This window comes from Lygodium microphyllum, chromosome 1 (genome assembly GCF_053477565.2).
Source record: "Lygodium microphyllum isolate KBCC chromosome 1, Lygodium_microphyllum_v1.1.10, whole genome shotgun sequence".
Classification (NCBI taxonomy): Eukaryota; Viridiplantae; Streptophyta; class Polypodiopsida; order Schizaeales; family Lygodiaceae; genus Lygodium; species Lygodium microphyllum.
In genome coordinates this window covers 58,991,671-59,135,849 of record NC_141135.1, presented here as the reverse complement: position 1 = coordinate 59,135,849, position 144,179 = coordinate 58,991,671, and the positions used below count along the sequence as shown (strand labels likewise).

General features: G+C 42.1%; 2 protein-coding genes across 23 annotated transcripts; one reads left to right on the top strand and one right to left on the bottom strand.

The window, feature by feature from the left end:
- Positions 1-51,072: 51,072 nt before the first annotated feature.
- On the bottom strand, positions 51,073-127,629 carry LOC148041158 (uncharacterized). 22 transcript variants are annotated; one of them, XM_087677166.1, is made up of 16 exons: positions 127,300-127,629; positions 126,160-126,339; positions 114,490-114,744; positions 112,998-113,096; positions 88,410-89,487; positions 86,657-87,687; positions 86,394-86,496; positions 86,048-86,098; positions 85,913-85,939; positions 85,765-85,836; positions 54,381-54,437; positions 54,118-54,198; positions 53,999-54,024; positions 52,091-52,149; positions 51,927-51,985; positions 51,075-51,669 (listed from the first exon to the last, which is right to left on the bottom strand). In XM_087677166.1, exons 3-15 carry the CDS (start codon positions 114,616-114,618, stop codon positions 51,946-51,948), a joined length of 2,853 nt encoding a protein of 950 aa, XP_087533292.1. In that variant the 5' UTR covers positions 114,619-114,744; positions 126,160-126,339; positions 127,300-127,629; the 3' UTR covers positions 51,075-51,669; positions 51,927-51,945. The 22 variants fall into 22 exon arrangements, 15 of the variants coding, with proteins under 15 accessions (XP_087533286.1, XP_087533296.1, XP_087533292.1 ...); XM_087677160.1 differs by having other exon boundaries at positions 51,074-51,985; XR_015690746.1 differs by lacking the exon at positions 53,999-54,024 and having other exon boundaries at positions 54,099-54,198; positions 127,300-127,628.
- Positions 93,906-94,982, top strand: LOC148041159 (uncharacterized). Its single transcript, XM_087685856.1, has 3 exons — positions 93,906-93,932; positions 94,353-94,406; positions 94,446-94,982. The coding sequence occupies exons 1-3, from the start codon at positions 93,906-93,908 to the stop codon at positions 94,980-94,982; spliced, it is 618 nt and encodes a 205-aa protein (XP_087541982.1).
- Positions 127,630-144,179: the final 16,550 nt, after the last annotated feature.

Sequence of the window (144,179 nt, the reverse complement as noted above, 5' to 3'; positions counted from 1 at the left end):
AAATGGCTTACATAGTACAGAAGTTGACATACATTAACTCTAGAGAGGAGCCTTCTTTCTTTGCTGCTTGCCCATACAAGCTTCACATTATTCCTTCATTTCAATTATTGCAGGTAGGTGAGCAACTAGTAACCTTGCTTATGCATCTCCTTTAATACTACAAATCCAATGTAATCAAATCTTTCATGCCAATGTTTATGTGTCCAAACCAATGGTGGGTATGAGAGCACTTAGCTCACACAAGTTGTTTCTTCTTTCTCCTTTGATGACAACTTTGGCAACACTATCAAGAATATCTACACTTGTCTTGATGAACCTCAATTTATGATCAATATCAATTTTGGAAGCAATTGATAGTAGTAGATCTCTTAACTCTAGAACATACAACACATTTGAAAGCTTTTTGAGTTTACCATTTGTAGGACCAAATGAAATAGTACCTATACCCTTAGTAGGCCATTTTGGATAGTTTCCAACTATCAAAGTGATGGATTCTTGCAGAGGCTGCATAGAGCTATATAGCCCTTTCTTGTTGTGGGAGGCACCATTATCCAATATCCATGCATTAGTGGTAGATACTTATTGTGTTGAGGAACATACTTTCTCAATGATCGCTATGGAATAACTCCAACTACTCTACTTTAGATGTATTTCTTATGTCCTTCCCTTTAGTTTTCATGGTGCTATTGTTTTCATTTATGTTCTTGACATGACAATTTGCAATTGCATGTCATTTCTTCTTGCACTAGAAACACTCTCCTTGAAACTTTTTCTTACTTTTTCTTTTTGTCACCATTGCTAAGAGGAGTCACCTTTGCCTTTCACGTTGACAGATTGAAACTTTGGTGGCAAATCTAAAGATACCTTCAAGCTAGCTCCTCAACTAGTCTTTTGTATATCCGCACCAACCATCTAGTTACACAGGTTTTTGATTTGAGTGGTGAATGCTTCATCTATCTCTCCTTCAACAAACTTCTCTTGTGCTAGTTGATTCTCCATGTTTTGAATCCTTGTTTGGTTTTGCATTTCATATCGACTCCTTATGTTCCAAGCCGTTGATGCCTTGGTTATATGCTAAATCAAGGTCAAAACACTATCAGAATAGCTTGTAAGTAAGATGCATAATACATTTGTGTTGCTTCATCTCCAAGCCCATAGAATATCCACAATTGGAGGAATCATAACAATCAAATTCGATGGGTTGGGGATGGGTTGTGGTTCTAAGCTAGTCCCTATCTTTATCTCTAGAAGCTCATAATAAAAGTACTCTAATTGGGTGAAAGATAGATTGATGATGGCTTTGTAAGGGTTCTTCTTTTATAGGCCCCCTTGAGGCTCCTTAGCTAGGGGCTACTTCTGCAACATCCCAAAATAGGGGTCATGATAACTCGCACACCCTGCAACTCGATGCATTATGCCTCAAGTTACTACTAGCATAACTACTTTATCTAACCCAAAGGCTAGATCCACAAAGGTTACCTTTTTGCCATCTCATCACATAGACCTCATCTGATATACAAGTCATGATATAATCAATGTTTGGGCTCACAGATGGTTTCTCCTTATAACGGAGGCCTTATAACTTAGAGCACCATGGCTCATTTTTAGCACCTTATGAGGGTGGGGTATTTAGTATATCTAACACTTTTGTCATAAATGTAATGCTTGTCACCTTACTAGATCAAAATAAAGCAACATCGAAAAAGAGCTTACATGTACTCAATTTTGACATCAATATAGGCATCGATAAATATGACATGGTGGGACTCATCCTTCGAGAAACCATATTATCTAACTTGATAGATATGCCATGGTGTGACTCATCCTTTGGGAAACCATACTATTAGCCTACTATTTTGAGTTGCTCGAGGATATGAATGTTAGCATATTCACAAAGTACAACCATTTGGTCCTTCTGACAGTGCTACTAGCAGTAACACTAGCCCTAAAGAGCTACATGATGAGTAGAGCCTATATTGAGTGATCATTAGAGCCATTGCTTAATGGAAACATAAGGAAGGGAGAAAAAAATAATAAAAAAGAGAAAAATATAATAAAATATTAAAAGAAAAAATAGAATAGAATAAAATAAAAGTGATTAAAAGTTGCAATGTAGAGTAGATGTACTCACAATCACATCACATTGGGGCCCTTAAGTTAGGCCCACTCCGATGGCCTTGGTTGGCAAGCCCCATCTCTAACCCTCTTGCCCATTTGCCACATGATACTCTCAAGGCATATCAAGGGCAAGATGCCCTAGGGTCACTTATTGATAGACCTATCACCTTGAGCATTGCACCACACTCCCTTCACACTAACTAGGTCCTTAAGTGTTGGGTAACACCCCAAGATTACTTAGAGTTTGACCCATCTACCAATCACACTCACACATGCACAAACCCTCGTAGCATAATAAGGTAAATGCAACCTTAGGGAGGGCACATTTCTCTATTTGTAGGTTCATGCCATGAAGATCCTTATAGCAATGGTAGCCTCTTGTACTTCTACTCCCTTCTTTCCCTTGGCTATGTGAGCGATACCATAAATAACATTCTTAATTTCCTCCATAACAAGGATCAATCAAGCTTTACATCAATTCCATTACTACTCCTCTCAATACTCCACTATTATCATTCCACACACAACACTACCAACCAAGCTATAGAGTGCCATGGGATTGACACTCATCTAGGAGGGGGTAATGTTAATTATCATATGCATCCCACATAAATCTCAAAGATAAAAGGAGACAAAAAATTTTAGAAGTAAAAATATGTGGAAGTGGTTAACGTGTGCAACAATTGCAATAACATGTGCAACATTAATTTTCTAGGCACTCGTAATTTAAATAAATTAATTCTATATAATTATGATAGCATTGTGCAAGTTGTAAAGATATTTGTAGTTGGAAAAGAATATGCAATGATGAGAAGGTTGTACCACAATGTATATGTTCACCTAGTAGATTAAGTCACTCAAATCACTTAATTTAAGCCATATACATAAAAGAAAGAAGGCCAAACTTGAGCAAGAATGAGAAGGTTGACAAATCTTATGCATAAAAGTCAAAAGTGAATGTATAAAATCATTCTAGTGTGTGAAACTTAGGATGGCCTCATCCTTTTCTTCTTGCTTATTGGTTGTTTATGTGAAGATATTGTGAGGGAGAAGGGAGATAGCTTGAGAGATTGAGGGAGAGAGTGAAACACTGATTGAAGAAGCTCTTCTCTTCTTCTTCTTCTTCTTCTTCTTCTTCTTCTTCTTCTTCTTCTTCTTCTTCTTCTTCTTCTTCTTCTTCTTCTTCTCTATATCTTTCAACATGTGGAGCTCGTATGGATCGGAGCAAAGTGATGGAAAGAGAGCATGCTTGAGGAGCCTCATTTGAATCACGGAGCCATTGATGCATCTTTGAGCCTTGACTACAAGGAGAAGGTGAGCTGGTGACTTCACTGCATTTATTGTCTTTTGAATTTCCATGCTTTTAGTGTTGAGAGATGGAGGAATAGATCAGATCATGTAATGACTAGAACAGAGATAGCCATAGTCACGTTGCTTGAAGCACTTGAAACAATAAGCATTCCATCAAGTCCCATGTTGCTCGCAAAGCTTTGGTAGAAGCGCTAATATTTTTGGACCAAGCAAAAGAGAGCTACCATAATGGACCACTTTATTGTAGTAACATTTTTGGACCAATCAAAATAGAACTACCATAATGGACCACTTTATTTCTTTATCTTTTATATATATTACCAAATAAAAAATTGAAAGAAAACTTTATAATTCATATCTTGTAAATAAGAAATTGAAAGAAAAGTGTTTTATTCCTTGTATGATATTTCTCATTTAAATATGTTAGAAATGGTGCTATCATATCATTTAATGGATAAATTCCTCTTTCAAAGCGTGGCTCTCTCATTTGATGAAGAAACAAATGTTTCCCTCCAATGAAGAGCCATTTCTCTTCATTGCTATTCCTCATTCTTTTAGAGAACTATTTGCAAGTTCTTTCTTCTGCGTACGTTTAGGGTTTAAGCTTCTTCTACTTTTATTTCATATATACTTTTCTACCATAAAAAATGATAACACCACAACCTACATGTCCGTGTTTTTCTATTAGAACTATTGCATTATATAACCATCACTCACACTTTGTTCTTGCATTCTATTATATGAAATGGAACTTTGTGAATGGCAATTAGGTGCAAATGGATCAAAACAAATAAACTATTGGCATTACTCAATGTGAGTTCTGATATATTGCTGCATGAAGTCACAATAGATCTAGAAAATGAGGACTTGGACATACCTATGAACTACGCACTTTGATGTAGCAACAATAAAGTAAGTTGAAACTTAGCCAACAAGTTTTATAATTGGTTGCCTGGACATTCCAAATTTGTTTATCACTTAACAAATCAAACATGTATGGACATGTAGGTGAGCTGAAGAGAACGGAAACAAATGGTGCATCAGGAAATTGGAGACAAGCAAGTTCACTTAATTTTAGTACCACTTGTATAATGAAATATGAACACAAAGAAAATTCATACTTTGAAATCAAATATGCAATTTATGTGGTACATCATCATCAAGATTCACACACATGTGTATGCATCTGATTGAGAAAATTTTGTGTCCCCAAGACTTGTACCTATTCACATGCTTTCATTTGTGTTTTTAGTACCATCCTCCTCATTATTTGAAATTTGCGTAATTATCACCAACTCAATGGTTGAATTGCTTAGTAGGGGTCGTGGTGGTACATATGCATTTGATACATTGGAAGGTTGTGTTAGTATATTCTCAATTAGCCATTCAATGCACCTCTTGTAAAAAGAGTAGCAAATCCAAGTCTCTATAAGTTCTTAATTGCAAGCCCTACATATTTTGATGAGAAAGACTAGTGAGATAATAATATATTTGACAGGGTAGTGAGATGATTAATGAATCACAAAAGATACAAAATGTAACGGAGACCCACATCATTGGCTTAGATTTTGGAAAAATTGTGTAGCAGTAGTTTTGTGTTTAAACACACCCTTCAACATAGCTATGGCCATCCATTTACCGTGGCATTCTTGTGTAAAGAAATCTCATGCTTTCTAGGAAGTCATTTGGTGTGATACCTAGAGAGTAGCCATGAGTTTTTGGCAGCCTTGGATGACATACATATTTAAGAAGTGAATGAAGGTGTATTGTGCAATGAACTCCTAAGAGTACATGAACTTACTATCTCATTGTGCCATCATGAAACCTAGATGATGAGTTGGCAAGTTATAAATGTTTCATTTCCCTCTCAAAATCACCAAGCTCCAATGTTTCTGATAACATTGAAAATAGAAAAATGAGTAGCAATTTAAGAAAGAAAGATATAATACAATAAAAAATTACCTTTCATGGTGTGACAAAATAACATATTTGTATGTCTTGAACTGTATAAATTGTTATGCATCAACAACAATTGGACCAACAACGAATGTTGCATCAAGGACAAGAGCATACGCATGGTGCAACCAAGGCGATCGAGGGTGTGGTAAGTGAGCGCAAATTATTTGATGGTCAAAATATTTCAGCCTATCTTAAAGCTTTTGAAATCTAGATGCACTTCTTTGGAGTTCCTACCAATTGGAGCAATTATTTTTTACGGCTTTTCATGCTTGCTTTATGGGTCAGAGTGACTGATTTGTTTGTGCAAGACTCAAACTGGAATCTAAAAGAGAGCCAACATTCTGGACAGTCACCCAATGGGGTCTCAAGACTACATGTGGCCTCAGCGAAGCGGACTGACATATGGCTGGTTGTCCAGCCTGCAAAACTACAAGAAAACGTCTCTCATGAGCTTGCAAGGGGTCTAGCAAACAACTGACCACCAACATCTTGACCCTAACTGCTATGCATAGCTATGTCATCTAGGCCAATAAGTGCCTCATTTTCAGCATAAATAGCTTGTTGTAATGGCACTATAGTTGCTGTAAAATCAGCCATAAAGTGTACTGAATGCTCATCAAGAGGCCCGAGAGGTGTCTGCGTCTCATATGGTGCATAGTTGTACATCTAGCATAAATAATTCATGTTGTGCTTTAGGTGGTAGTCTCAACAAAAGAAGACAACAAGAAAAGAAAAAACATGCTATAATAAAGCTTGGGATATGCTTTTATAACATTAAATTTTGGAGAGCAACATACTTCAACGTTGCCAAGATCACTTTGTTGTTCATCTCCCTATGCATATTTTGCGATATGTTGACTTTGTCCATGAACATAGGGAAGAATATTAATGCACTATAATATCTCGAGGCTTGCATGTGAACGAACGCTAAGGGGGGTTGGGGGGCATTTTAAAAAGTTTTTTTTAAAGAGAAAAAACCTTAATTACTTTTTTGTTCTCTACATCAACGACTTAACATCAACATTATTTTTAGGATGTTGTCACGTCATCATCAACGAGCCATCCATTGCTTCCTCGAGCCACCGTTTGGATTGCCGTTGTCATTAGACCGATCATGCTGAGTTAACACCATTGGAAAGATCATCGAACTTTGTGTATCATCACTACGTGTAGTTTCATCAACTCTGCTTGATCTTTGATGAACAACCAATAGATCTTGTCAAAGTGATATATCAATTTCATCATGAGTTCATGGCCACCTAAGAAGTCCCAAACTACATCATTGAAATCAAATTGACTGATAATCATCATGCACCACCGACTTCATTGAGCATTGTCTCCATCAAACTAAGCATTGACACGAACTCCTCTGTTCCATGACTTGTTGATAGGCTCAAAGAGGAGACAATAAATATGATAGCATAAGGGGGAACGGCCCCCTTTGCTTCCTCCATTCTCACACCCCCATTGCAAGTGAAGACCAATAGGAAGTCACTTTACGTTGCTCAAATGGTTCATGGGGATGAAAAGAAAGCACGCGATAGGCAGACGTGGGTGTTTACCATCCCGCATGTGTCTTTTTAGTGAGGCTCCTATGTGTACTTGTTTAGTGGGATTTTTTCACAACATGTAAAATCACTTCGACGGCCAATGCACATGCAAGGAGTATTGTACCTATCTAATTTTTTGTGTGGAAATGCTTCATGGTGAAGAGATGAGATGTAGCCACTATGCCAGACAATCGACCACTTGAAGATTGAGATTTTGGGCATCCAAGTTAGGTGCCACTATATTGGCCCTTTACTCTAGAGAGACAATTGACCACTTGAAGATTGAGATTTTAGGCATCCAAGCTAGGTGCCACTATCTTTACCACCCTAGAGAGAGAGTCTAAACATGATGCCATGTAATGCTAAAGCTATATAAGCCTTAGATATTAAAGGCTAAAGGCTCTATTTTTTTGACAATGTGGTGTGCTACAAAATCTATATCTATCTATATGAAATTATTATTTTCGTTGTAGGTTCTGTGATAGCCGAACCTCCACAAGCCTTTTTGAACTTGAGAGGTGCCGAAATCTTTTCAAATTTGAATTAACTTTTTGAAACATTAAAAAGAAGTCATTTTTCCGCTATCCTTGACAAGCCCTGGCAATGTCCTCTCTCTCTCTCTCTCTCCCCGCACAATGGAAGGGGGGCCAAAACAGGTAGCAGAGAGGGGCATCTCCCTCTCCCTCTCTCTCTCTCTCTCCTTGCACAATGGAGGGGACCAAGTAGGTAAGGGCCTCTCTCTTTCTCTTTGTCTCTCTTTCTTTCATAGACATGGCGGGTGACACCTGGCATGACGAGTGACTTGAGACGGATGGAACAGTAGGGCAAAGGGGAGGTAGCTAGCTGGCCTTCTCTCTCTCTCTCTCTCTACAAAACGGAGGGGGAGCCAAGCAGGGCAACAGAGGGGCATCTCTCTCTCTCCTCTAGTTACTTTGACAAAATGTTGATCCATCTTTGTAAGCAAGTAGGTACTCCAATCAATGGCCACCCGAAGACCGAGATGAAGGGGAGGTAGCTAGTTGGCCTTCTCCCTCTCTCTCTCTCTCCCGTGGTTATGGCGGGTGACACCTCTCTGTCCCTCTCTCTCCGACATGACGCGATGATGTAGTGGGCAGGCGACGCGACGGTGGACAACTCGATGTGTGGAGAGAGAGAGAGAGAGAGAGAGAGAGAGAGAGAGAGAGAGAGAGAGAGAGAGAGAGAGAGAGAGAGAGAGAGAGAGAGAGAGAGAGAGAGAGAGAGAGAGAGAGAGAGTGTGTGTGTGTGTGTGAGGTTGAGAGCATAAAAAAGTAGAGTAAATCAATAGTATAGGGGCCTAGGGGCACTAAATATAGACTCAAGGAACTCTACATATTATGACCCTTGACTCCATAAGACTCTCTCATGATCAAAGGCAAGGAGACAACAATGAAGCTCCAAGAAGGCCAAAGATCGTGAGGAATTGGATGCACTACAAATCATAGAGGTAGTGAGTAGAATGTGCGACAACCTCTATAGTCTGCAAGCAATGATAGCCCCAAAGCATAAAAGTATGAAAGCTAGGTTATATCTGTGGAAAACATTGCACCAAATCAAACTTAGGTTTCTTACATTTATGTTATAGTCTAATTGAATGATTGTCATTGAGTTAAAATAAAGTAGATAGGTGTGTGATATACTTGTCATTGAGTTAAAATAAACTAGATAGGTGTGTGATATCCTATGAGTTCAAACACCTTATGGTGCACCATAGTAGAGGGGGTGGATCCATATCGTGAGATATGATAGAGGGGCATCCATAAGGAGCATGCTTCTCAATGATGGGTTGGATCCTAGTGATTATGTAATAACTCATATGTAGTTGGATTAAGAAAACTCATATAATTGAGTGATAGTGTAAAAAGGGATTGCAAGTAGGTCATATCCTTGTTGTAAATAATCACGGGAATTATGCAAACTCTAAATTTATCATTTATTAAAGGTTGAATTAGGTTTATACTCTAAAATATCTACAAGATTGGATTTTCTTTCAAAGTGTTAACCTTTAGATGAACAAGGTGGAAAATTTAAAGTGGAAGACAAGGCCATGGCAAAAGTGAAATAGAAGATGAAGGTGTGCCAAGAAAAATATGGAAACACAAGAAGTGTAAAAAAGCCCTAAATCAAGGAGGAAGATACACAAGAAAAAGCACAAGTCAATACTTTTGTAAAAGAGTGCAAGGTGTACCATGATTCATTTTAAGAGTGCCGGGCTCTCACCTGTGCAAATTGTAAAGGTAGATGGGCGGTAGGAAGGAAGCTAGGAAGACAATGGAAAAAGGGTCACGATTGACCATGTAAAAAAGGGGATAAGGGGATGGCCGCCCAAAAGGGACTTAGGGTTTTGTATATAAAGTTCAAAAAGTGAATGAGATCTCATTCTTTGGTGTGTGGCAAAGTGGACTCTTCTTCTTCTGTCCTTCTCTTCTCTCGCTTGCTTGCTTGTGAGTGCTTGAGGGAGGGAGTGTGAGTGAGTGAGTGTGTGAGGGCGAGGGATCTTGGAGGTGAAACCCTCCACCATCTCCTCTCTTCTTCTTCTCGTCTCTTCTCTTCTCTCGTCTCGTACATGGCTATGAAGGATGGAGCTAGGAGGAAGAGGCTTGAGGATGCTTGAGCTTACATTATGAATCGTGGAGCTATCGAAGTGCTTGAGAGAGGAAGCAACTCAATCGGGCATCAAGGTAAGCTCACTACACTCGTAGAGAGGGATAGTGCCTCGGCTATGTGAGAGGTAGCCATTAGTGCTCACTTGCGGATGGGCCAAGTGGCCGAGAACAAGTAGGCCGACCTCTCTCATATCCAAGGTTTTAAATGAGCTCTCCCATGGCCTCCTGGCTATTAAACCCCTTCCCAGCAAGGTTCTTGCCACTCCCACTCCCTCACTCATCGACCTTAATCCCCTTGAATCCTCTTTGTTTCCATTTTTCTTTATTTTTGCCTTGTTCGGGCCTTTTTACAACAGCAAACTCTACGCTTTTCCAATCGATCTCTTAACCTCAACCTACTCTAAATGCAATAAGAATCAAAAGCAAAGTTTTCTCCTACTCTCCTATTCATCCAACCATCAAAATAACCAAAATACTTACTTATTTGTGTAGATTTAAAACCCCAAAATTTATACATATCTCAAGCTCTAGTTCGGCGATGCACCTTTACTTCAATGTTATTCGAACACGTAGTCACTCAACCCACCTAGACTCGGCCCGTCTGAGTCATCCACTCGGCCATTCAGCCCTTCCAATTCGGCCTTGGATTGCCCGAATCGGCCCTGTCTCGTTTGGCCATTTGGCCCTCAGATCATCTCAATTCGCGGTCGAGTTTCACTCAGCCCTGGTCCGGTCCGAGTCATTTACTTGGCCTTTGCAATTCGGATCTAATTGGCCGAATTTGAATTTCCTAAAAAATTTTAGGCCTTGGGTCAGACCCACATAGAACTAGCCGTGCGAACCCTCGTCGACCATACAGACACTTGAAACGCCTTTTTGGCGCAAGGAATAGACGAATCAGCGAGACCAGATGTAGAGGTGACATTAGTTGACCATCTAGCGATCTGGCCCATTAGCGAAATCAAGCGGAGTCGTAGATCCCCAAATGAGTCTTGACTGAGTGGAAGGCACGATGGGAAACACCATAAACTGGTGAGGACAACAAAAAATTGAACATACAAGCCTAACATGCTAAACTTGTAAATTACAGTGCAAGAGCCGTACGGACATTTTGTTTTCTTACTCACCCTGACTTCTTGCACTCGAACCTCACTTAAGAAAAGCTAAAAGCCTGATTCTGCACAATGCACAAAAAAGAGTGTACACACATGCACACATAGAGTGAGGGTAAGTTGAGGACTGTTTGTAATTGACAAAGAACTCACTCAAACATAAAAACTTAAAGGAACCCATCAGTAAGAGAAAATTTAAAGACATAGGCGGGTGATTGAATCCCTGAAGGTAGGACCAAGCTAAGAACACAACTGGGAAGCCTAACTCAGCAAGGACCAACACCATCGAGGAGGTGAATCTACCCAACCTCATCAACTTGATCGACAACTTGGCAGAATAAGAACTCTTAGGCATGGAAGAGGGTAGCTCAGGCCATAGAAGCAACAAAGAACTTGACCTGGGATACTTTCTCGAAGTGATTCAACAATTAGTGAGCAAATATGGTGCTCAAACCCAGCTAGAACATCGTGGCAGACCTGTAGAACACATCATAGTAGATCTTGAGGAGGAGAGGAAGCTAGCACGCAAGGCTTTGCAAGGCATAGTCGCATATAACCAGGATCGAAAAACTAGGAGCTTATGCTAGAGCATGGAAATGCGAGAGATTCAGAGAGTGCTGGCCCTAGCAGAAAGAATTCGGATAGAGAGCGAGAGAGTGCTAGAAGGAGACCTCACACTGAGCGAGCTTATGACGAAGCGACTACTAGATAACACCATAGCAAAACAGAGCGCTACAGCATTAGCAACATTGCTACTGGCAGAGTTAGCAGGAGTCAGCCAAGGCTCTAAGAGCCAATAAAAAATTCCCGTGGTGGTGAAGCAATTGGACAAATACCAAGTGAATGACGGGTACAACTTTGTAGAGCAGTTCAAGCAAGTTTACGAAGCCAACAGCCTCACTGATCCTACTCAACACTCACAAGATTTTGGTTTGTGCTTGGGTGATAAGGGCGAGACTTGATACACAAGTCTGGATGTTGTAGAGTGAGCCGATTTCAACGGCCTAAAAATCTCTTCATTAAGAGATTTTTCGAACTTGGATACTTCGATAACTTGCTAGTGCGACTTATGAACATCAAGCAGAAAGAGAAAGAGAATATCAAGATTACGTGACCCATGTGAGGAGCCTCTTCAAGAGAATCCCTATGGGTGAGAGACCAACCCAAAGAGTGGTGTCCACTGTATTCATTAATGGAATATGAAGTGAGGAGCTCTAGAAAGCCTTGGCCGGCAACTCAAGCTTGTAGCGAGATGCATTGACAAGGGTCTTTGAAGAAGCTATTAGAGTGCACAATCAGCTCAAGGAGAGAAGCCCTAGGAACTTGACTTGTGAAGAGCCCAACAATAGGAATTTCGAGAGGGCTTCAACACCGAGCGAGAGATCAGGCCCAAGTGCTCAAGATAAAGGGGAGGGCACTGATTCAGGATAAGAGCTAGCAAAGATGAAGATGGAAATAGCCAAATTGCAGTAGATGATGAGACGACCAATGCGCCCACACGTACAATGCGTGCAATGTGGCGGAAATCACCTTCCGGTCGAGTGTCAGGACTCTAGGTCACAATCTTGCGCCAATTGTTGTAGGTTCAACCATGATGTCATGCATTGTCGACTACCCCGAAGACTCCCATACTCGCAGCCTTATGGTCAATCCTACCTTGCGAATAGGCCACCAAACTTCTTTGGAAGGGAAGCCCCATTGGCCCTTCCAGCACCTAATGATGCTAAGTCGACCATCCCTAGGATGGAGATAAACCCTACAGGTATCCCTAGACCACATGAACCTTATGTAACCCATCCATCGGGTGACACTCTAGTCCACTATGTGGAGAAGCCAAACGGCGATGATCCTTATGTAAACCCTTATGTATCATACGATGAAGAAGGCAATGCAGTCCTTATGGACTACCGACCAGTACCAGTGATGGCGTTAGGTAGAGGGTCACTCAGGACACGTTTCTTTGCATTGCCCTAAGAGGGAGCGAGCTAATAGAGACAAGACTGACCTAAGATGCATTGAGTGTGGAATCAATCACCTCTTTGTCGATTGATGTTGACGGAAACCATCCTCTAGTTCGGCAAACGAGCTATCGGTTCCATTGGGATTGTTCGATGTTGAGACGCTTGATGGGGAGGCCATGCCTATCCCATTGAATGTCGTGACCTGTGCGTAGACAAAGCAGGCCGGCATATCATTGCCAGGGCCTACCATGTCCTCCTCCATAGGACTGGTTTTCTTGAGTTTGCTGCATATTCTGATTTCTACCACGGCCTCCAAATCGGCCTCCTCTACCTCTGTCTCTACCTCTTCCAGCATTTGAGTAGAAGACAGCTTCTTTTGAAGTTCCTCCTGAAGAAGATGCACCACCATTTCTCTGCTCCTCAGAAATTAGAAGAGCAATCAACTCCTCAACATCAGGAAATCTTTCACGGACAGAAATGGATGTTCGGAACTGTGCATAATCCTTTCCTAGACCATTCAAGGTCACAGAAACTAAATCATCATCTTCCACTGGCGACCCAATGGAAGCAAGTGCATCTGCAATCTTCTTCACCTTCATGTGGTAGTCATTGATGCTCATATTTTCTCTTTGCACATTGTGCAACTCTTGCTTGAGCTGCATTTTCCTGGCTTGCGTATTTGTGCTATACATTTTTGACAAAGTATCCCATGCCTCCTTTGGCGTACTTGCATCTTGAATATGCACAATCATAGAGTCTGAAATGCTGATAGACAGCCAGTACATAACTTTCCTGGCTCTCTCATGCCATGCTTTAAATGCCTGGATTTGCTGTTGATTGGGAATGTCAGGAAGAACTGGTTCTTCTTTATTTCCTGCAACAAATTCCCAATATCCTTTTCCCATAAGGAAATTCGTCATTCTAAACTTTCATGCTTGGAAGTTGTTCTTGTCAAGCTTTTCAGTGATAATCTGTGAAAGAGAATCAGACGCCATTACAGAACACTGCAAAAAATTCTGTCACTGCAAAGAACATAGCTTCAGCCTCACAAGGGCAAATCTGCAAAACTGGCGAAAGTGGTATTTGACCACACAGTAACTTCCTAGTGACGATTTTGCATATACAGGAACCAAGGATGATTCTGTAACTCCCAATGTCTCTGCACACAAGTATACGATACAATTTCTGTGGTAACTTTTCACCGACCTGTAGAACAGTGGTCGCACAGCATAAAACAGGGCCTTTTCCTGAGTGCGTGTAGAAAACTTCCGCCTCCAAAACAGGCCTCAAATGGCCTCAAATAAAAAAAACAGGGTCGCCAAGGGCTAAAGCCCTTTCCCGCAGCATATACTACCCTCTTGCTTCACCGCGAAGGGCGTCTCAATCCCAAGTGTCATTTTCAGTCAATGTTGAATATTCCTCATCCATTGCCTTGCACCAATGATCATCCAAAATAGCTTCAAAAAACTTGTTGGGTTCCTTGAAGCTAGTGACTTTTGCCATATATGCATAGTACCTCACTATGTAGCCATTGTATGTAAGCCTATCCACAGGCTTCCTGACTCTTTCTAATCTCCTCAACTGAGGTGCACTATGAGACCCTCCTCTCTCATGAGGATCATTGAGAAGCTAGAAAAAATGAACTACCCTTCATGGAAGTTTCATGTAATGAACTTCCTCATTGAAAAGGGCATTTATGAGTTCGTTTTAGGTGAAGAAAAGGAGCTAGAGCTCAGTATTCCTACATATATATGAATTAAAGGCATGGAAATAATGGAATGCAAAAGACAAAAAAGGTGATGTAGTGGCTATATGTAGCCATTGAGAATAGTTTGATGGGACATATCAAGAATGTGAAAACTTCATATGCAACTAGGATAATTTTTTAGAACATATTTTCAATAAATACAAAGACACAAAAGATTCAAGTCAAGCAAGAGTTGAATACCTTGAAGAAAGGAAAAATGTATGTCAATGAGTATGTTTTGAAGGTGAGGAGCATTGCAAATGCTTTAGTAGTGATTGATGCAATGATTGACTTCATCGGTCCAATCAGCCTTATAACACAATACTCACAAGCAAGGTATATAATTGTAGCCACAAACTATCTCACCGAGTGGGCTAAAGCTCGAGCAACTAAAAAAAATGACACTAGGACCACGGCCAAATTTCTTTGGGAGCAAATGATTTCATTGTTTGGATGCTCCATAGTTAGTGATCAAGGCACGCACTTCATCAATGGAGCAATTGCTCACTTGTTATCCACTTTGTTAATAATTCATCAAAATTCCTCACCGTATTACCCTCAAGCCAACAGTCAAGCTAAATCCATAAACAAAATCCTAGTGACCGTCCTAACCAAGGTGGTCTTTGCCTTACATAGTAGTGTGACTGGGACAACAAGCTAATGACAGTATTATGGGCTTATAGGACAGCCTATAAAACAGCCGTAGGATAGCCTATAAAACAGCCATAGGACAAACACCATTTAAGCTAACTTATGGAACTCAAGCAATCTTACCAATAGGATTCTTTGTTCCAAGCTTGAGGATAATGGCTATTGGTTGCAAATGGGTATACAAAGTGAAGTGCAAATTAGATGGCACATTGGAAAGATATTGGAAAGATACAAGGCAAGACTTGTGGCAAAAGGGTATGCACAACAATATGGTCTTGATTATGAGGAAACATTCAACCCTGTTGCTAAAATGGCAATTGTGAGGACAATGGTTTCTTTGGCAGCATCTAAAGGATGTAGTATGTATCAGATGGATGTGAAGAATGCTTTTCTCAATGGTGATTTGGTTGAGGAAGTATACATGGATCAGCCCGAGGGCTATGTACATGCAGATTTTCCTACACATGTGTGTAGATTGAAGAAAGCATTATATAGGCTGAAGCAAGCACCTAGAGCTTGGAATGCTAAGTGCATGCTTACAGAAACTTGGTTTCATTATGGGCAAGGTTGATCATAGCCTATTCACAAAGAAGACAAGGGATGGTTATGTGATATTAGTTATCTATGTGGATGACTTGATCATTACAGGTGATGATGTCATGGGAATTGGAAGATCAAGGAAATGTTACATGCTGAATTTTAGGTCAAAGATTTGGGAGAACTGAAGTTTTTTCTTGGGATTGAGGTTGTCTCTACACCTCATGGTACTTGGTTGCAAAAGCAGACATGTTAACCAAGTATGGTATGTTGGACTGCAAGTCTTTGAGCACTCCATTGGAGCAAAATGTTAAGCTATTTACAGATGTTGGACATGAGATTGAGAATATCACTATGTATAGAAAAAATGGTGGGTAGCCTGATTTACCTTATCATTACTAGACTCGATCTTAGCTATTCAGATGGACTGATTAGCCAATTCATGCAGAAGCCTATGAAACCTCACTTGGATGCAGCGAGGAGGATCTTGGGATATGTGAAGGCTACATCAGATTATGGTCTATTCTATGAGCATGGTAAGCCTTTGGAGCTTACAGGATATACAGATGCTGACTGGGAAAGAAGTGCCTATGATAGGAGATCTACTAGTGGGTATGCATTTTCCCTTGGTAGTATTATCGTCAGTTGGAGTAGTAAGAAGAAACCTACAGTTGCTCTCTCTAGTATTGAGGTAGAGTATGGAGGTGTTGCATTAGCTGCATGTGAGGCAACATGGCTCATGAAGCTTCTAGATGATTTGGGCATGCAGGAAGTCAGGCCTATCACACTCTATTGTGACAACATGAGTAGTGTGCTCCTAGCCAGTAATCCTATCTATCATGCTAGGACTAAGCACATTGAGGTACACTATCAATTTATTAGAGAAAAAGTGATTGTAGGTGACATTGATTTGGTCCATGTGAGGATAGAAGACCAAGTTGCAGATATCTTTACCAAGTCATTGGATAAATATAAGTTTGTGCATTTCAGAGAGCTACTTGGAGTGAAGTACCCCACTTGAGCTTGAGGGGGAGTGTTGAAGAGTCAAGCTCATAGTCTTTGGTCAGTTTTCTACCTTAGTTGAATAAGGTTAAGTCATATTGACTTAACCATGGTTAGATCTAGGCTACTTGATCTTTCTATGAGTGTCTAGCATGTCTGCTACCCTTCTGGCCTAAAAGCCTGTGTCCATCTCTCTCTCTAGTTCGTTACAATCCTTGAGAGAGCATTGCTAGAATATTCGGTGCTTTCCCACATTCTTTCTAAGCACCTTGCTAGAATATTTGGTACTATGCTTTGTCCTTTGAGACCACTTTGCTAGAATCTTCTGTGCTTTTCATCATCCTTGAGAGAACCTTGCTAGAATATTCAGTGGTCTCCCATGTTTTTTCTGAGCTTGCCTTCTCCTCCACTTTTCCTACCTGGGTAGAATGAGCTTCTTCATTCACTTTTTGGCTTGGACTTCCTTGGTCTTTTCCTACTTCCTTTTGGCTATGTGATCCTTGTCTATAACATGTCTTGTGACATTGTAACAAGGCCGAATCGGCCTAATTAAATAGCATATGGGCCATGTGGCCTAATCAAATAGTCTATTAGCTCTATGGGCTATCAAATCACCTAATGGCCTATCAAGCAACCTAATGGCCTATCTACCTAGTCAATGTCTTGTGGGTTTAAGCCTTAAGGGCCTTGTCAATGGCCTGTATGGCCATGGCTTAATACATAGCCTATCGGCCTATGTCATGGCCTTTTTTTGGGTTGATTCTTAATCAATTGAGCATACGTGGCCTTTTTCAATAGCATATCGACTTATGTGACATAGCCTTTGAATCAATTATTATAAAATTTTAAAATAAAAAAAATAAAAAAATAATTAAATGAGGGTCATCTTTTTATGACTAGAAAATCCAAGGTCTAAGCCTTAACATGCTTACTACAAAAGGTCATAAGCCCTAATATGCATACTATGATGGGCCGCATACTATGAAAGGCCTATCAATAGCACATTTATCTACAAAGAAACAAGGACAAAAGTAGCCAATTGTTAACCTAGGCACAATAAAAAGTGAAAAAAGTGGAAAAGCACAAGTCAGGAGCTGAAAGAGGTGGCCCAAAAGGAAATCAGACACAATGGAAGAAGCGGGAAGGGAAATGGCTGAAAGTGCAAGGACGGTCTCAAAAGCTAAGTCAAAGGAAAAAGTGCATTTGTAAATGCAAGGTGCCCCTGAAAATTTTGTAAAAGAGCGCCAGGCTCCCTCCTTTATGCAAATTGTAAGGGTAGATGGGCGGTAGAAAGGAACCTAAGAAGATAGAAGGACAATGGGAAAGAGAGCCTAGGCCATGGTCAACCATGTAAAAAAGGGGATGACCACCCAAAAGGGATTAAGGTTTTGTATATAAACTCAAAAAGTGAATGAGAAGCTCATTCTTTAGTGTGTGGCAAAGTGGACTCATCTTCTTCTCTTCTCCTTCTTGCTTGCTTGTGTGTGCTTGAGAGAGGGAGTGTGAGAGTGTGAGGGTGAGGGATCTTGGAGGTGAAGCTCTCCATCATCTCCTCTCTTCTTCTCTTCTCTTCTCTTGTCTTGTCTGGTGCGTGGCTATGGAGGATGGAGATTGGAGGTGGAGGCTTGAGGATGCTTGAGCTTGCATCTCGAATGGTGGAGCTACTAGTGTGCTTGAGGGAGGAGGAAACTCATTCGGGCATAAAGGTAAGCTCACTACATCCTAGTAGGATTGAAGGTGCATTGACTAGGTGAGTGATAGCCATAGGCCTTTGCTTGAAACACTTAAAACAATAAGCGGTCTGTGGGTCTTGACGGTTGAGTGTGAGCTCGCCTCTACATTTTAGTTCCATTGTCAGGACCAAAGGATTCAAGCTTGAGCACTTGTGCACCTGAAAGTAAGGGTTTCATCCCCAAATCGAAGCTTGAGATAGGTAGGAGGTTTTGGGCTTTTAATCTTTGCAACAAGTAATTATTTTGATTTTTTAATGATTAGGCAAGTAGGAGAAATCATTTTATTATTTTGCTTTTGATTTTTGTTGCATTTAGAGTAGGATAGGACCAAGAAATCAAAGCGGGAAGCTTTAGGGTTGCTGCTACAAAACAGGCCCAAATAGGGCACAAACATGGAAAAAATGGAGAAAAGGAGTGCTTAGAGGTGTTAGAGTTGCACGGGGAGTGATTGGGAAGATTAAGGTTGAGTCCAACAAGGGTTTTAGACCCCGGGAAGAAAAGGGAGACCTCATTTTCACTTGTGGCATTGAGAGAGAGAGAGAGAGAAAGAGAGAGAGCTTGGATAGCCAAGGTTTCCTACGAATTGATTAACTCCCATTTTTGACATTTCGGCCCCTCGACCGTACCGGTGGAATTGGACAACCTTATTAGTGTCCAATTCCTAGAATTGGATGCTCAGATGCCCTACACCCATATGATTCTGAAAATCAAATGGCCAACAATTAGACCATTGCCATGATTCCGATCTTGAGGATCAAACACTTGGACCTGTGACCTAGTCCGATTTTGGAAATTGAACGCTCAGACCACCCTATCCAATTTTGGCAACATTTATAATTGGACACTTGTCAAATCGGACATCTGATTCTTGGAATCAGACACTGCAAAATTAGACCAGATTTTGACACATCAAAAGTGACAAATTTAGTGCGTCTGGGATGACGGAGAGTACAACCTGCAACAGGAGAATTCACCAAAAGCCTCATAGGCAAATCTAACCCTAGAAATCATAGCCGAACGGCCACGAACAATGCTAACACTCATATCAACATATTCGACATGTTTAGAGTCATAGGCTAACCAATAGGCCCAATTTGACCTTGAATGAGCTGAATGATGCAGCACAGACCCCAATCACTGGCAAGAATGACTAGGAATCAAGCCTAGAGCCCCATTAGACTAAGTGCGTAGACAAGAGAGTGAGAGCTGCAATTGTCACTTTGTATTTGCACCCAGTTCTACCACTTGAAGTGAACTTAAGAAAAGTTGAAAGCCTGATTTCGCACGGTGCACGAAAGAGAGCACGCACACGCACAGAGTGAGTGTAAGTTGAAAACTATTTGTAAATGATAAGGAACTCACTCAAACGTAACAATTAGAATGAACCCACCAGTAGGAGAAGACCTTGAAACATTGTTAGGTGATTGAGAACCCCAAGTATAGGACCAAGCAAGGACACAACACATGAGTCTCATCGACAACTTGGTGGAGCATGAGACTGTGGATATGGGTCCTTGCTTGGTCCTATACTTGGGGTTCTCAATCACCTAACAATGTTTCAAGGTCTTCTCCTACTAGTGGGTTCATTCTAATTGTTACGTTTGAGTGAGTTCCTTATCTTTGGAGCCTGCCTGTGTGTCCTTGCTCCTTTTCCATCTTCTTTTTGGCCCCGGCTTAGCTTTGGAGCCTGCCTGCATGTCCTTGCTCCTTTTCCATCTTCTTTCTGCTTTTTCATTCATCTTTCTGCCTTCTCAGCTTGGGGTTAACATTACCCCCTCCGAGACAGGTGCCAGTCCCATGGCACTCTTGTTGACTGTTGGTGGTTGAAGAGGCAGTCGATAGAGTAGTGATATGAGGGCATGGCAGCATGTAGACTCAGGTGCTCGTGGAAGCGTGGGAGTAAGGTTGGTTGGAGAAGTAACGGATGTTGATGGGGGCCTTTGAAGTCGGTGGGTGGGCGCAGTGGTGTTACTTGGAAGGACAGGGGATGGTGCTCCACCTAATGAGGGGGATGTCTATCTTAGTGTGCAGTGCGAGTGGCTCAGGGTGACAGGTCTAACCATAGGCGAGTGGCCTCCCTAGGTATGTCCTGCCCTTGATGGGCCCTAAGCAGGAAGTGGGGAAGCAAAAAAGGGCTAGGGGGTTAGGAGTGGAGCCAGCTGACCGAAGCCACCGGGCATGCCTAACTTGAGGACCCCTAGGTGTGATGATTGTGCTTTATGTGGTGCTGAGTGGTTGTGGAAGTGAGTTGTTTGGTTTATTCCATGCGTAAGGATGCACATGTATTCTATGTGTAAGGATCCGCCTGCACGTTTTTTTTTTGGGCACTACTAGGAGAATGACAGCCTGTACCTAATCTTCCTTGTCTGATGGAGGCGAAGAAGGGGATCGGATGGACTTGCTAAAAAATTGACAGCTTTGTATGTACCCTTTGAGGCTCATGCGGACGTGGAGAGAAGTGGTAGAAAGGAAGGGATGGTTGCACCTAGTAAACTGGCTGTCGTTCATATCTTCTAGGAGAGCTAGGAAAAAGGAGGGAAGAAGGCTAGCTCTTATCATTAGGTGTGCCATGGCATAGCTATCAATAGCATTGGGGTAAAAAAAGAGGTGGGGCAAGCCACGCTCTTGTGGTGTCAAGTCTTGCTTGAGTAATAGCTTAAGAAGCCTAAGGTAATTACATGTAGTTATAAAGGCGGGATTTGGACAGGAGGAGAAGTCGGAGAGAAAGCGCATCATGGAATCACTTAGGCTTCCTAAATAAAAAAGGAGGGCATGCTCGAAGGAGGTGGCATTGGAGTTGTAGATGATGGGGAAGTCATGCCGCCCATGGAGGGTGGCAACAAAATCCATGCCTACTCTACGAGGATACGCCATGAATGTGGGGTCATTCCTCTCGGAGGGTAGGGTGTTGCAAAATGCCATCCAGGCGAGCATGCTAATATCACATACTCGCCTTCTCCAAAGAGGTTGGCAGTTGTAGCCCTGTACAGTGTGTGGTACCTCGAACACCTTGTCTTGCCAAAACTTGGCTTCCTCCGTTCCCCACAGAGTGGGGGTCTTCGCTCTGTCTTCCAGCCATTTTTGGCCCAGCCGACCGCCAGGTCGCGATCACCTCCTCCATTACCTTAATTGGTAGGACCCTTCTCAAGCTGTTAGGCATGAGGAAACTGAAAGTAAAAGGGTCCTTTTCGTTTTCTTGCTGTTCCCAAATCACCAGCTCCGAATGGAATTGCATCGGGAGGTCATCGTGGCACGGTGGGAGGGGTGGGTGCGAATGGCCGCACGACTGGTTTGGCTCTTAACTACCTCCTAGTTTCTTCAACTAATTTTCTCTGTTGCTCCCTGAGCGCGGTTTGTCTGTCCGAGGGCAGGTCGATTTGTTGCTGTTCCTGATCATGCGGCGAGGGGGATTGTGGGATTATTTCTTCGCTGGTTCTCCTTATGATGAATTCAATGCCAGCCTCCTCCCCCTCTCGGTTGTCTAGTTGCGCTCCTTCCTTAAAGCTGAGTGCATCCAATTCCTAGGGGGTTAGGCTGGCCGATAGTAGGTACTTTTGTTGTTCTTCTAAGCACAGCCTAACCTCCGCAGGTTGGGGTGGTATCTGTAGCCCCGCATGCAGGGCCTTGCGTGCAATGCTCAGTTTCTTCTGCACCACCTCCAGCGGCTCCTTTTCCTCTGACTGGGTTATCTCCAGTAATGTATTGAGGAAGGCCTGTTGCTGGGAAGTGAAGGCTGTCTGGGTGGCATCCGCTTTGCTTTCTGCCAATATTTTTTCTTTTTCCACCAAAGCGAGGCGCCCCGCCAGTGCCTTCACTCGTTTCTTGTTCTGCGCGGCCCATTCCTTGGTCCTTTTGTTCATTCCTTCTATGCTCTCCCCCTACCTCTGTGCTAGGGTTACGAGCTTCTGCTCCTCTCTTTTTCTCTTTTTAGCCTCCTGCTTTGATGCCTTTTTAGCCCGCTTGACTTGCTCTATTGCTTCTTCTTCTTCCTGCTTCCTCTTCTTCTCCCTCTCCTCGGCCTCCTTGAGGGATTGTCTTTTTGCTTTTTCCAAATCTTCCTTCTCCTTCCTGTGGCCTTCATCTGGTTTCTTTTTCTTCTACGTTGTCTTCTTCTTGATTTCCTTGGCCTGCTTTTTACTCGATTGCTCTTCTTGCCCCTGTCCTTCCTTATCGGTCTTAGTCTTGTCGCTGGACCTCTCCTGGTACTGATGAGGAGGTGACCTGTCGGGCGTTTCCCCTTCCCCCTCTTCTGCATCCTGCATCTCTTTCACAGCCTCCTGGATGAGCGCTGTTAAGATGCTTCCATAGGTGACGAACAAGGCCTTGGATGAGGCCTTCTTTCTTTCTGTGGCCTTAGACGCTGGAGACTCTTCTCCTGTGGGCATGCTTCCTAAAGCCAACGCTTTAGCCGCCTGGTCGATAGTTTTACGCACATAGCCGTTCCAATCGACTTCATGCAGGGTATGAGCCACCACGTTCTCCAGCATAGGCACACTAATTGGGTGCATCAATGCGTTGTGCCGCTGGCTGGAGAAGAGCGCGTGTACCAGTTTTGCCTATAATCTGGTTTCTGCATCAGGGATATCTTGAATGCTGATGCCGTCGTTTGTCAGCACGTCCTCCTTTCTCATCCCCAGCATGGCGTACACATCTCTCTTCTGCTTCTTTTCTATTTTCGATTCTAGTCCCAGTGCCTTTTCCACCAAGGTGGGGGTTAAGCGAACCAGCACCTCCTTAGCATTTTGTCCCCTTCCTATTGTGATGATGCCGCACTCGTTGTCGGGGTCATAAGACCTGAGAAATTTCACACACTTTGTGTGGTTGGGTTCTTGTGCGAATCTTTCCAGGTACTTGGTGAAGTTGCATTTTTCAACGACTCTCCTGGCCACCTCTTCCTTGGCCACCAATCCTTCTATGTTGTGAATGGTTCGGAATTTTAGTTGGTTGTAGGTGTGTCTCTCCAGGGTGATGCTGTACTGTGCTCTCTCCTCTTCCATGAATGGAAGCCGGTGGGCATGGTCTTGTTGCGACATTTTTCATTCCTATCATGAACCCCAGTTTCCATTAGTTCTTTCAAATTGACAATACAAAAACATCATAGACTGAAAATGAAAGACTTTATGTGTTTATTGAATGGAAGCCTCAAAATCCTATCCAATGTGGAGCCCCCCTTTTCAGCTTTAACTTTTTGCCTTTTATTTTAAAGTTCTCTTGAAATTTTTCTACCTTGCTTGTTGCCTACGTGCTTATGCATTTTGCTTGACTCTTGCTGATTTTAATTGATCTCTTGATTCTGATTTTAACTGATCTCTTGATTCACCTTACTCCCCTTCCCCTCCCAGCTTGAGAATAATCCTTACTAGGATTGAAGGTGTGGGGGGTCGAGGACCTTGGAATGGGTCTTAGGAGTCATCGGTTGAGGAACCAAGTGTAAAAATTGGGGTTGTACTCTAACTGAGCTGTGTGATCGAGATCAAAAGGGCGAGTGCCAACGTACGTTATGTAAGTGAGAACATCTGTTAGGAAGTCACTAGAGGCACCGCGGCTAGCAATGTGTAGCTCCTCCTCAGTTAGTAGGCGATCAAGGTAAGGATGTCCCTTGATGTGCTCTTCCAAGGGGCGGTTGCAAAGAGTGGTCAACACTTTGTACGAGGTTGGCGCGATATAAGTTGGGTCGTACTCCGCTGTTTTGATTGTGTGGCACTACTCCCCGTTGGTCATGACTCAACAGCCCTCTACTTTCCATTGCAACCTAAGAGTGTACCAGTGCTGCAAAAATGGGGATTTAGTCGCAGCAAGTTGGGATAATTTTGCAATTTCTTGGTCAGTGATGGCCGAAGTGGTTCGCTGATCGTATGACGTTATGAGGCGCTGTTTGAGGGCTTGCTCTTTAGAGACCTCGCTGTCAAGCAATACAGCAGTGGAGTTTGCTGCCTTTGCGAAGGCAAGTTCAAACATCTCCCAAGAAGAAGGCATCGTGCGAATTTCAGTTGCTAAAGGCTTGGGAAACAAGCCTAAGTCCAAGCGGTCATAGCTCAGAAGAGCTAGCTCTCTGAAGGTGGCATCGAGTCGTCTAATGCAATCAACCACATCATCCCTTGTATTGTTGGCTAGATCTGAGGCCAATGTCAAAAATGACTTTCGCTCGTAGGAGGGCTTAAGACCTGCCGGTGGTTGGGGTTTGATCGCCCTAGAGCCTTTGACAACGGATAGTTGTGATTGTGCGGGTGTGCCTTAGGTTGCGGTCGGCATCCTGGCTTAGGGCTGGGGGAGCGACAGCTACTTTCAATGGACTGCTGCCTTCAACAAGGATCATTGTAATCAGATGGACTCTAGTGGGTGATGGGTCATGCGATGGTGTCTGTCGTTTGGGCTGGTAGGCTTGTTCAAGTCTTTCGGGCATATGTGTAGATGGGCTTGATGGATGTGATCCTAGGGAGCACTGCGGCTTGTGGTTTTGAGGTTTGATGGGACTGGGGGTGATCAAGCTCGGGGGTAGCATACGAGTGGTGGTCTTGGCCAGGTGGATTTTAGGGATATACAACCAGGTGTTTCCCTCATAGTAGCCCCTTGAGCGTGCAGGAGAGCTTTGGAGACCCACCTACGACGGATCATGCCCTGATTTCTGTAACTGCACCTTGGTGTCCTAGGTTTAGAGCTATGGGTCTTGTGAGGTTGTGTGTGATGACTCCTAGGCAGCGGTTGTGGCTGTTTAGGCCTCCATTGGAAACTATGCTGTTGAGCCTTAGCTTTTGTCACCACGAGTAGTGGTTCTTGAGTGGTGGTGGGTGGCGAACGGGCACTACCCTTCTCCTTAGATTCAGATGCTAATAGTTCTATCCATGGTCATGTGGACTGTTCCATCGCGCCACCCTTGCTGAAAGGTGTATCAATGCGGATGTTGCCTATGGCGAGATGAACGTGTTGCGACTCATAATCGATGTGGCAACGAGTTTGCTTCTTGAAGGCTTGCCCTACCAGCGTCTCCATGCTCGCGTCCTTGGTGTTTGGCAGCACGTAGAAGATCATTGGTACAATTTCAGTCTCGATAGAAACGGTGGCCCTGCACTTGCCAAGGAGTGCATAGGAGCGGCTCCCATATGGGTTCAACCTGGTGTTAGTGGGTTCTAGTGGTGGTTTTCCAAGTTGGGTCCAATGATCGTGAGTTAGGACATTGAAGTCCGCTCCCTTGTCAATTAAGGCATTGAAGATGCATGCCAGCTTGGTAGTGACCGTGATGTGTAGGTATGCAGGTTCGATGACTTCCTCCTCCGCATCGTTGATTTCGGTGATAGTGGCTACACAGACGTTGACTGGTGGTTCCAACATTGGTGGTTCATGCAAAGGATGCGTGGGGGGATAGTATTTATTGACACGGTTGCCATTGAAGAAGCCAATTTCATTGGTGACTAGAGTTTCGAGCTCGACGTTGCCCATTCGGCTAATTGCACGGACCCTGAAAGGTCCAAGACCCCGAAACTTCATTTTTTGCTTGTGCCCCTTGACTGAGTATAGGAGCACTAGGTCGCCTTTTTCGAAGTTGCGTTGCTTGACATGTTTGTCAAACCAGCTCTCGCGTCGTGCCTTCTCACATATGAGTGCGTGAGTGGCTAGAAGAAGGGTCTCCGAGAGGCGTTCGAGTTCTACTAGATGTTGCATCCATGCTTTCTTTCCTTCCCATCGCTCCTGAAGCACAATTTGTAGGCTAGGCACGAAGAATTCTACGGGGAGAATTGCTTTGGTTTTGTAGGTGAGCCTAAATGGGGTCTGTTCGACGGCTATTTTGTAAGCTGTTTTGCGGTAAGCCCACAAAGCCGCCATCAGCTTGTTATCCCAGTCACTGCGTGAGGCCGAGACTACCTTGGTTAGGAGGTTGAAAAGAATCTTATTTGTGGATTCCGTCTGGCCATTTGCTTGAGGGTAGTATGGAGAGGATTTTCGATGGATAATCAGGAAGGTGGATAGGAGATGAGTTATCACTTCATTAATGAAGTGTGTCCCCTGGTCACTGACTAGTTCGATGGGGCATCCAAATCGTGAGATCACCTGCTCCCATAAGAACTTGGCAGTCATTTGAGCATCGTTCTTTTGGGTTACTCTCGCCTCTGCCCACTTCGTTAGGTAGTCTGTGGTGGCCACAATGATGTATTTGGCCTGAGAATACTGTGCAGCAAGGCAGAATGGTCCCATGAAGTCGATCCCCCATTTTTTGAAGGGTTGTCGTGCAATGATTGGGGTCAACTCCATCTGATCCTTGCGAATCGGGACCTTTGTCTGCTAACATTCGTCACAATGCTTAACAAATCATGCGGCATCATGGAACAGCGTTGGCCACCATAGTTGAGATTGCAACACCTTACGGGCTGTTGTGTTTCTGCAAAAGTGTCCTCCAGCAATCCCACTGTGTGCCTTCGAGAGCAGGTCGTGCATCTCATGCTCCCACACGCATCAATCCATCTTGCCCTAAGCGATATAGCTGGCATGCTATCAACTGATAGGGTTGGATTTTGAGAATAAATTGCCTTAGTCTTGCCTTTTCTATTGGTCGTTCAGGTAGTCCGTGATCAACCAGTTGGACTATGTCATCTGCCCAATATGGTGTTAAATTGACTTTGAATAAATCCCTCCCGTTGGAGAGGTTAAAGAGGTGGGCATCTGGCAATTCATCAGTGATGCCTTCTCCAGCGGGTTCCCCTGTGGGGATGCATGACATATGATCAGCTACATAGTGTTGTTTTTCCTTCCGTACAACCACTGAGAAATCGAATTCCAAGAGTAGAAGGAGCCACTGAGCTATGCGTCCCATAGCGCAAGGTTTGTTCACTAGGTACAGCAAGGCTTGATGGTCTATAAAGAAGGTAAAGGGTGTAGCCAATAGATAATGCCGAAACTTCTTCACAGCAAACACCATGGCCAAGCCCTCTCTTTTGGTCATTGAGTAATTCATTTCCATCTCCGTCAGTTGTCGGCTTGCGAAGCTCACTGGATAGTTTAGGTTGTGCTCACCAGATTGGCACAACACTGCCCCCACCGTGATTTTAGAAGCATCGATATGCACGTGGAAGGTTATGGTCCAATCTGGGGCTCGTAGAATTGGTGCTGTGGTTAGAGCCTTCTTCAGCTCTTTATATGCGCATTGGCAGGCTTCAGTCCATTCGAAGACAATCAATAGTTTGTACAAAGGTTTTGCTATCAATGCGTAATTCAACACAAACCGTCGATAGTATCCCATATGGCCAAAGAAGCATTGAACTCCCTTGTAGTTGGTTGGGGGTGGAAGGTCGAAAATAGCCCTGACCTTCAAGAAGTTAGTGGCAATGCCGTTCTTTGACACCACATGGCCGAGGATGCATCCATGTTTCACCCAAAACTAGAATTTCAAGGGGTTCAGGGAGAGACGATATAGGCAACATCGATCAAAGACTGCTTGGAGTTTGTTCAAGCGTTCCATCTAGGTCGAATGAACACAGAGGTCATCGACAAAGACTTCTAACTCCTTGCGAAGGATGTCTTTAAATATGGTGCACATGAGACGTTGGAAGGTGGCAGGGGCATTAGTCAACCCGAAAGTCATGACTATGTACGCAAAGACGCCCCACTCGGTGGCGAATGCAATCTTATGCCTGTTGGTGGCAGGATGCACTTGCACCTGGTTGTATCTTGAGAAGCCGTCCAGGAAATTGTAGGCCTCCTTGCCTGCCACTCTTTCAAGCATGTGCTTGATGTATGGCAATGGATAGTTATCCCTCTTGGTAGCAGCGTTCACCTTTTTACAATTGATGCACACTCTAATTTTTCCATTTTTCTTCATCACCATGACTATGGGTGATACCAGTTCGTGTTCTCAATTTCGTAAATGAATCCTACTTTCATCAGCTTATCAATTTCTTCCTTGACAGCATGAGCGTGCTTAGGATTCATTGGATACGGTTGCTGCTTCACCGGTGCTGCGTCTGGTGTCATGGGTATGTTATGAGTCACCACACTTGGATCTACCCCTTTAAGCTCTTCCAAGGACCATGCGAACACGTCCACATACTCTCGCAAGAGGGAGACCAGACTCGCCTCCTCGTCCTCAGCCAAGTCATCGGCAACGAAAACTGGTCGGAGTGTCTCCCCTTCCCGGGCTAAGTTCACCTCTTTGACCCTGGCTGGTCCCTCGATTGGTTCGCTTGTTTGCCCTTGCCATTTGGCACCCATCAAGATTACTACCCTATCGCCTTTCTTGAATTTCATAAATCATTTTGGAAGGTCATGTGGTTTTCATTGCTCGTCTGTTCGGGTGTCCTGGGTTGGTTCGCCCTTTCTTGCTTCGATCGTTTGCACCTCAGGTGGACAGGTAAGTCCCCGGCTGTGCGTTGGGTCTTGGGCGGCCTAGGTATTTTTGGGTCGCTATTCGAGCTCACTTCTGACTTAGAGTCGAACTCGCCGTCTTTGCTAGAAGAGGGGGTCTCCCCTGGTGGTCGCAGTTCAGATGGTGATTCTGCTCTAAGCACTTGTGTCGTCCCTGGTTGAGCTAGGCCTGCTTGCTCAAGGTCTATGGCTGCTATGTGTTCTAACCAGGCATAGTCACAATTCATGTGCATGAGTCCTCGCTCTGTCTTGTAGGCACTTCTTTTTTGTAGCTTGGAATCCGCCCGTATTTGTTCTATTTCATGTCCCTCCGTGTCATACTCTATCGAATCCATCTCCCCCTCACTTTCATCCTCGAAGGGTTGGCAGTCTTAGTACTTGTCGTCAGAGTCCTCTGCACTAGCTGGTTCGTCGTCCCATAGGGCTTGGTACTTCTCTTGTCGCTGATCCAGGACTAAGGCCTAGTTATACATAAGGTTCAAGTCATGCACTCTGGTCCATTGCCACTCAGATTCGCCTAAGAGCTCCTGGAGAGGTGTCAGGTTTGTTACTGAGTTGTCAGCCAACTTGTCTGTTCAGTATTCCAAGGCCTCCTGGAGTTCTTTCTTGTTGCCCGGCACTTGGAAGGTGATGGGCTTAGGTCTCCCAAGATGGGTTCCTTCCATCTTGCACACTGGAATAGTGGGCGTGTTGTCGGTCGTGCCCATCATCTTGATGGCTTGCTCAGTGCTTCTTGGTCCGAGAACGGCAGGTCAATTGTAGCAAGGACATGCATCCAATCCCGCTTATCTTTTGGACATGGGATATACTTGCTTAAGGGCCCATAAGACTTCTTGACCTTACTATCGCCCTTGAGCATCGAGGAGATGGCATCCAAGTTGACTGGTGAGGTTTTCCAAGTGTCCATCTCCACCCTCACAGCTTCTATCCTATTGCCTAAGAATAACAAGCCGTTACCCCAATCTTCAATAACTCTGGCATTGCGCATCCAAGGCCGGCCTAACAGGACATCGTAGTCCACCCCCTTCATGACTATAAAGTCAACCAAGAACTGGACACCTGTAATTTTTACTGGCCAATTTTTAAGTATCCCGAATGGCCTCACCCTCATGCCGTTTGCTAGTGTGATGTTAAACCGAGCGGTCTTAATAGGTGGGTTTCCCCAGGTTTGCAGTACCACATGGCTTAGCACACTAACCCCAGCTCTCGTATCTATGATCCCATTTCTTGTTGTGTCTCCTAAGGCTAGGACTAGTAACACTGCATGCATCTCAGTGCCTTCCTAGAAAGCATTAATGTGCAAGGATTTTGGCATAGAGTGTAGCGTTAGACTCGGTATTTGTCTATATGCGTATGGATCCTGCAGATCCGATGCCTTTTCTTGTGACTCCTCGACCCACTGCTTGAGGTTTCGCCATAGGGTGGGGTGCTGCTTAAGCAGGTCTCCTAGGCTTAACGTCACTGGGGTGGTCACTAGCGTGGTGAGGAGGCTGTCAGTTGCTCGTCCCTCTCCTGTGTTGAATTGCCCTAGCCAATGGCCGTGACTAATTTGTGGGCCTTCAGCATCAAGGCTTGCCCTAAAAGGGGTGATGTCTGGGGTGCAGTTGCCCTTCCCGACTTTGGTTGAGGGGGTGAGTTTGCCGTGGTCATGCTGATGAGATCCTCGCTCCTGTCCTCTAGGATGGGCTCAGCGTCTCTTAAGTGTGCTTGTGCCTCTTTTACCCAATCCCTCACCTTCTCTATGGCCTCGAGTTGGCTCTTCAGACGCAGGTACTCCCTACCTTGGCACTCCCCTTTTCGGCCATCTTGGGGGCTGAAGTTTCCATCTCTGCATCCTCGACCTTCTTTCCAACAAGTAGAGTTGTAGCACTCTCAGCTTTCAGTGCGATCTTAGCCTCCAACCTCCTCTTGCTTCGCCTGCGGCTCTTTTTTCCTGTCAAGGCTGCATCGAGGTTGCTAGGCCCTGGTAGAGATATGCTGGCCTGCTTTGTCTGGGCATGGGTCATGTTCCGCAATGGGATAGGCGTGGCCTCCCCATCAAGGTTCTCGATGCCGAATAGCCCCAATGGGACAGATGGTACTTCGGTTGAATTCAAATGAGCTTGAAGAATTTATAGTAGATGAAAGGGTAGAATATAACTTTCCACAATCACCTTAGGTCAGCCTTGTCCCTGTTCTATTGCTCCCTTTCTAGGCAACACGATGAGACATGGCCTGGGTGTCCACACGTCCAACAGATGATTGGATCCTGCGTCTGCCCCCTAGGCCTCTACCTCGTCCCCTTCCTAATGCCATCACTGGTACTGGTCGATAGTCCATGAGGACGGTGTTACCCTCTTCGTCGTGAGAGACATAAGGGTATAAGTAAGTCTCTTCCTCATTTGGCTCTTCCATGTAGTGGATTGGAGCGTCACTCGGTGGATGGGTCACATAGGGACCAAGCGGCCTAGGTATACCTGTGGGGTTTATGTCCATCCTGGGGACAACCGGCTTCATGTCGTTAGGCGTAGGAAGGGCCAATGGGGCTCCCCTTCCGAACAGTGGTTGCGGTCTATTTGCTAGGTAAGGATGACCATATGGTTGGGAGTACGGAAGTCTCCTAGGCAATCTGCAGTGCATAGTGTCGTGACCGAGCCTGTCGCAGTTAGTGCAAGGTCTCGACCGAGGGTCTTGACACTCGGCTGGCAAATGATTTTCGCCACAATACACACATTGGATGTGTGGCCGCGTTGGTCATCTCCACAGGTCTTGCAGCTTGACTATCTCCATCTTGACATCAGCAAGTCGGGGTTCGTCTCAATGGCCTTCTCCTTATCTTGGGGTGATGGTGCGGGTCGCTCATCAGTGGTTGGTGCTCTTTCCAAACCTCGCGAGCTGGTTTCTTCTGATCTAGAGTTCTTGGAGCTCCTCTCTTTCAGTTGGTCATCAACTTTGATAGCTTCCTCAAAAACCCTAGCTAGTGCCTCTCGCTGCAGGCTCGAGTTGGCTGCCAAAGCCTTGTACAGTTTCTCATTTTGAATTCCGCTGATGAACACAGTTGAAACTACTCTTTCAGTCGGTCGTTCACCTGTAGGGACTTTCTTGAAGAGGCTCCTTACGTGGGTTACGTAATCGCGAATGTCCTCCTCTTTTTGCTTAACATTCATCAATTGCACCAGCAGATTGTTAGAGTATCTAGGCTCGGCAAATCTCTTAATGAAGAGATCCTTGAGGCTATTGAAGTTTGCCCGCTCTGTAGCATCTAAACTTGTATACCAGGTCCTGCCCTTGTCACCTAAGCAGAGTCCAAACGCTTGAGAACGCTGAGTCAGGTCACTGAGGCCGTTGGCTTCGCAGACTTGCTCAAACTGCTCTACAAAGCTGTATGGGTCGTCATGGGGTTGGTACTTGTCGAGCTGCTTTGCGACTATCAAGATTTTAGACTGGCTCTTAGAGACTTGGGTTGCTCCTAACTGCCAGCAATGAGGTTGCTAATGCTGTAGCACTTTGCTCTGCTGCGATGTTGTCTAACAGGCACTTCATAAGAAGTTTGCTCAGTGTTAAGTCTCCTTCTAGGACCGATCGGTTTCTGTTGGCTAAGTTGAGCACAAGCTGTACCTCACGCAACTCCATGCTTTGCCTTTGGCTCCTGACCTGCTAGTCTCTATTGTACGCGGCTATGCCTTGCAACACCTTATGGGCTAGCTTCCTCTCTTCTTCTAAGTCTGCAATGATAGCATCTGATGTCCGACCGTGGTGCTCATATCGGGCGTGCGCATCGTAGTTGCTGACCAATTGCTGAATACAAAGAGAAATACATCTCAAGCTTGTCAAACCATTCTTTTAATTTGGTAGGGGATGGATTTTCACCTTTAAAATTAGAAATGGTTATTTTCTCATTGTATTCCCACTCATATTGATGAGGTTGGCCATTATTGTGTTGTTGTCCATAAAAGTTTGGACCAAAAGAATTTTGCCTTTGAACATAGTTATTCCACGTTCCATGAATATATGATTGTTGCTATCCATGAATATTTGCAAACCCATTTGGCTAATTAAATAGTCCTTATAGCAGAAAGAAAGAGTTGCCAACAACATGAGGCTATCCATAGAATTGATGTCCATACATTGGAGAGTGTATATTTGTTGTGGCATTCATTTGTGGTTATTGTCCACTCATTTGATGAGGCCAAAACTGATTTGAATGAGGGCCTTGTTTAGAGGGTTGATTATATACATGATTATTGTTGACATGATGTTGTTGTCCATAAGAATTTGGAGCTGAATTTACATGACCATGTCCATTGTAAGGGTGCTGCCCATGAGAATCATTACCTCCACTTGCTTGACCATGATAACACCTTTGTTCTTCAGCTTTCTCTTCATGTGTAGATTTAGGGATAGTAGATGGCTATCCATAAAAAGACTTGTAAAAAGGATGGCATCCATGTGTGTCATCATCAAGCCTTGAGTTAGCATGAGTCTTATCTTCCAATTCCTGTCCATGAGGGCTATGTAGGTCTTGGGTTGATAAAGGGGCTAAAATTGAGGTTGAAAATGAGAGGGTTGAGCTCTTGATGGCTCTCCAACTTCATAATGTCCAACAACCTTGGGAGTTGTGGTCTTTGGCTACTCTTCAACAATGGGAGGACTTGGAGCATTTGGAATTGCAGTAGGTAATATCATCTCACTCAAGAGAGCCACAATATTGTCAATGCCAACTTCGTGTCCTTTATGTCATTGGAGAGTTGTTGAAAAGTGTTAGAATCAATAGAGACATGAGTAGTGCCAACCCCATTCACTTGATTGTTTAGTACATGTGTTGAACTAATCTCTAGCTCCTCATTATCATGGTTTTCATGGTAAATAGCCTCTTGTGAAGCTTCATTGTCTCTATCTAGCTAACAGTCCCTTAAACCTTCACTGATGGTGTCCATAGTGGGGTCATTTTTTTAATTTTTAGCCATAGGTGACATCCTATCTTGGATGTACAACATAAGAAAAACTCAAATATCTTGAGCTCTAGTGATCCAAATGACAAACTTTTTAGCTCTATTTAAAGCTTAGGATGTTCCCTTTCAAATGAGCTATTAAGTATTGAAAATGGTTGAGTACAAAATTTCTGTAAGTAATTTACTGTAGCTATTTGGAATTTCTTGTAACTTGTGAATACCGTGTTTTGGTCATTTAATGATTTGTATCATCAATTTCATGCATGTACCAACTATGTAGACCTGCAAAGGAACTCCATACAATTGTAAAACTGAGAATGAGCTCTGCAAGAAACAAAATGGTTGAATAATCCCACTATAGACTACAAGATAGGGATCCAATCAATGAGACCTTGTTTGCATACCCTATCCCAACTCTTTAATGCTGAACCAAAGTACAAATGCCACAAGTAACATACATCTTGCTCAGCATAACTCTGTCCCAACTTGCCAATTGCATTGCATTATGTTATCATGCATTTTTTTCTTTTGCATGTTGTCCTACCTTTTCCATACATTTGTCACATACATTTTCCACCCATACATCATGAAAACAATGACAAATACATCATGCTATAGGCTAAATTCTTGTGCTTTTGAAATGCAACTTGCACCTAAACTTTAAATGCATGGGATCCGAAACTTGAGGGGTGTGAAAAATTTCCCTCTCAAGCCGGGTTGTGCTCCCCTTCAGGGTCCTCGTCAGTAGGGGAGGGTCATCTCTCTTTTGTCCTACCAACTCACCCGACATCCACTTTTTCTCATGGGTATATACATGGAAGTTCAATGCTAGGCTAAGAAGACAACATGAAATGCATGTATTGAAAGGAATTTGATTGCCATTTCATGATATGCAAGAACTTGAATGGAATTGGGCTGAAAATGAAATGGGGATATGTAAGGAATACCTGTAGCAGTGACTCACTACTTTACAATTTTTATTTCACTTACCATTGGGCAAAATTTTCATTCATGGCAATGAAACAAGAGGCAAACAATTCAATGTCAAGGTTAGGGCAAAATGGATGAGAATTAGAGGCATTGAGAGTGATTATTTCAGTGAATGAAAGTGATCAAGCAATGATTAATCACTAAGGTAGCTCTATGGATTATTCATGAAATGCATTTGAGAAAATGATTGGAATTCTTAATCATTTTAATACCTCTTCCACCAATTGGATTAGCTTAGCAATAGGATTCAAAAGGGAGATATTAAAGATGATTGAAAGTACCTCTTATGCTTTTATGTGAAGATTGTGGTTGATGTTGATACCTCTCACAAATATGTCTTGTCTTTAGCTTCAAATGATCCAAGAAAGTCCAAATTAGGCTCTCCAATGATAATTTGCTGCTTCTTGATCAAGATTTTTCATCAAGAGTACTCCCATGAACCATTGGATCCAAGATTTGATGAGGAGTGCTTCAATATGGATGCCTCTTGATTAGAAGTTGATGATTGCTCTTCTAGGTGTGAAGTAGGCTTCAAGAAGACTTCAAAAGTTGGAAAAGAATCCACTAATTGCTTCTTTGGAAATAGCATAGACTGCCCCTTCAATGGTACCTCCAAGAATCAGCTCCACTCTTCAACTGTGATGGGAAATCCTTGCAATGTTGGCTCTATCCTCTATATAGAGGTCTCAGGAAGTGGTATTTGTCAAAAGCCCCTTGATCATGAAGAGATATTGCCAAGATTTTTCTTGCTATCCATAACAGTCCCTGTTAGGCTTTATGAGAATCATGGGAGGGAAAAGAATGGTTGAGCCTTCTCCATAGGTTGGAGTAGGCATTGTAGTTGATCAATAAGAAACTTGAGATGAGCTACAAGAGCTCAAAAATCTTCATGATCATGAGTAGTACATCACCCTACATTTTTGGTGCACACAGCATGAATGCACGTTGAAGTACTATGAAATCAAGAGTTGGCTAATAAGCCATTTGGGTACTCAATGGGAAGTTTAGAGTATGGAGGCTTAAGCTATCAGGTCCATTTTGATAGTAGAGATCATGGGAGAGAGAGAGGATGGAGGTTTTGGCTATGGAGGTTGAAGGAAGCTTGGGGCAGAAGAGAGAAAGACTATTTTGCAAGAGTAACCCATTCCCTCTCAAAAGTAACCCATACTAAACCCCATTCTAACCTCGATTACTCGTGTTTTCTCCATTCTCCTCAAAATTTTGGACCAAAATGAGGTCACAACCTACCAAAGTTGGCTGTAGCCTGCTGGCCACCATTGTCTAATGGGTAATGCAGAGATACTTCATCTTAGTCACAGTTGGGTGATGACATGTCTCTTGAGATTTTCGGTATTGGTGATGTTAGGTTGCAGTTTCCTTCTGGCAGCAGTTTTGTTATGCATGATGTACATCATGTACCTGCATTGACACGCAGTCTCATGTCTGCTAGACAGCTTGATGATGCAGGATATCATGTATCTTTTGGAGACTCTGAATGGAAAATTACTCGTGGCTTGTGCTTGCGGGGGGCCAAGGCTGGCAGCCTCTACCCCTTAGTTGTTTTTGGATCTACAGTTGATCATGTTTTGTATGTGGGGTCTTTACCTCATGTATCTCTTTGGCATGCCCATTTGGGTCACATGTCTGTTAAGGGAATGAAAATGCTTTCTGGTTTGCAGTACTTACCGCCTCCCTTGACTATTCTCATTTTGATTCTTGTGATCATTGTCTTTATGGTAGGTAGACTAGGCCTATGCATAAGAAGTTTGGTATGCCACGCATGAGTGAGCCCTTGGCTTTTGTAACTCTTGTGCTTCTTGCTCTAGAGTATTGTCTCTTTGGGGCCATCACGAATAGGGAGTCCTCATACGCTAGCTTCCGAGCCTTGTCAATCTTGATTGGAAGCCTCAAATAGCTAGGAGGATTCCTTGTGAGATTGGAGACCTTGTAGAGAGAAGAAGGGGCCATTCCATGCATGTTAGAGGCAAGAGTGTGGACAAATCTTCCACAAGAAGGAGTGGTGCTCTCTTAGGTTTTTAGTAATGATGGCCTCTTCTTGCTCTTCTCTTTCTCCTATCCTCATCCTTATTCTTTTTCTTCCTTCCTCCTACCTTTTTCTTCTTCTTCTCACTTCTCTTATCTTCTTCTCCTACCTCTTCTCCTATTTGGCTTTTGGCTCGTCTCTCATGATTCATGCATATATACTAGATGACATCGACCATCACGAAAGAGAATGAAAGCTTGTACTCACACCCTTACCGAGCTATAGGTCTTTGTACTCGATTAAAAAAAAATACAATGTTCACAGGTGCTATGTGTACCTTTTAAAATAATATTACAATTAATTATATGATTGTGAGATTTGATTGAAAAATATATGCCTCATGCTCTTTTCTTGATTTGCACTTCTCCTTACTTTTTTTTCATTTTCATGTTTTAGCCTATTGCTTTGCTGCTTACTATGAGGAGAGTGTTGATTGTCATTGGAGCTTGATTTGAATGTTAAATTTGTTGGAAGATTACTGCAAAAATTGGAGTTGTTTGGTGCTTGGGATGCGAAGCAAAAAGAATAATGTGGATTAGATGTAGCTCTTGGAAGTAAGATCTCTTGATGAGTAGCCATTTGAAATCAATTAGAATGGTTGAGTTTGGGTACCAAAGAGGATGTTGGCTCGAGGTAGAAGCTAGAAGTATTGGGGGTTAAAGGCCACATGTCCCTAGCCACTTACATTTACTTTATACATAATGCACCCACACCTATATAGTGTAGGTTGTGGCCACACATCATTGTTACTTTATTCTTCATTCTTTCCATGACAATAGAACAAGGGAAGGCAAGTCACACATTGTGATTGTTGGAGTTCCCACATATCGTCTTGCTCTCTCTTGCTTAAACCTCCATACCTTTGCATTCTCTTGCTTCCGCTTGTGCTCTTACTCTTGCTCCACCTTTCAATGGATCTGTTTTATAGCAGGGTGGTCTTGCTTAGTAGAGAGGTTTTCCATAAGAATGCATTAGATTAGGAATTTCTAGGTAGAGCTAAATGTTGGCTATCTTAGAGCGTCATCTTAGAATCTAACCTAGTGCCATTTTACGGGACGAGAGTGAGACTTTACCCTATAGGTAGAGGGTCAATGTGTTTAGCTCCCTCTTGTTTCTCACTCTCTTTAAATCAACTGCAACACAGATTTTCTTTGGTCCATAGCTATCTCCTATAAGTAGCTACCCATAACCAACACTAGAGAACTTGTTAGGAGTCCTTAGAGCCAATTATAAAACCTTTAGATTTCTTTGCGATGATAGACTTAGGCAACCATAGGCCAAAAATTTTAAATATTGTGAGGGAGCTCTAGATGGAGTCACTTATGTATTTCTCTTTATTGGATATCAAAATTGTGCCATCAAGTATTTGTTATGTAGGCATGTTACATGTGAAAATGAAATTGTAGTTAAAGAACTAAGATAGAATTGTTTGGAAGTTTGTTTAAGATGTTTAAGATGAAAATCTCCTTGTGAAATAATCTCTTTACTTCTAATGAATAATGGATTTTCAGGATGATGAAGTCTAGTTGTGCTTCTTAGTGTTTTGGAGTATGTTCACTTCAGCCATGCACTCTTGGGATTTTTTTTTGGAGAGATCCAATTATTCTCACCTTGGATAGAATTTACGACCCATCTTTGTTGCATTGTGAAAGGAATTGGATGCTTGATAGCATGTACTACTTTATCAACATTGATAACTTTGCTCATCTCCACACAAACCTAAAGTGAATTGGGAAGATGGAAAGTATTAAAGTTTTTCACTTATTTGTTTTTTAAGAATCTAAATTAAACCCTATCCTTCACATAGTGGATAACTTGTCAACAAAACTAATACACTATGAACAAGTGATTCAAGTTATTTTGGCCAAGAGTGTTGCTTAGGCTACTCTTAACATCCACAATTGTTGTAAAGAAGGTTGTCTCTAGACCTTCCTTCTCATTGTAGAACCTTAGGTATTTATGTTGAGCCTTTAGTTTATAAAACCATTGATGTATTCCAAGTTTCATAAAATAAGACTTGTAAAAAAAATCCTTACTATGATATATCACCTTTTTTACTATTATAGATATGAATAATACATGTCTCTCTTCCATCCATTTGTGCAAAAGATTGATTTCTTTGAAGTCTTACATTAAGGATGCATAAATTTTTATAGGGGAGCTTGAATAGCTTGTATTATTATTTTTTTGCGCTATAATCTAGGGTGTTACACCAATTGCTAATCCTATCGAAACTTAAGAGAAAAAATCTCCTCTTAAGCAAGTTGAGCCACCTGAGTTTGATAGAGTAAGGAGAAAGATGTTGAGATTGATGCCAAGATATGGATTGAGAGGATGGAAGATTAGTTGTTGCTAAAAATAATCCTTCAAAATAGGCCATGATAAGGGAAGATTGATCAATAGGAGATGTATGCCAATGGTGGAAGTAGTGGTATAGAGCCAATGACATCTTAGATTTGGCCACTACTTGTTTGGGAGTAGTTGAAAGAAGATGTGTGTGGAAGATACCTTCCACCATCTTATCACAACATGAAAATGAATGAGTTTTATGCCAAATGGGATTGAGATTGGAAGTCCACAATTCCCAATTTTAAACACTCTAAATGTATATCCTAACCATGGATATCACCCAATAGGTAGCCAAGTATTACAAAGGATTGCATCCCCCAATGGACACCAAATTAGAGATGATATAGCCCATGTTTCTTTAGGCTACCCTCCTCAAAGTTAACATTTTAATTGGACCAAATAGAGGCCAACTTCTTGAAGATAACTATCTCTCAATGGACACTAGGGAAGACTCTGATGATCTAAAGGACCAAGGAAAGAAATGCCGCAAGTGTGGAGAGTTAGGGAACATCTTTAGGAGACGTTCCAATCTCGATGCTTCCATTGTAATGATCTAGGATATATCCAAGCATATTTTCTTGAGCTAGATTAAGAAGATATGAAACTAACAGAGAAAAAAAGTTGTAAAAGTTCAACATTTGGTATACTCCAAGAATTGGTGATTTAGAGCCCATTGTAACCTTTGAAGATTAGTAGACACCCTAGAAAGATCTTCACGAGATAGAAATAAATCTTATACTTGTAATAGACTCTATTTTTGCAATAGTACTTGAGCCACAACATATTGTAATAAAGCTATCCTTGAATTCATTATATTGCTTTGAAGTTTGAGTATTTGTGTGTAATTAGGGTAGCACAATGGAAGCATGGTGGGTCCTAACCCACATATCCAATGATACAATAACAACTCACCATAGAAAACAATAATCCCTAAGTTTTCTCAAGATGAGGACATCTTGATTCCACGAAGGAGGAGAGGATATAATGTCCTTGGGGTTGTAATGTCCTCAAACATAATAAGCACATGGATTGGGGGCTTTGGAGAAATAAGTTCCAAGGGTAAACAACTAAGTTTCTTTTTAAAGAGGAAAAAAAAGAGCCTTATAAGCTTATAGTTAATTCTCTTCTTCAATGAAATGAATGAGATCTTCACTATCATCATCATCTCAGCTTCAAGTTGACTAGAGTTGCACTATAGTCACCACACAATGAATAATGAGTTCAACTTTTCCTTTTCCTTGTTGGAACCATCATTAGTGGGAGGGAGAGTTGAAATAACAACCCACTATTTGCAAACCCTGCCTGTATCCACACATCCATCATCATTATGGGGGGCCTTGGTTATGCTGCTTCGACAATCATGTAACAACCTAGACCTTAAATAAAGATCCAATCATGAAACAGAGATCAAAGATGGAAAATGTGGATGCCAAGCTAGACACATTAGAGAAAGCATTGAAAATGCTCATCAACAATACAAAAAGAAGCCTTGGGCAATAGCATTAGTCAAGTGAAGTGAGGCCTACTAGAAAAAATTAAAATACTTGAAAGTGAAGTTGAAGAATGGAACAATGAGAAGGTAGCCATGCTAACCGAAATCCAGCAAACTAAAAGAGGAGATCGTAACATTCAAGAGCACTGAATGAGAGAAAGGAGAGGTCTTAGATGACGCGATCACAACCACTGAGGCAATGCAACAAGGGTGGGTAGAGGTAGTGAAGGAGAACATAAAAAAAGAGGTGGAGGAAGACAATCAAAAGGAGGAGGTACACATTGTGAATGCCACATTAGAAGAAGAGAGGATGAGACAAGCAAGGCGACTAAATGCATGGGTAAATGGCATATCTAACAAAGAGGGCTCATCACCCGAGAAGGATGGTAAGACTTTATGCAAACGCCTCGGTTACAAAGGGGAAGAAGCACTCCCCTACACAAAAGCCTAAAGAGTTGGAAAGGAACCACAAAAGTGCACACTCATCTTGAAGTTTCAAGATGAAATGGAGAGAATGGCCTTCACGAGGAAGAAAGCTATACTACACGGACTTCCAGGGGATCCTAACTACCTTGATGATGACCTTATCAAGATGTAGGTGGAACATAGGTGCACAAACATGCCCAAAATAATCCAAGCTAGGAAGGAGGGCAAGAAGGAAATGTGTATAGAGATGGCTGAATCATCATTGATGGCAAGGAAGTTGAATAGGGACACGTGGTCTATGAGATAGACATTGCAGAGAGATACACATGACAATATGGAATTGTAACAACTCATTATGGACACACCCAGGGAGGACAGAGAATCGTGAGTTGATTTTGGTCATAGAGACACACCAGAGACTTGAGAGGGAATTTTCCAAAGCATAGGGATATGTATGGGAGTCCACATACAGGAGCTGCATGAGACATCACGACACCACTCAAGGATCAAGAAGAGTGGCGGTAATGATTAGGCCTGATCTATAGGATAGAGTCCACATCATGGCACGAGATCCAGATGCATGATACATGTGAATCGGGCTAGAGATGTCCCACAATCAGATGCTACATATTGCCCTCTACTACTTCCCCCCACGAGGGTTGAGATATGCCATTGGGGAGCCCCAACAGTAGGAGGAAGAGCGGATGGAGGAGGAGAGTCCCCTTTCACATACTTATCAGATGTGAGATTGTACATTATTCTAGATAGGGAGAGATTCTCATGGTAGGAGATTTTAATGTTAGGATGTAGAGCAAATAGTGTGACACATATGATTTTGAGGATCCAGGGAGGCTATAGGTGATAGATATAGAGGAGGCATGGGCATGTAGGATATTCGTTGATAATGGAGGGGATAGTACTCATTATAGCAACCAATACTTACTAGAGCTAGGATCATGACACCATCTCAGCATTTACAAATGGGATGAAGAAATGGCCTAGATCCAGAGCATGACTTGCTTCCAACCCACTAGATCTAGTACAACAAATTATGTACTAGGCTCCATCAAGACGATGGAACTGCTTAAATCCTTCACCATCCACCATGCTTGATTGGAGCAAGCCATACCTACCTATCCCTCACCATATCCTCCTCTCCACACCCACAAATGCTAGTCCATCACTTTCTATTTTAGGCATTAGCTAGCTGACATATATAACCATCACATATATGATGCGCTCACACAATTTGAGCATACAACCTCCCTAGGGACACACACCTCTAGCTCACCTAATCCATTCTCCACTCAGCTACCCTCCAAAGCTTTCCACACTCCACATACACTACCAGATCCATGCCTCAAAATAGATGGTACAATGATGAGTGCAAAGAACTGTATAAGCATCTCCAGATTTAGAAATGATTAGGGACCATTATAGGGAGAGAAGCCCGCAAGGTAGATGAAGACCTGGACTCATCAAAACGATCAACATATGAGGATGAATAATATTGGGATCTCTACCATTTATTCATGAGCAGAGATGTAGCCATAGCATGGCACAGATTGCAAGAGCCATGCTTCCCCACACCCATTAGTGACCCAGAAACATGGCTCTCCTATGCAAGGGGACTATATGATATACCACATCTTCCATCAATTCTCCACCCATTAGATCCCTGCCCTACCACAACCACCTTCTTCACACATGATAGGGTGAGGAGAGTGATTGGGTGTCTATACAACCCAAATTAACCCTTGGAATTTTTGCGATTAAGAATTCCTTTTAAAGATTATATGCAGGAAATAAATAAAATCCTATTTTACGAATGCATCAGAGAGTTGAGGAGATTAGAGCAGCAGCATGTTGCCCACAAATATAGGGGTATTAGACACATATACTACATTAGAGAGTGATGAGGGAGATCCGCTAGTGACATGAGTAGTAGTTGATAGAGTTGAGGGCCCAGCCCAATGCTACCCTTATACTATATCATCCGTGATGTATGACATACTCTACCCATCGATCTTGATTGAGTGAAACTGGATATATGAGTATCATTTAGCCACATAGCTAGACATGTGCTATCTCATCCTCCCATAATATCCCTATATGAGCACTATTTCGCCTTGCACACCACTCTAGCTTCTTTTGCAGTATTTCATTTTTAGCATGTCACATTTTGATGATGTAATACTCCTCTGTCTCTAGCTCTCTCTCACAAAGTTGGCACATGTGATCTTCTATCTCCATATCTTCCCACCTACCTATCTCAATCCTTAGATGATGTGTTGAGGTACGGATCTACCCAATAGTCATATGTATCCCATGTGGTAGCTAGTTATCTATATAGCTTAGTCAAACAATGAATCCATTCTCAAAGAGCTAAAGGAAGTGACTTTGGTAGTGTGGCATCCTTGTGCCATGTGGAGAAAGGGGTTTAATCCTAGTCCCCTCAATTTCTAGTCTCAATATATATGCTTTGATGACATGGTTTAATCTTGATCAACCAAGTTCAAGTGTAGGGCAATCCAAGTTGTAACCATAGGGGTTTATCCTATCAATTTGCAAATTGTGCAAGCTCATCCATGTATCCATTTGAGTGTACAACCAATGTCTATCATCCTTTGTTGCTAATTATCTACATGAATCCCATGCTAGCTGTGGATATCTATATTGAAGAAGCTCCCATAATCTATGTATAAAAGCCATTGCATGGAGCATGGCCTCAACCACCATAGGTGTTGTTGCCATCTCTGCTTTGATGATCTCATTTGGGGTTGAGCTCCTTTCTCATATCATACATGATATCATCATGACCAATGGTCACTCCATATATCCCCATCCATCACAAAACTCCCTCTCTAGTTCATCATGATCTATCAAGGGCTGTCTCATGTGATGGAGGCTCAGGCCCCAAATGGCTACCCCATAGAGGAGTGTGGGTGTACCTAGTGTATCAAAGAGCCATAGTTTGGTGCATGGTTCATGAAATTGTATGTGTGCACATTGTCTCTCTAGTGCACCTAATGCTACATATGCTGATGCTAGTTGAGCCCTGATATCTCCCTTGAAGAAAAATTTGGCCCTTTGAAAGTGAATCCTAAGTATACATACTGTTAGTCAGTCTCCATTGACTCTCCATCAAATGTGAACTAATGCTGAGATCTTGTTACCTAAGTGATTGAGGTATTGAATATAAGGGCCAAGTGTCTTTGTAGTCCCTTAGATGAGTCAAGTATAAGGGCAATGTCATCTGCATAGAGCATTATCAGTATCTAACATCATGGCTCCAACTCCTCCCTCTCAATCAATGTAATCTAAAACCTCATATATGTAGAACCCAAACAAAGTGGATGAGAGTGGCCATCTTTGTTTTACTCAATCGTGCCATTGATTGAGGCTGAGATACCCCTAAGGGCCTGTAATCTACTTGTTCACTAGATTGGCCATGGATACTCCATTGTATCTCCTCAAGGATGTGATATTCTGTAGCTTCCTAATGAGTCCAACACATGGCACCATATCAAATGGCTTACGAAGATGTACACAACAACAATATTTCTTTTTTCTCGCATGCTCGACCTTTCTCAGTGTGAAAATGTGGTTCAATGTGGTATATCCATGTCTGAAACCAACCATGGTCATGTAATTACTTACTGGGTATCATAGGATCCCCACTCTTGAATAATGGTATAGTTGTATGATCTAACTAACTAGTTGGAAATCCCTAAGAAAATATGAGCAATCAATGGTGCTAGAATGTCACAAGTATGTGCAAAGTGCTCTGCCACTAAGCCATCATGATCATGAGGTGTCCCATTCTTTAACCTCCATATGGTATGTTTAACTCTCTTCTCTGTAAAAAAAAAAAGATAAATAGGTAGGGATATATATAGAGAGACAAAGGGAGCACACACACACACAAAAGCAAATAAATCAAAGACAAGCAAGTTGAAGACAAGGAGGCACTAAGCGTAATTGAATTGGGCTCTACCTTGATCTTCCCTACTTGCAATTTATCTCCCTCATACCAAATTCAAGAAATTAGCCTATGGATATGTTTGTCAATACTCTCTCCATCTTCCAATCGAATTCTATCATTGACTCTTCCTAATCTGTATATTAGTATCAACATCACCCTTGTGTAGTGGGAGCTCACGCTCATCCCGCCAAGACCCACAAACTACTTATTGCTTCAAGCATTTCAATCGAGCACAAATGGCTATCTCTCACCTAACCGACGTGCCTTTGATCCTACCGAGGTGTAGTGAGCTTACCTTGATGCCCAAATGAGTAGCCTCCTCCCTTGAGCAACTCGGTAGCTCCACGATTTGAGGTGTGAGCTCAAGAAACCTCAAGTCTCCACCTCCAAGCTCCATCCTCCATGGTCGTGTGCGAGACAATAGAAGAGAAGAAGAAGAGAGGAGATGATGGAGAGCTTCTTCTCCAAGATCCCTCGCCCTCACACACTCACTCTCTCACACTCTCACACTCCCTCTCTCAAGCACCCACAAGCAAGCAACAAGGAGAGAAGAAGAAGAGACCACTTTTGCCACACCCCAAAGAATGAGCTTCTTATTCACTTTTTGAGTTTATATACAAGCCCTAAATCCCTTGGGCACCCATCCCCTTTTTTACATGACCAGGCATCTTGCCAAGGTTCTCTTTTCCTATTCCCTTCTAGTTGCCTTATCCCTTTGCCTATTCTCGTTTAGACTTTACACTTTGCATAGGAGAGAGCCAGAAGCTTGGCACTCTTTTACAGAATTTTAGTGGCACCTTTGGACTTGGTCTTTGAGGTTGCCCTTGCGCTTTTGGCCTTTCTTCTCTTATTCCTTTACATGGCTGTCTTTTTTCGTATTATTCCATATTTTTGAATTTTCTTTTTTCCATCTAGCATCGGGGTTAACACCTTCTTGTGACATTCTCTCTAGTCTTGCTCTCCATCCTCAACCTATTCAAAGCACCTCAAGCCTCTAATATCCATAACTTATGCCTTTGTTTTGTGCCTTTTTTTTTTAAATGAAACCTCAGATTCAAGAACATGAGTTTTTCAAGACCAACAAAGACTCACTAAAGAGTGGTACAAGGGATACAATAGGAGAGTACATGCATTGGTGACGTCTCCAAAGTGAAAGAATGTAGGAGCCAAACGAGAGATAGCATGTGCAAACAATAACCTTATCCCATCAACTTAAGTCTAGGTGCTCTCCTTGTGTTTAAAAATAATTTTAAAACAAAAACTATTAGGGATATTAGTTTGAAAGGTTACGATAATGTACAACATCCATACGGTGTCTTGAGACTTTAGTAGATGAGTTATAAGAGCTAGTTGTCTAGGAGTAAATTTTTGAAAGGAGCATCCCCTATTGTAATGCGACTAGTGTTGGCATAGTGTGCTATCTTATGGTAGTTAAATTAATTAATTTATTAGAAAAAATAAAATGTTCATTAAATAGAGAAAAAAAATCTATAATTAAAGTTGCACTCCTATAGATTCAGTATTAAAAATTCCCTTCCTAAGTTATGCTCAATGAAGCATTAAGTTAAATATAACTTGGTTTTCCCTTAGGGGAGTTAGACTCAAAAGAAAATCTAAGGTTAATACTTGGTTATTTTCGAAGGAAACATGATAAATTAGGACATATCAAGCTATATTGTGTATGTACAAAAAGGATAGCTAATCTTGACAAGGTTGAACAACCTTGATGTCATTCTAAAAATCCCTATCATCAAGTCATTGTCCATAGAAATAATTGGATAAGGAGAATAAGTGTATTCTAAACTAAGGAGCACAATCCCCTTGAAGTAGTAAGGCACTACCCATACTACGAAGCTTAAGAACAAATATAAGTTAAGATAGGTTGGTTTGGAAGGAGCTTAGGAGCCTACATACTTAGAGGGTTTTCTTCTAAGACCCTTGCAAAGAAGACTTTCCATGACTTTTGAACAAGTCATGTAACAAGACTCATATAACCAAAGAAGAGGTTATGGTCCAAAGAAACCATAGAAATCCCTTTAAGTTACCTATTTGAACTAAGTTAACAAGGAAGAGGTTATGGTTGAAAGGAACCATAGAAATCCCTTTAAGTTACTTATTTGAACTAAGAAGGAATTAAAAGCTTTAAGGAGGGGACTAGATAATAGATGCCACAATAGTCCAAGTTTGAAATTTCCTTTCAAAATAATAGGGTGATGCCTACAACAGGTTCATGATTACTTAGTTATGTCAAGCCGAACCTTATGCTAGAGGGAATGGCACCTAAAATGGATTTCGATGTATAAACATATTTTAACAACTACTTCGCGCATTAGAAATGATTGTTTGGATGATTATGTATTCTAATATAAGGGTTATATCAACATAGATTAAACTCTTGGAGATGGGTGCTAGACGTCCCTAAGGTTAGCTGCGAGGCTCTTTATTGAGGAGTTTTTTATTCACTCTGGATGCTAGGACTAGCAACAAATGTTAGAGATCTCTCCATAAAGACTAGGTAACAGATGCTAGAATACTTGTTAGGAGACCTTAGAGTCAATTAGAAACCTTTGCTATAGGTGGATTCTCATAGGAATGGAGCGAAGCTTCCTTTGTGTGAGAGTAGACTCAAGTAACCCCATGACACAAAGTTTGAATGTTCCATGGGTGTTCTGAATGGAGTCTTATGGGTACTTCTCTTGATAGAATATTGAAATCGAACTGTCAAGGATTCACTAGATAGGTACATAATAAAGAACGAATGGTTTAGTTAGTTTTAATACTATAAAAAGATCCCCTAATTTGTGGAAAAAGATTCACATGCTTAGAATGGATCAATATACACAGTTGATATCCTTTCTTTATGAAAAAAGATAAGTCCATACTAGTTTGATTAGAACTAAAACTCATATTAATCAACATTAGATATCCATTCATTCTACATGGGTCCAATGTATAAACTAGGTTATTTAAGGCAATTACATAGGACCTTTGCTATAGACTACAATACTTGCCAAAAATTACGAGGGAAGAGATTTATGGAGTTAGATAAAAACTATTAACTTTTTTGAGAACTCCAAACAATATTCTTGAGTGTTGTTTTGAACCAAATTTCATGCACTTTTGAAAATTTGTTTTTTGAAGAAAATGAATCTTCAAGTGAAACTTTTACCAAATATTTTACTCTACTATCTTACAATCTTGGTAAAGTCGCATCCAATCTTGGTATCATAAGCACATGTATTTCAAAGATAATGAAATTGGACATCAAATTTCATTCCTCCCTTTGTTAGTCATGGTTGGCTTTTATTCATCACCTTTAACACTAGGAAACACACACAAAGAGGAATACAAGAACTCACCTTTTTTAGAAAACAAGGTATTAGTGAGAATGCCATAAAATACATAAATGGAAAAGTGTTGACATGCCATTAATGTTAATGCCATAAAATACATTAATGACAAAGTGTTGGCATGCCATATCCTATTTGAAACTAAATAACTTTAGCCTAGAGAATAACGTGGTTAAAGTTATAAAACACAAGGTACTAAACGAGCCATAGAATGGCCAACTATTGGCGAGTCATATCTTAATTTTTCAAGCAAAAACTTAATATTTAAAGCTATAACATACAGTAACTAAATATTGTCGAAAATGCCATAAAATGCATTACATTGAAATGCTTATGTTTTTAAGGGAAGTATGTACATTTTTAAAGGAATTAGCTACTCTTAAAGTACTAATATGGGTTTGCAGGGCAAACGTATATACAATAAGCTAGTTTTATATTAATTTCTTCATATATCTTTCTATTTATCCAATACGCAAAAAAAATCATTTTCAAATAAAAAGGTTTTTTTTTTTCAAAGGGAAAAGAAATTGAAACTGATGCATTGTGACTTTAAGATCTTTTAAGTTTGTTTGCCATTCATTCCAACCTCTTTTATATTCACTTTATGGTTATTATGTAGGCATGTTTACCAAATAACATAATCTGAAACAAAAGAGATTCGAACCCTCGACAACATGCTTCCTAGCCACATGTTTTAATTCCCTAGGGAGAGGAGAGAAAATGAAATGAATTGAGGATAAAAACGTGTCCTTTAGCATGCCTGACATTGTCGTTAGGTGATCTAAATGAATTGCCCATCTTGCCTTAACATACCAAGCTAGACAATTTGGCAAGGTGATAAACCAAGGCAAAGCAATTTCATCAAGAGGTGTGCCAACTTATATGACTTTAATAGTAAATAGCAAGAATGACATCATTTTAGCTAGGCCATCAAAATCAATGATTTAACCATCAAATAAAATCTATCATGGATCTAGTTAAGGTGCCATCCAATCTCATAGAAAAAAGATTATTCCAATAACACCAGTGATTTGCTTAGAATGTGCGAAAGCTAGTGATAGCACGTAAAATTATTATGTAAGTTTGAGTCTTGCATCTAGAGAAAATGGAGTTGAACCCTTCTTGCCCCAATCTTTTTGAATAAAACTACCAAATGGCTAACATCCTATTTATCGTACTATTCATTGTACTATCTTAATCTTTAGCATGTAGCCACCGTTGTGGCAAATTATAAGACTAGCGTTAAGACCTATGGCTTTTTTTCAAGATTAGCCTATTTTCATTTCTATTTGATTTGTTGTTTTTGCAAATAAAAATCTTTACCTCTCATTGGATATTTCGAACTATTGAGTAGCCATTTGAACATTGCAATTCAAGTTCTTTTTAGGATTCTAATAGCCGATTAGAGTCTATTGTATATTGAACTACAAGAGTCCCTAAGGTTCATTGATAATGATATTTTACATACTATAGGGGTGTATGACACAATTGTTAATGAAATTTTAACAACTGGAGTCTAAATTCTTCATAGAATCCTTATGACATATTTTGATGATGATATAAAAGGTCTAGTCCTTTTGTTAAAAATGTTGGTTTCACTTTAATCCATATACTAAAGGCATAACCATCAACATTGGCTTACCACATACATCATTCTCAAATGCTAAGTGCATGGATGCAAATTCATGTTAGCGATGTCAACTCTAATGTGCACACTATTCTAATATCTATGTACTTTCTTGTATCCAAATCTTCTTAATTTAAATTCTTTTTGGTTTTTATGCTTGCCTTTTTATACTAGATTTGCTTGACTCTTCTTCCATGCAATTTGTGTGATAGTTAAATAATTTATGGATATTGAAGATCTTAAAACACCAAATATAGCACATTGATAACAAAGACAAATGAGGAAGAGAACGATGCTAGGATAAAATACTTACAAAGAAAAATTAGATTATTACATATACAAAAATGGATCATAACCATGCTACTTGCATGGCATGATAGAGAGTTATTGCAACACTCTTAAAAATCAAAATCAAAATGGAATATTTCTCTCTAATTCAACCTTTCGAAAGGCTATTGTTGTACTAGTTTATAAGCTTAAGTCAAAAGTATAGACGAAATATCCAACTATTCAAATGTTAACATGTCAATTAGCCCTTGTGACTTCTTTGTTCAAAGTTGAACTTAAGAAATAGTACAATTAGCTCCCAAACCAACATCCCACATACCACAATGGTAACAAATCTTGAAGAGAAACTCACAAAAATACTCATAAATTGCTTCCAGATATTTGGTTCTTTAATTGTCACTATTATGATCTTTTGTACAATGTTAAGACAATTAGACCTCATGGATGTCAACGTACAGTGCATACAAGAGGTCATGACACAACAAATTTGTTCATTTTACATGTTCAAGATCTAAACATTTTACAATGTAAGGTACCCATGAAAACATGTAACCAAAATATGGAAGTAGAGATATGTACATACGCAAACTCTACATATAGTACATACAAGAAAACTACATATCAATATCTAGAAGTATATACATGTGAAGTAGCACCATATACAATGCACTTGTATCTATGCATATATTTACAAATTTACAAACTAAAAGAAAACCTGCACATGCACACTATCTACATGTATTACATACAAGCGAACACATTCTACACAAAAACATTCAAGAAGTGTGACCTTGGCAATATGGAAATCACGAGTAAGGAGAGTACACCGAAGCCAATTGACAATGTGTAATCCTCCATGGCTCAAGCTAGCTGAAAGGTGCTCCTTAAGAGCATCACAAGAAGACTTGGGAGGCATTGTAGATTGCATCATCATCAATAATTAATTTTCAATAAGCACTTTGAAATAAAGATGTGTAGGTATTACATGAGACATTCCCACATTTAGTTTGTATACAGATACACAAAACATTTACCTATTGAAATACAAATGCATATTTGATAACATTTACATACATGGAGATAAATAAATATTTTTATATAGACGAGTGTGCTATTTATTTCTTGTTTCATCGTCAATGATAAGACAATAGCCTTTCAAAGCTTCATATAGTCTCTCACAACTTTGAAGCACCTACGGAGTACCCATGAAGGAAGGGATCGATAGAATAAGGACAACTCAAGGTTTGCATACTTTCAAAATGGAAGGACTTAACGTTTTTGCTGGCCGTTTCGTTCCACAACTCAAGGTTTGGATAATTTCAAATTTGAAGGCCTTACGTCTTTACTAGCTAGTTCATTCCACATCCCAATGAGTGAGAGAGAGAGAGAGAGAGAGATCATAAAGGCCATCAAAGCAAAGGGTGATAGCTTGACCTACAATTCCAAAATTCAACCTCATGCCTCCAATCTGACGGAAACCTACCCATAGATTTTTGCTCAAAATTCCTATCAAACCTCGGACTAGCAACCTGAATATTGGTTACATCAAAGAGGTTGTGTAAAAGAGAAGCTTTGGGTTTATTAGGAAATTTGCATATTGTCCACATGCATCCCTCCCTATGCTATTGAAAGTGTTCATCTTGGACACCTAGATGGGCGCTAGTAGCATTGGTCATAGTGATTATGAAGTGACTTGGTGCAAATTGTGCTACTGGCGCCCATCTAGGTGTCCAAAGATGCAATAGAAAGCATGACTCTTGGTACTTCCAAAGCAAAGAGAACCAACCTTTTAGCCCATGTGTTTATTAGAAATAGAACGTTGAGCTATTGCACCTGCATTCATCCCTGTAAATAAATTTCTTCTTTAGTGGTGACACTCTTGATGCAGGTTTTTGGTGCTTCAATCAACTAGGTAGGGGTCTTGATGCAGGAAATCAAGTGTTGAAATACCTTTTAGCCCATGTGTTTATTAGAAATAGAACATTGAGATATTGCACCTGCATGCATCCCTGTAAATAAATTTCTTCTTTAGTAGTGACACTCTTGAGAGATTGATGCATTCAACAATAAATAGATGTGCAAATAAATGACAAAAACCAAAGAGCTGTTTGCAACATTGCAGCAAATACTACACTCATGCTGCAGGTTTTTGAGTGCTTCAATCAGAGCTAGGTAGGGGTCTTGATGCATGAAATCAAGTGTTGAAATACCTTAATTGATAATTGAATAACTTACGAAATAAAGCTATGTTTTTGGTATATCCGGCCACTATGTAACCTATTCCCTTCTGCAATCATATTCATGATTGCCCCTTCTTTATCTGTCCCTGCTGAAATCATAATCATAATGCCACTTTTCTATGATCTATTTCACCTTTCTCTTCACAGCTTGACAGAAGGATAAATCCTACCCAAAGTCAAATGCCATAACCAGCCAAAAGATCATAATACACATTGCACAATCTGCAACGTCACAATATTTAATTTTCATGGAAAGGCTTGGTTCCCAAAATATCATAATGGGCTGTCAAGTGTTTTAATATCACAGAAAGGCTTGGTTCTTAATTGCATGTCAAAATGAGCCAACATCTCAAGGCTGTGTAGTTTGAGAAAACACTGTTCACATAACCTAGATGAGCTGCCATCAAGCACAAACTTCTTGATTATTCTCGAAAGAAAGAGTCATCAAGGATTTGCAGCTTTTTGTCGCTTACAACATTATAGAAACACCGCGACAAAGATCCATAAGACACTCCTTGATGCAAACTTTATGGAGAAACAGACAATTGAATAGGGAAAATCACATTGCAACTATAGCCAGTGTAGACAAAGAACTATTATATTCCCCAACAGAGGCAAACCCTGCTAGCCCTGCTGTGACTTCCAAAAGCTTACAAACCTCACAAGAATGTTGTTTACTGCTATCAGAACTCTTGAGGGGACTAAATACCCTAACAAAAATGAAGGCTAGATGCTATTTCTCAGCTTTTCAGCATTGGTCAAATGCTCAATCTGGCCATGACTTGTTCATCTACCTTTTAATGCTTCTTGGCAGTAGAGGAAGTTTCAAGTCTGAAGCACTGGGTAAAGAAACAACCCTTACACCGTATTACATGCAACCAGACCATGAATACATGCAGCTTTTGGTAGAATTTCCAAATTTCTGCAGATGAAGAGGGAAGGGCTTATTTCAGCCAAAAGTTCCGGGTTACTCATACACTTACATACAATACAGTCAGCCAATGTACTAGATTGCATTTGAATATAAACATCTGGCAAAGTGGGAAAACTGTAAACAGAAAGGACTGTAAAATCAGCTGTCATTCCAATCATGGTGGAGATGTGAGATGCTAGCTTTTTCTCATCATGCCAGTCGCTAGGAACGTTTCCCAAATAAAGCATTTGGCTAGGAACCCAAGAAATCCCTTTCAGCCTGTTACCAATAGCCTTTCGAAGCTCAGCATCTTGTCTCATCAGATGAAAACTCCTTGCAGCAAACAATTGTTTACCATTAATGCTGAAGGCAGATGGATTTGCATGATATGTATCAAGGAAAATAGCTGCAACAGCTTCACAAGAAAATATGACAAATGCATGGTCTCCATAAGCATTAACTCCACGAGGAATCTTTGCTCTTATTGGTCTAAACTGGAAGCCTTTTAGCATGTCACTGACACATCTAAAGATAGCATCCTCAATTTCTACACAACCATGCGGTATGCCTGCAATGAAAATCTGGTCTGGTGGTGTAGCCTTACTTCGTCTCATACCTTGGAATCTCTCTTCTGTTAAAGGCATAATGAATTAGAACAACAATTTGCAAGACCATACTAGTTGCTTGGCATATGAAAACACTTACAGTGATGGTGCAAAACCTTAGGCAACCTTCATGACAAATGCAATCAGTTAAAGGTTAAAAACAAAGACACAAGAACATATAACATGCTCAAGTGGCATACGATGTTTTAGTATGCATGCCTTGGTAAGTTCTGTGCTTTCCAAACTCAGCTGACGTTTTGCTTGCCATCCATAAGTTGTCAATGTGTGACATGCAATGACCTGAAACACGTCATTAAAGACCCTGTGATTCAAAACCACATGAACAGACATTCTTGAAAGCACTAAACAAGACGTGATACTAAATGCATAAGGATCTGGAAATTTAATACACAACCAGATGCAAATGAAGGGAGCAAAGAAGTATAAGGGCACTAACAATTTTTAAAACGAAATGTTTGTACCTGAGTTCCCCCAAAATCCAGGTGGCAGATCTTGAAAGTCTTTTGACTGGGTTTGGTCTGCACACAACAACAGATGTTAGAAGCAGAGAACAAAAGGTGTTCAAGGGCACTTTTAGCAGAAAGAGCTGGGACCAGTGATAGTGAAGCTAAATGTCAATCTCATTAAAGAAAATCCAACTCCTGGTTCCTTTGCACCCCTACTATGACCAGTGATAGTGAAGCTAAATGTCAATCTCATTAAAGAAAATCCCACTCCTGGTTCCTTTGCACCCCTACTATGACCTTTGAAAAAATGATGGCTTTCGTAGGGTTTTGGCAGAAAAGACTTCTGAACATCTTCCATGTTTCTCACAACACCTTTACCAAATAACTAATGAAGGTACCCACTGTCTATCATAGTGGCTGCCTTACTGGTCCAACCTTCTTCATCCCGCTCTCCCTCATGTAGAGGGGCTCAATAGGTGATGAGTAAGTTGCCTGGGTTGGCCTGCACTGTTTAGGGCTTTGCAGACAAGAAAACAAGCAGACATTTATGGATTAGCAGCTGTTTTCAACCCAAAAAAGGCTCCAAACCATATGAGCACGGGCAATTTTTGTTTATTATTTCAAGTGGAAGATTCTTTTATTGGTTACATGAAGAGTCGGATGGCAGTAGAAAGACAAGCCAAATGAGCAAAGGAAGCAAAATGATTGTATTTGGGATGTTAATTGCACACATGAGGTGAGATAAGACTCCAGGATTGCAGTTGGCAGAGCCATGCAATGATACCGTGAGTCACCTGAGAGCAAGGGTCTTGAGGCCCATATTAATGAAAATGATTGTTAGCCATTCTCATACAATCTGAGCTGCTTCAAGATCCCTCTCATGATGTGCATCTCAATGACCTGATGGCACACCACTATCCAAATGTAACATATAAACATAATCTCCCTTCTAGGACATCATTGCCAGGTCCAGATTGCTATTTTAAAATCACGGATACATGGACCCAAAGGTAAAGCTGCCAAAAATGCCCACATATGCAGGCACTACTAACATACAACCAAGGTCATTGGGAATAACAAACCCAAACACAAAAGGTGGAAATGTTGGGAATAAAGGGCCATCGTGCCTTTTATATGTGCACGGTGTGAACACACCCTTAGCACATTTGTACTTTCATATATATCTATCTAAAACCTAAAGAGATACACTAGTCTTTTGTACCGAACATCAAAGGTGTCATGCTCACTCTCCTTTCAACTGCTCTCTACTCTTTGTGTGTGTTATTTGTTGCGTTCACTCTTAGCTCAGTCAGGCTTCGTCAAACTAGTATCAAAGCTCATAGGTTGTGCACGCTTTCCGAAGTCAGTAACAGTCATCAGGCTGAGTTATAGACGAGTAGGAGCTTCAAGCACCAGTCGTCAGTATTTGGTAGGTGCAGGAAAGGTAGTCGGACTAGAGGGCGGTGTTGCAGGTGTTGCACGAATTGCACACAGGCTCGACGGGTAGCAGGCCTAGGTGACACGCTGCAGGTGACCAGGCCCAGGCGACACGCAACCGATCTCAACGTGGACGTGACAGACAGGACGTGACGACCGTGTAGACATGACCAACGTGAGTAACGGGTGACGGCTTCGCGGACAGTTGACAGGCGACGGTGTCAACTGGGCAACAGGCCAACAGACGGGTGCGTGGCGACCTGCGTGATGGGCCTATGGATGGATGCGTGGCGACCTGCGTGACGGGCCGGCAGACGAGTGTGCGACGGCGGGTCAACAAGGCAATGTCTACTCACTTGAGTGAGTTAAGCTCCATTTTCAGCCAGTTGGTTGCCTTGAAATTTTTGATTGATGAAGAGTTTAAGGCTACGTTCTTGCTTTGCAATCTTTCAGAGAGTTGCGATACATTTAGGAGTGCTATGAGCAATTCCGATGCGATGCTTTTGTATGCTGATGTAAAGAGTGCTCTACTCATGGAAGAAATGAATCGACGGAACATTGCATCTAGTAAGTCTTCCAGTGCTTTGCATACTAGAGGCAGATCACAACAGAAAGGCAAATCTGATAGCAAGGGACGCAGTAAATCACGTGGCAAAGATGTTGAATGCCTTCATTGTGGCAAGAAGGGTCACTTTAAACGTGACTACTATAAATGGAAGAAAGAGAAAGGAAAGGGCAAGAAGACAGATGATAGCAAGAAAGAGAAGAAAGAGAGTCAGCCTAAGAAGAGCAATGTCAAGATTGAAGAGGTAAATGTAGTCACTCATGACAGTGACAGTGGGAATGATGTGCTCTTTGTCTCTTCACATCTTGGTGCACATGCTTTACTTGCAGATACAGATGATGACATGCATACCTGGATTCTCGATTCAGGTGCTTCCTTTCATGTCACCCCTCATCGTGAGTGATTTTCTGACTATAGAGGGGGTCGACATGGTGTTATCCATCCTGGGGACAACTATGCATGTGACGTTGCAGGTATTGGCAGTGTGCAATTGCAATTTCAGCATGGTTCTGTCTTCACACTTCAACATGTACGGCATATACCTCAGCTCAAGAAAAGCTTGATTAGCACAGGGCAGCTAGATGACCATGGATTTCATACCACCTTTGGTGATGGGAAATGGAAGATCTGTAAGGGATCTAGAGTGTGTAAAAGTGATACCATGTATCCTCTCCATGTATCTAGTGCGCGTGACCATGTTGTTGCCGTGACCGAGCAGCCAAGTGTTTCTTTGTGGCATGGCCGGTTGGGACACATGAGTCAAATTGGAATAAAAGTGCTTTCTCATTTAGGCTACTTGCCTTGTCTTCATTATGCTGATTTTGAGCATTGTGATCATTGTGTTTATGGTAAACATGCACAGACGTCTCATAAGAAGTCTTTTTCGCTGAAATCTTCTCCTCTAAAGTTAGTACATTCCGATGTATGTTAGATGCCAGGATTATCTTTAGGGGAAAAGAAATACTTTGTCACCTTTGTCGATTATGCTACACGGAAGATATGGGTTTACCCTATTCGTAGCAAGGACGAAGTGCTTGTCAAGTTTCAAAAATTTTTGGCTGGTTGAGAATCAGACTTATAAGACACTTAAGTCTCTTCACTGTGACAATGGTGGGGAATATGTGTCCAAGGCCTTTTAGGCATTTTGTGACAGCAAAGGGATAAAGAGGGAGCTCACTGCCCCTCATAATCCACCCCAAAATGGAGTTGCAGAGCATATGAATCGAACCATACAAGATAAGGTCCATACAATGTTGTCATATACTGCTCTACCTAATAGTTTTTGGGCAAAGACTGTTATGACAGCCGTACACTTGATTAATTGGTAATCAAACAGGTCTTGGGGAGGGGGGGGGGGGGGAAGGGGGAGTCCCCCAATAAGTGTGGTCCAGCAAGCCACCTTCGTACGCACACTTAAAAGTGTTTGCCTGTGAAGCATTTGTGCACATACGTAAGGAAGAACATGGCAAACTTGAGCCAAGATCCTGTAAATGTATTTTCCTAGGATATGGTGATGAAGGTAAAATGGGATATAGATTATGGGATCCCGAGAAAAGAAAAGTAGTATGCAGCAATGATGTTATCTTCCAGGAAGATTGCATGCACAAACAGCCCGAAAGAACAAAGGAAGTCCATAGGGTTGTATTCCGGGAAGATATATCTTTAGGACAGTAAAATTTGCTCGCTGTACAACAGCAAATACTTGCTGTAAATGAACCTGAAAATGCAGAAAATAATGCTGGAAATGATCAGCCAGCCATTGCCCATAGTGATGAGCCACTGGATGTGCGGGAACAACCAAGACAGCAAGCTGTTGATGCTGATTTGCAGGCTGAAATGCCAAGACAGCAACCTGAAAATGAAAATTTGCAGGCTCAACAACCAACAAACAATGATCATTGGGTTAGGAGATCATCTAGAGCTACTAGACAACCTCATAGATTTGTTCCTCGTGCAAACAATGTGGTTGATTATGTCATGTTGACAGACTATGGTGAATCGTCTTGCTTTAAGGAAGCAATGGATAGACAGGACAGCAAGAAATGGTATAAAGCCATGTTGTCAGAGATGGAATCTCTTAAGAAAAATGGCACTTGGGACTTGGTGCAGTTGCCTAAAGGGCAAAAAACCCTTTCATGCAAATGGGTTTACAAGATGAAGGTTACTTCTGGTTCCTTGCTAATGTACAAAGCAAGATTGGTTGTGAAGGGGTACAAGCAGGAACATGGAGTTGACTTTGATGAGATCTCTCCTGTAGTCAAGATGACTACATTGAGAACCATTTTGGGCTTGGTTGCAATTAAAGATATGGAGCTCATACAGATGGATGTAAAGATTGCATTCTTACATGGTGATCCGCATGAAGACATATATATGCAATAGCCTGAAGGGTTTGTGGCAAAAGGGAAAGAGAAGATGGTATGTAAACTCAAAAGGAGTTTGTATGGGCTGAAACAAGCACCAAGAGAATGGTATAATAAGTTTGATACATTTATGTAGTCTCAAGGTTTCCATAGAAGTCAAGTGGATCACTGCTTGTACACCAAGAAGGCAGCAGATCGCAACCTGATTATCTTGGTTTTGTATGTTGATGACATGTTGATTGCTGGCAGGGATACTCATGCCTTGGACTCACTAAAGCAAAGTCTTCATGGCAGCTTTGGCATGAAGGATCTTGGTGACGCAAATCGCATTCTTGGCATGCAAATACTCAGAGAGGTCAAACGGATTACTCTATCTATCTCAGCACGAGTATATCTCCAAGGTTTTGCAGCATTTCAATATGGAGGGGGGGAAAAATTTTGGAGTTCCATTGCCTCCATATGTGAAATTCAGTGCAAAGAACAGCGCTACATCTGATGATGAGAAGGCTGAAATGGCCAAGATACCATATGCTTTAGCTGTTGGCAGTTTGATGTATGCTATGGTTGCTACATGTTCTGATGTTGTCTTTGCAGTAGGAGTGGTTAATAGATATATGGAAAACCCTGGTAAAAAGCATTGGGAAGTAGTGAAAGGTATTATGAGATACCTCAAAGGCACAAAGGATTTGTGCATCTGCTTTGGAAAGACACATCTATCGTTGGCTTCATGGATGCAGACTATGCTAGTCATGCAGACTGCAGAAAGTCCACTTCTAGGTATGTGTTTACCTTCACAGGAGGAGCAGTCTCTTGGATCTCTAGGCTACAAAAGTGTGTTGTATTGTCTACTACAGAGGTAGAGTATGTGGCTGCCACTGAGGCATGCAAGGAGACTTTATGGCTTTCACGTCTGGTGGGAGAGCTTGGCATTACAGAGTTACCTGTTCTCCATTTTGATAGTCAGAGTGCTATCATGATAGCATGGAATCTCATCTTTCATGCAAAGACGAAGCACATACGGGTGAAGTATCACTTCATTAGAGATGTACTTGACAGCAAGAGCATTGAGCTTGTCAAAGTGCATAAAGATGATAATCCTGCAGATCTCACGAAGGGTCTTCCAACAAAACGGTTTGCTCATTGCCGACAAATGATGGGAGTTGGTTAGGTATATGTATTTCAGCTTTGTACATACCTAGACTTAGCTGATTCTTTTCTCCTCTTAAGACACATAGCCTTTAGGTGGGAGGTTGTTGGGAATAAAGGACCATCGTGCCTTTTATATGTGGACGGGTGTGGACACACCCTTAGCACATTTGTACTTTCATATATATCTATCTAAAACCTAGAGGTACACTAGTCTTTTGTACCGAACATCAAAGGTGTCGTGCTTACTCTCCTTTCAACTGCTCTCTACTCTGTGTGTGTGTTATCCATCGGGTCCACTCTTAGCTCAGTCAAGCTCCGACAGGAAAAGAGAGTGAAACTGCTGAAACATGTTTTGCAATAAGTACAAGATACATCCCAAGCAGACATGCACATCCAAGGGGAAGAAAGTGCAATTGTGGTCATTATTCAGTGTGGACATTTGATTATCGTACTTTCATTCATTCATTCAATACATTCATCATTGTGATTAGGTATAATTCTCTCTCTCTCTCTTTTTTTTTCCATAAATTCTCTCTCTCTCTCTCTCTCTCTCTCTCTCTCTCTCTCTCTCTCTCCAACCTTTCTTTCAGAGAAGGGTGGTAAAATCCTGATTTACAACTAATTACACTATTAAATTTTTATATAAATAAATAGTTTAAATGAAACTCAGAACTTTACCAACTTAGGGCCAGATTGCTGTCATGAGAAGAGATGAGTTGACACTAATTGGGTCCAAAACCTCAGCAGCCCTTGCAGTATTTCTTTTCACATTAATTCCAAAATTACTGGGATAGGCTGAAGCTCTGAACTTGGGAATACCAGGCCGAGAACTCAAAATCCCTCCAAGTTCCTTCCACTGAAATCTTCCCTAGGAGACCAAGCTGAGAACTTTGGAATCCCTCCAAGCTCAGTCGAATGAAATCCCCTTTAATTTCAATAAATTTAGGCTCAATCCCTTACACTTCTGGAACAAATTGCTGTTCTCTGCAACCAGCAACCCTAATTTTCAATTTCCTCTTTAATTGCACATCTTGAGGAGTCAAATTGAATCTTCTTCAGTTGTATGCAAATCAGCCCTGTTGTAGGCCACCAGATTTCAACCAATCTACTATCCACTGACTGAATTTACAGCAGCAACCTTTAAAAATCATTAAGGTATGCATGCATCTCAAGGCAGGCATGCAAACCCTAATCCCTGCTAGCCACAAACCTAGGATCAGCAAAGTCCCTACAGTAACACTTCAGGTCCAAATCTGAGGCCTCAATCCTCAATTTTCCTCACCAAATTGCACATGCATCAAACAGGGAGGAGAGAGAAGAAGTAGCAAAGAGAAATCTCTAATTTGCTCACTAGCAGTGATTTCCAGCTCAGAATGATTAGTCACCTGCATCATATTATGCTCAAGAACTGGCTGCCTACCCAAATTGATGCATTAAATGCTGTTGCCAGCTCCAAATATGTTTCTATGCCAGTTGCTAGTGCTTTGTACTACCTTAGATCAGGTCATCTACTGTAAATTATGGTTTCCATGCTGTCTAATGATCTAGATTGTGCATCAGCTGCTGCCTATTGCCTCCAAACTGATTGCTACAGCCCTAGAACTCCCCAAAATGGCATAGCCCAGCCTTGCATGGTATTGTTCACAACTACATCCCATGTGGCAAACCGGCCCATGCAAAACTCAGCCCTAGACTAAATTCATGGTCTTTAATAATTTAATAAATTGAAAAATATGTGGTTTGCCCTAATTTAGATCACTACCTAGCCTCAATTAAAATCTCTAAGATCTATGAACCTAAAAGTGTTGAAACTTTCACAAACCTTAGTCCAAGACATTCAATGCTTTAATTCTCTAACCCACTTGATACCAAGAGTCGTTCCCCAGGGCATATTCAATGTCTTTGACTAGGATCTATCACTAGGCACCCACTAGCATCTATCCAAAACAACTTCTGCCAATGTCCTCCATTGCCCAAGCTAGGGTTTAACTATCATGGTGACTCACATTGAACGTAATCTCAAATGTGCATCACACATTTGCACAACTTAATTATCCCAAGAGTATTAAGTTGAAAATCCACAATCCCAAGACAAATCTCGCCCTTGAAATATTGCCCTCGATTGCCTTGCAGTGCACTGGAATGTTGATCCTTGAGCTAGAAATATTGTGTTAGCGCATAGTACCTTGAATGAACCCAGGGTACATCCAAGATCCCTACATATCAAGCTATTCCATCACTAGGGAAGTGAAGGTGCTACCTTCCCCTTGAGCATCAGGTAATACTCTAGATTCTCTAACTCTAATGAGCCTGAATAAGCCCAATCCAATGTTAGCTCTAATTAAAATACATCGATGTAAGCTTGCAATACCTGCTTTGTCAAATCACCATCCTCCATGCATTCATATCTATGTGCTTGGAAAATTTACCTCTAACCCTCCTTTCCCTAGAGCCCATACTAAGTTCTATGCCTTTTTGCCTTAGGATCAGCCAGATCCCTAGAATTTTGACATTTATGCCTAACAGGTCAATCCTTTGCGTTATGCCCTTCCTATTCACCTACAAAGCATTTATTTGCAACAAACTGTTCATTGTATATACAACCACTTTTCCAAGATTTGAATGACCCATCCTCTTGTTTTAGCATCGGATGATGCATTTGCATGCTCCTCAAAATTTGTTGCCTTTTCTTCTAAATTGCACTTGTCATTCTCAAAGCCACTACATTTTCCAAATAGCAAAGCATTTGCTATACATTTTGTCTCTATCAGCTGAAACATGCTAATTACACTTGTTTTATGCAAGAAAGTTGAATTTTCTTGAGAAACCGCAATAGTACTTCTCAAATTTCTCAAAAAAGGGCATGGATCTCTATGGAGTGACCGGAAACAATGCATCCCAAAAATTCTTTTTGTACTCTTCCAAACTAGGAGACAGTGAAGCATCCAACTTGTGCCAAGCAGTCAAAACTAGGAGACAGTGAAGCATCCAACTTGTGCCAAGCAGTCAAAACATCCACTTGAAAAGTGCTAATCCATCAAGCTGAAGCAAACACTGCTTAAATTGAACACAAGTGGATGGTGCTCTACCTCGCATTTACATAGAAGTCCACCACAACAAAGTATTTACTTAAAGGAAAGTGATGGCCTTTCACATATTTGATGGTTCAGCGAAATCACCCCCAAAGTAGGCTGCATCAAATTGTTGATATAAAAGTCAAAGATTTTAGCTTATCCCAAGTGCCACCGATAGTGTCAAGCCTTGAAGTCCTTTGCTTTGCCCTTAATGTTAAGTTGTCAAAAACAAAAAGCTGCAAAAGTGGTGCATTTGTTGCTGTACCACCTTGACTAGCATTGAACATAACATTCTCAATCAATCGGAATCAAACATACTCAAAGCCTAGATGCATCACCAAACATTGCTATGTCAACACTAGTAACCACGCTCTTGGCCCACAATCCAAAAATTCCTAAATTTGATTGAAAAATATTATTCATTCATTCTTCAAATTCCACCTTAGGCCCCTATCCAACAGAAATTTGTGCAAATTTGGGGATTATCATAAAAATTAACCAATTTGGCTTTGATTTGAAGAAAAATTTGAGGCTTCACATGATTTCTTAGGAATTCTTCACGGGATAGAATATCATTGTGCACCGATTAATTCTTGCATTACCTTTCATTCTCTATCAATTAATCGTGCAATTACTCCACAATTGGGGGACCAACAAATAGGTATCAAATGAGTTAGTGTCAGAATAGTGGGCAGCAATGGAAGCGAAGAGACAATGCTGTAATAGACTACAAGAATAGAGAAGAACACTCCAAAGCATACAAGAACTCAAAAAATTAATGTATAGACAATGAAATCCATAACACGGTACTAGAGATGTACCGTACAAACCACACAAGTGAATGGCACATGTTGTGACCAGCAGTACCTCCTAACTCTCTCTCTCTCTCTAGATGGATGTAATCTGATACAAGAATGGAGGATAGGTGGAGTATATATGGGCCCTAGGGAGAGACCCGAGACAAATGAGCTAGCCCTAAATGGGCTGCCCAACTGCCCATAAAGGTGCCCAATACAAAGGCTAATAAAGAGCCTAACACTCATGTAACCTGCATTACTAGTACCCTCTCTTGGGTCATGGGTGGTCAATACAATAAAACTACAATGATGTAGAACAAGAAGGCCCTAGGAACCATCACTATGTCCAACAACAATGGACTGCTAGAAACCTATACCACCATTGTACATACAACAATGACAAGGGATGCTTGAAGAAGATGCCTAAAGTACTTGAATGCACCACCCAAAATACTCCAAGACTCCAGCTCTGGGTCATGATTCATGTCCAAAAGACATCTAAGAAGAAGCACGAAGTCGATGTTGATCATACTCAAAACTCTAATAACAGCATGTGGAAATAGCTAAATCTCTATGCCTATCTCTAATGCCCTATTGAAGCACACTACTTGTCTCCAGACTGCCGAAGTGGCCCCTACTGTGAGAATAGACTAGGAGCAAAACACCACTCATTGTATTACCTCCCATCATGGACTTGAAAGTCAAACCAGCTCTAGGATTTGAACTGCCAGACTATGTTGATGCATGCAGTAAAAAGTCTCCCTAAGGATCCATGGTATCATATGAATGTATAGTAGGCAACATGTGCTTGAATGCTACCCTCTCACAATCATATTAACTTAAGATTGCTTGGCCATGCCATAGGAGAAGTTGACTTACCTCCCTCACATGGTGACTTCTCCTTACCTCCCTCACATGGAATCACCATCCAAGTCAATCCAAGGAGTTAAGAGTGAATGGAGCAACCATTTGTCCAAGAGTTGAACAGAACAGACAATGGCACCAAAGAACACGGAGACCTTCTTTGGATCGGTTACCATCGACTATCGGTCAAGTTGATTACTATGGAGGATGAAGCATGGCATCATCTCATATGGATAGCATAGAGATAGAGCCACCAAAGCCATTGAAAAGTGGCCACCAAGAGAACTTGATGAAGCATGCCGAAAACCACCATTCTTTGAAGAAGACTCAAGTAGCACCAAAGACGAGGAATGAATCCGCAAAGCCTAGAACATGATCAAAGCAATGGATGAAGAACATGCCGCTATGAACCAATGACCAAGCATTCTCCAAGCTTGAAAAGAAAGCCTCAGAAGATCTGTTACACTTATCATGTTCCTCCTAAGTTTTGATGTGAACACTCCCTTATCTCACGAGCAATTTTTACCTTCTAGCTGGAGAAGGGTTTTTTCCTCGTGTGAACACCCATTAGTAGGTGTGGTACTTAGTACCTTGGGGATTGTACTTTCATTCATTCTCACATAGGGGATGTGACCTTCCAACACTCTCTTCTCTCTTGTTGTTCACTTGTTCACTGTGAGTGTGTGCATGCTGCTGAACCCTAACCTAATAGTGGTACAAGAGCCATGCCTCTCAGCCACTGCCATACTGCTCATGAGCTGCCAATGCTTTAGTTGCCATCAAAACTCGAACTTGGTCTACTATTGGCACACTATTCTACTCGTCAATCACCACCGTCAAACTGCAATTAATAGTCCCTTCTTGCGTGCTGATAGTTCACGCCTTTGTGCTGAGCCAACAGATCCAGCTCGTCTCACACATGTAGCTTGTCCATGGTTAGCCTAAGTCCCCCAGCAATTGATGAAACAACTCAAAGGTAGGTCAATAGTCTATTTCGCGACGTGCAACTGCCCACATTTCCAGCCTACAACCTAATCGATGCTCAAACTATACGACAGCCCTGCCCAATTCTTGCTCAACACGCTACGCTGATGCGCCTTGTCACGACAGTTTGTTTTTTGTTTGTCAGGCACCGTATGCTGTGCACATGTTCTCGTCAACAGCCCAAACTATTTTCCATTAAAATATTCTCCTGCCAAGCCTTAACCAGTATTAAACTACTTAACATTGCTCTTGTTCATGCGCAGTGCCCCTCTCAAGCTCAAAATTTGGGGACTTTACAATAGACACAAAATTACCCCAAATTTCTTCACGCATTTCAGGGCTTTTGCCTAAAAACTTCAAATCTCACCAAATTTTGGGAACTTTGTACTTGGTGCTCAGAAATTGCTCAGTCTTATGTCAAAATTTGGAGCTCTTGTGAAAATTTTCCGAATTCACTGACATAGAGGTCAAGTATACCTTCTACACCGACATTCGTAGACATTGGAGCCCTTTTACTTGCAAATTCTTCATCGATGCCATCAATTTTTCGAAAAATGTGAGTTTTTGGTATTTTCTTTGCTTTATTTTAGTGTTGCAGCTGCATTTGTACTTTGGACAGCAAGTGGTTGCCAAAAAATAAAAATTAAAAAACCCAAAAATTTAGCAAGCAATGGCAAGGTAAAATGATTTGCTCAACATGTTTGGCGACTTAGACAAATTAGATGGCACTTGTTGCTAAGTAGCTTTGGGGTTATGTATGTGATTTAGAAGTTAGGCTTGCAAGCCCTGTTATATAGAATGACATAAGTTCTTCTAGCTTATCCACAATCACCAATGGATCTTCAGCTCCAGCTCCTCTTGCAACTTTCACAACAGATTAGTTGAGATGGAACATGCGTGATGCCCACGCTCATGCTTTGATTGGACTTTCGTGTAAAAGATAGGTTATCCCATATATTTGGTCATGCACAACAACCAAGAATGCTTGGGATAAGCTTGCCTCGTTGTATCAGGTGCACAATGAGGCTCGTGTAGCCTATTTGCATAAGCAACTTAAGATGGAGCACATGACAAAGGGTAATTCTATGGATGCATGCATTACATGTGTCAAGAACATTATAGAGCAACTTGCTAATATTGATGAAATAATTCCCGATGTATCTTTTGTATCTACAGTCTTGGCTGGTCTACTTGGTATTTATCAACATTTTGCAACTACACTCTATTTACTTGCAAAAGGAAATGCTAATGCTTACACATTTGATGCATTGGTATCACTATTGTTGCAAGAAGAGCAATCAAGGTTGAATCGCTCTAAATATTGATAATCAAGGATTTGTAGCCAGCCATCGAAACAAAAGGAAGTCATGGTAGCCCCTAAACTCCAAAGGAAAAGGCAAAATAGCTTCTTCTATGGACTCCTCAAGCACCAAGGATGATGGTGCTAAGAAAAAGAGGTGCAATTATTACAAGAAGGGACATGTTATCAAAGAATACAAAAAGAGGATAACAAGTGAAAAGAAGAAACAATCGGACATGAATGCTGTTGAAAATTTAGCAAATACAAAGGATGCAACCGCATACTTGGACATTGGTCTTATGCCTTTGTTGTGTGTTGTTCATATGATTCTTTTTCACATGAGTATGGTTTTTCAATTATTGAAAATTGTAGCACATGGTATTTTAACAGTGGCACTTCTAAGCACATAATCTCCTTTCGTGACTTGTTTATATCATATGCAAATGTACAAAAGGGGGGATCAGTTGTATGTGCAAACAATATTTCGTATATGCAGTTTAAGGCATTGGTCGAATTCCCATTATTATAGTGGATGGGAAAACTATTATGCTTGAAAAGGTCTTGTATGTGCCAAGCATAAAGAAAAACTTGCTTTCAGTTTCAGCCATTGCATGTGCCGGTTTTGTGGTTAAATTCCACATGGATTGATGCATTGCATATGGCTGTAGTGATGGGGATGCCCTCATTGTCATTGGTACTTTATACGATGGACTCTATTAGCTTGATTTATATGAGAGGAAAGCCTTAGAGATATATTGGTGCCACCATTGTGGATGACACTGAGTTATGGCATGCTCGGTTTGATCATCTTAATTATGACAGTTTGCCACGCCTAAGAAGCAAAAATATAGCGCTTGATCTCCCTCTATTGAAAGCACCTACTCACAATGTATGTGAAAGTTCTATGCTTGGAAAAATGCATCATGCTTCGTTTCCCAAGAGTGATACTATGCATACTAATCAGAAATTACAACTTGTGCTTAGCGATGTTTGTGAACCAATGAGTGTCAAATCCATTGAAGAATACTTGTGCTTTGTTACCTTCATTTATGACATAACTCGTCATTGTTGAACATATGCTTTGAAGCACAAATCCGAAGTGCTTGTATGCTTTAAAACATTCTTGGCCTTGGCTGAAAAGGGAAATTATCCACCATCAGTGCACTACGCCTTATACACCTCAACAAAACGGTGTGACTGAAATAAAAAATCACACTGGAAATAGCACATTGTATGCTGTCATACAATAAGCTTGCACCAAAGTTTTTACTTGATGCTGTCATGTGTATAGCGTATGTGCTAAATTGCAGCCCAACTAAAGCATTGGCTGAATGTATGTCTTATGAGGCTTGGAATGGCCAGAAACTAGTGGTGTCACATATCCCTGTCTTTGTTGTTTGGCATATGCTTTGGTGCCACAACTAGGAATACATGAATTGGAAGACAAGGTGTGAAAAGCATCTTTATTGGTTATAGTGCAAAAAGTAAAGCGTACTACTTGTACCAACCCTCCACCAACAAGATTTTTGTTAGTAGAGATGTGGTATTCGCTGAACATGCTAGTCAACCCATCATGGATTGCAAAAATCAGCCCAATATGGGGCCTATGGACATGTTTGACAGTTTGTTGCCTTTATTTCAGCAAAGTGAACCTGGCTTTGGTCAACTTCAGCAGCCTATTGAGAGCTTATAGCAGTAAAATCAATACCAAACACATGCTGAACAACAGTCTACTTTTTAGCCCATTGATCAAGGAATCAATGATTATGAAGTAGCCCATGAGAGAGCTACTATTAGCTAAAACAATTCTTAGATGGCTATTAGATATATTATGGAACAACAAACAACCCGTTCCTCTTTCGGTAGAACTAGAGCAGCCACTCGCTCTGCACAAAGTAACTTGGTTGCACAAAGACTTGTATCTATTGCATGCAATGAAGAACCTATTTCTTTATATTATGCTTTACAAAACAAACATTAGATGGTAGCTATGTAATCAGAGTTGAACTCTACTGATAAAAATGACACATAGGAGTGATGTGACTTGCTTGTTGGCAAATGTGCAATAGGCACTAAAAGGTTTATAAATTAAAATACAGATTTGTTTGATCGTTACAAGGCATCTCTTGTTGCCAGAAGGGTATGGCCAATAGCATGTGATTGACTATGATGAGAGTTTGCATCCACTTTACGTATGACCACCATTCGCAGTGTCATTGCTTTGGTTGCTCATTATGATTGGCATGTGTATCAGTTGGATGTGAAGACTACTTTTTTGAATGGTGATCTTCATAAGGAGGTTTATATCACTCAGCCTCCTGGCTTTGTTTAGAAAGGGTCAAGAAGCAAAGTGTACCATTTGCATAAGGCTCTCTATGGTTTAAAACGGGGACCTATGGTATGGTATAAGAAAACACATGCATACTTGATTGCTCTTGGCTTCAGTAATTCACACACTAAAAGCACACTTTATATCCGCAAAGATGGGGATAGCCTCTTGATTCTCATTCTTTATGTGGATGACATGCCGTTGATTGGACCTCATATTTCAGCTTTAAAAGCTGAATTGCGGCATGCTTTTGATGTGATAGATCTTGGCTACTTGCACTACTATCTTGGCATATAGTTTATCGCAGTTGACGGGGGCATTATTTTGTAGCACTCTCAAAACCATTGAGCAGCTTCTTGAGCATTCCAGATGCAAGACTACAAGCCTATCTCTACTCTTACTGAGACAACCCACAGGTTTACACTTGAGGATGCAAGAGAATATTTTGATACTTCTCTTTCTCAGCAAGTTGTTGGCTGTTTATTGTATTTATGTAATACACGACTGGATATTCAATTTGTGGCCTCTTAGTTCACACCCTTTATGCATAGCCTTGGTACTACATGTTGGCAAGCAGTTGAATGTGTCTTTCATTATCTTAAAGGCACTCAAACATTGGGTCTTTTTTATTCTAAATACACTACTCTTTACTTGCATGCATTTATAGACAGTGATTGGGCTGGTTGTTTTGACACAAGGGTGTCCACTAGCAACAATTATTTCATGCTTGATGTAAGCATGGGGAAGAAGTGAGAATGACAATACTTTGAACTTAACCAACTCAATCAATTATCACCATGAAAATTAGGAGAGAGAGAGAGAGAGAGAGAGAGAGAGAGAGGAGGGTTCACACCACATTGAGAGAGGAATCCGCCCCTCCCCCTTTACAGGAATTTATTGAAACAAACTACGGCCACCGAGTGCCTGAACCATATACAAAAGGGATGATTTCCTGCAATTCTGAAAATTAGAGTTTTGAATCCTGATTTCTACAAACTTCGAGCAACAAACTGGTTTTCTTCTTCTAAAAATAGTAACCTCTTAAATTTTAGAAGTCACCAAATTTAGCTTTTGGAGAGCTTAATTATATATGTTTACTGGTTCATGGTTTGTTTTTTTTTCTATCATGAGCATCTGATTTCACTTTTTGAAACCACTCATTATATGGGCTTCTAGTCAACGTGACTATGTGAGTGTAAAAGCCTTAGTCATCTGAGCTTTCTAGTCAATCTAACTACTTGACTAAACTTTTAACTTCCCTTGGGCATCTTATCAATGATAACCCTAGCATAATTATAGGGCATTTTGGCCATTGGCCACATGTACATAGAAAGATAAACATTTAATCATATTTTGAAACACTTATATAATACAAATCGCCTTTCAAAGTACATGAGCATTAAATTAATTTAAAATCATAGAACCAATATGACTTGGTAATAATTGATATACAAAAGGTTTGTTATACTTGGTGATTCATGTATTTCTTGGCCAAGCAAGAAGCAATCTACAGTGGCCACATCTAGCTATAAAGCTGAATATAGAGCAATATTTATAGCTACATTGGCATGTGTATGGTTGAGACGTCTTTTAGTCGAGATCTTAGTGTGGAATAGCAGTCACCCACTCCTATCAACACTGATAGTCAGAATGCCATGGCAGTTGCCAGGAATCCACTTTTTCATGCTCGCACTAAGTACATTGAAGTGCATTATCATTATGCTAGAGAAAGACTCCATGCAGGGGAGATTGAATTGGTTTGTGTCTTTACACAAGACAACTTGGCAGATGTGTTTATGAAAGTTCTCTCTAAAGAGAAGTTCGGAGTCTTTCACAAGGCTCTCAGCTTGATATTAATTGGGAATCGATCTATCTATCCCCTATATATGTTCACATGATTCACTCGAGGAGGGTTTGTTACACTTATCATGTTCCTTCTAAGTTTTGGTGTGAACGCTCCCTTATCTCCTAGACACTTTTTACCTTCTAGCTAAAGAAGGGTTTTTTTTCCCATGGGAACACCCATTAGTGAGTGTGGTACTTAGTAGCTTAGGGATTGTACTTTCATTCATTCTCACATAGTAGATGTGATCTTCCAACACTCTTCTCTCATGTTGTTCACTTATTCATTGTGAGTGTGTGAATGTGCATGTGGTGCTGAACCCTAACCTAACAAGATCAAGATTAGACTATGATGAAGAAATCTCAAGCCACTTAGAAAATGTAGAACAAAGATCGGTGGCGCGCACAATGATGATAAAGAATAGAAACAGAGAAGATATCTAGGATACTCCTGGTCAACTACTCCCAAGCAATCAAAAGAAAAGATTCAAAAGCTCAATCATAGTTCAATTAAGCACATAGAAATGGAATCAATAGTTAGAATAGTATAGTGGGCAAAACATGACAGCTAACACGCACAAACCCTCTCTAAAGTATAAATTGAATTAAAGGTATAACCAACGATATAAATACACTTGCACATGCAGTAAACGAGATCATCGTGAGCAGTAGAATAGTCATGAGCTAAGATTAAGTTTTATTCTTAATTTTGGGCTTCGATGCCCCTATCATCTACAAGAAGGGATGGGAGGTCTCTCACATTCTTTGGTTGCCCATCAAACTTTAGTGAACAACCAAATTTGTTGGGTCTCCAATTCTTCATCTTTTTTAAGCTCGTCCTTGATTTTGAGAAGTTCCTCTTGCTCCTACTAATTCATTTTTGGGAAAGCAATTGTCATGAAGAGCATAAACGTGGCATGGCAAAGCATGATGGCATCATTAGAGGTGGGCATCTAGCTTAGGAAACAATTGCCCATGATCCTTCAGTCCATCACTCCCACTCTCTCTTCGTCAGTTTTCTGACACTCTCTCTCCTCCATCATCTCTCTCCTTGGCGCCAGCCTTCGTCTCCAATTGGGTGCGTTTATGGTAGCAGTGTGCTCCTCTTCAACTGGCGTCCATCCTCCATTGTTGGCGATAGCATCTTCGATGCTCCCACACCTCGCGTTTGGAGTCCACACTCTCTTGGCGTTGTTGAGAAACCCTTCACCCGTTTTTTTACGTTTTTGCATTTTGCGTTTAGGGTTTGCAGCCCCAAAAAGGGGCGCCACCCTAGACTGACTGTGTCTATTTATAGGCCACTCTCTCATTCATTCGTTACGGCTAATTCATTCAGTCCATCAGCTCTTCTCTCCAGCCTCTCCACTACCCTTACACCCCTTCAAGAGGACATTGCGGTTCATGGTTCGTGGCTGTCTTCATCATCTTCCTTGTGCTACGGAACCCTTGTTCCCTTGTATCACATTCACTCCATGATTCAAAACTTCATCATTCCATTTATCAGAGTTTCTTCCCTCTTCTCTTCTCTTCTCCATGTTTGCCGAGTTCACTCCGTGTTCCTCCCCGCAAACCCTACTATCTCGTTGACACGTCATCTTTTGACATGGTATCAGAGCTGGATCTACTCAAATAGTGGCAAAGATCCTCCATTCTAGTAAAGGCAAAGACCGGTGGCGAGTTCGGCATCCACTTCTTTTCTTCTTCCGCTGCATCAATATCTCATTTTTGAAGGTTTCAAGTGTTTTTAGCTTGCTGCGCACACCCCGGACGCGGAGGACGTCGCAGTCTCAGCTGTCCCTTGCTGTCATCTACAGTCTAACACTTGTTTCCAACCTTCCACCCACAATTTGCAACTGTTTACAGCAGAGCGACTGTTGTTAATCACTCTCCATTCAAAAAACAGTCTCTTTTTGCAGATTTCAGGTATTTCAGCTTGCTGTCCACACCCCAGACATGGAGGACATCGCGGTCCAAGCTGGCCATTGCTGTCTACAACAGTCTAGTGCATGTTTCCAGCCTATCATGCACTCTTCGAAGCTGATTTCAGCATACGGACTGTTGGTGCTGGTTTTTCCTACGTTTTTAGTCTCTCTCTCTTTCCCCTGCAGCTTGTGTTTGCTGTTTTCTCTCCTGCAGCCTGTGTTTTTAGTCTTTCTCTCTCCTCACCTGCGTTTTTCTACAGGTTGCAACCTCTTACTGTTGGGAGCATCCTCCTCCCACTAGCAGCTCACTTCGAGCCCTTTCACTATCCTCCCACCCCTTGAGCCGTACATTGCGGTTAGTGCTTCACACTGCCCTCACACCCCTTGAGCCAGACATTGAGGTTCATGGTTCGTGGTGGCTGACCTCTTCCTTCTTCAACAAGGCACACTAGTACTCATGGCTTCTTTACCAACAGATGACCACACTACTGGGTGCTCCTATTGTGGCATCATCGGACACACCACTAATGCATGCCGACTTCGACCTTTGCTCCCCACCCCCACGGAGTAAATGCGTGTCCCGCCTGGCACTTCCTGTGCCACCTCTCCTTTCTGGGCCACAAAGATCGTTCTGCATGGACTATCAGAGTACTATGCTTAAGGCAATAAGACGCATCCGATGCGCACTAAGTCCTTTCGAGCACATGGAGAATTGATTGGCGCTACAACCTCTTGGAGATTGTCGCAATGCCAACGCCAATCTTCTCTCACCTATTTTCGAGTACAATGTCTACCACAACCCGCAGTTTTGTAATCCGCTCCATCAAGAGACAATGATTGTTTGATACTATCTCCTCATCAATCCGCTCCTTCAAGAGAGAGTGATTGCTCAACTCCTTCCTCTTCTTTGACTTCCCGATCTGCTCCATTGAGAAACAGACTGTTGCCCACTCATTGCTCACTCTGAGCCCCACCCTTCACCCTCGCCTACTCAAGTTTGAGAGGCCACCTCTGGGAGTTCTTCATCACCCCAGATACCTTCTTCCGCACAACCGGCGGCACTTCCTTCATCCTCAGACATTTCGAAGTCCGTGATCCATGAGTTTTTGGATTCCCTACCTCAAAGGGGGATTTAGAGGGGGATGATCGTTCTTTGCCCTCCGAGGGGGCATCTACATCTATTGCGACTTCAGATAGGGATCCTATTCCTCCAGTTTTTCAAAGGGGATCCCCACCCAGTGCTCAATCCTTCGCACACCCTGGCGGAGGCCTTTTACCTTCTTCTATCCTTGGATAGGGTGGCTTCCTTCCAGCGGTCATTTCACCTATTGATACCCAGGATCTTGAGGATCTACCTAGATTGGGGCCTTGGAGGTTTGGTGACCATGGTTTTGTATTCCTTCCCGCATGGATACACGAAGCTACTGGCTTCTCTTCCGAGGTTGAGTTTCGGGTTCTCCAATTCACTCAGTCTACTGTTCTTTACTATAGGTTATCTTTCAGGTGAAAATCTTGGATCTTAGGGATCCCCTACATCTTCTTCCTCCTCTTCTTCTTGCCTTGGTCAATTGGTCAACATAAAGCCAACTCCCGAGATCGAGTACAAGCATATCCTTATGGTTCTTGGCACCACACAAAGTGCGACATTCCTCCTATGCATTGCATGTTTTCATCATCCTTGAACTAGGGCGCTTGGGCAAGTAAACAATTTCCCCACGAGGGACACAGTCCAAGTGGCACCTGCTGCATAAGCATTCTTCAGCATGAAGCATTGCATCTCCACCTACGTTTTGCGTTTAGGGTTTGCAACCCCAAAAATATTTATAGACCACTCTCTCATTCATTCATTACAGCTGATTCATTCAGTCTGCCACCTCTTCTCTCCAATATCTCCACTACCCTCACACCCCTTCAAGAGGACATTGCGGTTCATGGTTCGTGACTATCCTCATCATCTTCCTTGTGCTACGGCACCCTTGTTCCCTTGTATCACATTCACTCCATGATTCAGAACTTCATCATTCCATTCATCAGAGTTTCTTCTCTCTTCTCTTCTTTTCTCCATGTTTGTCGAGTTCACTCCGTGTTCCATCTCGCAAACCCTATTGTCTCGCTGGTGCATCATCTTTTGACATGCATTTGCATCCACCCTATCTAGCGTCATCCTCCACCCTTTTGGCAGCTCCATCTTCTTGCATTTGGCTGCCAGGGAGGTTCCTCACCATCTGGCGTCTCTCTCCAGTAGACGTCACCTTCATCAGAGGTAGTTACACCTTGCGTTTGGTTCCTGGTTGCTTCCCACCCTTCTGCCATCACTCCACGGCTGGAGTCTCACTCCCAAAGGCTGTCTTCATCTGTGTTTTCAGTATCTGGCTCATCCTCACCACCTAGCGTCACTCCCAGCAAGCTGGCGTCACCTCATCAGGCTTGTGTTTGCAGACGGAAATTTCATCAGTTGTCTCCCTACTCGTAGGTACCACTCTTCATCCCCGCATTTGCAGATTCATAGGCTTCTCACCCTTCGACGACAGTCTCCCTTCTCTAGGTGATACCTCCTCATCCTGCTTTTGCTGACTCAGAGGCTTCTTTGGCAGTCTTTCTGCACTCCAAGGCTTTCTTTGTGCTATGCCACCCTTGTATCAGTTTCACTTCATCAACATGATTCATCTTTCATCATCTTCTGTGTTTCTATTCTCTCTCAATGTTTGCCGTACACACTCTATGTTTCCCCTCGCAAACCCTACTATCTCTCTGCTCACTTAGTCATTTTGAGAGGACCAGTAGGAGAGGGGCACAAAGACTAGATCACTCAACAAGAAAACTAGTCAACCAGCATCTAGATCAGTTCACAGCAGTGAAACACAGGTATGGGCAGCACCACCAAGGAGAAAACGCAGAGCTGAAACCAAGAAGAACATGGATGCATGAAAACATGTCACAATACTGAGCCGCAATGGAAGCAAAGAGACACTACTGTAATAGACTGCAAGAACACAAAGAACAAAGAAGAACACTGCATATAGCATAATAGCTCAGCATCAAGATGGCCTTCCTCTATGGGTATCTCATTAAAGAGGCACATGTTTCACAAGCTCCAAGAATTGAGATCAATGGCTCCAAACACACAATTTGCCATTTAAAGAAATCTTTGTACGGTTTAAAGGAGGCTCCACGAGCTTGATGTGACCACATACAATCTCATTTACTGTATCTTAAGCTTCCACAATAGCACTACAAAGGCTTCTCTCTACATATGAGATCAAGGATTTAATTTTCTTATAATTAAACATTATGTGGATGCCATGCTAGCAACTGGAACCAATGCTGGTCAAATTGCAGCATTTAAGGCTAGCACGAGGGCTACAAGCCTTTGTGTACTCCCTTGGAGCCTTACTTCAAATTCTCTTTTGATGATGGTGAAGTGTGGTTCTAGATTCTCTTTTGATAATGGTGGTGGATTCTTTGATACTACTTTATATCAAGACACCATTGGATACTTGATCTATTTACGTCACACTAAGCTAGATCTTCCATTTGCTGTCTCCCAATTGAGTAGGTTCATGCATAGCCCTTCAATACTTCATTGCTAGTCGAAACTATGAGTGTCGTTTTCTTCATGACTGAGTTATCCAAAAAGTGTATAAGGCTCAAGATCTTAGAGAAGAAGAGAATCTCTCTCCTCATTGCACTATGATACCTGTTTTAATGATATTTAGATTAACAATAGTAATAATACTTATTGTAAATGGAGTTATAGAGTTGCCCAATGGATTTCCTATGTCAAGAGGAGAAGATAAATTGCTATCCTAACACCATACACAGTATCAACTCACACTCCATATCTAAAACCTGCAATTTTTGCAGCAAAGAAGGGAAGAATGGTTGTCTACAAACTTGTGTTGCTCAAATGAGAAAGAAAGAAAGAAAGAAAGATATATTAACGTCTACATAAGGCCAATGTGGCCTATGAGACAAAATCCAAAGTACATCCATGTCTAATGTCATCTCATCAGTAAGGTAAAGATAACATTACAAATAAGTGGGTGGCCTATGAAACAATACTGAAAATAACTATATGATGGGCCTATACTAGGGTTGAACCATGTGTAGTGTTATTCCATCGATAGAAAAGAAAAGGAAAGGAAAGGAGAACCAGATCTGATAGAACCATGTACAAAAGTGTGGTGGGGACTATGGGCTGTAGCTGATCTCAAGATCTGCACATGATCTCAGTTGTGATGCGGTCCCTAGCTGCTTCACTGATATGCCTGGTGGTGACCCTACAGTGTCTCGTGATAATGGCTCTAATCCAACTGTGGTGTGGCCTCCTCGGACGTGGTCCTAGTAGACGGGGTCATCGTGCTCGACGAAGGGAAGTGGCTCTATCCAATGTGACACCACGGTGTGGCCTGTAAGGTGTCTAGCGGGGTGGCTCTGTCTCTGCTAGGTTGGTAGTGTCAGTAGGGTCGGCTCTATAGAAGAAGTCTGTCACTGCTCTCTGTGTGTCTCTCTCTGGGTGAGCTGGCCTCATGTCTCGCAGTAGTGCAGTTCGGCGCCTCTCGAGCTCCAAGAGGAAAAGACCTAGGCATCTCTGGTCCTCGTACTCCATGACGCGACGAAGGGGTCCAAATCCATCACAGAAGAGGCAGTAATACCGTCCTTGTATGTCATAGTATACTATGCATCTGCATATGTAGTGCTCCTCCATCTCAGGCTCTCGACCACAAAGTTGGCAAGCCCTATCCTCTGCTAGGGTATTTGTCCATCTGTCTGTCTCCATCTGAAGCCTATGTGAGGAGGTGTGAATCTGTCCGATAGCAACCCGTATGCTATGGGAGAGATGAGTGTCCACATATGCTGGCCGAATAGTGAAACCATCATGAGAGAGAGACAAGAAATGACTCCTGTAGAACTCCATCCTCGATCCTAGAGAGAGTGGTGGATGGATCCATGTCCTTGCTGTTTCAATCCTCAAGATATCAGCTCTGATCACTTGGTTCAACTCTGATCAGCTGAGAGAAAGTGTAGGGCAGTCAAGGCTATAATCCAAAGGTGGAAGACTGTCAATATCCAAACCATGTAGGCTCATCCAAATAGTCATCTGTGAAAACCAACAGTTCTTCTCACCTCCAGCTGCTAGTTGTCTAGATGAGGTTAGTGCCAATCTAGAGTATCTATGGTGTGGAAGTTTCCATAGTCTGTACCAAAAGGTAACTGCCCTGAAGAGTGCCTCCGTAACTATAGGTGTTGCCCCTAGCTCTGCTCTGACAATGGGATGTGGGGTGGAGGGCTTACTCCTAATCATACGTGCTATCGTCATGATCAATGGCCCTTCCACGCTATCCCAACCATCATAATAATCCCTCTCTATTCCAATCTGATCAATGAGTGGGCTAAGATGCCTGTGGTACAAGCTGCAACCCCATACCTCTGCTCCATATAGTAATGTAGGTGTTACTAGGGTGTCAAACAACCAGAGTTTGGTGCGGGGCTCCTGGAACTGTATGTGAGTACATTGACTCTCGAGTGCCTGTAGTGCTGCATATCCACGTGCTAGACGTGCCTTTGATGCCCCTCTCAACGAAAAATGTGGGCCAGAGAAGGTGACTCCCAAATAGACATATTCCCTTGCATGCTCCAGTATGTCTCCCCCAAATGTGAACTGGTACATAGATCTAGTCACCCATGCTGCTCAAGTATTGAAAACCATGGTTTTGGTCTTCCCAAGGTTCACTATGAGGTCTTTATCTCTATAGAAGATGTGCAAAGCATCTAGATAGCACTACAATCCCTCTTGTGAATCTGAAATGAGAACAATATCATATGCATAAAGTAATATCGGTATCAACACCCCTGCCAGGCTGGCTCCAGCTCCTCCTCCTCAGTCTATGTAATCAAACACTTCATCTATGTATAGACCAAACAATGTGGGTGAAAGTGGACATCCTTGTTTCACTCCTATGGTACTATCAATCCTCTCTGATAGCCCCCCAGGTGCTTGTACATGACCTTTCACTGCCTTATACAATGCACAGACACCCCATCATATACCCTCTGGTACTCCAATGTCCTGCAATCTCTGCATGATGCGTGTACGAGGCACTGTATCAAAAGCTTTGCGAAAGTCTACAAAGCAGTAATAAATCCTCTTGTCTCGAGTTCGACCCTCCTCAATAATTGCTCTAAGTGTGAGAATATGGTCCAGCGTGGTATATCCTCGTCTGAAACCTGCCTGTCCTTGTGCTCTCTTGCCTTGCATTTTAGCCTACTCACTAAGTTCATGCTCCAATATAGATCCATATATCTTGGCCAAAGTATGACCGATTATGATAGTCCTGATAGTATTGTCTGACCAACTCATAGGGAAACGTTCACATACTGCTCTATTGAACATATGTGCTAATATGGGTGCTAATATGTCACAAGCATGCGAGAAATGTTCTGCTTCTAGTCCATCTTCATCCTGTGCCCTCCCATTTTGTAATCTATAAATTGCATCCCTAACCATTTTTCATGTGAAGAATGACCACTGTGTTGGCCTACAAGCTTGCAGGGGCTGCATAGGTGGCTGTCCTGGCAGGTTATACAGCTGTCTCCCATAGTCAAGCCATGCATCGGGTGATGTAATCTATATGGGGGGCTATCTTTCATGGAACATCTTCCATGCGCTTTTGCTATCCCGCCCTAAAAATAGCTGATATATCTCTGCTTCTGCTTTCGCTAAGTAGTCTCGTTTCTTCTTCCGCACAAGGCGTTTGAAGAACGCCTTTGCTTGGTGATGTGTCTTAGTGCCTAGCTCCACTTCCCTCCGTAGGTGAGATCGTGTGACTCTACACTCATCATCATACCAGGTATTTTGGGGAGCAGTAGATCGTGTGGGTCTACATCGGGGCAAGGTGTGAGGGAATGCATACATGGCTGGTCCATGTATGGCCTCTGCTAAATCCCTTGTACATTTTTCCAACGATCTACTCAAGTCCAATGTATGTAACCTCGTCTACAGAGAACCACTGTAGATGTGTGAGGTGTCTTCTGTACTGCAGAGAACCACTGTAGATGTGTGAGGTGTCTTCTGTAAAGTAGTACTTGGGATGTTTAGGGAGGCATGGTGTTTCATGTTTCATATGTATACAAGAGAGCATGAGTGTCAAAATAGCATGATCTACTGCTATGCCAATTGGTCTCTTAGATATCTTAAAGTTTTGGATGTCTGGTATCAATGCTGGTGAGCCTATCAAGTAGTCCAATGTACTTGCCCCTCCTTTGTGATTCCAACATGTCAAATTGTCAGATCCTGGCCATTGTGGCAGACCATTAAAGATGGCTAGTCTATGTGCACTTCCCAAAGTCAATAGGTGTGTTCCATAGGTACTCACTTCTTTACCCTGGGCTCTCCTGCGTAGGCCTATTTCATCTATGTCGATCTCTTTGAACATGGCATTATCATGCATATAAAAGTCACTCTGTCTATCTCCGGTGCATGCATTGAAATCTCCTACTAATAATATGTCCCCAATGCTAGCATATCTCATGATATCCTCATAAAGTATATCAAAGGGTGATCCATCTCATGTGGCATAGGTAGAATTTGCAGGAGGAAAGTAGCATATTGCGATGAATATATCCCGTGGTCTTCCTGCATGTATCCTAATCCATAAATATCGTGCAACATCATCTCTTTTCATTACTTGCACTATCCCTTTGAGGTCTTCCCGGTATAGTATGGCCACACCTCCAGAACCCCTAGTGCTTCCTGGTTTTCTAGCTACTGGACAAAATGCACTTTCCCACCTGTATCCCTGCACGTTTGGTAGTCGACTGCCTTTACATTGGTGTGTTTTTGTGTACATTGCTATATCTATGTTTTGGAAGCTATCTTCAAAGTAACTAGCATCCAAGCGTAGGGCTCCATTACAATTCCATATTGACATCCAAAGTATCTCAAAGGCCTTATACTGTCATGAAGTCCTTTTGTCAGTGCTGATGACTCATCCATCCCTATAAACAGCCCACTTTCCCTCTTTGTGAGCCTCCAATACCTTAGGCATGTGCTCTCTGCGATGCGCTATTTGTGTTGGGGTAAGGTCCTCATCCAAATAAATCTTCTCACCCTTGAGGGCTCTTCTCTTGGAGAGGAAGGCGTTTTTTTTCTCTATGTCTCCAAAGCGAAGAATTAGAGCCTTGGACTTAGAATCCTCTTTCCCCACTCTCCAAGCACTGACGATAGGTACGTCAGAAGCCCCAATTTTGTCAGCAAGTGTCTTAGCATCTTCCTGTGGGCTGCTCTTCTCCTCCCATCCTACTACCCATATATGTAAAATCCTAGCTCGTCTCCTAGTCTCTTCTTTCAAGGTAGCATTCATTACTTCAGTTTTGTTCACTAATGTTCCCTTATTCTTTTTTACTACCTCAATCCATGGGCTGGCTTCTTCTATCTGGTTCTGTGTTGTCTTTGCCACTTTTGCCCATGAGTGAACCTCCCTTTCACATGCCTTCAAAGCCTCTTTCTCTTTTTGTAATTCTTCTTGCACGTTCATTTCTTTTTTCTTAAATGTATTCAATTCTTCCCTCAGTTCTAAGATTTCAGATTTGTAGGCATCTACAACATTCAGCATTTCAGTTTTCAGCGTGCATTTCGGACAGCATTTGTGCCTGTAAGTCATTCTTAATCTTTATGTGCATGTCTTGCATTTCTGCCCTTTGATTTACCATCAGTTTGGCTTTGATCTACTCTCGTATTTCTTTCTCCAATTCTTGTCGCATAATTCGTAGTTCAGAGCGAATCATAAGATGAATTTCTTCGTATTTCTTTTCATTCATAGTGCATGAGGTCTTTCCATGCCTGTCAGATGCTGGGGAGACGGTCCAATCACGAACCCTACGGCCATACGTCTTGTATAGTGTATTCTTAGAAGGGGTGTTGAACATTGCTTCCATGGACGGTTGTGTTAGTTCTTGATCAGATTCGTCTCCCAGATATTCATTTTCCACGGTTTGATGCTTGCATTTGTCTACATTATCCATCTCTCACACACTGTGTGCAAAGCCACTCAACTTGTACTTTGTACTGTCAAATCAGAGCAATTTCTATGATTCCTACAAATTTCCAAAGTTTTCCTAACCCCTCACTAAATTTTTGTAAGCCCAGTAATCTTTTACGAGCCCAAATGCCTTCACACTATTTACAGTCACTGCAGAAATACAGATTGTAGCCCCAGTCAGTGCATTACTGCATACTCCAGGACATGATCAAAATCAAAGTCAATGCATCATTGCCTAGACCACACGCCAGTGCATCAGTACATTCACCCAGGTCTGCATTCATGTCATTCTGAGTACATTTGTGTCATATCAATCTGATTACGTCTGCAACCTCAGTACATTGGCATCTAGGTCTGTGTCAGTACCTTGCTGTCAGTACATTACTGCATACAGTATGCCTGCGTCAATGCATTCAGTACATCTCTGCAACACTATACTGCCAACGATAGATTTGCCTCACGCCAGGTACATTCCTGCTCACGACAAGTCTGCCTCACACCAGAGAGGTCTGACATCACGCCAGGTACGTCGCGTCAAGTCCTCACATCACGTCTGTCAATAGTCAGTACAAGCGTCCCCGACAGCCAGATACGTCCCCGACACGCTAGGCACGTCAGACACGTATGCCAGCGTCACGCCTGTCTCGTCCGCATCCGACCCGTCACGCCCGTCGCGTCAGCATCCATTCCGTCATGCCCCTCATGCTAGTGTCACACCAGTCTCGTCAGCCTCCATCACGCTAGCCTCCATCACGCCAGCGTCATTGAACCAAATAGTCAATAACAACTTTCTAAATGAATGCCAACTCCTCATTGAACCAATGCTTACTTGATCATAAGTGAGCTACTCATTGGATCAAACTTAAGCATTGGGCCTGCTTTATAACTTAAGTAAGCTACTTATTAGAAAAATATTTCAAATCGTCATTAAACCTTAGAGAATTTGCACATTTTCTAGGTTCCTATAGCAATTGCAAATTCCCCAAGTTCTTTTTGCTCTACCATTGGACCATATAGCTTATACATTTGTCCATTGCATGCCCAATGTCAAATCCTTCACTACCAGTGGAATGATCACCATACCGAGCTAGGAATACCAAAATCAAAATTCATTAAAAACATTAAGTTCATTTTTCCTTCTAGTGACATGCAATCGTCACGTTTGTAGGCCTTTCCCATTGAATAGGTTTTGAAGCTGTCAGTAGCATAGTAGGATTCAAGGTCTGGTGGCTCGTTGGAGACCTTGTAAGATGGAAAAAACATCAAAGGCCATTGTTAGTTGATCTTCAGCAGTGGCAAGTGCCCTTCCATGTACAGCATTGTTGCCAAGATTTTGTTCTCCGTTATTCACTCACTTCTTGGACTTTGAGAGCACCTTCAAGGAGATTCAAGGCATTTGAGTTCTTCTGGACATGTTTGCTTTGATTTTACAGGTTGGTATATTCCTGGCCCAAAAGATATATAGCTCCTGCTGCTTCAATCTTCTGTATTACTTCCAACAGAAAAGTTTCACAACTCTTCTAGAGTTGTTCTCATACGACAGATGTTACTTAAACCATTGTCATATAGCTTACATAGCCCATTCTGCATGAAATTTCTCTTCCCCAAACAATCACTTTGCACCCATCATTATTTGCATGCACTTTTGAGCTCTTTCAACCGTTAGGAAAGCTGAAGCTGCAAATATGTCTTGACTGCATTCAGATACAGCAGCTAGAATCCAAAGAGTTATGTTTCTTAAAAATTACCATACTAATGGGAGCTTCCACACATTTAATGCTTCTTTTCTTGTGTTTTAAGGTATACCTTAAAACACAAGAAATGAAGTGATATTTCAGATGGATCAAATTCGGTGACCCTATGCTGCACAGAAGTGCCTTGGCTTTTAAGAACCCAAAAATGCCCAAAATGTAAATGCTTGTTTCTGCTCTATCTGTCAACAAGCGAGTATCATATCTGCTAATGACTAAATCCTTGTTTCTAGGTCAGTTATCTTCTGCACAAAGATTCTTGGATCTGCTAATGACTAAATGTGGAGCTGAGATTTCTGAGTCTTCTTCATCTAATAATCATGTTTCCTTATATTGCATCAATGGAAAGCTATACCAAGAACTAGCTCCCGACCTGTCTGCCTCCCCATGCATGCAGACCTTGTCTCTCTCATGCCACCTCCTCCATACTTTCAGCCTGGTCCTCCCCTCTTCTGCATGTTGCTGCTGTCATAGACAGCAACATGCAGCCCTGAGACATGCCATCTCCATCCCGGCCTCCTACACCACCACAGCTGTTGCCCCTTTTTCCCTTCCTCTTGCCACTCCCTCCTTCATTTCATCTACTTCCTTCCCTGTTTTCTCCCCTCTTGGTAGGTTTCATCTCTGCCTCTTCGCTTCCCACCTTCGTTTCTTATTGCAGTCTTACTCCCCCTCTACACCCCTACCCCCACTTTTTCTTATTTTTCTCTCCTCAGTTCTATCACCCTTCCCATCACTGCTTCCTTGCTTTGTGCCAACCTTCTTCAAGCACTTGGCAAACAGTCTCATCATTCAGAGTTACACCTCAATGCACAATGGAACCTAGTGATCCAATACCATGCAACCTACCATTGCTCTCAAGTATTCTAAACTGTGTTTTGTTCTATCAGAGGAGCAGCTTTAGGTAGTACCATAGTTGCCAAGGGCTTCTGAAATGGGAGGTACGAAATGGGTTTCATACAAGTTTCATAAAATGTTAGAAACAGGATTCATTCGAGATATTAAAAAGTAAAAGTTTCATATACATATACTGTATGACTCATGCGATGTAGAAAACATAGATTGACATTATTCATTATTCTATTCAATGCAAATGGACATTCAACATAGCATCAATATTTGCATGCTTCATGGTCCAATATCCATGCCCAACATCAACTTTAGTTGTTAGAGGAGCCATCAATGTATGCAATCAATGCCAATATCCATGTCAACGTGTCAAGTAAATCCATGATAAATGATGATTACAAAATTCCCAAGACATTGTGGGTATGGCATTTGTCAAAGTTCAAAATACATGTTTCATATGTTTATGAAACACCTAGGTATGAAATGAGTTTCCTAACCTTATGAAATGGGTTTCTTGCCAACTATGGTCAGTACAAGCAATGAAGGACCATCCCTCAGGGAGTAGGGGCTGGAGGTATCCAAGAACATTGGGCCATGGCTTCTGGTTTCTTTATTATGGCTAAAGGATATCATGCAGACTCAGTGACTCTGATGGCTGTCTGAACACATAAACTGTCTTGAGCGACATCTAAAGTGGAACTTCAACACTCGTAAACTACTGTACAGGAGAAGATAATTGCTTGTAATCAGATGTATCACAAAATAATGTGATAGAAAGTAGATTGTCATTACCAAAACTCAAGGAGATAATATGGTCTAATTGTATCTCAGAAAAAGGGGGGGGTGGGGGGCGGGGAGAGCAAAATGTGTAGGTCATATTGTGTACACATTTCTGCACAATTTTTTAGATCAACTTTGAACTGCATGAAGAAAAAGGAACTTGCCCTGATTTGTGCTCTTCACGTTATATGTTTCTATGTGGATCAACGATATATTGAACTATTATCTGAAGCTAACCCCAACTAGCTGATGCAAGCATTAATTTGCAAATCGCAGGAGCAGCCATTTAGATGCTTCCCAGGTGCAGGGTAAAGTTAGACAAGAGGTATAATCGAAGTCAGAAGAAACCTGCCTTGGTGCTCTTCAGCACAATGGGATGTCTCTTTTGCCAAGTGCTCAGTCTTTTCAGAAGGTTTGCAATTTGCTGCAGTGAATGTGATCTTTGTATCAAAATCTTCTTTCCTTTATGCACCGAATGTGGTATTTACTGTGTTACAAACCTGGAAAACTAAAGCCTGGAGGCAAGTCTGCACGAATACAAAGAATAGTCATCATGCAAGTTCAAAGTCAGACTATCAGAACTTTTCATGCAAGAGTGACTTGTAAAACGAGGTTATTGGTTTGCACTGCAGTACCTGCAAATCCAGGGGGCAGCTCTGGAGAAAGTTGTGATGGAGTTTGTGAACCTATGGAAGATTGTCAACAGTACACATTCAGTTTTTGGTCTTGCCTTCTGCAATGCATAATATGAAATCGGTACAATTGACTGGCTCAAATGCCTTGTTGACTATACAAGGTTAAATCTCAACCATTCATTAGCCAAGAATTTTAAAGTAATTTCAAATTCTAATATCATGTAAAAGGCAAGAGCATTATCGGAAACACACATTTGCACACCCACATACTACCCTCAATGTCAATACAGATTACTATATGATACCTTTCAGAATTGAGGAGGGGTGTGAAATTTAACACAAATACCATGGCTATCTTGGGCCTTCGTTCCAATGGGTGTTTTCCCTGTATCCCATGACAGTGCAGGGTCTTTCTTCTCTACATGTGGTAGGAGTAGCTGGCCATTTTCCTGCAAAGCCAAGCCTTGTCTCATAAATCACTAAGTGTTCTCATTGATGGCTCAATACATTGACAATGCCATGTGCATTGGGCCTAACTCAAGTACAATCATGAATCAGTTCAACTCATCAACCCAGTAAAAACCTCAAAAGATTCACAATTTCACATACCTCAAAAAGTCTCTTTTTCTTCCCAACCTTTCTACTGACAGAGCTTTCATGTATACATGGCTTCTTACTGAGATGATCTTCAAGGTTAATTGCTCTCTTCAACACCTGTGCCCTAGAGAATATTCGATCACTTTCAGTCGTAGATGTAGACTGTCCTGTTTCTTCTGTTTCAGCATCCTCTGAGATCCAGCCATACACAGGACGTTTACAAGCAGGACCTCGATTTTTCACCTTCCCAGTTTCTTCTGCATGTTCTAATGGCATATTTTGATCTGCACCTCTTCCATTATGTTGTTTTGCAACTTCATGCAGGTCAGAAAGCATTGGATTAATTCCATGTGTACATACAAAGATGGATTCCCTTTCTTCTGTTTTTGACTCCTTCCAATTCCACCCATGCTCAGGACCTCCATTCTGCGATTTCATGCTTGCTTGTGCTTTCTCTGGTGCTGCATTTTGGGTCACGACTTCCTTGTTTAGAGGGCCATTCATTTTGTCTTCTGCAGTCTTTGGCAAGGTAAAAGACATCGGATTACTTTCAAGTGTAGCTATAGGGACCAGATTACTTTCAAGTGTAGCTATAGGGACCGCTTTCCTTTGATCCGTTTCTATCTCCTCAGAGATCAACCCAGACTCAGAACCTTCGTCCTGCAATTTTGCACTTGTTTGTGCTTGCTCTGATGGTGCATTCTGATGTACACATTCTTTGTTCTGAGTATCATTCTTTTTAGCAACTGCTTGCTTCAACTTTTGTAGGCGAGAAAACATAGGGTTCGGACAGCCATCCCTCCTTCGTGTCAACTTGAAGGCAGACAACCTTGGTATGTCTAATTTGAGAATAGAAGTCTTTGGTTGCTCATCTATAATCCCTGGAGTTTTCTCAATTTGGAAGCAAACTGCATGTCCAGAAACCTCATCATTCAAAGCTTTTGGTGAAGCCAAAACATGTGCATTCAATGAGGTCTCGACTTTACATTCATGTGAATGTTTGTTTTTCCCTGATTCATTAGTACTTCCAACTTGCAGATTATCTGAATGGACAAAAAACACACATTATTTTTTGAAGGATATTGATTCTTCTATATGGACAACACCTTGCTTCCAAGATAGGTGTGATCACACATCAATGGATGTGCTTGAATGCATGACACAAAAATCAGAGAAAATTGACAATCAAAGAGGAGCACTGTGCCCAATCCTGAACAGCTGAGGTCACAGGCACATAGCCAACAAGGATCCATCATAACTCATTCTGGTAGCAATCTGAAGTAGTAAAATGCTGATGTGATATCATGACCACCCAAATAAGCTTATAGATCTGATCTGATATCGTGCATGTGCACTTGCATATGTAAAATTCAAAATGTAAACTTAGGAATATATTAAGACAATCTAAGCATAGAGACCAACTTTTCTATGCCATAATTCTCACGGCTACCATTATTTGGACTTGTAAAAGGAGAATAACCATCCTAGCAACTAGACTAAATGTCTCTTCATAATCTATACTATATATTTGAGCAAAGCCTTTTAATCCAAAAGGTGGAAATCCTGTTAAAACCAAGAATCAAGACATCAACTGATCAGATGAGTACTGTTCTGTCTGCAGGCACTGCAAATATTCTTTGTAGCGTTGTCATGCTTTATGTATTGAACAAGCTCACATGCATCACATGTAATATAGAATAGATGCTATGTATATTTGCAAACATGTGTCCGTGCACTGACATAGAAAACGTAAAAGTTTCTTTACCTAACGTGATGTCCTTGCAGCAAGCCTTTTCATCAGATCTATTACCAATTCTACAGTCTGGGCTGTGTAACTTGTGTCTCGAATCTTTTTCTGACAGCTCAGTGCCTCCACCTGAACCAAGATCATTTCCAAAGACTGGTATTTCTATAGTCCTGAGACCAGACACTGGACTTCGTGTAGTCCTTATATTGCACAAGTTAGCTCCAAAGTGATTGTTCAAAGGATCAGCCTTCAAGCAACTTTTTGGACCTGCATCACTGTCTTCCTTGGGTTGCCTTACGGGACACTCATTTGTGAATTTTAAGACATATCTGGAGTTAATTCTCGAATGTTCTAATCCACAGGCCTGCTGAGAAGATCTGATTGTCTCCTGGCTCACTGGAGATCCAGATTCATACATTGCATTAGCATCATCAATGATATCTGGAACTGTGCTTTCTCTAGAAATATGACTGTCAGGATCAACTTCAGCAGATTTCACTTGAGGACTTCTGCTCAAAAGCACCTTCCTTAAGCATCTTCCATCACAGTCTTTGTCAGGTATAAGCATGCAACAATCATTTACTGGATTCACGTCTATTCTAAGGCTATTCTGAGTTGCTTCTGCTTTTTGTTTCTGTAACCATCCTTCAGCCTCAGACATTGCACTGACATGTTCAATCCTTTCTGGCCCATCTCTGCAACATTTCTTCAAAATAACCTGAAGGGATGATATTTTTTGCACTCCCTCATCCTTATAAAAGCTACTACTCAGGAACCAAAGTGGAAGTGTAGCTGATCCACCTTTGGACCACAGACCCTTTTGATGTGAATAGACCACAGACTGTTCCATTTCCAAAGGAAGAGGTTGCCAAATTGGGACATGCTGTGCATTCTGTTCATCACACTCCTTCCATTTAACCTTTCTGAGATTCAAGTTTTTCTCATTACAACTTCTCTCAGCAGTTGCAGTCCCAATAACAAAGTTTTCTTTCCCAACTTCATTCATTTTGCAATCAATATCATGTGAACATCTTTCTTTTCTGGTAACACACCCTCTAAGGCAGTAATCTGAGTGCATGTGCTTCATGTCATTTTCCTACAGGAAAGTGGACATCCAGTGGTTGGTGTGTGATCAAAAGGACCTCCATGCTTAACAAACTGCAACCTTAAAAGCACGGAACTTAGCTTACATCAACAAAACTATACCTTAACAGGCAGAGAGAAAAATGAACATAACCTTCCAAATGAGTGGCTAATTACAGCATTTTTCTGTGATAAATAAGAGTGGCTAATTAAGTTTTTCAAAACCAAATAGTACAATGGGAAGATAACCAAAGCTCAGGCAATATCCCAGCCAGCATCTTGTCCCATCCAAGAGGATGTGGCATTGGCCCTTCCATATCTATCACTTTGTGAAGGTGTCAACCATCTCCTAAAACTCCACATGTTTAAAACTTGTCTGCTAAGCCCACCACAATGAAGTCCCTTGTAAAATGAAGACAGTTCTTGGGTACATGATAGAGTGAGAAGACTGAATGAGAGAGAGAGAAAGAGAGAGAAACAAAGATGTATTAACATCTACTAGAGGCCAAATTGGGCTATGAGACGAAACGCTATGCATAAACACAACAATCCAAGTCTAGTACATTCCATGTCTAGTCCTATCTAGCATGCTATATGTATAAAATCATGATAAGCAATGAGCAATCTACCACTAGCTCCTTCCGTTGGGGTATGGCGGATGTAATATGACATACATCGGGCAAGGTGAGACAACAACAAAAAATTGTAATCTAGTGCATCCCATGTTTAGTAGTATCTAGCATGCTATATGTGTGCAATCATGATGAGCAATGAGCAGATGGTCAATTGATGAAGAAAGGCCATATGAAGAACTACGGCCGCACCAAGTCCCTTTAAAACGTCAATAATGGAATTCCAAAGCTCAGCCAGGATCCTAGGTGGCAGCATGCCTGATCCTTACTTAAGAGAATGTGGCATTGGCACTTCCACATCTATCACTTGGTAAGGTGTTAATTATCTTCCAAAATTCCATGTGCTCCAAAACTTGTCTACTAAGCCCAGAATGAAGCCCCTTGTAAAATGAAGATGGTTCTTGGATACATGATGGCATAGCTGCCTTTGTATATTGTAAGGACAGGTTTGTATGCTATGTTTCTATATGAATTGGTATGAAAAAACAAGTGCTTTTTCCCCTCCCTGCCTGCGCCACATTGACTGTTTGGCTGCCCATTTCCTGTGCATTTTCTGCCTGTTTTCGGCCCCTTTTCCAGCCTGTTTGTCCACTTTCCAACTGACAACAGTCTCCTTGTCCCACAGATACCAAAGGTCGAATAAAAAATGAAGGCATTACAGATACACCAAACATGCCAAAGAGTTATCCATCTAAGAAAGTGGAAGAGGAAGGGACAATCTGATTGCAAAGTATATAATGAAGGCATCTTGTCCAAGACCCAAGAACAAATGGATGCCTACTCTACCGAGTCATTGACGTCCACACACATTAAAAAAAGCTCCAAATCTATCTTGCCAAAGGGCAAGAGATGAAGAGATAAATTGGTATCTCATCACTATAGGGACCGATTAGGCACGGAGATCGAGGCAAACAGTCATTGCGTGCAGTGAGAGACAGAGAGAGTGCGAGAGCAAGCAAAGTAGAGAGTTAGCACGTTTTTCGGTACAGTGACGAGTGTATCACTTTAGGTTTTTAGATAGATATATATATGAAAGTACAATGTGTTGAGGGTGTGTTCACACCCGTGCACATATAAAAGGCACGATAGACAAATTTCCATTTTCAGCATGCTGTCCTGGCATTTCAGCTTGCAAATCAGCATTAACAGCTAACTCTAGAGGAGAAGATTTCAAAGAAAGAGACTTTTTATGTGACGTCTATGCATATTTGCCATAAATGCAATGATCACAAAGCTCAAAATCAGCATAACGAAGACAAGGCAAGTAACCCAAACGAGAAAGCACTTTCATTCCTGTTTGACTCATGTGTCCCAACCAGCCATGCCACAAAGAAACACTTGGTTGCTCGGTCACGGCAACAACATGGTCACGCATACTAGATACATGAAGTGGATACAAAGTATCACTCTTGCAACCTCTGGCAATAACCCTAGATCCCTTACAAATCTTCCATTTTCCATCACCAAAGGTGGTATAAAAACCATCATCATCTAGCTGCCCTGTGCTAATCAAGCTCTTCTTGAGGTGAGGTATATGCCGTACATGCTAAAGTGTAAAGACAGAGCCATGCTGAAACTGTAACTGCACACTGTCAATACCTGCAATCTCACATGCATAGTTGTCCCCAAGATAGACAACACCATGTCGACCCCCTGTATAGGCAGGAAACCACTCACGATGAGGGGTGACATGAAAGGATGCACCTTAATCAAGAATCCAGGTATGCATGTCATCATCTGTATCTGTGAGTAAAGCATGTGCACGAAAGTGTGAAGAGACAAAGAGTGCGTCACTCCCATTGTCACTGTCATGAGTGACTACATTCACCTCTTCAATTTTTACATTGCTCTTCTTAGGCTGACTGCCCTTCTTCTCTTCCTTGCTATCATCTGTCTTTTTGTCTTTTCCTTTCTCTTTCTTCCATTTGTAGCAGTCACGTTTAAAGTGACCCTTCTGGCCACAATGATGGCATTCAACATCTTTGCCACGTGATTTACTGCGTCCCTTGCTATCAGATTTTCCTTTCTGTTGTGATCTGCCTCTAGTATGCAAAGCACTGGAAGACTTACTAGATGCATTGTTCTGCCGATTCATCTCTTCCATAAGTAGAGCACTCTCTACATCAACATACAAAAGGATCACATTAGAATTGCTCATAGCAGTCCTGAATGTATCCCAACTTTCTTGTAGAATGCAAAGCAAGAAAGTAGCCTTAAATTTCTCATCAATCATGAACTTCAAGGCAACTAGCTGGCTGAAAATGAAGTTAAACTCACTCAAGTGAGTAGACATTGCTGTACCTTCTTTCATACGCAAATCCATCAGCTTTTTTCAGCCAATACACTTTGCTTGCACCACTCTTCTGTGCATACAGTTCTTCCAGTCTAGTCCATATAGCATATGCAGAATCCAAACCTTCAATGTTGAAGAGCAAGGCATCAGAAATCGATAGCTCTATGGTTGAGCGTGCAAGCTCATTCAACTCATCCCAATCTTCCTTATCCATGTCCGCAGGCTTTTGATCGGCTTTGCCTGCTTCTTTTGTAACAGGATATTGTAGCATTGTTTTTGCCACACTGCAAAATTATGTGCACCTTCAAGCTTCTTTATGTGCATCAAATTACTGCTGTCATTGCTGCCAGCCATGATTTTCAGCCCAAATGTGACCAAAAAACCAGCAAATGCAGGCCCAAATTGTCACCCAAGTGACGAAGGTACAAACAAGTACCAATCAGCAATAAATGACCACGCAGAAGTACAGATTTCAGATCTGTAATTAAATTTTCAGAAGCACCAAACCATGTGCTACAGCATTATCCAACTGATTACAGTTGTTCCAAGGGCATGTGCATTACATTACATAAGAAATCCCAAAATTTCAGCTGCAATTTCTGTTGTACATGTACCCACGGGCATAAAATTTAACACGAACGGTCAAAAGCCCCAAAATTTTGTGCTCAAAGCATCAAACACACATCTGCATTTCCTCTGTCATGCATAGGACAGTCCAATTTTGCCAAAATAAAGCAATTTCAGCAAAACCCCCAAATTTTACCAAGTGTTGATGTCCAAATTGCGCGGAATTCAACCTGCATGTACATAAAATGACCAAATGCTGCACAAATTTTGCCCAAATTGCAAAAGCCCCAAATTGCACGCGGTCCAATATGCCTCAATGTCGAGAAATTGGGATAATTTCAGCCCAATTTGTGCCTGTACATGAAAAGCCCCAAATCTCGGGGATAGAATGTCACAAATTCCTGCAATTTCCGAAACAGATTTGCTTTTTGACCTGCCCGACCGCCGTCCGTGACTGGTCATGTCGCCTCCCAGACCGTTGTCCCGTGACGTGCAGCACGCTCGTCGACTGCTGCCTGCCACGCGCCGGCTGCTGCCCGCTACCCTGTCCCGTCAGTTGCAGTTGTTGTGGTCCACGCTGGACCCCGACCAGTTGCAGCCTGTCATGCCTATCGCGCAGCTCAACCGGGCCCCCGACCAGCTGTAGCCCGTCACTCACTACTGCCGTTCTGTCCCACTGTTGCCCGCCAGCAATTCCTACTCGCATTGCCTCTTGCCGGCTCTGATACCAGTTTGTAGGGACCGATTAGGCACAAAGATCGAGGCAAACAGTCATTGTGCGCAGTGAGAGATAGAGTGCGAAAGCAAGTAGAGTAGAGAATGAGCACGTTTTTTGGTACAATGACGAGTGTACCACTTTAGGTTTTTAGATAGATATATATATATGAAAGTACAATGTGCTAAGGGTGTGTTCACCCCCGTGCACATATAAAAGGCACGATGGCCCTTTATTCCCAACAATCACAAGTAGTATAAAAGATACATCGACATGCAAGATCTGGCAAATACATAGCAGATCCCTGGTGGTAAGACCACTGATAAGCAACTCCATACAAAAACTTTCCCTTGATAAGGAATTTTGAGCCTCTGCAATTGAAGAAATATGTCCCACCACTTCTCTCTGCTATCCCAAGCACGCCAAATCTATTGGCCCATCTCTTATCCTCTACCAAATTTTGGTAGATCTAATTAGCTGACCTTTTCTGAAAATCATTAGGAATAACCTCCCCCTCCCCCCCCCCCCCCAACACACACACACACTCTCTCTCTCTCTCAAGCCTCTCACGCACTCTCTTTCTAAAATTCAACCCTCTCATTCTCCCTCTCCCCCAAGCCTCTCCCTCTCTCTCAAGCCTCTCTCCCCTTGAGGGCCTCCCAAAGCTAAAGGAAGGAGAAATTCAACCTAGCATGACCGAGGAGCTCACCCGCATCAAAGAGGAAGTACAACTCCAAAAATAGGAGGAGGAGATGATGAAGGAGGCTGTTTCTTGGGCAGAGATGCTCAAGAAAACCCAACAGCAAATAGAGGAGGCGGAGCAATGGATTCAAATTGCAAAGAAGGGGAAACACCTAGCACGCGCACCTACAACAACCATAATCAATGACACATTGGAGGAGGAACAAAAAAGGAAAATGAGAGCACTCCATGTTCGGGTGACGGGGCAAAAGATGCATGAAAAAGTGGATGAGGACACCAAGGTGCTATACACGTTAATGAATATTAAGAAAGACACGCATGTCTCCGCTTGGAGAGTGGGCAAGAAAAGCACAAAAGGGGAGAGCTCAAAGGAGCGTGCACTCATTCTCCGCTTCCCCACCATGGAGGCTAGGAGAGACTTCCTAGCTCAACTCCGTACATTGAAGGGGGCCGGTGTGTTTCTGGGTGACGATCTCATACCAACCCAACTAGCCCACATGAGAGAGTGCATGCCAAAAATTAAGGCAGCCAGGGAGGAGGGCAAACTTGCCTTCTACAAAGGAGGGCGAGTGGTAATCATGGAGAGGCACTACAAATGACGGTGTGAGACCTATGGGACCAGCCTTGTAGTGGTAGTTTGGAACTGTAATGGAGCCCTTCGACTGGATGTGGGAGCTTTTGAGGAGACATTCAAAGGGAGAGATATAGTGTTCTACTCCGAGACACATCAAGGACCACATACTACACTTCCACGGGTGACAGGCTATAGGTGGGAGTCAGCTTGCAGGAAGGAGACACGCACAGACCACAGTAATCATGGGTCGGGAGGAGTAGCAGTGTTATTCAAGGAGGAGCTACAGCAGATGATCCAAGTAGTCCGCAGAAATGAGCAGGCCAGATACATGTGGGTGAGAGTGCGTGGTGAGGAATGCACTTTGTATGTTGCCATATGCTATTTCCCCCCTATGACATCGTGATACGCCCCACCCAAGGGGCAATCACCATATGTGGCTTTGGATGAGGATATTTGGGAGTTCTTGAAGGAGGGAGAGGTTATCTTACTAGGAGACTTTAATGCCAGGACAGCCTCCCATCAGGTGTCTTTCTTTGATGCATCTGAGGAGATGCTACAGGAGAAGGATGTGTCAGAGCTATAGCTAGAGAGGACATCTCAGGATATGGGGGAAGTCACCGAATATGGGAGATACCTTGTGGAGATGGGCATAGCACACAGGTTGGCCATTCTCAATGACATGGTTAGATACCCCCTATCCGGCACCTTCACATGTTATCCTCACTGACACGGTGCCAGCACAGTAGACTATGTTCTAGCCCCACCGATGCTGATATCTCACATCCAGGACCTCTCAGTATCCCCACGCCTTCTCAGAGTTGCAGTGGATCATGCCTACCTATCATTCACCATTGACCTCCAATTCACTGACACGCAGACCCATCATGCAGCTCACCAACACCCTAGATACAGCTTTTCCAAAGAGAGAGAGGAAATCTATGAGGCGAAGATCCTTAGATTGTTGCATGATGCAGACCCCGATGTTCCATTACAGGAGCTGACTCGGCAGTTTAGTGAGGCCCTACACATCGTTACAAGTGTAGCCTTCCCACACTCACGACCCACACAGAGAGCCTCCACCGGGGTGACTCCTCGGAACAGCTGGTATGATGATGAGTGCCGTGAGACCAAAGCACGGCTACAGAGAGAGATAGCACTGGGGTCCACTACCCACAGACAGGCACAGATACTCTTTAGATGCCTCACACAGTGGAAGAAGAGAACATTCTTGGCCCAACTGGAGCGAGACCTATATTAGTTATTCTTGAGCCAGGACTCTAGAGAAGCTTGGAGGCTTTTCAGAGAGCATGGCCCGACCACACCTATTACGTCCACCGTTGTATGGGAAGAGTATGCAGCTAGTCTTTATACTATGGAGGGTGGGTCAGCCACCTCTTCCTTACCCATTTGAGCCTTGTCCAGAGACCACCACTTTCTTTACACAAAGTAGGGTTCGAGAGGCCATTGACAAACTTAGCAGAGGAAAGGCATAAGATGATGATGGACTAGTAGCTGAGCACTTAATCCATGCTAGAGATTTGGTGGCAGGATTCCTAGCTTACATGTTTAACAGAGCCATGTGTGAAGGCCTACCAAAAAGCTGGAGCATGAACACTATTGTGCCTATCCTCAAGTCAGGGGACCCTACTCTACCCAATAACTATCGAACTATCATGGTTGGGCATACATTGGCTAAGTTATATGCTTCCATCCTTGAGTATGAGTTAAGCAGGTGGGCAGAGATGTGGGGTCTTAGAGCACAGGGAAAGTCTGGCTTTAGGAGGAGAGGCTTCTCCACGTTGGATCACATCCTCACACTTCGAGCAATCATTGAGGAGAGAAGGGCCCATGGTCGACGGACCTCCTGCTGCTTTGTGGACTTCCGCAAAGCCTTTGACACAGTACCGAGAGACAAGCTGATACATAGATTACATGACATGGGAGTACCGAAAGAGCTCAATTGAGGTATTTTAGCACTATATAAGAGAGTTGTGGGCAGAGTCTAGACACCTGAGAGCCTTTCAACACCTATTTACTCCACCATTGGGGTGAAGCAAGGATGTCCCCTCTCTCCGACATTATTTGGCATGTACATTGATGGGATTGCTGATTATATTTCACAGGAAGGAGATAGAGGAGCTCCACTAGCTGGCACTTGGATAACTCTCCTATTGTATGCAGATGACATTGTATTGATAGCTGACTCTCCAGAGGGTCTACAGAGACACTTGGATGCATTACACTCCTATACTTTGGACAATGGGCTTTCAATGAACCTTGGTAAAACCAAGGTGATGGTATTTAATACTACACCACAATGGGTCAGGAGATCAGCACCTAAATTCACATATGGATCTGAGGAGCTGGAGTATGTGGATTCTTATACATACCTAGAAGCCTTATTCACAAGGCCCACCTTTTCTATGCAAGAGGTAGCAGACACTAGACTGACTCGCAGATACACAGCACTAGGTGGTTTAGAGAGGATGTGCTCACAAGTGCAATTCCAAGAACCCCGCACCAAGCTATGGCTCTTCTATACACTGGTCACATCCACACTACTTTATGGAGTACAGATATGGGGGCCCAGTCTTGACCACTATAGCAGATCAAAGCACACTTATGACGGATGGAGGTTGATGGAGAAACCCCTAGTGTCCATGATCTTTGCAAAGGAGACTCAGAAGACTTCAATACAGTTACAGCCACAGTCCACACGAGAGCCTCTCTCACCGCCACAGTCCACACACAGACAAGGAGTACTCAGGGATCGAGCCGTTCAGCTTAGCTGATCCAGACGTCCTAGGCCTCGACACAGACACCGACGACACCTTCATAGGCAAATACAGGGGATTATTGCTCGGGCTAGAGCTAGGCCCTCCATACCCACATGAGATTGTACCATTTTGGAGCTCATTGTTACTAGATAGGGCTCTATGTTTTACACATAGCCATAGTTAGTTTCCTTTCTTATTTTGCTTGTGCTACATATTTTGCCCAGACAGTTGTACCATCATACACATGATTGTAACTCATGGTCTCATAGGTCATTTTGGCCTTTTGTGGACGTTAATATATCATTTCATCTCTCTCTCTCTCTCTCTCTTTTTTTCGTAAATCTGTGTGTGTGTGTGTGTGTGTGTGTGTGTACTCCAAGCCTCTATCAGCATCATGACCTATGAGAAGCATGAGTCATTCACCTTGCATGCCAACCATGTGGAGAAGCATGCAAAGTCCAACTCACACCATTGGACTTGCAAGTATTGTGGAAAGTACTATACAAGTGGGGTGAGTTGCCATTCCAATACCAAGAGATCCCCCAAAAAGATCATGGACAAGATTCTTGCCAAGATGAGAGAGGGATCTAGTAGAGAATGCAACATGTTGGTACCAATGCCAACTCATGATGAAGCCTCTAACATAGGCTTATCTTCAATCATCGCCTCCACCATTGGTGAAGATGAATCAACATCTGTGTTCGCCTCTAGCAAAAGGCAAAGAATGGAGGCTGATGTGCAAATAGAGAGGCAATCCACTCTCTCCCAAGCCCTAGGTAATGTGCAAGAGTTAGCTACCTTTCTTCAAGAAAGGTAGCGACTTGTGGACATTGAGATTACATGCACTTTTATTGAGTGAAATTTCACACCTTATGTCCTCAAGAAAGGCCAATGGAAGAAGATGGTAAAAACAATCACCAATGTGGGCCCATGCAAAGAATGAACCGATGTCTCTGACAACATGTGGATGAAGAAGATTGATCAAGAGAAGGAGAGGATCGATAGAGCCTTCAACCCTATCTGAGCCACATGGATGAAGCACAGTTGCTCCATCCTCCCTGATGGATGGAGTATAGAACGAAATAGGGCCATAGACACTAGCAAGAGGGGGGAGGAAACATCCAGTGCATTTATCTACCACCACATTCGACAAGCTATCTTTGAGGTATACATTGTCTTTCAAATTGGTTACTTACTTAAGCTTTCATATTTATCATTTATGTACTTGAAGCCTCTCTCTCTTTTATTTTTCTCTCCCCCCCCCCCCGAAAACACACACACACTCTCTCTCTCTTTCTTTCTTTATTGTAAAAGACACACTCTCTCTCTCTCTCTCTCTCTCTCTCTCTCTCTCTCTCTCTCGTAAAAGGTAATTGTATTAATTACGAAAAAAAGGTACAAGTTTACATGATACACGATGGCTCTAAGCCAGCGTGTCAACTGTCAGTACAAAACCAGGACAGAGTTACACAAGTCATGGCAAAGACGCAGAGGAAATTGCCATATGCCAGGGAAGTAAGTCTTCCCGAGGGAGCAAGTCAGAGTGCCGAATGAGATCTATCTGCCAAAGCAAGAGGCCTTTAAGCCTGGCAATGTGTCCCGGAACATTAGAAGCCGAATCAAAAAGAAAGGCATTTTAAGTGGTCCAATTGTGCCAGCATCCCCAGTATCTAAGAAAATGGAACAAGATCTTCATATGCAACTGCGCCGGTGTGGGGTATTTTGGGCGTACAAAAACCCAATCGAAAGGGCTCAGTGAGAAACCAACCACAGCTCGCCAAACCGCTAACAAAAGCGACCAGATATTCTTAGCGAGAGGGCAAGAGATAAATCGATGACGGGCCGATTCCACAGTAGTGGTGCAAAAGAAACAATTGTCGTTAGAGATTCGACGCTTGGAAAGGGCCGAGGCAAGAGGAAGACCACCAATCATTACCCTCCAAAGAAAGACCTTGCATTTGAAAGGTGTCTTGTTCACCCAGCCCTCCATCACAGTTGCCTTCCACCATGACTCAGATTTCCGCAACCCCCATACAGTATTAGCCTTAGTAACCAGTCATTGATGATCTTTAATCAGAAGATGGTACACCTGGTTAGCTGAGGCCTTTTCTAAATTCAACTGACCTGCAAGAACCCAGTCCTGCCAAGGACGATCCACAGCAAGGGCAAGAAAGGGTTGCCTGCTCTGGAGCACTAACAAAAGCTATTCCCATAAATCACGATATCCACGAGGGATTCTGAAAAGCCTCCTGGCAGAACGAAACGATATGAAGACATTACGACTGGCAAGGGTGGCATCTGCAACTAAAGTCAAACCCAAACGGGCCATGCGGTTAAATTTTGGTCTGAGCTCATGTTTGCCTTCCCATGAAAGTAATCTCGAGGCTGCCAACAATTCCAGTTGAAAAGAGTTAGTATGTAAGCGGTCCTCCACTGGATGCCAACGCGCCTTCTGGAGAACCAATTGCCAGGAGCCGACCAAATGAACAAGCAGGGATGAGAAAGGACTCGAAAACCGAGAGTCTGCATTAAGAACATGCCACCAAGAGCTCCGAATTTGTGTATTACCATGTAGAAGCCCGCGGTCCTCAAGAAAATAACGGGCTATAACGGCCCACGGGTGATGCTCCACACACATGGCACAAAAAAGAGACCAAGGAAGTGCCAGCATATGAGTTTCGGCATCCAAAATAGCCCCACCACCCGGGCATTTGGGGATACATGTATGCGACCACGAAATCCACAAAATACCTACATGCAATGAATCCTTCTTCCATAACATGAAACGAATGGGCCGAGTGAGAGTATTCAAAGTAGTTAGAGTCCAAGACAGCAATGGCAAGAAATATGTGAGCATTGGCAGCATAATTGTCTGAGCCACTTTGAGGCGAACATGGAAGGGCCACGCTTGCGACTTCCAATACAGAAACTTTGCTGCCAGTTTCTGTGAAATCCACTGTAGTAGTTGTTTTGGCCGAACATCAACATCCAAAGGGTACCCAAGATGCCTAACAATGGAACCACGGGGAACAACCTGTCCCTGCCATCCCAATGATTGTAAATCGGACTCCGTGCAACTGAGAATGGCTGATTTGAAAGCATTGATACGAAGACCAGAAGCATGACCAAAGAGCGTCCAAACATCTAATGCCTTGCGGATATTGTCCTTGTCTGCACGCAAAATCATAAAGTTGCCATCAGCCAAAGATTGACTAATGAAGTGCTGACCAAAAGGAAGAGACAATCCGGCCAACTGAGTAGAAGCTGCCATGGAAGATAACATCGAAAGAACCGGATGAGTCGCCAGGGCAAAGAAGAGAGGACTCAAAGGACAACCCTGTCTCACAGAGCGTGCAAGGACAAAGGGCTCTGTAACACCACCATTTAGCATAACTCGCGAAGAAGCGGCAGCACTAATGGTGTAGATCAAGCGGGACATCCAAGTGCCAAAGCTCATAGTAGACATAATTTCTGCAAGGAAAGACCAGTCTAAATAGTCAAAAGTCTTTTCCAGATCCAATTGAATCAAAACCACTTCCTGACTAGAGTGCCTTGCATAGTCAATAGCCATTTGCACATTTAAGATATTATGTAGAATGTTGCGGCCCTTGATGAAACCATATTGAAGAGGATGCACAATGGCCGAAAGATGCTTGTGGAGCCGATTCGCCAGAATTTTGAAAAAGATTTTATACATCGAACCCATCAAAGAAATTGGTCTCCAATGTTGCAACATTGACAGCGAAGGAACCTTTGGAAGCAATTTAATAAGACCTTCTTTCCATGAGGAAGGCATGAACCCTGTTTCCCAGACCTGCTGAAACATAGCCGTCAATGGCTTCGCCAGTTGGGTAGCAAAACTCTCAAAGAATTCATTGGTGAGACCATCCCAACCGGGACTTTTATCTTTAGGCAGGCGCAACAAAACATCCATAACCTCCTCCTTACAAATATCTGTCTCCAAAGTAGTTTGCATATCAAGTGGAACCTGATGTCGGACCAGATCATAGAAGACTGAACGTGCATGCGTAACCTGGTCAAAAGGTGACTGAGAAGAACCAAGAAGATCAAGAAAATAATTCCTGCGCATATTGACAATAGTCTGAGGGTCAGTGACCATTCAACCTTCTGAATTCTAGAGTCTAGTCATATTTTCTCGAGTAGGAGAGGCATGCAGAGCGCGGAAGAACTTATGAGTTTGACAAGTACTATCCTGCAAATTCTTAGTCAAATTTTGCAATTTGGCCTGCTGATAAAACTTCAACTGAAACTCTTTAATAAGATCAGCCAAACGCATCGCCAGTGACAGCAGAAATTTATCATCCGGAGTGTCCACCAGCAGAGAACGAACCAAAGCCAGTAAGTCCTCCGCTGCGTGTCGACGCCGCCAACAAAGAGAAACATGGTGGATCCCATATTGCCGAGCAACCCGCTGCACATTAGAGAGCAATCGTTCAAAGGAAGCAGTGCCCTCAGAGGCGAAGTCCAATAAAAATCTATCAATCAATTGCTGCATATAGCCCCGAAAAATTGAATGCTTCAAATAAGAGGAGTTGAAACGTAAAGGGAGTCTATCCAGCAATTGCATGAAAGGTGCAATGGGTTGTGCAAGTATCTCAAGCTGGAGAGGGAAATGGTCCGACAAGGCATATTGCTGCAAGACTGTCATTTCCAGCATCTCAGGAAGAAAATCATCATCCTGCATGATGTACATTCAATCCAACCGCGACCATGTAGTTGCATACTGTGCCGAATGAAAAGTAAACCCTGTAGAAGAAGGGTGTAGCCAAGACCATAGATCTTGCTTAAGTACAGCAAGAGCAAACGCATCCCACACCCGACTTTCCGGAGCGTCCATCACCAAATGCCCTGAAGTGGACTGTGAAGAATCAACACATATTAAAATCCCCCATCAAAAAACCCCGTCTGCCAAGTGACAAGGAGGTCTTTAAGGTATTCCAAAGATCCCGGCGGGATAAAGGGTCATTCGGAGCATATAGGCCCAGCAACCATAAGATCTCTCCTTCAAATAAAACTTCAACTACCACAAAGCGGCCATGTACATCATTTTTAATAAGAACCGGCTGATATTTCTCATGTACAATCATAATCACACCAGAATAATGCTCGGCGCGTGTCCCTACATAAAACAAGTGAAACCCATGGCAATCCACAACTTTTCCTGCTTCACCGTGACTCTTGTGCTCTACCGCACACAAGACATCCCACTGATTCTCATGCAATACAGTCCACATGGCATGTTGCTTATGGCGAGAACAAATGCCTCGCACATTCCACGTGGCTATCTTCATGTGTATTCAAAAAGAAAATCAGGAACAAGGCACCGCTTGCCTCGATTTAACCTTTTCTGCTAGAATATCAAGAACACCCTCATCCAAAAAATCAGCTAACACGGCAAAAGAGTTCTAATGGCCAGCTTTAGAGGTAGACAGAATATCCACTGTCTTGGGGATGGAACGGGGATAATGACGATCCCATGGTGTAATCACATTCCCTCGAGTATCAAAAGCCAACTTAGCGGGTGGGCCCTTTGGACCATCTGTATATACTTTCCTAGTAGACTGATTACGGGGCGCAGAAGGAACCATAGTACGCGCAGCGTGCTCTGAAGACAACATTTCTTTCCTGCGCATATACGTGCGCATGGAATCTTGTGAAACATTAGGCCCAGTAGCCACCAGGCCAACATCAACCTTTTTACCTTTTTTGGGACGTGCCTCTACCCAGTCATTGCTACGAGAATCCAAACCCGAAACAGGTTGTTTACCTTTATCCAGAACTTTAGGTGGCTGGGTTGCATCCTGTGACGGAGCATCAAGCACCATGTCTTCCATAGGCAGCACAACATGCTCATCATTTGAAGCCGGTTGCTTCTCCGGGCATTCGGCCATAAAATACCCCAATTTTCAACACGAAAAGCAGTGTCCTGCAAAGTTGCCCCATTTCAAATGAAAGTGCAAAGGATGCATGCCAGAGCAATTAATACGAAGCCATGCAGGCCTTTTCCTAGCAGTGTCCCATAACATACACAAACGGTTACGATTCATGGCCCTTAGGCTCGGGGGGACCAGAAACAGTTCCCACAACGGCCATGGCATCCTTTGACAAAGGCCAATAGATAGCCGGGCAATTTTCCACTTCAACCCACACCGGGCATTCACGTTGAAGTAGGCACTGAAAGTCTGCCATAGGGCACCATGGCACAACATGGACCAAACAGCGATCAAAGAACAATGGCAGTTTAGACAGGAGATCAGCCCGATGCTTCTCAGATTTCAACAGCACCTCATAGAAGCCTCGAGGCCCAACAAAAATCTCCTCAACACACTCCCCCTGTAGTAAATGTTGCAGCCACTGGCGAATATGGGAAAGCAGTGGAATCCTGCCAGTGAAGAAGAGTATAACAGCACGGTCATAAAATACCGAAAAAGAGCGCAAGACATTTTTCGGGTCCATCGTGGCTTCCAGAACATCTTCAGTTCCAGGGTCAGAAAAAGCTTCATGATTATGTTGGACATAATCGCCAAGCAGAGTATTGGCAAACTCCAGCAAATGCTCCCAATCAATATCCTGAGAATCCACAGAATCAGAGGCAACCTAAGCATAAGAACGTTCCTGATGACCCATTGGCTCTTCTAAAGTATGCTTGGAGCGTTTGCCCACAGGCTGAAAGTCAAGACCAAGAGGCATCTCCTCTGTGCAAGGAACTATATCCTCTGGTTCCTCTGTATCAGAATCCAGACCAAGGGGTGCCACCGTTTGGTCAATAAAAGCCATATCCAGACCAGCCATGCTTCTCTCCCTCTCTCTCTCTCTCTCTCTCTCTCTCTCTCTCTCTCTCTCTAGGCTATGCACAGCAGCCTGCAAGAAGAAGCACAATCCCAAAGTCGGGTCCAGCACTCCCCACAGCCCACAGCCCACAGTCCCTTGGACTGATTGTATGGTATGGGTCTGCACCCAGCGGATGCCAATCCCAGTCCGAAAGCTGATCTGCACGAGCAATCAGCACTGCCGCTCGTGTCTGCTACCCTGTTCTGCGCGGGTCTGTCCTAATTTACCTGGCAGTTGCTGACGAACTTGCCGGTCTGCAGAAAGAGTGGCGCCTCTGGCTTGGTCCTGCTGTTCGTTCAACAGGCGCAGGCCCCAGGGCAGGGCAATCTCGAGACGACTGAGGTGGGGGGGCGCGAAGCTGTCTCCCACGTGCTCCCTTGCTGAGTGGCTGTCGGGCGCTGCTGCAGCCCAGTCCGGCAACGAGGGGCAGAAGGAGGACGTTACCAGTCCCTGCGCGATCTGAAAGTCAACGGAGCTCCTCGCGACAGGAAAAAAGGCGACACGGAAGTCAGACGGGTGGCGTTAGGGCCAGACGCACAGGTGATGGCAGCTGCTCTCACAACGGCATCTCTCTCTCTCTCTCTCTCTCTCTCTCTCTCTCTCTCTCTCTCTCTCTCTCTCTCTCCCCCCCCGATACTTTTGTTAGTAGATGTGTGTCTTGTACAATCATCTCATACCTATGAGCCTCAATGCAAATTACATGAGGACATTAGGAGCTTTGACATCGTGTTTATCTATCATTATATGTGTTTTAGGCTCTTTAGATCGAGGGTCATCAACACATTTTATTTTTGGCACTGTAATCATTTTGATTAGTTAGGCCGTGAAAGGTGGAGAGCAAGCGGAAGCACAAGCACAAGCAAGAGCTATGGAGGTTCAAGTAAGAAGAGAGAGACCAGTGTGCAGGAACTCCAACAATGTGAGTTGCCTTCGCTTATTCTATTGCCACTAAAGGAATAAAGAATAGAATGGTAGTGATAGGCGCCCACCAATTGCAATGTACAGGTGGTGCAGATATTGTATACAAGTAAATGTAGGCAGCTAGGCATAAATGGCCTTTAACCCCCCAATAGGCTGGCCGACCTAGGCACCCACATTTTGGGCATGGCCACTTATATACCAATTGTGGCCCCAGTTTATAGACAACCTAACCCCCTCATTCCATTCACTCACCAAATCTTCATTCAGCAAGCCTTCCTCATTCTTTTCTCATCCCCTTGCCTCCGTTTGGCACCACACTCATCCTCTGCTGGGCCTGACTTTTGCAGCTCTATATCTTTCAACCATCTGTCAATGTATTCCTTCTTTGTTGTGCATTCCATTCAATCTCTTTCTTCTCATATTCGCCCTTTGTTCGCTTTCCTTTTCCTTGCACACTCACATGGTATCATTCGCCTTGGTGAGAGCCGAAGTCTTCCAAGAGGAACAATTGTCCAAAGATCCTACCAGTAGGAAGTCATCTCCAAGTGTTGCGGCCTCTATGTTTTCCTCAACTCCATGTAGGGCAGCCTGAATTCTGCCCCTAAAGGCCTGCATTTCATGATTGGGAGCCTTTGTCTCTCCACTAGGCAGCACACTTGGTGTGTTTGGCATTGTCTATTGCTGCCATGTGACCCTAAGTGGTGCAGACTGTGAGAGTGCACAACAATAGAGGAAACACAAACAAGGAGAGAGAAGGGAATAGAAAGATTGCAATGAAAGAAGAGAATGGAAGAAGAAAATCTGCACTAAACTCCAAATGAATGATGAATACAAATACAAATTATCAATCCTTGCATGCAATCCAAGGAGTTAGTTAGGACACCAAGTCAGGCTGATGACAGAAAGTAGCACCGGAAGATGGAGGAGAATCTCTAAATGTCAAAGCCTGCTGAAATATGCAGTAGAAAACCTACAAATGACTAGCCAAGTGTATAAGACAGCTACAAATAGCTGAACGTGCAAAAAAATAGCCAATTGCTACTGGGAGGAGCTATAAATGCTAGCTAACTCCACACCATCATTTTTTTTTTAATTAAATTCTGATCGCCAGCATAAATGCACTAAGCTAGAAAATAACCAGCCAATGTGAACACACCTAAACCTGACTGAAAAAGAATGTATAATCTAAAAAGAGCTACCTCCTTTTTTCAAAACACGTGATAGAGCTCCTAATGTCCTCCTTGGACTCAAACTGAGGCTCATAGGTAGGAGCTGATTATGCAAGACACTCATGGCTGTTAACATCCCCTCTCAGATCCTAAATGTGGCTAAAGGCCAAAGAAGGAATGTATCCAAGGATGGCAAAAAAAATGCCAATGCTGATGAAGTCCGTCGATGAAGTTCATTAATGAATAAGCTTGTCACAATCCTAGGAATCCCCCTTTGAAACATAAGGGGACAAGGAATCCACATCTGTATTGCCTATATCACCCACCCTCTAAAAGAAGGGGACAACGAATCCACATCTGTATTGCCTATATCACCCACCCTCTAAAAGGGATGGGAGGTGCACAGTGAAAGCAGCCTTCATCCTCAAAGAGGGTGGTAATAACTTGATTTAACAATAATTACAAGCAGTAAATAAATCACATAAAGTGAAATGCACACTTTACCACTTTAATCTTGGACAATGGACAACCTGTTGGCCCCAAAATTGGTGCCCACTGTGATATTTCTTTATCTTCAATTGCCAATGGATGGAGTACAACTAAGATTCACTAATCTCCTCCACTAATCCAAGTGTCTCTTGCTGTCATAAATGAATAGCAAGCCTTCAAACCAATTGCCCCTTGATTTGCTCAGGGATTGACCTTCACCCTGCTCCTTATGAGACAAATTTAGCCCCAAATTTGATATTAATTGGCTGGCCTTCTGAATGTCCCCAAAATCCTTCGATTTCAATTGTTGAAATTCAAGTCCTAGGCCCTCAATTCTAAGCACGCATCTCGAGGCAGGTATCAAAACCTAATTTCTGATGCAAATTAGGGTTTACAATAGAGATTAACCAGAATCTCCACCTCTAATGATTCAAATGGCTGGATTTTACTAAGATAACTTAAGAGATGTTTGGAGGATGAGAGAGAATGCTGAAGAGGGAGAAATTAATGATTATCTTCATGAAAACCACCAATTTGATGCTCCCCTAATTAGGAGAGTCCAACCTGCAATTGTCTTCAGTCTAGGAGCAAGAAATGGTTGTCGCTAGCCTCCAACTGTTGTCCTCTACCTGTTTGGTCCTTTTGATGCTATCACCTGCTACTAGAGGTCTTCAAACAATTGTTTCTTGCTTCTAAGTAGGTCTCCAATATTATACAACAATTCAACAGTCTCTCCTCTCTCTCCAACAGCTGCCTCCTAAAATCAACCTTTCTTCTTGGAGAAGATGGTATTGACTTGATTAATCAACAATCACAATAAGCATAAAATTCATATAAACTAAAAATGCAAACTTCACCTTTTAATTCTTGGACAATGGACAGCTTGTTGGCCCTAAAATTGGTAACGCTTGCGGTATTTCTTTATCTTAAATTGCAAATGGATGGAGTACAACTGAGATTCATTAATCTCCTCCACTAATCCAAGTGCCTCTTGCTGTCACAAATGACCAGTAAGTCTTCAAACCAATTTGCCCCTTGGTTTGTCACGGATTGGCCTCACCTTGCTCGATCTCTTGAATATCCTTGAAATTCTTCAATTTCAATTATTGGAATTCAAGTCCTAGGCCCTCAATTCTCAACATACATCGCAGCTATCAAACGCTAATTAGAGTGTGCAGCAAAGATTAACCAAAATCTCCACCTTTAATGACTCAAATGGTTGGATTTTGCTAAGATAACTCGAGAGATGGCTAGAGGATCAAAGAGAATGTTATAGAGAGAGAAATTTCAAAGTTTCATCGCGAGAAAGACTAAAAACTTGCAACTACCCTACTCAAACAGCCATGGAAGGTGTCACCTACAACTTAAGACTACTAGAAAGGCTACTGCTTTCTCCTATATGCTATCATTTGCACCACAAGGACCTTGGGTTGTTGTCTCTTGCACTTGGAGGGCTCCAAAGTGTTTATGCCTACTATAGGACTGGTCCTTAGTGGTTGTGAATCACAGTAGCAAGATCTCCTTGCTCTCTAACAAGCCTCATCTTTATGACAAATTGGATAAACCCATACTTTGTGTGTGGCATCATCAACAAAAGTAATGAAATACTTCTTTCGCCCTAGAGATAACCCTGGCATCCGACATACATCTGAATGTAGCAACTGAAAGTTGATATTTGTATTTTATATGAAAATGCTTACGTTGTCGTACTGCTGCGCATTCAAGGTGTGGAATCCACCAAAAAGTTGTGTGTGACATTTGTTACTTTGTACATACTTAGTCGTTGTGTTTGCATTTTGTTTTGCATGGGCTGGAGATCAAACCTTACTGTTTAGTAGATGATTTGATGTTCACCCAAAAGCATACCTACAGACCCATGGAGGTGGGCAGTATAATGATGAACAGGAGACCAGCAGAACCAGAGAATGGAGTAGCTTATTAAAAGCTTCATGAAGAAAATGGAGAGCTTGGTCAAGGTAAGACACAGACTGCTGTTATGTGCCAGTCATTGGCACCTCCTCTCATAAGTTTGAAAGGTGAAGATGAATTTTTACACACAGCTGGAAAGAAGTCCCTTGCTGCTGCAGAAGATTCTGACACGGTAGCAGAGCTCGTAAGTGGTTCTGCTAGAATGCCCAATGAGCTGAGTACACTGTGTTCTTTGAGCAAGGATGCTATGGACAAGCCTGCCAAGGCTGATGAGCCCCACACCTGCAACCGGGATGATCGATTGCATTGGGACTTAAATACAGATATGGAAGCATGGGATACACTTACAGAGCTGCGTGCAGGTGTGGGACATGAGTGCACATTTGCGTTACCTATCAACTATAGATCCATCTGTGAGCACAGGAATCAACAATGTTAATAGGCAAGCTCCTGTGTACATCTTCACAAGCCACAAGGATGGTAAAGACTTTAGAGAAAGAGATTTTTTATGTGATGTTTGAGCATGCTTAGCATAAATACAATGATCACATTGTTCAAAATTGGCATATCTTAAATACGGCAAATAACCGAAATGAGAAAGCACTTTCGTTACAGCTTGACTCATGTGTCCCAACCGGTTATGCTACAAAGAAACACTTGGCTACTTGGTTATGGGGACTACGTGGTCACGCATGCTAAATAAAAACAAAGGATACAAAGTATCACCTTTAGAGCCCTTGGCAACAATGCAAGAGCCCTTACAAATTTTCCATTTGCTATCCCCAAAGGTGGTATGATAGCCTTCGTCATCTAGCTGCCCTCTGCTTATCAAGCTCTTCTTGAGGTGAGGTACATACCTCACATTATGCAAAACAAACATGTAGCCATGCTGAAATTCCAATTTCACACTGCCAATACCTGCAATTTGACATGCATAGTTATCCCCCATGTGAACAACACCACGTGCACCACCATCGTAGTTAAAAAACCACTCATGATGTGATGTGATATGAAAAGACGCACCTGAGTCATGTATCCAAGTGTGCATGTCATCATGGGAATTTGCAATCAATGCATAGCACTCAAAGAAGAAGCAAGTACATCACCATCACTATCATTCTCATGAGTGACTACATTTACCTCCTCTATCTTCACACTACTTTTCTTTGCAAGTTGACTGTCCTTTTTCTCAACCTTGTTGTCTTTCTCTTTCTCCAATTGAAAACAATTCCATTTGTAGTGTCCTTTCCTACCACAATGATAACACTCCACATTTTTGCCACGAGACTTATTGCATACTCTATTTTTAGAACTGTCCTTTTGCTGAAATCTACCCCTAGTGTGCAATGCATTAGAAGACTTGTTTGCTGAATTATTTTGCATATTGACTTCTTCCATCAGCAAAGAACTCTTCACATCAGAATATAACATGTGAGCATTTGAGTTACTCAAGGCTGTCCTAAAAGTATCCCAACTTTCAAAAAAAGTGCATAAGCCTCGTTTTTGCAACTTCCAGGTGCAACCTCTCTACTGTCCACACCCTATTCACCAAGGATATCTCTGTTCGAGCTACAACCCATTATTGTTCATCATGCAGTGCCTGCTGTCCAGCCCCCTGCTGTTGTGTTTGCTAGTTCCTCCTACAGATCGCTTGTTTGACAATAATACACCATCATCAGAGTTATGTTTGCTGCTGCTAGACATCCTGAGATGCTGCCCGTTGTGTTTCAAGATCCATCGTATGACACGGTCTCCTGCTCATACTTTCTACCCCAACCCTACAGACAAGAATTTGGGGGTCAATATTTCACCTTGTATAGTATGTTTGCTGCATTGAGCTTTGTCTTCAATCATTATTCAAATTTCATTATCTTCTGTATTCATTGTCTCTATGTTATCCTAACCCTAACTGTGTTTCTTTATTAGTTTGTGCAACTCTCGTACGATCTATTTTGAGCATGCATTTTTGTGCATCCCCTTCAGTTAGTCAGGTTTCTATGTGCATTCCTAGGTAGTTTCTACATTTTCCAATCTATCACCACCTACTAGACATTGTCCAATTTCGTCAAGATTTTTCTAAGCACATCTAGCATCTTTTCCTGCATTTACTGTAATTAAACCAGCATTAAATGCTGGTCAACGATATTTTAGGCCTTTGAGTGTAGTCGGCCAGTTTTTATGATTTGTGTCTACATATTTGGCACTCCTCCCACTTGACAAATACATTCTTCTATTTTTCATTGTAGGTGCATACTCTCGCATTTGAGTTTCCTCTATGCTTGGTGCTGCCATCATCATCAGCTTGATCTGATGCCCTCACTGACACTATGGGCTGCATGCAAGGATTGATCAATCCTCTTTTTGTATTCAGCATTCATTATTTAGGCACTGCAGTTTTCTTTCTCTCTTCTTCCTATTGTCTCCTTCTCTCTCTGTGTCTATATTCCTTCTTCCGTTGCGTACTCTCACATGGTAACATCACCAAAAGAGCGAACCCAGAGCTAATTAACATCAAGGAGACTTCCTAAACTGCTGCTACAGCCCTCCCACGCCCCTTTGCTGAATCGCAGCCCCTCTAAAGCCAAGCGACAGTCATCAATCTGCGTTTTGTTGCAAATGCAGCCACACAAGAGCTCATCGGCTATCCCTAATCAGCATCTTGCTGTCTACGTGTCTTTTTCTGTGCTGGCAACAGGTTTTCTCCTCCTAGCGCACCATCTATATCATTCCCTCCGCAAATTTGTATCTGTTTTCACCTCTTGAGGAGCTATCTAATACAAACACAAATTTTCCAATCCTTTTGCAGGTTATTGAGGATATCTCAGCACCAATTCTTTGATGACTCAGAGGATGAGGTATCTCTTTCTTCCTCTGAGAGACGGAGAGATTTTCATGCTAGTCCACACGAAGATCGTGAAGAACGGAGGTCACCTACCCATTTATACGAGATCCCTCTCCTCCCCGTCCTCTCCATGTTTTAGAAAGGTCCACTCTACTAGCCTCAAAATGCCGCCTATGGCACCCTCTACACAGGTGCACGTACTCCCTTCTTTGCCCAAAGAAGACTGGCTATTCGCTTTGGTCATGTAAGATGGAGTGTATCATTGATACCTTTAATCTTTGGGAGTTTGTTATCCAACTATTCCCCATCCAATGGAGGATCCCACAGTGGGAGCATCGATGAATCATGCAGCCCCATGGGGTCGGCTCAACTCTATTGCTTGATATTTCGTCTTTATGAGCTTACAAGTTTCTATCCTAGTATATGTGTGTAGATTGCAAAAAGCAGCAGAGGTATGGACAAAGCTTGCTTCTTTGTACCATCAAGAGACATTTGCCCACCGGATTACCCTTGAGAAGAAATTACGAATGCTTGTTGTTGATGACTCTTCCACGCTGAAGGACCGCATCAACAGGTTGGAGGATATAAGGGATGAGCTCTTGACTCTCAAAATTTGCGGGACCTTGTCCAGGGCAGGAACTCCAACCAAACCCACGCCTAGTTCCACTAGAGGTTGTTTGCTCATAGAAGGCCAGAAATGCCTCCACTGGCCAACCTCCATTAGATGGAGGTCAGACTGGTAAAATCCAGCTGCCTGGCCTGAAAATGGCCACCCAGCACTGTCTGCCCATGAGAAACCTCTCCACCTTGCCATGTGGCACAATGCCTGTCTGGATGTCGATGAAGCAGACTGCCCAGTTGTAGGTGAGAAGGACCTCCACCTAAAATGTGTCAGAGAGATCCTAATGTCTCATCTGACTCAAACTGATGCTCCAAGGCTAGAGATGACCGTATAAGACATACATCTCTGCTAAGAAGAAGATGGTGACCTAAAATCAACATTTTTTCTTTGCAATTTTCAGAAGAGAAAGGTTGCTCCAAGTGCAGTAAGAATTCTGTACCTTGGAATGTGTTGAATCCTGAAGTGATAACAATCTGTCCAAAACCACCTCATAACCATTCTCCTTTATTAGAAGCCAACCATCATAACCACCATATACCTGTAATTATACATGTACAATGCTTTAGAGACCAGGAAATAAAATGAGCCTGTCATGATAAATCAAATGTCTATTTAAACTCTTTCCATCTATTTTCATTTCCATTTCCCTTGAGCACTTCTGTCCAGCCTGACTTCTCTTCTTGCAGTCAACTCAATTAACTTAAGCGTTTATGCACTAAGGTATCTGAGAAATGCCTTCAATCAGCAGTCTAAGCTGTACAGATACAATGGACAAAGTTGTTCTTGCTGTCTCTGACACTTTTTATGAAGCTATTTTCTTGCAAATCACTTAGCTTCCTCTATCCATCACTAGCCATGGCTCATTGTGCTGTCAATAGGATCTAGCATAGAATACTTCTACATCAATAAAGTTTCTCTGCTTATGCTCAATTGGATCTAAGAAACCTTGGATACCTAGGGTCTGAATTAAATTTAACATGAGCAATCTCTTTTCTATAACTGGCACCCCTTGTGGAGCAAATTTCACTTTCTAGTGATTTCACTTAGTTTATGCATCAGTAAGCTTAGCACCTTGTAGGTCCATAAAAGGATTAGCCTTGAGAATACCAAGGTCACAAAGGGCTTTCACAAGGTTGCAGCCTCGGGGTGTGCTGTTGCCCATATATAATACAGTAAGTTGATTTCTGCAGCTTGTGGTACCACTTATGAGAAAAGTGCAGTTACTACTGGTATCTGCAACCGTCAACTCAGAGAGGAAAGTGTGATTAGACTGTGCATACTTTCTTATGGAACTAGGGTGAGCATGAGGTATGGAAGTACGCTCAATAGTAAATTAAAATCATTCAGAAACTCTTCTACTAGCAACATAACAGATGTAAGCCCACTGATCATTTATGTCTACATTTGGAAACAGATTTTAAATTCTTGTCTACAACATACCACCCAGTGGTATGTCTTTGCCAGATAATAGCAAATTTCACAAGTTTTTGACAAGCTCCAAACCAGTAGGAGGAAAAGCAAATCTCAAGCAAGGATGTGACAGGTATCAATGCCCAATTCATTTCAAAAGGGGGTTAACACATAAATTACATTTAAGCATCTAAGCGAAAAGGTTTACTTATGGGAGGAAATTCTTGCTGAAATTCATCAGCCTTTCAAACTCACTCAAAGTAACTATCCACTCATGGTAAAATTCTGAACCTGTACTCAATGCCAGCATTTACATTTGAAGCAATAACTAGATCAACTCTTTAATTTACTTAATAAGCTATGAGGTAGAAACTTCATTAACGATTAACCCTTTTTTTCATGATCACATAAACTGCCACCAGGAATGGGAAATTGACATATTATCTTGCTTAGCTTCAAAAAGTTGAATAAGCACATTGTAAATTCAAAAACATTGATGAGGCAAAGAAAAACCAACGTACGGACAGTAATTCCTTCAGGACTTGCTTAACACGAGTTTTGGAAAAACCCAACTCCAGTAAAGTGCCACAAGCAGTCTCAAACTCTTTCTTGGCAACATCATTTGAGATTGCAGAATCTGCAGAAGCCATCTCTCTTTACAGACTTGTGTCAGAAAAGAACACATTTTTCAGCTGCACCTGGTTCGTCCTACTTGTAGAGACAACTTTTTCATTACAAATCCCCATGATAAAAGTGTATCCATCAGCAGCATATTCCTGAATTTCAGAGAAAAGAGATGTTAACTACATCATCTTGAGGAATAGGCTTCAAAATTTCAAGTAGAGAACAGTATATTAACTTAGTCAGCCCATTGGCTATGTGAATGGTAACACACAGTTTATCATTCCTAATCATTATAAGACACAAAGTAAATATGCAGCCACATCATGATCATTAACGCAGCACTTTCCCACCAGGTCCAAACTACAATCCTATGCATTTTCTCAGCCTGCAAGAGATGTTCTCCCTTCTCCTAATGTCCATCTCAGTTGTCATTGACACATGCATTACATTCAACTACAAAAGCTTGCAAACTTCTAAATTTCTCTTGCCCCAAAGCCTGTAGCAGCAGGCCTCCTTTCCTCACTTGATATGCAAGAATCTCACAAATTTGCAGTAGGATTACAAGATATCCCTACCCAGACAGGAAGTGCTAAGGATGTAGATACATGTGTTACCTTGTTTTGCTCCTAGTTTGAGAGCATATGAGGACTCCATATACTCCCTGCACGAAGAGTGTTGCTATAGTGCAGCTGAGCAAATCATTTATTTCAGGTGGATTAAGTACAATAATCTTAGTACACTCTCACTTTAGAATTTCTTTCCTGGAAAACTTCTTTCAACAAACAATGTTGCCCAATGGATAAAGTCACTGTTGGGAGAATGTTTTATTGAAGGTGTGTATTTTGCATCACATGGTTTTTCCAAAGTCCAATTAATAGAAACCATGTACAAGCAGAAACTGTTAAGAACTCTCGCCACTCTTTTTGGAAAGCACAAAGTTCATGTAAATGATGCTTTATTGAAGGTGTGTATTTTGCATCACATGGTTTTTACGAAGTCCAATTAATAGAACCCATGTACCAGCAGAAATTATTAGAGATCTCTCTGCTCTTTTTGGAAAAGTCCATGTACTTCCTTGTTTGGATTATCAAAGTTTGATAAGACAGCATTGCTTGGTATGAGATCAACTTTCTTGATTACATGTGGACAGAACTTCCAAGATTGGCTGCTTCCCTAGGGCAAGTGATTTCTCCTACTCAATCAATAGGCAACAGAATAGACTTTGCATATTATGGGACATAGACATCCATCTATTGCAGTAGTCTCAAATGCCACGCCAGCATATTGGGGCAATATTTGGCCAGTTGGTAGTTCCATTGGTGCAAGTTCTAGGTGAAATCGAGGGGCAATTGGCCCAAATTGCTTGCTGATTGTATGTACAACAAGGGGCTTTTGGATCAGCAAAGGAGATTGTGGAATGTCAACTTGCACACTATCCATTAGCAATTAAAGATCAAGAAATACCAAAAGGGACGCCAATTCTAGGGCTAACTAGGTGTCTATTGTCCAAGATTGTTAAGGTAATGTGTGCATTTCAATTTGCGCTCAATTATTAATTGTTGTAATTAAGTGCTTGATCAGGTTTTACCACCCTATCCGAGGAGGAAGGTTGATTTCATCTGAGGCCAAAATTAACCACTCCATCTTAATATCCTTTAGTGTTGTCGCAAGTCACTCCAACGGACACTCTATTGAGGCATTTTAGTCTTGATTTGGAGGACAACACTCCTTGGTTAGTGCCTATGGCATCTTTGATTGGTTTGGTCATTGCCTCCCACTAGGCTAGTTTCTTAGGCGTTCTAGGTCATTCTTAGGAATCCTAGGCTAGATAAGACTCCATTTCCCTTGAGCTTAGCTGTATTTTACTTTTTAACATAGCAGCCAGAAACGTTAGAAACATTTAGGAACGAAAAGTTAGAAACGTGTTTTGTAAGTTTCTTTCAAGAGGGGATAAAATAAGAAACATGGGTTTTTTTATATAGGGATTTTTAATAGTTTTGACTAGGGAAAGAGGTTCTAAACCTCTATGAACTCTCTTAAACAAAGAATGGCCAATTGAGCTTGAGTGATAATAGAGTCAATTGAGAATAATACGTTACATATTCATGATCCATTATTGACTTGTCACTTATGTCAAAGTTAGTCTTTGGACAAGCTGTACTATGGTTTAGAACTCAAACATTATGATTCATATATATCATACAAAGAAAATTGAAATAAACATGTAATGATGTAAATAGCCTATCTACAATATGGACTAAGTCAAGTTGCAACATCATGATTCTCATTTCAAAGCAAACTGACAAAATGCCATAATCAAGAATGAATCATAATATATCATAAATAACTCATAAATGAGACTAAAGTCGTATAATAATCAACTCTCAAGACAAGAATAGATACTAGATTGACAAAGTCCAATAACTAAACAAAATCACCAAAAAATCAATCTCTCATCCAAAATCTTGAACCTCACGAGTCATTACACATCATCATCATCATGTTGAACATTACCCAACAGTTTTTGTTTAAAAAACTATGTTTCGGGTTCCAACTCACCCCAAAAAAAATATCCACGTTTTTTACTCTCAAAAACGTTTCATACTTCAAGATACATTTCGTAAGTTTCAAACTGAAAGAAATGCATTTCTTAGCTGGAATGATTTTCAATTATTCCATTGCACTCTTAGTCACCTTTCATGTACTTCCACTATATGTTTAACACTCACTCAACTTTCTTTTTCACTCAACATTGTATCCAAAGCATCTCAATATGAAATATCTGGTGTGTACGTTCCTTTTCTAATCTGTTCATGCTAGGTTTTGTATTATAGTTTGGGACTAATTTGCATGTATTTATCACTTTTAATTGGGCTTAAGATTTGTTTTTTGGCTCCTACCTTGGTGACTATTGCCTTCATCACCATAGAAATGAAGATAATGTCTTCTCTCTCAAGATCAAGCATCCTTTTTTCTTATCTCGACATCTGTCTTTCTTTCCTTTCAGCTGAGATATTTTTATCATTTAACATTATTTACTATTCCACTAGTTTGTTTGTTTTCATGTTAGACAAACTGTTATCTTACTAGTTGTACCTACAATACTTGGTCAACATTGGAGCCATCTCTTAAGATCAAGTATGGACACATCTCAATTGCCTCGGTTGTTGACTCTTCCCCCGCTCTTCTAGTTGGGGAGTATTAGATTAGCATTTGAGCCATCTCTCGAGATGGAGTACGGGCACATCTTGACTGCCTTGGTGACTAACTCTTCCCCTACTGTTCTGGTTGGGGAGTCCATCCCCTAGATTCATTTGCATGGTGGACTATTAAATTGGCAATTCTTGACTAACATTGGAGCCATCTCCCAAGGTTGAGATTTGAGGTTGCCTACACCACTTGATTAGCACAAGAGCCCTCTCTTGAGATGGAGTATGTGCATGTTCTACATTTCAAATAGTTGACTCTTTTTTGGCTATTCATACTAACAGGTGTCAGGTCTACCTTCATTATCAAACTACATAATTTCATCATCAGTCTGAGGGGTGTCTGCCATCAAATCCTCCTCCTTTTGCATCCACATCCATGGTTAAGAGGAGGTTTTCTACCCTCCATTGGTATTTACAAGTTTCAACATTGTCTTTGGCATTGGCCTCATTTTCCTATTGTGCCTATTATTGAGCTAAAAATGCATTATAAATTGATTGGCTCTTCAAAACAGCCCCAAAACATGTAAATTAACTAAAGTTTCATTAAACGATGCGTGGTCCTAGAGAGTGTTTATGTCCATAAGCCAAATACTGATTTGAGAGGATACGCTCTTCTATAAATAGATAGGCTGTCCAATCCATCCCTGTTTTGCAGATTGGCACTTGTCCTCTATTGTCCACACCCCTTCCCAAAGGACATCTCAGTTTGAGGTTGTTGTCCATCAGCAGGCACCTACATCCAACCCTTCTTCATCAGCTGGTGATCAGCCCACAGCCCTCCAAACCCTGCATTTGCTGCCTTGCAACAGTTTACAGCCTGCTAGCTGCTGTTTTTAGCCATCACCATCTAACACGAACTGCTACACTTTGCATTTGCTGCTGCTAGGTGGTTTACTACCTGCATTTGCTGCATTGGTGCTGATATCATCATCCACAGAGGCAGCATACTGCTGCATTTTGCAGCGGCCAATTGTTGTCATCACTACTTGTTCCAATCACTTTTCAGCTGCTGCCCACAATTCAAGTTGTCCCAATCATGTCCAGCATTGATCCAAACTCTCCAAATCTATGTTTATTGCTGCCATACACATTTGGAGGCTGTGTTGCGTTTGGGATCTGTTAAGAGTACAACACACGCTCTGGCTCATACTCTCTACCCCAATCCTAGAGACATGGGAGTTTTGAGGTTTGATATTCACCTTGCATTGTGTGTTTTTTGCATTGAGCATTGTATTTATTCATTATGATTCATTCATCTTCAATGTTCATTGTCTCTAAGTTCACCTAGCCCTATTGAGTTCTTTTATCAATCTGTACTTTGTCATATGATTGGATTTGTTATCTGTAGATTAGTATATCTTTATATGGTATCAAAGCTAGGTACTCTCTAAAGAAACCTAGGCCCTCAATCGAAAATCTCATCATCAAAAACAAGAACTATCAAAGGGAGGATAACTTTGAACACCTATATTAAGAACCGAACAAGGGTGAGCTATGCCAAGAACCAAGCAAAAGTGGGTTTTACACTTTGCCTAGTGGGGTTTCAACACTGGTAGAGGGAATTATCATGGAGTCTACATACCCTTTGAGATTTCATCGATGGAGTACGACTTGATTCTCATGCATCAGGCGCAGCAAACTATTAAAGGTAAACACGACCTTTTCCCTCTAGATATCGCACATAAATAGACTTTGAAGGTGGCTACTTCATTTTTTGCTTCTCGATTACCATATCTATTCTAAAGACATACCTCAATGTCTTCTTTTCATCGAGTGAAGTGTGTCCATATCCCATCATGTATCCCATCCTTCCATGCTTGCTTTTTTTTTTTTTGAGCATTTCCTCCCTCATTTGCTACATTGCTTCATCACACAATATGATTTCTTTCACATTTTCAAAGACGATAACCATGATGACAAGCTTAAAGGCCCTCACTACCTAGCTTGTGTTAAGAAGACTGCTAGGGTTTGCACTAAGGACACACAGAGTGTATGACCACGACAGAAATACAAAGAAACAGACACAGACACAGGGGACAAAACTCAAACCCTAAATGCAAAACTCAAAACTCAAACACAAAAACTCAAACACAAATAGAAGGAGGGAGAGAGAGAACACAACTCTAAAGTGAATGAATGCTGTAAATGAATGTAAGAGTGTACAGTGTGCTCAAGGGCAGAGCAATGTCAGAGTGTGACATCCACCGAAGACGGATCCCAAGTCTGTGACCACTAGTCGGAGTGTAGGAGTGCTGAATAGTGAATGGCAGCAGGCTGGTCACCAAAACGCAATAGTCTGGAGGCTGGAAACTGGTAAACGCAGCAGTGTACCACCGATCGGGGGCCGGAAACTTTGCATAGTCTGCTGTAAACAGCAGGCTGAAACAGTGTCTGAGAGTGTCAAGGCCTGCAATGCTGAAAACGCAGGTTGGCTGACCCTGGAGATGATGGACAGCAGGCTGAACAGCAGTCCGGGACAGTTTGGAGTAGTCGCCAGCAGCTGAGAGCTGTTGCCTACAGCAATGGACAGGCTGAAGATGATGTGGTTGCAGTCGATGATGGCTGGACAGCAGATGGAGGCGGGCTGCAGGCTGGAAATTGGGTGCCAACAGCAGCAGAGGATGTGTGGGCTGGTGTAACCTGCAAAACAAGGATGTTTGTTGAATGGGGGCAGCCTGTCTATTTATAGATGTGGAAGGGCGCCCCAAAAATTAGGGTGTCCACTAAACTTTCTCGAACCACTCCCCGTTTTAGGGTTTCCACTAAACTCTCTCGAACCGCTCCCCGTTTTAGGGTTTTACTCTAAAAGAGCATTTTTAGTGTGTTTTGGGGCTGTTTAAGAGGCTAATCAACAAGTAATGCATATTTTAGCTCAACACCCTCTCTCATGCCCAAAACTGAGCCGAAAGGTTAGGCCAACCATTGTGAGGTTGATGTACCCCAAGGCATCCCACCCCAAAGCAGCCAAGGCATCGGACAAAGGGTGCACGTCGGCTGCCCAATGGCCTACCAAGACTACAGAGGCGATGGTTATCTTACCAAGGGAATCCAAGTAGTCACCCCAGAGAGGACAGGGCATCAGACAAAGGGTGCACGTCGGCTACCCAATGGCCTACCAAGCTCTACAAAGGTGGATGCAACTACATGGAACTTTTGTATGTTGTGTTTTTTTTTTTTTGAATAAGTGTGGAAAATTTTATGGGATGCGGCCGATTGAGAAATAGTGACCCAGAAGACGGGAGTATGGAGGGTACACCCAACACATCACAAAACAGTACAAGCTAACCCATCCACTCAGGGTGTCGATGACGAGGAAAAGTAGTTGATGAGGTATCCATGTGATAAAGAAGCATGGTGGTGTGGTAAAAACAGTCGCCGGTGGAAACAGCTTAGGATCCGCTCAAGTGGTGCTCTGCACAATGAGATGCAAAGTATGCTACGTGCTGAAGAATGCTCATGCAGCAGGTGCCACTTGGACAGTGTTCCTCATGGGGAAAGTGTTCACTTGCCCAAGCGCCCTAGTACAAAGATGATAAAATCATGCAATGCAAAGGGTAAGGTACAACAAGGAAGAGAAGCCGATGTCGAAGACAAAGTGCTGAAGCCTGTAGAATACCAAGAAGGGTAGAAACCCCCTCTCAACCTGGATGTAGATGCCAAAGAAGGAAGAGGAGCCTGATGTCGGTCTTCATGTGGTACCGAGAACCATAAGGAATGAAAAGGAGGAGGAAGCATCCCATCTGGAAGAGCTAGGTAGAAGTCACCGCCATGATAGCATCAAGAGAGATGCTGCATGATCCGCCTCGGGAGGAGAAGCCTCCATGCTGGTAGAAGAGCAAAACTCCAAGGGTGATGAAACCATGAAGGAACGGCGCGCATCCCAAGTCTCCAGCCCAAGTAGGACTGGGCAAACCTGCATATTAGCCCTACACTGAAAACAAAACCTGCAAAGAATATCAAAGTCTGCAATCACAGAGGTCAATAGTGAGATGCTCCAAAAACAAAACAAAACTAAAATGAAAAGCTAACTAAAGAAACAAGTGCAAAGATGCAAATGTGTATGTGTGTGTGAGTAAATGCAGCGGAAGACCTAAAATGTAGAGACAAAAATCCTATGGGCCCGACTCTAAGAGTACGAAAAATGAATGCTAGACTGACCTAGGATATCCGAAAGGACCTAGAGACATGCTAGTCTAAGAAGGTGGCCACCATCGCGTACATCCAGTAGCAGGCTCTGCCAAGGGAACGCTTGACAAGGTGGAAAGGAAGATGAGATAGATGCATGAAGTGCAACGGGATCGGAACCTGCAAACCAATCAACCAGTCCCTCAGAGGTAGTGAAAGAGATAGGCTGTTGAGGCTGCACTCAAGCCACATGTCCAACAACAACAACGGATACTGAAGGAGCAGATGAAGCAAGAGCGGAAGGCGTAGCTCCACTGGACTGTGGAGTCGCAGCGGTCTGCTGAGGCTTTTTAGGTGGAAGACCTTGGACCTTGGAGCGACACTCCTCGTCCACATGGCCTACTCTTTGGCAGTGTTTGCAAAACCGGTTTTTCTTAGGAAGTTGCTGCCAGAGAGGTCTTGATTCTTTGGTTCCATCTGAGAAAGAGGAGTCACCCTTTGATTGGCTTGCCTTTGCATCTAGCGAGTTCTTGCCACTGGTGGTTTTCCCTCCCAAAGAAGAGGCAACCAACCCCCTCTGCTCTGAATAAGACTGTGATGAGGATTTCTTGTGGACTTGATCATGCAGTCTTGCGTAACGCAAGAACTGGCACTCAAACTCGTAGAAGGTTGGCAATCGAGGTTGGGAGATGATGTGTTGAATGAAATTGAAGTATTTTGTGAGTAACTTATTCAAGAAGAATGTAACCTGATCGTCATCTGACTTTGGAGAGCCAGTAGTGGCGAACTCCGGGACAGTTTAGAGCAGTCGCCAGCAGCTGAGAGTTGTCGCCTACAGCAATGGACAGGCTGAAGATGATGTGGCTGCAGTTGATGATGGCTGGACACCAGATGGAGGCGGGCTGCAGCCTAGAAATTGGGCACCAACAGCAGTAGAGGGTGTGTGGGCTAGCGTAACCTACAAAACAAGGATGTTTGTTGAATGGGGGCAGCCTATCTATTTATAGATGTGGAAGGGCGCCCCAAAAATTAGGGTGTCCACTAAACTTTCTCGAACCACTCCCCGTTTTAGGGTTTCCACTGAACTCTCTTGAACCACTTCCCGTTTTAGGGTTTTACTCTAAAAGAGCATTTTTAGTGTATTTTGGGGCTGTTTAAGAGGCTAATCAGCAAGTAATGCATATTTTAGCTCAACAGCTTGGAGTGCAAGGATGAGCCCCGGTTTATGTGCAAGCAACTCATGTATAGTTGTTTCAAGCTCTAAGTCTCATCCCAATGACCCTCTCCTCTTCCCTTTGGTTGGGACAAAGGGAAGCAATTCTAGACTAGGACAAAGATGATACCAAAGTTTACTTGACACTTTTTTGAAGCATCTCAAAGGAAGTTCTATTGGCAATCATCTCCTGCGGGACACCTTCCAACTCATGTACCAAGCTCCATCAACAATGCAAACTATTACCCTCTATGGCTAATCACAAACAATCCAGTTTGAGTCTACTTGAAACTAGCCTACCTTGTTTGAAAGGTGGTGATTTTCCTAATTCACAAGCAATTTACAATAAGCAATTGACCAAATTAATACTTCACTAATCACATGAGACGGGTGACATTGATTGGCCCCAAAACTGGCACGCCTTGTGGTATTTCTTCAATATAAATTCCAAAATTGATTGTATAACCAAGAGATAGGCTAGATCCACAAAAAATTGGCAGACCATGACATAAACTCAAGGAAAATGTCCGAAAGTTGAAGCAAAGCTGGGAAATGGCTGGAGAAAAAGAGAGAATAATGTAGAAAGAGGAAATTCAGAGATTTGTTCCAAGGATTGGGTGAAATTGAACTACTAGCTTGGTTTTCCAAACTCAAATGGATTCACCAATAGTTAAGGGAGCATCACAGGCTATAATCTTCGAGAGAAAATGTATCAGCCACCATCGCCAACTTTCCTGAGTCAAGAGTGTGCAGTCGCACCAAATGGTCTCCATTGGCTAGGAAATGGCCCCAAAAGCAAGCAGCAATTGTCCAACCCCTCTTCCCAATAGCTCCAAAATGCAAAAATGAGATTTCCTTCTCCCTTCAATCCCAATTCAGCTTTCCCAAACTTGCATGGGCAAGTTTTGCCAAGTGGCAACCTTGTAAACTGAATTTCTAGCATCATCCAACCCATCAAATTCTTTCGAAAAAATAATTCAATAATTATTTCTATACCCAAAAAAATAATCTAAATTGGCTGGGCCAATTTTGCCCCTGAGTATCTCAAAGCTCTGCATAGCCTTAGACAGGCATTAATTAGTTAATTGATGGCAAGTCTCTAGTGTCACCACAGATACTTATGGCTAATTAAGGTATTCTAGGCCAATATCTGAAACCAGTAGCCACCTAGAACCTAACAAGCATAACTTGTTGTAACTTTTGCCTTTAGCACTAGCTTATATTTTGGGGTCCTTGGCCCTACTACTATGAACTTGCTTGCACATCACATGTGCATCTCACATTTGCACATTTGATTATTAAATTAATCAAACACTAAACAAAGCATTCAAATTTCACATCCTCGTTGATAAAGGGGACAGTGGTACTTATATGGAAAGAAGGAGCATCTCTGCTAGGACTGTGAAGAAGCTAGCAACTTTGCAAAAGCACAATGAGGCGAAGGGCCATGTTTCTATCAACTCTTCATCATCCTTAGATTTCGATTAAGATTTCGATCATGCCGCCAAGATTGCAATGACCATAGAGTTAATCTTCTAGCCCTGTTGGTATTGACATCCCTCATGGCTCTCTATGCTATGGAGGGAGTGTGAGCACTAAACAAAGCATTCAAATTTCACATCCTCATTGACAAAGGGGACAATGGTACTTATATGGAAAGAAGAAGCATCTTTGCTAGGACTATGAAAAAGCTAGCAACTTTGCAAAAGCACAATGAGGTGAAGGGCCATGTTTCTATCAACTCTCCATCATCCTTAGATTTCGATTAAGATTTCGATCATGCCACCAAGATTGCAATGACCATAGAATTAATCTTCTAGCCCTATTGGTGTCGACATCCCTCATGGCTCTCTATGCTATGGAGGGAGTGTGAGCGGATGGTGGGGGAGCATGCATGCCTCATCCACATGCAAGTGTGGTGGACCCTAAGCATGGCTCTCTACTTACACCAATGAAGTCAAACAAGTTGAAATCCTAGAGCCAGCGGCCTTTCAAGTTCATGATGGAGATTAAATAGAGTGCGGTCTTTGCTCCTTGTCTATTCGCACATAAGGAGACACTTTGGTGGTTTGGTCAAAGGCAAGGAATCCATGGCCTTGCTGTGCTTTTGACGGAGTTTTTTTGTGACAAGCATTGAGATTCAGCTATTTCTTCTCTGCATGGACAAGGATTTGTACATCAGTGTCTTTTTTGGGCCCCTTGATGGTGGTGGCTTGGCCATCCACTGCTTGGGCACCCATGGTCCTATCTAATTGTCATTCTCGTATGTACTATGGTGGGTCCTTCATCACTCTACATTTCATTGTACTTGTCGTTCATGATCTACGAGAGGATATTAGCATTGTACATATCATGGGTTCATGCATTGGTCTCTATGGGCATTTGATGGGCATCTTAGTTGGTATGGTGGCCAGCATTGGGCGGTGCATTTATCTTGTGGATAGACCTTTTCATCCTAGCCAACCTACACTTAAAGTATATTTTCCATTAGGCCAATCTCTTGCATTATTTGCTCTATTCATGACCTATACAACTAATGTGCTCTTTCTCCTCACTATATCATCTACACCACATGCATCTTGTTGGAGAGAGGGAGACTAGGAGCATTCCTACGGTTGCTACAACCCATGTGGTTTGTATCCATTCTTATGACTTGGTATATGGATTCCTCTCATTCTTTGAGTTCATGTGTTCTTGTCTTCTTGTTCAGTTCATTGTGTATTCAGCAGTTGCTTTCTTTGCTTCTAATGGATTGGGCTCTCTCTTTCTCACAAATTTAACATTTCATATCTTAAGTCAATATATCATTGGTCTAACTCACTTAACCTTGAGACTAAGGTACCGACAAGTCCAATAGATAAACTGATATTGGTGATTCAACTTTCAACATCTACTTCAATCAAGCATGAACCTGCTGAAGTTTTACTTGGGCTTGGGCATTTTTGCCTACGTACACGCTTGGTCCTTGATATATAAAAGAAAAATTATTTGTAACAATTTAAAAAAGGTGCTGTTGTTACCTCATAACTCCTACGATACTTTGTGTTTAGTTTGGGACAGGTCAAAGTAAAGTTGTACCAAATGTGATTTTCATATACCACTTCAGCTTCACAAGGTACATGCTACTAATTTTTCCTTTTGCAAACTCCTTTTGTCGTGGTAAAGAGTCTACTCCAATTGCAAGTAATTTTACATGGTTTCTGCAATCCACGTTAACAGCATTAATAATCCTCCACAACATAGTAGCAGCCTGAAAGCTACATTTATTCAATATTCAGATGGCCAAAAGAAGACAGCTATGTTATGTTGATGACACTGGTGTTTGTCAGAACACTGAACATTCATAAAGAAGACAGGCAAATAGCTAGATGTACCTCATTGCTCAATCCTTTAGCATGATAGCTGGATCTACAATGCCCTCTACTTGTTTACATCCTAAATGGTTCTAGTTCCCATGAGCAATTCAATGTGCATATATGTCCTCTGTGAATATCTCCGTGCTTGTCTGTGTATGTTACCAACGCTGCTGCAGTGCATTTGCAGCCAATAGACCTTCCAATCTCTTGCATCAAAAAATTTGAGCATGCTTCCTCGATAAAAGACTAAGAAGGACGAACTTAAACAGGCAACTATGTTTCTCACACATTTTAGGCTGAAAATGGCTTGGTCAAGTCAAGGTATTTTTATCAATCCTCGCATAAGGGAGACAATCCGCAACCCCTCATTGGCCTAGCTAACATTTCAACCTCACACACACACACACACACACACACACACACACACACACACACACACACACACACACGTGCGCACACGCGCACGCACACACACGTTGTGTGAGAACACACAGAACAAACAATGTAAAGCAGCACGCTGAATGTATATGACAGACAAAAGATCACGGCTAGGGTCTTTCCCCATCCTGGAAGGGTTTCCAGAGCGTCACGGAGCTGGGAGTAGCAAAAGATTCTGCATTATATTCATGCAGAAGGAAGAGATGCCCACATGACGCAAGAGGAGGAAGCAAGCGCTAAACCACTACGTCCTGCCATAAAAAACCTAAGTTCTACGGCATTTGAGGGAGGTACGAGCCATCATAGGCAGATACTGCGAGAGACTTGTGCAGCATTTTCAATCAAGGAGGGGTAAAGGAATCTTACCGGTCATGCCCTTCGTCTGGCGATGGCTGACGCGGAAGGTCTCCGATGGCCGCGCCGTGCATGCAACCGCGAGCTGGTTCTCTCTCTCTCTCTCTCTCTCTCTCTCTCTCTCTCGTTCTGTGTCTGTGTATCGAGCTGGTGAATGGAGAATGTTAAGTTGTCAAGTTAGAACAACGCTTTATCAGGTACCTTAATATGATCATCGTGGAAAGATGCCCTTCTCGGCACGACGGCGTTCCTGAATCCTGGATGTACTTTTACCCGGCACTTTATGATATGAATGGGTAGGCCCCACCCTTTTATAGGTACTTCTCTCGAGTCTCGACTCTCGAGTCGTCTCGAAATGGATTTGTCATGAGGCCGGTTTACATGACCACAGAACCCCCCCCCCCCCCCCAAAAAAAGTGAAGGAGCATCGTCCAAAAGAATATAGGGTAAAGGGACCGATATGTTCTCACGAAAAATTGATTGTTTCACTCTTGTTGAAGCTAGCATCAATTGAGGTTCTAGCAATCCGCATCAATTGGAGCAGCATCTCAAAAAAAAAATGCACCACACAATGAAACCCATTTTACCATCCCCAAGGATGTGCGACAATCTTTTGGCCCTCTAAAGTTTTCTTTTGTGGGGGCTATCAACTCATTGGCCCTTGTACCTTAGATTCTGTTTGTTACATCCGAGTGACCTAGATTCCCCATTCAACATGCATCATTTGTGCCCATGGCTTGTAAAGGCAAAGGATCCTCTAAATAAAAATGCATTGCATTAAGTGAGATTTGAACTAGATCAGAATGGAGAGTGTACATTTTTATCCTGAACACTTTTTAGCATACATGTTAAGGTCACTAGGTGTTCCCTAGGACTATCTTGCAAGCAAAGCATCTAGCCTCATCCCATGAGAATCTACTAGTGGGTTCCTAAATTATACAACCACACTCCCTAGCAATAGTCTAGCATTGAGCTAAGATGGTCACCATTGCATGAGTCATGAGAAACTCAAGGTGGGTAAGTACTTCACTTGGTTCAATGAGAGTGAGAAATGAGGACACTTAGTTCAATGAGAGTGAGAAACAAAGGGCCACACCTAGTTTTTGAAGTTTTTTAAGTGGGCGGGCAGGGAATTGGCAATGTGTAATTGTAATAAGACTTGTTACAACACTACCATTGCCAACCCAAATTGCATCCAGTTTGCGAGTAGAGGAAAGCTAATACTAGGAAGTCCATTGCCCATTTACACACTAGCAACTAACACTTTTTCTACACTGATAACTATTTGTCCACAGTTGCTTACAAACCACCCAACATGTGCTAGTCGAACATGTCCCACCTTAATACACAAAATCAACATGTTAGTCAATTAACATCCAATCTACATTAATCAATTAACAATCAGCATGCCAAAATTAACATAATTATTTAATAAAATATAAATAATCAATATAATAAATAACTAACACATCAAATCAACATTAATCCATTAATGCACTAGATCTGCATTAAACTAATTAATATAACAAATTAATTTTCCTTATTAATGCACCAACATTAACATAATAAACAATAGACAACTAGCACCATAAAAACCAACTAATACACCAAGTCAATGGATCAATTAATATGTGAAGGTTATCACAATTAATCAAATATACAAACAACAATTGACACGTCACATTAACCTTTAACATTTAACATACCAAACATGTTAACTAATTAACACACCAAGTTAACAAAACATGGAGAGTAGGGAGCTAGTACTCCATTCCTCAAACTATTTCATTTGTTTGTGTCCTATCAACATGCATTATTTTCTCTCTTCAATTCTATTGTAGCTTCACATAACCAATGTCATAGTCCCAAACAACACAATTGGTAGCCACAATGATCTGAGGAATCACCAAGTGAAACCCCTTTCTGTTGAAATAATATTCATAGGTATTGAGAATATATGCAATCATATCCATATGTGTCTCTTTGTATGGAACAACTAGACAAGGAACATGCAGCTCAATCTAGGAAGAGTTTCCTTTATTCCATAGGCATAGTGGAGGAAAAGTGATACTATCTGTTTAAATATGAATGTTATTGTATTTTGTACTTTTAGTCTTGTCTCTCTCTACTCAAGATTGTGTTTACGAGTCCAAGCTAACATATCTTGAAACCTAATTCACTTGAGTAACAGTTAGTATATCTAGACTTAGTCATCATGTTTAAAGAAGAAGCAAGCACTTCAAAGGAAGAATAGGTTGTCTATGTTAATAACAAGTACAAAAGGGAAGAAAGACATTGTTAATGACTTCTGCAAAAGAACTGGACACATTGAACGATTTTGTCATGCCAAGAAAATATCACAGAAGGCCTACCTTATAACTGTCAAAGATGAAGAAGACCATGAAAAAGAAAAAGAAGAAGACACTCAAGAGAAAAAGGACATGTCTCATTAGTCCTTCTACTCCCACTATTCCGATCGACTTTTTTAGAGCATTGTATGTACTTGCCTTAATGTTCTTATCATAAGCCTTGTACTCCTCATGTAACCTATGCATAACAACCTCTACACACTTAGTGAGGCCTTGTAATAGTCCCTGGATGTTTACCATGTTTTTGGTGTATCCACACTTAGTAGGATGTTTTGTTTCCTTGCAATAGCCTATGGATGTTTCACCTTGTTTGTGGTATGCCCACACTTAGCAAGGTTTTATTCATAACAACCTCTATATACTCAATGCTTTTCATGATTGTAATTGAGGAGGGGTGTTGAGAAATATCCAATCACATCCATATGTGCCTATTTGTATGGAACATCTAGGCAAGGAACATGTAGCTCCAATCTAGGAAGAGTTGCCTTTATCCCATATGCACAACGGAGGAAAAGCAGTACTATCCTGCAACTATAAAAGAATGTACTTGACAATCATTTGAATATGAATGCTATTGTATTTTGTATTTTTAGTATTGTCTCTCTCTACTCAAGATTGTGTTTATGAGTCCAAGCTAATCTATCTTGGAACCTAATTCTCTTGAGTAACAAACAATGTGTTTAGTATGAGGCATCATGTCTCTTGTCACATTGACTTTCACCCTCCATAGCTAAACCTTACTCAAGGATATATGTTTCTCAACAGTTTTGTCTCAATGCAATAGTTGATATACTTTTGCTTCATCAACCATACATAGTATACCCCTAATGCTTTGGAATGCAACTACAAATGTTTGCATTTATTGTATACTTAGCCACCTTTTATACATTTCATGCAAACTAAACATCACCAATGCACCACAAATAGTTAAAACGGTCATCTATCCTAGGTTCGAGCCCCTAGCAAGGCGATGTAGGGCCAAAAAACCTACTTCTCAATAGATATTGCTATTCAATAATTAATATTCTTATGTAATTTTTATGGTACCAACTCTATGACTAGATATTCAAATGTGCTATTGTTAACCCATAGTCTGATTTTAAACATTCTACTCAAATAACTACCTAGAAGCCCCTACTCCACAAAAGTTTGTGGTCTAGGATAAGCTCAACATGCTTCATAGTCATGCCTTCAACGAGCTATCCTAGCATGTCGAACTATGAAACCTCAAGCCATCCACTCTATGAAAAATGCAAATGCATGGTCTCTTTATCACCAACATTTGAATCACTTAGTAGTAGCTCAAGAATTGCCATGACAGTAATCATAATACTAATGATACAAATCATCAACACACTATCATCATCCATTTACCTATCAAATCATATACTAAAACTTCATGGAATGATTGGATACTACTCTTGTGCGATTAAAATGCAAAACAAACAAAGACTTTAAGAATCAACACTAAAATCATTGCTCAATTCTTTTCGAAACTCCTATTTAGATTCACCAAACTGAACAAGAATGAGGCAAGTGTATCCATGATTACAACCCTCCACTCCTCAAATGTTTTATTATCCTTTGAGTTGTCTTTTGTGTAATAAAATAATTTTTTATATCCTTTAGCTTAGGGAAATAAACTTAATTGGGGTTGAAGTATAAAAGGCAAGAGTGTGCCATTGCAAACATCTTTTAGCACATTTGTAAACTTCTCCATTTCTTGGAGATTGAGGGTTCTTGCCTTCCCCACTAACATTGAGGATACATACTCAATGCCCATCATAGCAAGAGGTGAATTTCTTAAAGTAGCCTCTCATCCATGATTCTCATTGTCTAGGCTAAGTTCATTTCAATGGTATTAAAGCCTTGATTCTTACCAACGTTATTTTCAAGCCTAGATCTGGTTATAAGCACCACCTAAGGTAATTGGAGTCAAGATTTAGTTCTAAGACATGGTACATTTAAAACTGTGACTATTCGAGGTTTCATGCAGTCAGTCTTCACTATTTTTGGAGCTCTTGGAGAAGATCTAAAGAAGAAATAGAGGGATCTTAGATATTTTGGTAGCTAGTGGACAAGAAGAGACCTATTTTGAAGGTTCTAAGACTAACCTGGATTAATAGAGTTTAAGGAAAGCTTAAACAATATTATTTTTTGTTAACCAAGGGTTTCTCTCTTCTCTCTCAACCTGTCCCAAGCTTTCATGGTGGCTGAAATCTTGCTGAGATCTTTCTTCTAGGCCAATACATTCTTCATCTGAGTTTACAACATCATTATTCACATCCTCAGGAGTATTTTGAGCAACATGATGACCATTAGCTAGACTAGAGAAGCCACATGGAGAATCAACTATACCAACAAAAATTGTGTCGAAATTTGTGGGCAGCTCTACAGGTAGTCATCTCTAGCATCTATCACATCTCTTTGGTGTCATGCTTGGTCCCTGGCATCAAAGAAAGACTCTCCAACAAGTTGGGATCACTCTTTCTCAATTTGAAGGTTGGCTATGGTGATTTTCTCTCTCCTCCTTGCTAAGTATTCAGGACAACAATGAATCTTTACAAATTTCTTCAATATTTCACGGGGCTCTCACTTCTCTAAGCTCCTATAAAGCATTCTCCTGCCCTATTCTTCAAACATTGAGCCCATTTCCTCCTCTTGAAGCTTCATCCAGCCATGGAGTTTATAGATAGCATGCTAAATCTTGCTTAATTCTTGTAAATTTCATGGAGTTTTTACTCAAATATCTCCTAAATACCATTCTTTACCTTCAATATGTGATGAAGAAGAAAGACTGGAGCATTTGGACAATATTTAGAGAATTGTTGGTCTCTAATTTGGGAAAAAATAGGGCAACTATGAAATTCTTCAAAAATTTGATCAATTTGTGGTTTAATCACATTGGGGATTATGAAGTGTTTTACTTCAGAGCATCAAGTGCAAGGCCATTTCATAAAGATTGATCCAACATTGGAGCAATAGACCTTGATTCATAGCATTTCCTTCTTCTTGAATGCTTAGGCACTTATGGATTATTGAAATCACTTGGATTCATGTTTCTAATCAAGAATTAAAGCATTTCTTGAAGCTTTGGATTGATCTTTAACTTTAGTTGAAGGCATTTGTTCAGATTTATGGGTAGTTGATCATTCTTCAGTCATCAATACAAGCAACCATGGTTCAAGATTGGCATTCTAGAAAATTTTTTAAGACTTCAAGTGGACTCTTAATCAATGGAAGGCTTATACAGAGCTCCCACCAACTATTTTGAAGGCATTTGATTTATTTCAACAAGCTACATCAAGCTCAAGTATTAAACAAGGTATCATCTACTCATTTTTAATCTCTTCAATTCCAATTGTTGAGGCTTAGTCAATTGTTGAAGGAGGGGTTGAATTGGGTATGTCCTCTTTGCTTGATTGATAAATTCAATCCACTTATGCTGAAACTTAATGCCTATTCATTGTTAATTGAATATCTATCATGAAATGATGGATAATTCAATCCTTTAGCTTGATTTTCATCTTTGAAATCTCTCATGATTTAAACATGCATAATGGTACATTCTAATTTGAAAATTAAATGAGTTCTTATTCATGTGATTGCCTAATCTCTAAATTTTGATTACATTGAGATATCCAAGAAAATTGTAAAAGGTGAGTTTAGTAGATTGGAGAGTCGCTGATTACTAAAGGTAAATCTTTCTCAACCCTCTTCATTTCGTTCAACTTTCAAATTCATGCATCTAATTGAATGCCCAAAGATTCAGCCAAAGCCAAACAAGATAGCAAGGCAAAAGAGAGGTGACCCTCCCTTACTATTTAGGACTCCAAAGGAGCTTTGCACACATTCTGGAGTTTCAAAACCCATTTAGGTGCCCCATCCATCATTTTATCCCTCACCACAAGTGGAGGACTAGGGAAGACCATGCAAGATAGAGTGCAAGAATATTGAAGATCATTGGGAAACATGGAACTAAAATAGGGTGAAACAGAGCAATGAACACAAAGGAATTGTAGGTCATTACATGTTTACTGATCTTTTACATGTGGTTATATAGCATTTGAAGGGTATACATGTTGTACTTCAATGGGCATAGATTTATGATACATATTCCTAATCAAATTTGACAAACAGGGCAATTAAAAGGTCAAACAATTTGATGTCATAGTTTGAACAATCACAAAAAAGTGAAATTCAAAATTGGATATTTTAATTTTTGACACAAAACTTTTGTACTCTGGGTGTAAAGGACAAATCAAGCTTCGATTCTAATCAAGAATTTTGGCAATTGGAGTTGTGGAGCAAAAGTTATGCCTATTTTTTCAACAAGTGGTCACTAAAAACAGCTCCTAGACAACTAGGTAGGGTATACTATTTTGGTCTAAGACTACCCCTTACCCAATTGCAACTTGAAATTGAAAGGTGAGAAGGATCGAAGCTTGCACGCGAGCTATGGCGGGAGAGCAAGAGCAAGAAAGAGAGAGACAAGAAATGGGAACTCCAACAGTCACAATGTGTGACCGGGCCTTCCTTTATTCAAACTGTCACTAAAAGAATAAAGAATAAAGTGACGTGACGGGCGCCCGCCACCTGCAGTGTGCAGTGGCGGGTACTGTCAGTGTAGTAATACACGGGGCGGCACGGCGGAGGCGCCTTTACCCCCAACAACCTCCCACTTAAAGGCGAATCTACCCTAGTGAGAGAGAAAAGAAAAAAGAAAAGACAGTACAAATGTACATAGGTACAAGGGATGAGGAAAGGTGACATCTCATCCAACGCCCATCAACCTCCTGAGGAAGGCAATGCGCTCAGTAGTGAGGCTCTTCGTGAGCAAATCTGCAGGATTCTCGTCAGTGGAGATCTTGACAAGGTCAACAGACCTGTCCTCCACGACACCACGTATGAAGTGATACCTCACCTCAATGTGTTTCGTCTTCGCATGGAAGACCGGATTCTTAGCCAACTGAATGGCACTTATAGAATCCGAATGCAGTGTAGGTGTAGCATCAATCCCAAGGTCAGCAACTAGACGGCCTAACCATATGGCCTCCTTGCAAGCCTCAGTGGCTGCAACATACTCGGCCTCAGTGGTAGACAAAGCCGTACACTTTTGAACCCTGGACATCCAAGAGATAGCCCCTCCAGCATAGGTGAATACATAGCCAGAAGTGGACTTCCTACTATCTGCATGTCCTGCATAATCGGAGTCAGTGTACCCCACGACCCCTGTATCCTGGCTGCCATAGCAAATACACATATCTGCTGTGCCCTTCAGGTACCTCATGATACCCTTCACGGCATCCCAATGTCTGCTGCCAGGTGTAGCCATATAGCGTGCCACAACACCAACTGCATGTGCAATATCTGGACGAGTGGCTATCATGGCATACATCAAACTGCCCACGGCTGATGCATAAGGGATCTTGGCCATCTCGGCCCTCTGCTCATCTGTCTGCGGACAATCGGCCTGTGATACCTTCACATAAGAAGGTAATGGACAGCCAATAGGCTTTACGTCCTGCATGTGGAAGCGTTCAAGGACTTTATGAATGTACTCCCGCTGTGAGAGATACAAAAGTCCCTGATGCCTATCGCGCTTAATGCGCATCCCAAGTATATGTGAGGCCTGTCCCAAATCCTTCATCTCAAAGCTCTTCTTTAGCTGAGATTTAAGAGCATCTAGCTCATCATGAGCTTTCCCTACTATCAGCATATCATCAACATAGAGTACCAAGATAAGCAAACTGCCATCACGGGCTTTCTTCGTGTAAAGACACAGATCCATAGCACTCCTGCTGTAGCCCTGTGACTGCATAAAGGCATCAAACTTATGATACCATTCCCTAGGTGCCTGCTTCAAGCCATACAAGCTCTTCTTCAACTTGCACACTAGGTGCTCCCTGCCAGGTTCTGCAAAGCCCTTAGGCTGATCCATATAGATCTCATCATGCAAGTCCCCATGTAGAAAAGCCGTCTTGACATCCATCTGATATAGATCTAAGTCAAGCTGTGCAACCAAAGCCAAGACTAAGCGCAGGGTGGTCATCTTAACCACAGGAGAGAAGACCTCATCAAAGTCCACACCATGTTCCTGCTTAAAACCCTTTGCTACCAATCTAGCCTTGTATGCCGGCTTGGGGTGTCCAGGGGTACTTTTCAGCTTGTACACCCACTTGCATGGCAAAGCCTTCTTGCCCTTAGGCAAGGCAACCAAATCCCAAGTCTCATTCTTATGCAGGGAGTCTATCTCAGACTGCATAGCCCTCTCCCAGGAGTGACTGTCACCCCTGCGCATAGCCTCATCATAAGTGAAAGGCTCTCCTGCATCTGTAACCAAAACATAATGCATAGAGGGCTGAAATCTGTCAGGTGGACGTCTATCTCTAGCAGACCGTCTCACCGCAGGCTCTACTGCCTGTCTAACTACCTGTCCAACATCCTGGCCCTGTGGAGGAACTGCTGCAGGCTGTACTACTGGCTGTGCTGGAGCTTTAGGCTCCTCCTGAAAGATCACTCTGCGGATCTCAACCACCTTCTCAGGCTGCCTGTGCATCTTGTCTTCATGGAAGACGACATCATGGTTGCGTACTATTTTCCGCGCCTGCGGATCCCATAGGCGATAGCCCATCTCTCCTGACTCACCATAGCCAAGGAATATGCATTTAATGCTCTTTGGATCCAATTTACTCCTCTTGTCCTTGGGCACATGGCAGAATGCCTCACATCCAAAGACACGGAGATGCGCATAAGAGGGTGGCTTACCAGCCCAAACTTCCTCTGCAACCTGGAAATCCAATCCACTGGAAGGCGATCGGTTTATGGCATGCACTGACGTACTAACTGCCTCAGCCCAAAAACTCGGGGGTAGGCCTGCATGGCTAAGCATAGAGCGCACACGCTCCTGAATAGTCCTGTTCATGCGCTCAGCCAAACCATTCTGGGGTGGGGTGTAAGGGGCGGTCAACTGACGCTTAATACCCCTGTCATCACAAAACTGCTCAAAAGCATGCGAGACATATTCTCCCCCATTATCTGTCCTAAGGCATTTCAGCCTATACCCAGTCTGGTTCTCAACAAGAGCAAGCCATCTCTGAAAAATTGCCAAGACATCGGACTTCTGCTTTATGGGATAAGCCCACACTTTCCTAGAAAAATCATCAATGAAGGTAACGAAGTACTTCGCGCCACCCATAGACATGCAAGGCATAGGCCCACAAACATCGGAATGCACCAATGCCAAGGGCTCACTCATGCGTGGCCTACCCGATTTCTTATGCGTAGACCTATTCTGCTTACCATAAAGACAATGATCACACGAGTCAAAACATGCATAATCCAAAGGCGGAAGATACTGCAAACCAGATAACATTTTCATTCCTTTCAAAGACATATGCCCCAAACGGGCATGCCAAAGTGATACATGTGGGATAGAGCCCACTGCCAAAACATGGTCTACAGAAGACCCAGATACAACAAGAGGATAGAGGCTGCCAGCCTTGGCGCCTCTAGCAAGCACAAGTCTGCCTTTGGTAATCTTCCAGGTAGAATCCCCAAAACAGACATGAAATCCTGCATCATCCAACTGTCCTGCAGACATAAGACTACGCGTAAGCGCAGGTACATGACGTACATCCCTGAGCAAAAAGGAACTGCCAGTGGAAAACTGCAACTGAATATCTCCACAGCCCACAATATCAAGAGACCTGTCATCTCCAAGTTTGACTGATCCAGATACAGTACGGTAAGAGTGAAACCACTCACGGTAAGGCGTCACATGGAAGGACGCACCTGAATCCAATAACCAGCACTGTGCATACATACTAGGTGTCTCAGTCAAGTGTGAAGCATCAGAAGAACTAGCTGCAAGTATAAACTCATCACCACCATTGGACTCTTCAGTCTGCGTGACATTAATTTCCTCAATCTTGACGTTGGACTTCGCAGGTACTATGCTGCGATCAGAGGACTTCTCCTGCACTTTATATTTCCCCTTATCCTTGCGCTTCTCATTGCGCAACTCATGACACTGTGGTCTAATATGGCCCTTTTTCCCACAATGATGACAAGTGACATTTGCATTGCGTCCACGCGACTTACTACGCGACTTGCCACCACGAGATTTAGACCGACCCTTCTGCGAGTCACGGCCTCGGCCATTACCACGGTCATACCTGTCATTCCTGCCTCTAACTGTCAAAGCATGACTACCACGAGAGGCATCCAAGTTTTTGCGATTCACCTCTTCCTGAAGAAGAGCACTCTCAACATCTGCCAATTTTAGAGTAGCACTAGAGGCACAAAGAGCAGTGCGGAATACATCCCATGACTCATTCAGAGTTCCAAGCAAGAAAAGAGGAGTTACTTCCTCTCCAAAGGTGATATCCTGCGAAGTCAGGTTCTTCAGTATAGCATGGAACTGGCTCAAGTGAGCAGACATAGTCGCATTATCCTTCATGCGCAAATCCATAAGCTGCTTCAACCAGTACATCTGACTCGCCGGACTTTTCTTATCATAAAGATTCTTGATCTTATTCCATAGATCCCATGCACTCTGTGCTTCCTCAAATACATTATAATGTACCTGTTCAGTGAGAGACAATACAATCGTGGACTTGCATAGCTCATCAAGTTCAAGCCAGTCGTCAATGTCCATAGTTTCAGGCTGCTCCCCACTCAACCGAAGTGGCTTAATCTGAGATTTCTGCACCAAAACCTGCCATATTTGACTCTTCCAGTAAGAGTAGTTGGTACCATCCAACTTTGTAATGTTAAAGATGGCACTATCATGCGAAGATGACGCCATTATGCAGCCTGGAAATGCCCAAACAGTCCAAAACTGCTTGCTGTTTTACTGCAGAAACTGCCCAAAAATGACCAAAACGGGGTCCAAAGGGCGAGCAAAGTGTGCCAAAAGTGGCTGCCCACTTAGTACTAGGTGCGGTACACCAAATCAGGATATTTCAGCATGAAAAGTACACCTCAGTCCACCAATAACTGCTTGTTGTAATAAATTGCAGGTATGCAGTTTAGAGAGCAAACTGTCCCAAAATAGGATCCAATGTCAAGCAAACAATGCTAGGTCCAAAGCCGGCATGAAACGGACATAAGCAAGGCCAATGACAGTGAAAAGAACATGAGCTCAACACCAAGCATGTCAAAATAACATCTGCCAGTGAAAGGCACACCCCCAGACACTCTAGGCAAAGTGTTCCTATAACTGCCAAAACCTGACACAAATAGGTATCTGCTCAAAGAGAAAGATCCAAATATGAGACTCAGCTCATAAGCATCCTGTGAACCAAGAGTACATCAATGCATATCCATAAAGATCGGAGTATGATCCCAAAGTCTCAATGTGTATGTAGCTGCTCAAGACATAAACTGCTTCAAATACATGTAAGTGCTCCAATAGCATGCAACTGTCAAAGGTCAAGAAAGCATGTAAAATGCTCCCACTGGCACAAAAGGCGTACAAAGCGAGCTCAGAAGCTCAAATAACCCAAGAGAAAGCACCAGTGATAAGTGACCCTGTCAATGCATCAAGCGCATCCGAGAGAGCATGACATACATGAAGCACCGGTCGTATTAACCATGAAGCAATACATAAGCCCAAATAAGCTCTCGGTCAACTCAATGACATCCAAATAGCAACCAAGATCAGTGATCAAGTAAGCCGGGAATGCTCAAATACATCCAAATCCAAGCTCCAAATGTCGGTATGGCATACACGAACCAAATAGCATATGTCACGAACCAAAGCATGTAATGCAAAAGCCTAACTGTCAAGCAGAGACATGAGGCATAGGCGGTCCACGAGCATGCCGAGTCGGTCCAAATGCCAGTGAAGACGGAGCTAATGCGAAGCTCAAAAGCATCCCATAATCTCATACATATGCTCCAAGTCGTCCCCAAATGTCAGAGATATCATGCCAAAGCTCAAAGCATACATCCGGTATCGGTAGGTAAGTGCCAAAGCATGTAAAGTACCTTCAGCCCACTGTTATTCCAGCATGTATTTACTGTTCTAAACAGTAGATCTCAGCCCCAAATTCAAGCCAAAATCATGGTCAAACCAAATGCATACATCCCCAATACATCCGGGTAGGAAGTAGACCGCATACGGGCATCAAACAAGGTAACCGGAGTAGAGTATAAGCATTAAATGCCAATGCCAAGTGTGGCTGCCCTGTTTCCAGCACTGTATAACAGTAAATAACAGTCCCAAATCAGCCAATATTTCAAGCCAAAATCATGGCATAATCATGTGCATACATTCCCAAGGCACTAGGCATCATGTAGACCGCATACGGGCATCAAATAGCACAACCGGAATGGAGTATAAGCAACAAATGCTAATGCCAATGGTGCTGCCCTGTTTTCAGCCTGTTATGACAGTTTATGACAGTCCCAAATCTGAAGAAATCAGCCCCGAATGATCAAGACCAATGCCCAAATCTTGAATGACATCAAACATGAAGTCTATAGCCCTCTTGATCAAGGTAGAGAGCAAGAAGCAATGGCCAAGTGTGGAGCTGAAGTAGATGAGTGCTCACAGCCTGGAAAAAAATGATGCAATCTGCCCTGTTGGTGCTGAACTTGCTGCTGCTTCACATGGGCTGAAAAGGGGGTAATGGGGGGCTCAAGAAGGGCCTATCAAAGGCCTATGACAAGCCTCTTTGAGCCTTGATAGGTGTAAGGCACAATATGAGGGAAATAAGCTTCAAGAGTTTGAAGCCATGGCTGCCCTTGCTGTTTGCAACCTGTAGACTGAAATAAAACCGTGAAAGAATGATCAAATACCTTAGTATCAATGCCTTGAAGGTGCCTCAATAGGCTGGGAAGGTGCTCGGGAAGCCGGGGAGTGACGGGAGCTCGGGGAGATCGGATATGGCTGCCGGGATGGAGACCCAATGCGTGAAGCGAGTCGATGCGAAGATCGGGAAGCACCGAGTCGAGCTCGAGCAAGAGAATGCCAAGCTCTGATACCAGTTGAAAGGTGAGAAGGATCGAAGCTTGCACGCGAGCTATGGCGGGAGAGCAAGAGCAAGAAAGAGAGAGACAAGAAATGGGAACTCCAACAGTCACAATGTGTGACCGGGCCTTCCTTTATTCAAACTGTCACTAAAAGAATAAAGAATAAAGTGACGTGACGGGCGCCCGCCACCTGCAGTGTGCAGTGGCGGGTACTGTCAGTGTAGTAATACACGGGGCGGCACGGCGGAGGCGCCTTTACCCCCAACAGAAATAACATATATTAAGGTTCATTTTGAGCCCATAAACACAAGGATTAAAGGGGTACAACTCTTATTATAGCCCATTTATTGACAATCAATCTTCTTCTACTACAACCATTCCAATGGCCAAGAATAAGAAGAAAGAGCAAATGTTGAGAGCATAAATGAGGACTTAGCTGAGTATTAAGCAAATATAAACTTATCCATTAGAGCCACAAAACATGGACAAAAGGATGGGAATGATTGTAACATACATGAAGAATATAAATGAGGACTTAGCTGAGTATTAAGTAAATATAAACTTATCCATTAGAGCCATAAATCATGGACAAAAGGATGGGAATGATTGCAACATACATGAAGAATCACAATAACCAAGAGACCCTATTGATGTGGAATACATATCTAAAGTGAAGAGATCACATGATTCAAATGAATTTCAACAACTTTCTCATAGGATTGAATGAAAATCAACAATCTTTTGCACCTAAAGAACGTGATCCATATCTTTGTAAACTTTTGGAAGAGTTTAAAGACATATTTCAGTCTCCTATATCATTACCACCTAAGAGAGAAGTGGGTCATCCTATTGATTTGACACCTAACACTAAAACTATCACTAAATCCCTTTATAGGTTGTCAAAGTACGAAACATAAAAAGTGGAGAAACAAGTTAAAGACTTGAGTTAAAGACTTGACAGAAATGGGGTTTATTTAGCCTAGTTAGTTATCCTTTGCTTCTCTCGTACTACTTATTAAGAAGAAAGGTGGATCCTATAGGATGTGCATTGATTATAGGGACCTCAACAAGAGCACTATAAAGAATAGGTACCCAAATTCCCACATTCATGATTTGCCGAATGAGTTCAAGGATGGAACTTGTGTTTACCAAGATTAACTTGAGGTCATGCTACCACCGAATTAGGATGAAGGAAGGTAATGAGTACAAGACTGCTTTTAGGAACTCCACATCTATGAGCAGTAAATATTAGCCATACTTCATGTCATTAAGAAGTGGCATCACTATATTTATGGTAGCCATTTCAAAGTTAAAAGTGATCACCAAGTGCTGAAGTATTTTCTTTCACAACCCAATCTATCTCCTAAGCAAAGAAGGTAGCTAGCTATATTATACGGATATGACTTTGAGATCTCTTATATGATAGGCAAGGGTAATGTAGTGGTAGATGTATTATCTACGATGTGGACATGTTTCGTTTCTACTATTTCTACTCTCTACAAAGATTGGATCCAAGACATATAGGAAGAATATTTTTTAGATAATCTCAAACTTCTTCTTCAGAAGATCCTTGACTTCGACAATCTGACTATCACTATCACTTGTAATAATCAAGTCATCCAAATAGATGACTACAATGACCAAACTTGCATCTCCCTTTCTCACATAAAGTGAGTGATTAGCATCAGCAACAAGAAAGCCAATGTTGACAAGATACTCTTCAATTTTGACTACACTATGCTCTAGGTGCTTGCTTTAGCCCATAGAGTGCCTTTTTTAACTTGCATACATATGTGGGATACTCTAAATCCTCATAACCTGCTAGTTGCTTCATATACACCTCTTCTTGTGATTCACCATGCAAGAAGGCATTCATTACATCTATTTGTTACAAACTCCAACCTTTGGTTGCTACCAAACTAATCACACATCTAATAATTGCCATCCTAGCAACTAGACTGAATGTGTAATCTATACCATATGTTTGAGCATAGCCTTATACTTGCTAATAGGATCATTTGCATTATGCTTAATTTTATAGACCTACTTATAGCCAATATCTTTCTTGCCCTTAGGCAATGGTGCTAGATTCCAAGTCTTATTGGCATCTAATGTAGCCATCTTCTCATCCATTGCTACATCCCAATGAGCATGACCAACATCATTCTTAAAAGAAGTGGGTTCAACATCCTCAATTACCTTTACCATATAAGCATAATGGTGAGTTGCATAACCTTCAAAACGTAATCTTTTAATAGGGTATTAGACCTTGCTAAACCTACATATAATTGGATTACTCAGTGGAGCCTTTACATTACCATGTGCTCTTTGTACACTTGGTATCTTGATTGACGAAATACTGTGGGAGCTTTCGCTTAACCGCCAAGACTCACAGACCGCTTATTGTTCCAAGAGTTTCAAGCAAGCTCTAATGGCTATCTCTCACCTAACCAACGCACCGTCGAACCTCCGAGTGTAATGAGCTTACCTTAATGCCGATATGAGTTGCCTTCTCTCTCGCACACACCGGTAGCTCCACGATTCTAGATGCTAGCTCAAGCATTCTCAAGCCTCCTCCATCTCCAAGCTCCATCCACCATAGCCACGTGCGCAAGAGAAGAGAAGAAGAGAAGAGGAGATGGTGAAGAGCTTCACCCTCTTGATCCCTCACTCCCACACACTTACTCTCTCTTGCCCTCATACTCCCTCTCTCAAGAGCAAGCAAGAAGAAGAAGAAGAAGAAGAAGAAGAAGAGAAGAGCTCTTGTTAGCCACACACCAAAAGAATGAGCTTCCATTCACTTTTTGAACTTTATATATACAAACCCTAAAACCCCCATGGGCGCCCATTCCTTTTTACATGACCAACCATTGTGGCAAGGTCCATTTTTCTAATTCCCTCTTCTTGCTTCATGCCCTAAGCCTATACCCGTCTATTCTTTTACAAGTAGCACATGAGGGAGCCTGGCGCTCTTTTACAAGAGTTTTTAGAGTTTTTGAGGCGCCTTTCCTTAAAATTGCTCTTTTTGCCTCAGTTTAGTTTTAGAGGCCGCCTATACGCCTTTGCTCTTTTTCCATTCTTTTTCTGCTTTTTCATTCATTCTTCGGTCTTCTTGACTTGGGGTTAACATTAACCCCCTCCGAGACGGGTGCCAGTCCCATGGCACTCTTGGCTGCTGTTGGGGTTTAAGAGGCCGTTGGCGAAGTAGTTGTGTGAGGGTAGGGCCACATGTAAACCGGGGTGCTTGTGGAAGCTTGGTAATAAGGTTTGTTGGAGAAGCCAAATGGATAGCAAGTGGATGACGGGGGCCTCCGAAGTCTATGGTTTGTCACCTTTGTGATGCCTGGAAGGAAAAGGTGCGGTGCTCTACCTAAGGGGGTGTCGATCTTATTGTGTAGTGTATTGTGTACATGTTGGTGGAACGGGGAGTTGGGTCTAACCACAGGCTAGGCTAGGTGATGTCCCACACTTGAGGACCCCATTCGTGCAAAGGGAGGTGTGGTGCAAGGAGCTTAGGGTGACAGGTCTAACCATAGACGAGTG

What these genes read in the sequence shown, in the direction of transcription:
- LOC148041159 (XM_087685856.1), top strand. Translation starts at nt 93,906, where the DNA reads ATGGCCCTTTATTCCCAACAATCACAA. An exon ending in TTTATTCCCAACAATCACAA is followed by an intron (nt 93,933 to 94,352) that starts GTAGTATAAAAG and finishes CCAAAGCTAAAG; the next exon opens with GAAGGAGAAATTCAACCTAG. An exon ending in TCACCCGCATCAAAGAGGAA is followed by an intron (nt 94,407 to 94,445) that starts GTACAACTCCAA and finishes ATGATGAAGGAG; the next exon opens with GCTGTTTCTTGGGCAGAGAT.
- LOC148041158 (XM_087677135.1), bottom strand. Translation starts at nt 114,618, where the DNA reads ATGGCTTCTGCAGATTCTGCAATCTCAAATGATGTTGCCAAGAAAGAG. An exon ending in AGAAAAAGAGACTTTTTGAG is followed by an intron (nt 86,497 to 86,656) that starts GTATGTGAAATT and finishes TTGGCTTTGCAG; the next exon opens with GAAAATGGCCAGCTACTCCT. An exon ending in TCCAGGCTTTAGTTTTCCAG is followed by an intron (nt 85,837 to 85,912) that starts GTTTGTAACACA and finishes CATTCACTGCAG; the next exon opens with CAAATTGCAAACCTTCTGAA.